Below are 141,315 nucleotides of genomic sequence, written 5' to 3'. Positions count from 1 at the left end.
GAAGCCATGTAAATAGATGAAAAAAGCCAAATGCAAAATCCCACCTTTTGCTAGGAAAATATATTCTTAGCTTGGCAGCCATGCTGTACATCCTCAGGCCACCACTCTAGGCTCAGCTATAGGAGGAAGAACGGCAGAAGTGCAGGAACCCTAGGCTACATCCTCAGATTGCTGATGACACAGCATCAGGCAACCAAACACTTCCCTTAAAGAGGTAGCCACACATCCCTACAGCTACAAGAAGTTTAGAGTGCGGTAGACCTGGCTTTATGCCGCCTGCTCCCCCTCACCTTGCTGCCCCATTTAAGAGGCATGTTGGGAGATAGGAGTGCACGCAGTCGGTCTGAACCTCAGTTGTTGCAACTTTGTAGGGGAGCTGAAAGATGGCTCCAAGCCACTGTTCACCTCCCTCCCAACTGCGTGAAACATGGTAAGAATGAGCTGAGTCAATCCTAAGTGTTCAAGGGACAGATGTTTGAACTCTAATAATGACTTATCTTGTTGTTTTAAGTACTAGTGTTATAGTTCTCTACAGAGACAAACTTGTGTCTGTCATATGCGTCTATGTTAAGAATGATAATGTGTCCCCCAACCAGGGTGTATTTCAAACCCTCCTGCTGGGACTAACAATTTTCATTTATTGGATGAAGCCTCAGGAATCCAGCATGAAAGCAAAGTCAAATAACCCAACAGGGATTGTATGAGTAAGCAGCAAACAATGTAGCCTGGCTCCCCACTTTGAGCAGCCATAAGGCTATTTTCTCTTAAACACAGCATCCAAGCAGCATGAGACCATTGAAAGTTTGGACTTGCTAGTACATCCTTCTGAAGATGGCATGCTGGATTCACGCCCCTACATGGAATCCAAAGAGTAACTCATGAAACATTTCCCCCATAGGTTTTAGATTAGTTTTAGGTTAACTAGCAGCTTTCCACATTAAAATCAAGTTCTGTCAATAAAATCAAGTACATAGTTAACATCTAACTACATGCATTAAATATTTTAAAACTTAAACCCATGTAGTGGCATCTGTATCGTTCTCCACTTCCCACAGTGTTACGCTGGTAACATTCATGAGTCATTTGTGGTTACAATTGGTAACTATTTACCTTTGACAAAATAACAAACAGATAAGGGTTTTCTGTTTCTCTTTTTATTTGTTTGCTTTGTGAGGAGAGGAAAAGTTTAACACATCATACTCTTAGCTAAAATTACCGTAAAACGACATTGGCACCTACATCTGCAGAAAAACAAAACTCAGAAGTGAGAAAAAATATTTGTAGAAGCAACACTAGTGAGTTTTTGCATTGTAAATGATGTTCTATTTACAAGAGACCTAAAAGAGACTCACTCCTACAGTAGCTGACCACCCAAGCCTGATCTAGTGAAACACTTAAGCATGTACTTAACTTTAAGCATGAGTAGTCCTTGAAGTCAATAAGATTTCTCATAGGCTTAAAGTTAAGCACACGAGTAAAGCACTTCACTGGGTCACAGCAGCATGCTCAGCACCTCTCAGGATAGAGCCCCAAATCTGCAAGTAATTAATCTCTGCAAACAAATAGCCTTAAAACTACTGAGAACAAGGAAAGAATGTGTTTTCACATGAGCACTGTCAGTTAAGTCCCAATCTCCTCTTCGTTATGACTTCTCATTAGCTAAATAGAAGAGCCCATGGGTGACACCACAATGACTGAAGATCCTCCAGCATTTCCATTATAATAGATCTGCACGAACCTTTTACAACTAAAAACTAAAACTATGTGCAATTCAGCTGATTAGGTTCAAATATGGAAATAAACCAGATTCCTTCCATGCAAACTTTTGTTGTCTCCAGACATGATCTTGTGAGATGCTGAGTACCTATGACTCCCAGGGACTTCATTTAGAGGGGAAGGCGCTCAGTGTGTTCCAGAATCAGAATCTAAGTTTGGTTGGTTTATTTTCCTTTTACAAAGCCCAAAAAGCTTGAAGGCTGGTCAAATGGCAAGATGACCCTTGAGAATCCTTCTGTTGTGTTTGGGTCCAAACAGGTTTGAAGTCCTAGGAAACCAAGTGAACCAAAACCAGCAAGCTCTGCACTAGCTGTAACTTGAGTGCTTACCCATTGTTTTCAGTTTACACTTGGCTTACAGGTACTGAAGTCTCCAATTATTTTTAAATCAGTTCAGTTTTCATATTAAGTTACATGCGCAATTCTCAATTTTTCTATTTGTCTGCAGTGTAAAGAGAAATTATTTGGAGATAGGGGCATGGGCATATATATGTGTGTTAAGGTAAGCAGAGAGCAAGTGTGAAAAATCAGGACAGGGGGCGGGGGGTAATAGGTGCCTATATAAGAAAAAGCCCCCAAAATCAGGGTATCTGGTTATCCTAACGTGCATGCAGCTGTACTGCCCTGCAGTATGGTATGTGTAACAGGCCCTTTAATAAGATGTTCTAGTTGTTTTCTCTTTGTTGTGACAAGATGGCCAACGTTAGTATGGTGGGTCCTGCACTTTTCTTGGCAGGGGGGCTAAGACCACCTGTTGCCCCTGCTCTTGGGCCACTGAGGTCCTCACTAGGAGCCCGGGAAGGTGGTAGAGGAGAGAAGCAGGGGAGGGGGCTGGGTTTACTTCTCACTCTGAGCCCCAGCCCCTCTCAACCCCTACAGGTTCTTACCCTCTTCAGTCCTTAGATACTAGGGCAGGGTCTCCCTTACTTCAGTTCTCTAATCTTTCAAGTCTCACAGCACACCTCCAAGCTACAGTTCTCTCTCCTTCTCCCTCACTGCCTGAAGAAGGGGGTTTTATTAGGTTCCTGACAGGGCCTTAATTGACTGCAGGTGCTCTAATTAACCTGTAGCCACCCTCCCTAGTCTACAGGGAACCACACCTTAATTAGACTTGGTCTTATATATTTCCCCTCTAGCACTCTACCACTGTTCCCTGGCCTTCCTGTATCACAGAGCAAATCTGGGTCTTATTTAGAAAACAAAAATATAATAATCAAAATCTTAAAACAGGGCAAAGTGTGTCTGGAACTGACTCCTTGTTTGTGGTATGAATGCTAATGTATAATAGATCACATTTTGTGGGAATAGACCTTAAAACATTGTTCTGCAACCTGGTGAAAATCTTTGTGGAAACATGCATTAAGGTATGTTGTGTGTAATAGTGTATCTCAGTTAGGGTGACCAGATGTCCCGATTTTATAGGGACAGTCCTGATATTTGGGGCTTTTTCGTATATAGGCTTCTATTACCCCCCACCCTCTGTCCCGATTTTTCACACTTGCTGTCTGGGCAGCCTAATATCAATACGCCTGAGTTCAGTGTAAAATACTTTTTGATCAGTATGATAATGCCAAAAACCCAGCAATACACAAACTGTCTGATTGAAAAGAAGCAGGAAAATCAAATTAAAGCCAGCACTCTTTACCTGAGCCTGCTGTAGCTAAATATTACAGCATTACTCTGGAAGCTTGATTTTAAAAATGCCATCTGTTTGAAGCTAACAGAGGTTTGGAATGTTAGCATAAGCCCCTGAGAGATGACTCAGTGGGCAGAGGGCAGGTGAAATGGTCAAAGGGGCATGATAAATTGCAGCTGGAGATCTAATGACCAAAGAACACAAGAACCACATAAGAACAAAAAAATTGTAAAATGACAAACTATGGAACCTTTCCATTCCTAAATACAGATTTAAGGTTCCCTCCCCACTCTGAACTCTGGGGTACAGATGTGGGGACCTCATGAAAGACCCCCTAAGCTTATTTCTACCAGCTTAGGTTAAAAACTTCCCCAAGGCACAAATTCCCTTCCTTGTTCTCAGACAGTATTGCTGCCACCACCAAGTGATTTAGACAAAAATGCAGGGACGGGTCACTTGGAATGCCTATTCCCCCAAAATATCCTCCCAAACCCCTTCACCCCCTTTCCTGTGGAGGCTTGAGAATAATATACCAACCAATTGGTTAGCAATGTGAGCACAGACCAAGCCCTTTATTTTTAGGAAACTAAAAATCAATCAGGTTCTTAAAAGAAGAAGTTTATTATAAAGAAAAAGGTTAAAGAATCACACCTGCAAAATCAGGATGGAAGGTAACTTTACAGGGTAATAAAAAGATTTAAAACACAGAGGACTCCACTCTGGACTCAGCTTCACAGTTATAAAAACAGGAATAAAACTACCTCTTAGCATAGGGAAAATACACAAGCTACAACAAAAGATAATCTAACACATTTCCTTGCCTTACTTACAATTTTTGTAATCTTAGATGAATCATTTCAGGTATGTTTTCAGGAGATGTTGTCCCTGCCTGGTCTCTCTCTGTCTGCAGAGGGAACAAACAAAGAGAGCACAAACAAAACCTCCCACCGCAGATTTAAAAGTATCTTCTTTCCTTCTTGGTCCTGTTGGTCAGGTCTTTAACCTCTTACAGGTAAAGATTCAGTACAGCTGCCCAGGAGGGATTTTATGCGACTCTTATCTGTATGTTTGTGACACCAGATGACTGACAACAACATAACCTAAGAATGTCCATACCAGGTCAGACCAATGGTCTATCTAGCCCAGTATCCTGTTTTCTGACAGCTGCCAGTGCCAGATGCTTCAGAGGGTATGAACAGAACAGGGCAATTATTGAGTGATCGATCCCCTATAGTCCAGTCCCAGTTTCTAGCAGTCAGAGGTTTAGGGACACTAAGAGCATGGGGTTGCATCTCTGACCATCTTGGCTAATAGCCATTAATGGACCTATCCTCCATGAATTTATCTAATTCTTTTTTGAACCCAGTTATAATTTTGGCCTTCACAACGTCCCTTGGCAACAAATTCCACAGATTGACCGTGTGATGGGTGAAGAAGTAATTCCTTATGTTTGTTTTAAACATACTGCCTATTAATTTCATTGGGTGTTATGTGAAGGAGCCAATAACACTTCCCTATTCATTTTCTCCACACCATTCATGATTTTATAGACCTCTATCATATCGCCCATTAGTTGTCTCTTTTCTAAGACAAACAGTCCCAGTCTTTTTAATTGCTCCTCATATGGAAGCTGTTCCATACTCCTGATAATTTTCATTGTCATTCTCTGTACTTTTTCCTATTCTAATGTATCTTTGTGGTGATGGTCGACCAGAACTGCACACAGTATTCAAGGTGTGGGCATACCATGGATTTATATAGTGGCATTATGATATTTTGTCTTGTCTACCCCTTTCCTAATGGTTCCTAACATTCTGTTAGCTTTTTTGACTGCTGTTACATACTGAAATATGTGTTCAGAGAATTATCCATGATGGATGCAAGATCTTTCTTGAGTGGTAACAGATAATTTAGACCCCCATCATTTTGTATGTATAGTTTTCCAATGTGCATTACTTTGTATGTATCTATACTGAATTTTATCTGCCATCTTCTTGTCCAGTCACCCAGTTTTATGAGACCCCTTTGTAACTCTTTGTAGTTAGCTTTGAACTTAACTATCTTTAGTAATTTAGTATCATCTACAAACTTTGCCACCTCTGTTCACCACTTTTTCCAGATCATTTATGAACATGTTGAACACCACAGGTACCAGTACAAATCCTTGGGCTATTTACCTATCTCCATTGTGACAACTGGTGGGCATGGATCACACTCCTAGTCAGTACCCAGCTGGGGCCGGGGAAGCTAATGATCTGACCAGTGGACCAAATTCGGTGATGAATCCTCATCACATGTCACCTGAGGCGTGTTGCACATACACTAAGAAGAAGATTGTGAAAATCCACCATTTATTTCTACCCTTTGTTTCCTATCTTTTAACCAGTTATTGATCCATGAGAAGACTTTCCCTCTTATCCCATGACTGCTTACTTTGCTTAAGAGCCTTTGGTGAGGGAGCTCGTCAAATGCTTTCTGAAAGTCCAAGTTCAATATATCAACTGGATCACCCTTGTCCACAGGCTTGTTGACACCATCAGAGAATTCTAATAGATTGGTGAGGCTTGATTTACCCTTCCTCAACATATCATGTTCATATATGTGTCTGATAATTCTGTTCTTTATTATAGTTGCAACCCATTTGTCTGGTACTGAAATTAGGCTTGTAATTGCCAGGATCACCATTGGAGCTTTTTAAAAATAATCAGCGTTACGTTATCTCTGGTACGGAGGCTCCTTTAATCAATAGGTTACATACTACAGTTAGTAGTTCTGCAATTTCATACTTGAGTTAGTTCAGAACTCTTGGGTGAGTCCCATCTGGTCCTGGTGACTTATTACTGCTTAATGTATCAATTTGTTCCCAAACCTCCTCTACTGACACCTCAATCTGGGACAGTTCCTCAGATTTGTCACCTAAAAAGAATAGCTCAGGTGTGGCTTTCTCCCTCATGTACTCTGCAGTGAAGATCAGTGCAAAGAATTCATTTAGCTTCTCAGCAATTGCCTTGTCTTCCTTCAGTGCTCCTTTAGCACTTTGATTGTCCTGTGGTGCCACTGATGGCTTGGCTGTCTTCTTGCTTCTGACATACTTATAAAAATGTTTGCTGTTAATTTGTGTCTTTTGATAGTTGCTCTTCAAATTATTTTTTCGCCTGCCTCATTATACTTTTACACTTGATATGCCAGAGTTTATGCTCCCTTCTATTTTCCTCAGTAGGATTTGATTCCCAGTTTTTAAAGAATGCCTTTTTGACTCTGACTGCTGCTTTTATTCTGCGCTTTCCTCATAGTGCCATTTTTTGGCCCTCTTATTGTTTTTTTTTTAATTTGGGGTATACACTTAGGTAGAGTCTCTATTACAGTGTTTTTAAATAGTTTCCTTGGGGCTTGCAGGCATTTCACTCTTGTGACTGTTCCTTTTAATTTCCACTTAACTAGCTTCCTCATTTTTGTATAGTTTGTCTTTTCGAATTTAAACGTTACTGTAGTGTATTTCTTTGGTATTTTCCTCCCTACAAGAATGTTAAATTTAATTACATTAGGGTCATTATTACTGACCGGTTCAACTATATTTACCTCTTGGACAAGATCCTGTGCTCCACCTGGGATTAAATCAAGAATTGCCTCTCCCCCTTGTAGGTTCCAGGACTAGCTGTTCCACAAAGCGGTCATTAATGGTACCTAGAAGTGTTATCTCTGCATCCTGTCCTGAGGTGACATGTACCTGGTCAATATAGAAATAGTTGAAATCCCCCGTTATTATTGAGTTTTCTGTTTTTGTGGCCTCTCTAATCTCCCTGAGCATTTCACAGTCACCATCACCTAGCGAGGTGGTCAGTAGTATATTCCTACCACTATGCTCTTATTATTCAAGCATGGAATTTTTATCCACAGAGATTCTATAGTACAGTTTGATTCATTTAAGATTTTTATGATATTTGACTCTGTTTTTTTCACATATAGTGCCACTCCCCCACCAGCAAGACCTACTTAGTCATTCCTATACAGTTTGTATTTAATATTACCATATCCCATTGATTATCATCGTTCCACCAAGTTTCTGTGATGCCTAATACATCAATATTCTCATTTAATACCAGGCACTTAAGTTCACCCATCTTAGTATTTAGACGTCTAGCATTTGTATACAAGCATTTGTACATTTTGTCAATAATTAATTGTCTGCCATCACATGATCTAATTGAATGGGACTCTTTTTCATTTGACTATTTCTCTTCAGTTCTTACCTGTACTTTATCAACTTTTATCCTCTCCTCTTTACTAGGATATAGTGTCCCCTTTAACACATCCTCCCCTAAGGGATGTCTTTGACCAAAACATGTGCTCCTCTGTACCTTTTGCATTTTCTCCAGCTCTAGTTTAGAAACTTCTCTAGGACCATTTAAATTTTACATAGAATCATAGGGTATGTCTACACTACGAAATTAGGTTGAATTTATAGAAGTTGGTTTTGTAGAAAGCGTTTTTATACAGTCGATTGTGTGAGTCCCCACACAAATGCTCTAAGTGCATGTAGTCGACGGAGTGCGTCCACAGTACCGAGGCAACCGTCGACTTCTGGAGTGTTGCACTGTGGGTAGCTATCCCACAGTTCCCGCAGTCTCTGCCGCCCATTTGAATTCTAGGTAGAAATCCCAGTGCCTGATGGGGCTAAAACATTGTCGTGGGTGGTTCTGGGTACATATTGTCAGGCCCCCCTTCCCTCCCTCCTTCCGTGAAAGCAAGGGCAGACAATCGTTTTGCTCCTTTTCTCCTGAGTTACCTGTGCAGACGCCATACCACGGCAAGCATGGAGCCCGCTCAGCTAATCATCACCGTATGTCTCCTGGGTGCTGGCAGACGTGGTACTGCATTGCTACACAGCAGCAGTTTATTGCCTTTTGGTAGCAGACAGTGCAATATGACTGGTAGCCGTCGTCAACGTAGTCCTGGGTGCTCTTTTAACTGACCTCGATGAGGTCAGGGGCACCTGGGCAAACATGGGAGTGACTCAGCCAGGTCATTTCCCTTTTAAGTTTCGTCTCATGGCGATTGAGTCCTACCGGCAGTGCGCTGTCTTTTAATCAGCAGCCAGCAGAAGATGATATACTGAAGAAGGTCATACTGCACCGTCTTCTGCCGAGCATCCAGGAGATGACGATGGCTAGCGGTCGTACTGCACAGTCTGCTGCCAGCAAGATGTATAAAGATAGATGAAGTGGCTCAAAACAAGAAATAGACCAGATTTGTTTTGTATTCATTTTCTCCTCCCTCCCTCTGTGAAATCAACGGCCTGCTAAACCCAGTTTTGAGTTCTATCCTTGAGGTTTTGAGTTCTATCCTTGAGGGGGCCATTCAGTTTCTCGCAAAGCCACCCCCTTTGTTGATTTTAATTCCCTGTAAGCCAACCCTGTAAGCCATGTCGTCAGTCGCCCCTCCCTCCGTCAGGGCGACAGCAGACAATCGTTCTGCGCCTTTTTTCTGTGCAGACGCCATACCACGGCAAGCATGGAGCCTGCTCAGATCACTTTAGCAATTAGGAGCACATTAAACACCACACGCATTATCCAACAGGATATGCAGCACCAGAACCTGGCAAAGCAAAACCGGGCGAGTAGGCGACATCAGCGCGGTAACAAGAGTGATGAGGACATGGACACAGACTTCTCTCAAAGCACGGGCCCTGGCAATGTGGGCATCATGGTGCTAATGGGGCAGCTTCATGCGGTGGAACGCTGATTCTGAGCTCGGGAAACAAGCACAGACTGGTGGGACCGCATAATGTTGCAGGTCTGGGACGATTCCCAGTGGCTGTGAAACTTTCGCATGTGTAAGGGCACTTTCATGGAACTTTGTGACTTGCTTTCCCCTGCCCTGAGGCACAAGAATACCAAGATGAGAGCAGCCCTCACAGTTGAGAAGCGAGTGGCAATAGCCCTTCAGAAGCTTGCAATGCCAGACAGCTACTGGTCAGTCAGGAATCAGTTTGGAGTGGACAAATCTACTTTGGAGGCTGCTGTGATGCAAGTAGCCAACACAATCAAAGATCAGCTGATATCAAGGGTATGACCCTGGGAAATGTGCAGGTCATAGTGGATGTCTTTGCTGCAATGGGATTCCCTAACTGTGGTGGGGCCATAGACGGAATCCATATCCCTATCTTGGCACCGGAGCACCAAGCCGGCGAGTACATAAACCGCAAGGGATACTTTTCAATAGTGCTGCAAGCACTGGTGGATCACAAGGGACGTTTCACCAACATCAACATGGGATGGCCGGGAAAGGTACATGACGCTCGCATCTTCAGGAACTCTGGTCTGTTTCAAAAGCTGCAGGAAGGGACTTTATTCCCAGACCAGAAAATAACCATTGGGGATGTTGAAATGCCTATAGTTATCCTTGGGGACCCAGCCTACCCCTTAATGCCCTGGCTCATGAAGCCATACACAGGCAGCCTGGACAGTAGTCAGGAGCTGTTCAACGACAGGCTGAACAAATGCAGAATGGTGGTAGAATGTGCATTTGGATGTTTAAAAGCGCGCTGGCGCAGTTTACTGACTCGGTTAGACCTCAGCGAAACCAATATTCCCACTGTTATTACTGCTTGCTGTGCACTCCACAATATCTGTGAGAGTAAGGGGGAGATGTTTATGGTGCGGTGGGAGGTTGAGGCAAATCATCTGGCTGCTGGTTACACACAGCCAGACACCAGGGCGGTTAGAAGAGCACAGGAGGGCATGGTGCGCATCAGAGAAGCTTTGAAAACCAGTTTCGTGACTGGCCAGGCTACGGTGTGAAAGTTGTTTGTTTCTCCTTGATGAAACCCCCCGCCCCTTGGTTCACTCTACTTCCCTGTAAGCTAACCACCCTCCCCTCCTCCCTTCGATCACCGCTTGCAGAGGCAATAAAGTCATTGTTGCTTCACATTCATACATTCTTTATTAATTCATCACACAAATAGGGGGATAACTACCAAGGTAGCCCAGGAGGGATGGTGGAGGAGGGAAGGACAAGGCCACACAGCACTTTAAAAGTTTAAAACTTATTGAATGCCAGCCTTCTGTGCTTGGGCAATCCTCTGGGGTGGAGTGGCTGGGTGGCCGGAGGACCCCCCCACCACATTCTTGGGTGTTTGGGTGAGGAGGCTATGGAACTTGGGGAGGAGGGCGGTTGATTACACAGGGGCTGTAGCAGCGGTCTGTGCTCCTGCTGCCTTTCCTGCAGCTCAACCATACGCTGGAGCATATTACTTTGATCCTCCAGCAGCCTCAGCATTGAATCCTGCCTCCTCTCATCATGCTGCCACCACCTTTCAGCTTCAGCCGTCTCTTCAGACATCCACTTACTCTCTTCAGCCTGCCACCTCTCCTCCCAGTCATTTTATGCTTTCCTGCACTCTGACATTGTCTGCCTCCACGCATTCATTTGTGCTCTGTCAGTGTGAGAGGACAGCATGAGCTCAGAGAACATTTCATCGCAAGTGTGTTTTTTTTGCCTTCTAATCTTTGCTAGCCTCTGGGAAGGAGAAGATCCTGGGATCCTTGAAACACGTGCAGCTGGTGGAGAAAAAAAAAGGGAGAGTGGTATTTAAAAAGGCACATTTTCTAGAACAATGGCTACACTCTTTCACGGTAAACCTTGCTGTTAACATTACATACATAGCACATGTGCTTTCATTCCAAGGTCGCATTTTGCCTCCCCCCAGCGCGTGGCTAGCCTCTCCCCCCTCCCCGTGGCTAACAGCGGGGAACATTTCTGTTCAGCCACAGGCAAACAGCCCAGCAGGAATGGGCATCTCTGAATGTCCCCTTAAGAAAAGCACCCTATTTCAACCAGGTGACCTTGAATGATATCACTCTCCTGAGGATAATACAGAGAGATAAAGAACGGATGTTGTTTGAACGCCAGCAAACATACACTGCAATGCTTTGTTCTACAATGAGTCCTGAGTATGTGCTACTGGCCTGGAGTGATAAAGTGTCCTACCATGGTGGATGGAATAAGGCTGCCCTCCCCAGAAACCTTTTGCAAAGGCTTTGGGAGTACATCCAGGAGAGCTGCAAATGCCAGGGCAAATGAATCATTAAACATGCTTGCTTTTAAACCATGTATAGTATTTTAAAAGGTACACTTACCAGAGGTCCCTTCTCCGCCTGGCGGGTCCAGGAGGCAGCTTTGGGTGGATTCGGGGGGTACTAGCTTCAGGTCCAGGGAGAGAAACAGTTCCTGGCTGTCGGGAAAACCGATTTCTCTGCTTGGTTGCTGTCAGCTATCTACAACCTCATCATCATCATCTTCCTCATCCCCAAAACCTGCTTCTGTGTTGCCTCCATCTCCATTGAAGGAGTCAAACAACATGGTTGCGGTAGTGGTGGCTGAACCCACTAAAATAGCATGCAGCTCATCATAGAAGCAGCATGTTTTGGGCTCTGACCCGGAGCGGCCATTCGCCTCTCTGGTTTTCTGGTAGGCTTGACTCAGCTCCTTAAGTTTCATGCGGCACTGCTTCGGGTCCCCGTTATGGCCTCTGTCCTTCATGCCCTGGGAGATTTTGAGAAATGTTTTGGCATTTTGAAAACTGGAACGGAGTTCTGAGAGCATGGATTCCTCTCCCCATACAGCGATCAGATCCCATACCTCCCATTCGGTCCATGCTGGAGCTCTTTTGTGACTCTTGGACTCCATCATGGTCACCTCTGCTGATGAGCTCTGCGTGGTCACCTGCAGCTTGCCACGCTGGCCAAACAGGAAATTGAAATTCAAAAGTTCTTGGGCCTTTTCCTGTCTACCTGGCCAGTGCATCTGAGTTGAGAGTGCTGTCCAGAGTGGTCACAATGGAGCACTCTGGGATAGCTCATGGAGGCCAATACCATCTAATTGTGTCCACAGTACCCCACATTTGACCCAGCAAGGCCGATTTCATCACTAATCCCCTTGTCAGGGGTGGAGTAAGGAAATCGATTTTAAGAGCCCTTTAAGTCGAAAAAAAGGGCTTCGTCGTGTGGACGGGTGCACGGTTAAATCGATTTAACGCTGCTAAATTTGACCTCAACTCCTAGTGTAGACCAGGGCATGGAATCATAGAAGATTAGGGTTGGAAGAGACCTCAGGAGGTCACCTAGTCATGCCAGCAATGTGGCTCTGTTTTAGTTTAGGTGGAGCCCATCCTTCCTGTATAGGCTCCTCCTTTTCCAAAGGGTTTCCCAGTTCCTAATAAACCTAAACTCCTCCTCCCTATACCATTGTCTCATCCATATATTGAGACTCCTGCAGTTCTACCTGTCCAACTGGCCCTGGGCGTGGAATTGGAAGCATTTCAGAGAATTCTACCATGGAGATCCTGGACTTTAATTTCTTACCTAGCATCCTAAATTTGGCCTCCAGGACCTCCATCTTACCTATCCCTATGTCAATGGTACCTACATGTATCACAGCCACTGGCTCCTCCCCAGCATTGAACATAAATCTATCTAGATGTTTTCAGAAGCCTGCAACCTTTGCACACAGCAGGATTTCACTTTGTGGTTCTCCCTGTCACCACAAACCCAACTATCTAAATTTCTAATAATCAAACCCCGCATTACTATAACCTGTCTCTTCCTAATAACTGGGATTCCCTCCGCTGGATGGGGTATCCTGAGAGTGAGAGGATACCGTGACATCATATGGAAGGAGGGTCCCAGCTATGGGTTCGTTTCCCTCTGTTCCAGCCTGATGTTCTCCTTCCCCAAGATTTTCATCCTCCTCAATAGCACAGAGACTGTTAAACTGTGTGTGGGACTGCTCTACTGTGTCCCTGAAAGTCTCATCTGTGTACCTCTGTCTCCCTTAGCTCCTCCAGCTCAGCCACAATAGTCTTAATACCCTGCACTGAGTCTCTGAGGGCCATGAGTTGCTTGCACACATATGCCACCTGCTCACAAGGCATCTACCATCCTGCATCCAGTGCAATAAATTGGATTGCCCCCACTCCGCTGCTGGACGTCTGCCTGTGTTATTCTTTACTGTTGCAGGGGGGTTGCTTGTTTGTTAACTCTTTTTGTTTGTTTGTCCTTTGTTATTGGCCCAAATTTAGAGTATATTTGTTAGTTGTATCTGCCTCTCGCACTCCCTCTCTAAACTCCCTTGCAAAACTCCCCTGTTTGCTAGCTCCTCTGGTCACTTAGGAGCTGGCTTTTAAAATCTCTGTTCCCCTTTAGTTAGCCCAGTCCCCTTGTCAAGGGATCCTAAAGGAATTAGGGATCAAAGGGTAGCAAGCTAGAGCCTTGTTAGTAAGCACACAGCCCCCAGAACAGATCACACCAGAAACTTCAAACAAGCAAGCACACAACAAACTCACCCCAAGAATCACGTGGTTGTGTCTCCTTCACCCTTGCACAACTCCCCTGTTTGCTGCTCCTGTTCACTAGCAAACAAATCCAAAATTATAGATGGATCCCAGAACTGAAAGAAAAGCCTGAACCATGTTGGATGGAGAGCAATTCTGAATCCCTTCCTGCACTTCTAGCATTTAAATGGAAGATCCAGATTTCAACCATAAATCTATGTTTATGAGGGAAGTTATGTCAGTTCTTCACATGAAAATTGTGAAAAAATGGAACATAGGGCAATTGAATTTAGAATTTCATCAATGTTTAAAGAAAAGGAGTACTTGTGGCACTTTAGAGACTAACCAATTTATCTGAGCATGAGCTTTCGTGAGCTACAGCTCACTTCATCGGATGAAGTGAGCTGTAGCTCACGAAAGCTCATGCTCAAATAAATTGGTTAGTCTCTAAGGTGCCACAAGTACTCCTTTTCTTTTTGCGAATACAGACTAACACAGCTGTTACTCTGAAACCTATCAATGTTTAAGAAGACCTGAACTTATGTTCAGCCAGCTCTGCATCAGTCAAGCATTTTCAGCACATTGGGGTTGGGTTGGTCCAACTTTCATAACAGGGCAGATGTTGAAAAAATAAACAAGTGGGTCAAAGTGTATTGGCATGTACAGGAAGATACAGAAGAGTACGAGGCTTATCTAGTTAGTAGACTATTTTGCATTATTGTGTTTGCTTACAGAATGGCAAGCTTTCCATTCTGGGCAACACATGCCTTTTACTATTGCAGAAGTAAATGTTTAGGAAGAGTGTCATGGGCTGACCGCAGCTGGAGCACCGTCCAGCAGCGGACGGCAGCAGAACAGGTGTGCCTGCCTCACTTTCCCTCCTTAAGAGTTCCTGGTAACTCTATGCAAACTTTCTTGCCTCAGTAATACCCCTCTTTGGGGCCAGATGATTACAAAACCATTATGCAAGAGGTCCATACCAAAAGTACAAAAATGTACACCATTTATTATCCCAGTGCATGTAGTTCTTAAAAATCACATGACACTTAGTGCCTCAACACCCCATATACCACACTCCAGCATCTTCTACCTTACATGGGCTTTTTATTGGTCCTCACTTGTCCCTCTGCCAGGACAGCCACCCCGGCCCTTCCAGCCGGAGTGCAACCCCACTCTTCCCAACAGGACCCCCACAGCCACGCTCTTGGGAGCTCATCCTCACAAGGGGAGCATCCCTCACTCCCCTGGATCCAGCTCTCCAGTATGGAGATATCAGCAGGTCAGCCAACCCATTGCTCTGCTGCCTTTGGCCCTGGGCTTTGACCCTGTGGCTTAGAAGTTGCAGGTAACTCCTGCTGCTGCTCTCTGGTCTTCAGCCCTGGCTGTCTGGCTTGAAGAGGTGAGCTGGCAACTGCCTTCAGCTTTCCCTCAGGGACCTCCTACAATCTTCTGACCCTTTTCCTCACTGATCTCCTGTCAGGCAACTCTCACTTGCCTCACCTCTCTCTAGGGCCCAGGTGTTTTCTTATAAGCAGTAATGCAAGTAGGGTGGTACTCTCCAGTATGCAGTACTGGCAAGAGATTTTTAGGGGTTACTGTGTACAGGAAAGACTTCTCCCTCCAGGGGGGTGGGATGGGGCTGCACTCTACTCCTTAAAGGAGCAGAGCATGGCTAGGGAGGGCATTCATTCTTTATATGGCTTTAACAGTACAATGCATATGCTAACAAACTTAAACAAAGGCTCTGAATTATCCATGACATTCATAGTGCATCAAATCAAGTCCAGATCATTAGCGGAATGCCTCTGCTTGCACTGACCAGAAGATGTTTGGATTCTGATGTCAGCCCAGTTCTGCAGCCTGACAGGTATCAGGTGTTGTCCCCAGTGTACATAGAATTCTTCTTTGCAGCCAAACTAGTCTAATATGCATTTTGCTAACTGGAACTGGAGCAGCAAAACGAAGAAAACAAATGCCTCATTTTCCAGCTTTGTGGGCGAGAGAACTATAAGTGAAGATTATAATGCCGGACACGGACGACTTTAAACCAGCTTCCTCAGGAATCTGCTAAGAACTTTGCTGAAAATGTGTTCCTCATCTTAGCAATGGAGCTAAGACTTATCACACATCTGCCCACCTTTATTTGAATTATGCTTTTTCTTATCTAACAGCTCAGGCATTGTCAGTTTCATCTAGAACAATTCATAAACTTGGAACCTAATCCTGTAAACCCTTAATCATTTGATTAATCCCATTGAAGACAATGGGACTATTTGCATGTCTATGGACCACTTTTGTGGTCAGAGTTTCAGGAGTCTGTTCTGTTCCTATGAAGGAAGTTGAATCTCCCATTGAAATGCAATGTTTGGGTACAATATCATAATGCAGTTTAGAATACAGTTCTATTTAAAATGTGTCTTTTAATAAGTCATACATATTCTGAAACGGCTCCTCACCCAACTCCCATATTCCATATAAACAGACTGAAATATGACATATTTTAGGGGAAAGTGAGTAGTTAAGCATGTTGATGTTTATATATACAAACACCCATTTCATCACTGTACTGGAAAATATAGCTGAACTTAATTTTCTATGGAATTTGAAGAAAGTTTAACAGCCCCAATTGTTTTCTGTGTTAATCAGTGTGAACCTGAAAAAATTACATGCCTTCTAAGAGAAAAGAATCAGTCCACACTTACTGAAAAAAATTTCCTTCCAACTGGTGTTCAGAAGAGTGCTACAAGACACATACATAACCTCATGAGCAGAGGGCGGAGCGGATACCCTCCCACATTATGACCAGCAAAATAAAATAATAATAATAATACTTAATAATATCTCAAAGAGGCAGAGGTTCACAGATTTGCAAACCTAAAAACCTGTGTTATGCTTTAAACCACCTCAGCATATACCAAGTTTATGAACATTAAAAAGTGAACTGCAAAGGAACACTGAAGCCCATTAACCTGAATGTGTGCCAGCCAGTGTGCCCTCACTGACTAAAGGTGCAGTCACACCTGAACAGCTAAAAATTAACCTTGCCCTTTTAAGCTAAATGGAGTCATATCACTGGCTCCATCTCTGTTGTTACATAACAGATAACAAAACTCCAGTGGGGCATGGTGCTGGCACATAGGGTCTCAGGTACGTGGTGTGATTTTTCAGAATCTCTTTTCGGTATAGTCATGTAGGTGAAATAGCTGGTAGTTATGATTATGCTATTTCTATGCATGTATATTCATCTTGGTATCTGAAGTTATGCATATCAGCTATGTTTACTACATTTGCTCCTGTGGTAATGCCCACAAGGTATTTAGCCAGCACGTGAAGGGACAAGTCAAGCTGAATGGCCCATTAAGGAACACTCAGTTCACAATGGACCCTGGAAAATGCCCGTCTACACTTAATGGACTCTTTGTGAATGTTCTAACTAGAGTATGGGTGGGGGTGATGGCCATGTAACTTGCCCATGTGACTCCAAACACCATCTTTCACAGTAAGAACAGATTTCGCTTTACTTGGCACAAGCTAAAAGGCCCTGGCCTGGAAACATATCCATTTTGCCTCTTTCCTGTTCTGGCCTCTTTCCTGCTCCAGCCTCTGGACTATGAACATATACTAATGGGAGCATTCTAACCAAGGGACTGAGGACTTTAAGGTAATCTGGAGCCTTCATATTTCTTTGATCCTTTGCAGATGGACTTATGAGTTGGATATGGTACAGAGACTGTTCTAGCCTCATTGACAGCTGATTTCTCCCTTGCAATGGACAAAGATCAGATGTCTGCTGACTTTCTCACATGAATCAGCAGCCTTTGATACCTGTGCTATAAGCAACATAGCCCTTGCTTGAGTGGTTTTGTTCTTTCCTCTCCAAATGTCAAAGCCTGTTCCCACTGAACTCCATCGCAAAACTCCTTTTGATCTCAATGGGAACAGGATTTGGACCCAAGAGATCAGAGTATGTGATTTTGATCAGTTGCTTGTCTGTCCAGAGACAGTTCTCATGCATGTTCTGCCAGGCTGATTTTGATTGCCCCACCTGTCTGTCACGCTGAAGAAAATAATAAAAGAATCTGGGCTGTAGTTCTATCAAGATGCACATGGCACACACAGTTCTATGCCTCTTTTCCATCAAACCCAGATGGCGCAGCATCTTTGCTTTCCTAGTGCCTGGTGGAGAGCAATACTTAGATAAAGACAAGCTGGTAGAAACTTAACTTGGACATAAGAGAGGCACTGACAGAGTGTTAAGGGAAAGTGGGGTGATTGCCCTTTCTGTCCTTTCATTTAAGACGTTTTCAATTTGGGGTGCTGCTGGATCCTCAATGACACCTGGAAGTACAGGTGGCACCAGGGGCCCAAAGCATCATTTTACAACTGCAACTGTTTAACAGATGCAGTTATAAAATTTTAGACAGGTGAGGGAGATGTCGGAGGGGACGGGAAGAGCATGGGGGCCCTGGGCTGGGGGGCAGGGAGGAGTCACATGGAGGGTCACGTGGGGAGGTCACGTGCCCTCCCTTGTATCCCTCCCATGTGTGGAGTACCAGCAAGAAATTATTTCTACGTGCACCACTGCTTATAAGCCTAATTGGGGGGTCAGCTGACCAGCCACAGGTGCACTGGCCTCTTCTCTCTTAAAGGGTCAGGTCACCCTGTGACTAAGACAATCAGTTAATTTTGTGTGTGTTTCATTTAATAAAATAGCCATGTTCTCCCACCCCCATCCCCCTGGGGTTTCTAGGGAAAACAAAGCCGTTTTTGTTTGTTTTTATTTTGTGTTTATTTAGGCTGTAAAAAAACACAACAATCCTCTTGGAAAAGGGAGATTCCCAGTTTACCAATGAGTCCCAGCACTTGTTTCTACTCCTGGAAGGCCCCAAGATAAAAAGTCAGAATTTTTTAGTCTTTTTTCCTTAAAGATTTCCCATCCAGCAATTAGTCAGACCTCACCTAGCTAAGCTTACAAATTATGATCAACACGTATTCACTGGGAACAGCATCAGGCCCTTTATGTGTATGACTATAAAAGTACATTTACGTGTACATTTTTATACAATGTGTTATGAAGTTTATATTTTATTAAATAAAAAAAATTACCACTTACTGAGAAATGAAATCCCTCTAATGGATGAAAGAACATAATTAAAACCACATACATTAAGCAACTTTGCACTGAATTTTCCTTACATGATACCAGGTGTGCCTTTTTCATAACTGATATGAACTCTATGTTCACACATTATTAAAAGGGCTACGTTTCCAGAGCATAGCAATAAGGACTGAATACCCACAGATCTCTGAAAGTTAACAGGATGTGGTCATGTAACTTTCATGTTTAGCATTTGGAGAATTTAACTCAGTGTTTTACTTAGATAAGATTACTTAGGGTAAGTCTGTACTAGAAACACTAGAGCCACACAGCTGCAGCTGTGCCACTGTAGTGCTAAAGGGTAGACACTTCCTACAGACACGGAAGAGGCTCTTCTGTTACTCTAGTAAATCTACCTCTTTGAGAGATGGTAGCTAGGTCGATGGAAGAATTCTCAGTTGACCTTGTGGTGTCTACAGCAGGGACAGGTTGGCTTAATTACATTGGCCGAGAGGTGAAATTTTTCACGGCCCTGAGAGATGTAGTTAAGCCAACCTAACTTTGTAGTGTAGACCAGCCCTTCGGTAAAATACTATCTACAGTATAGGAACCAAAACCATTGATCATGGAAATTGTAGTGTTAAGGGCCTGAAACACTACTGTATTCCTCTTTTTTACACTAGTGCAACTCCATTAGTTTATATGGTGTTTGTGAGGGACTTTCTATCCAGGAAATCCAGCAGTCTAGGTGCTTACCACTGTGGTATTTGAGTGAGGGTTGGAAGTTATTTTCCCACATTATTTCTACAGTGACTCACAACAACAATGCCACATCCTCAAACACAGGTTTGACATTTATAGTCTCAGGTGCCTCAGAGCAGCTGCTGTTTGCAAAGGGAAGGTGTTATCAAAAGGCAGCTATCTAGGACTGTATCTTGAATCTGCAGTGCCAGAGACAAAAGATGGATAGCCAAACATAGTTTAAAAATTTCTGTGCCATAATTACAGACAGATTTTTCTGTCCTGAATTTAATACCCTGAAAGAGCCTCATACAAACCCAAATGCATATGTCTGCTTCTAACACAACAGATTTGTTATTATCTAACATTATACTGAGGTCATGCCTAGAGGCCTGAGGGGAGTTTTGCCAATGACTTCAATGGGCACAGGATCAAGCACTGGAAGCCTTAATATTGCTAGGTACAACTCTGTGTTAGGTGTTCCCCACCACACCTCCAGGAAGTCCAAGGAGCACAGCTGATGCCAATCCTTTTAAAGAGATGCAGCATGGTCTCCCCCCTGTGAGACCACAGTATTTCCCCTTTATGAGGAAGAAGAGGATTTGGTAATTCACGCCACAAAATGCATTGTGTGGCCCTCTTTGCCGGTATTTGACGAACGGCTTCAAAGATAATTCTTTTTACTGCCAAGAGATATTTGAGCCGACTCGGTATCCCTATTTGATCCATGCACTGTGGAATTATTTGTCTTTAAAGGAAGCTGAGAGTAGTTGTACAATGTTCAATGCATATGAAAAAAGTTCAAGGTTGTCTTGATAAACTTTTGAACTCTTCTTGCTTCCAGAAAGGAACCCAATCACAAAAGAATTTTTAAAATTATTTGAAACATTTTTAGGAGGTGAGAATGTAAGTAATAATAAACAATAACCTGTCATGGTAGTTTGCGAAACATCCAGTCCTAGGCTAGCACTCCACATTTAAAGTATTTGTAAGACTCCCAATATGATACTCTCGGACTGTGATTAATGTCATGTGCCTGTTTATTTTTCCCCTGAGAACCTGAAAGGGAAAAAAAAGATCAAAACTAAACAAAAGCATATCAATAACAGGAAACTGTTGGTGAGAAATACCCCGATCTTCCTGTATATTCACGTCACCACATTCCCTAGGGACAAAGGTGCATGAACAGCATGGTAAATAATTATGATTTAATATGAGGCCTTGCAATGCTGTTTACAGTTTAACAACAAAAAAGAATTGTTTCTCAAGGAGCAAAATAAGAAAATAATAGAAACACATATCAATCTAATCAGGAAGTGATGATGTTATGTCTGAGTCAGTTGCTGAAAACAGATTTTAATGTATCAGAGTATCAACTCGATATCTACACGCAGACCAAAGAGAGAAATCAGTAAGAAGATAATTCATTCCGTTTTGAATGCTAATGGTTTGTATTTGATCATTTTACAAAAGGGTAGGAGACAGAATTGTCCTAGAAGAATCACCATAGCTATTTGTGCTCACTAACGTTTAGGGAAACTGACACCTGTATTTGTGGAAAACATCTGGGAGTGTTTCTTGGTGCATTTCATTTTCCACAACTAAAAATAAGATAATGGGGAGCAAGTAGTAGCAACAGCTGGACCTTTTCCAGAAGATTATATTGTTGAATCCAGCCATCAAATCAGAAGCAAAAATTAATTGGTGCTCCATGCACAAAGATGTACATTTATTGTATATTTCAGCGAAGGGTAGTGAAACCTCTTAATAGTTTATTAAATATATTTAAGAAACAGAAAAAGGATGTCACTTTTGTAGCCACAGAATATATATTGTTTCTATTGAGTGTGACACCCACATTTTATTGAACTACCAAAAAGAGAAAAGAAAAAGATAATTAGGTAAAAGCCACCCAGAACAATGCATTCTTTGTGAAGACTACCATTTATAGAAGAAGGCTTAATGTTTTAAATGTGCTTTCAGTCCTTATATACACAAAATAATTCCAGACTATGGCCTGTAGCCTTTCAGATCTTAAAACTAAGCAAGGTCAGGTCAGTGCTTGGATGAGAGAACTTTTAAGAAATTGCTAGGTGTGTCTGGAAATAGAGCCAATAATTTAGTAGGAGGCACTTTTCTCTCTCACTCAATAGTGAGCCAATGAATTAACATCTTGATTCTATTAAGTACAAGCTTTTGGATGACCAACAAACCTTCATTAAAACTCCTATGAATGAATATTTATAGAACATTGTTTGCATTTACCTAGTTCTGCTATACGATTGTCAAGCATAGGAAATACACAGCAAGCAACTGCACTTCAGACACTTTTAATACCTCTCCTTGAATTACGGGCTGCAGTTTGTGCTTCTTCTAAATCACACCTCCATCCAATTAAAGCAAACATTCATTCTGTCTGGGATTAATTTTGGATTGTGTCTGCTTACCACCGCATGAATCAATCCATCTTCAAACTGTAGTCAGTGCAATGCCAAGCATCTTAACAGATGCTAGTGCTTTTATCTGTGCTCTGCATCACATTCCTCAAAGAGAAGGTTGCCAGAAATGAGAACATACAGGTTTCCCAAAGCTACTGGTGGGAACAATACACAATAGGAGTTGTTTTTTTAATCCTTGGGGATATTGCCAAGAACAAAACCCAATTCCAGTTAAATGGAACACATAGGGTTTATCAAGATGTAGGTCAGTGGTTTGTAAACTGTGAACGACATCCTGGATCAGATGCAGCACACACATCTAATTTACAAATATTCTAGGACTGACCAGTTCTTACATTGATTTCAGTGCTTCCAGTAAAACATGCACAACTAAATAATTTAAAAAATACTGGGCCAAATACTACTCTCAGCTGCAGAGTTTATTCCAAGCTATAAAAACAACAACACTTTGACGGCACCTTTCATTAGAATGTCTTCCAAATCCCTTGTGAACTTTAACTAAGTCTGAGAACAACTCTGTGAGTTAGACCAGAATTATATACAATTCCTATTTTACATATGGAGAAACCAAGACAAAGAGAGATGACAACAAGTCATTAGAAGAAACGGGAATAAATCACACATGCTCCAATATGGGCTCAGATACTGCAGTCATGAACAGCAGTATAAACCCCTAAGGTTCCCAGTCGCTTGCCATGACGACTCGGTAACATTCCCTGCTATCTTTAACTTGTTGAATGTGTTATATGCAAATGAACATGATTCAGCTTATCAAGTTGCAAAATTCATATTTCCTCATCGCAACCAAATGAAAATTTGTAAAGGTTAGACACATAATTGAGTTGCTTAGTGTTCAGTGAGCTATCACTTAGAATATTAACATTAATGAAAAGTGTTGAACTTCTCTGGACAGGGATTATGTCTTTTCTTTATGGAAAATGTCCACTGTGGGTAGTGATTTGGAACTACCAGAAAAAAACATAGTGTTACAGCATGTTGTGTCATCTAGAAAACATATAATTCACTGATGCCTTTCTCCAATTACACTGTAGTAACATTAAAAGATCAGGCTAGATCCTCAGCTGGAGTCACAAGTTTAGACATTAGTCTTTGTGTTCAGTGTTTTAACTAGTGGAAAATTACTCTCACGTCTCAAGAAAGTTTTCTCAAACATCATTCTTAACCAGTCATCGTTATAGTGGTTGCCATTACAAGGCCAACATTTGCCAATGGTGACTGTTTAGTTTCACTTGGCGAATGTAGACTGATAATCACTGTATTGAAGGATTAATGTGGGAAGGAAGAATTTAGTAGTCCAACTACTGAATCTGCTTAATCTGGCCATCCAATAAACACACACAAGGGTGTACTAACATATGAGATGCTTATGGGATGATAAACACACCGGCCAAGTGTAACCATGCCTTCGTGGGTCATAACTGAGAATACCCAATTCAGGACAAACTGCTGAGAAATAGGGCAGACACACCCCAAAACTGGTGGTTATTCTCCCATAAGATATACCAACCCAGCAACAAAAGGAAACTTCTGTTTTACCACACTGGCTATCAAGAATTCAGAAAAGCAGTCTCCCTAGGCATTCCAGTCCTGAATTCAACACCCAGACAATAGACTTAAAGATGAGTGGTTATTTTAAAACCAATTTCATCAAACAAAAGGGTTCTTCTGATCCCAAAGGACCAGCCACATACACAGGTCAATATATAACTCAGATCTTACCCAATAATCACGCTTTTGCCAATCCTTTAGTATCTAAAATATAAAGGTTTATTTATAAAAAAGAAAGAAAGGTGAGAGTTAAAATTGGTTAAAGGAATCAAATACATACAGTAATTGCAAGGTTCTTTGGTTCAGGCTTGTAGCAGTGATGGAATAAACTGCTGGCTTGTTAAGTCTCTGGTTGCTTCCAAATCATTGGAAGGTCCTCAGTTGCTTGGTTAGAATACTCCCATTAGTATAAGTCCAGAGGTCTGAGCAAGAAAGAGGCAAAATGGAGGTGTTTCCAGGGCCTTTTATAGTTTCTGCCATGTGGAAGGAAATCCATTTCAAACAAAGCCCTCAGCACGGCCAATGGAAAATCACAGGGAACAAGAGGGTGTTTGGAGTCACATGGGCAAGTCACATGACCATGCACAATTTCGCTTAGTCATAGCAGAGGCCATTACTTATACTTCAGATGGAACAGGAAAGTCCATTCAGTGTAGATGGGCATCTTCCATTGTGAGCTAAGGGTTCTTTTGATGGGCCACTTAACTTGAATAGTCCTTCTACATGTGCAGACTAAATACCTTGTGGGCGTTACCACAGGAGCTAACATATTTGAAATATAGGTATAGAGCCAATGCTTATAACTTCAAATACAAAAATGATACATGCATACAAATAGCATAATTATATTCAGCAAATCATAACCTTTCCATAGACACCTTACCTGACAACCTTAGTACAAGATTTGTTGCAATTATATAACAGTGGTAGCAACAATGATCTACATGGTCATATTTTAATCAGATAACATCACACCAAGATTTCAAAAATAGGTGCCTAAAGCTGGCTCCTAACTCCATACTTAGGCTCTTGTCATGGGAGCTGGCCCGTTCAGGGGAGTCAAGGATCAGCCTACCTGTGACAGGCTCTTGTAAGGCAGAATGAGCCAACTGAGGTGGCTGGTTGGCAGCTAATGAGCCTGATAGTGTTACTAGGGGTCAGCTGAGGTGGTTTCTAGACATAGGAAGCTGCGGAGGAGTGGCGCTCAGGTGTAAAGAGAGCTCGCCAGAGCAAGATGCCTAGAAGGTGTGTTCCTAGGGACTAGGAACTCCCAAATAATGTCTGGAAGCCCGGCCTATCAGGAACTACATGCTGCCTCACAGAAAGCTGCAGCTGACAGATCTCGGCAGACCCCTGGCTCTGGAAAAGGATTCTTTCCAGGTTATGGCAAGAGGCCTGACTCTAGGGAAGGGACCTGAGGTGAAAGAATCCTGCTGGAGGGGAGTGGTGTACCTGGGTGGGAATTGATAAACTAAAGCTGGCTCTGTCTCCCATCTATTAGGCCATGTCTACACTACCACTTATAGTTGGCAAAACTTGTGTCACTCGGGTGTGGAAAAACATAGTACCATAAGTTTCGCTAGCTTAACGGGTGGTGGACATAGCTACCGCCATTCGTGGAGGTGGTTTTATTATGTTGATGGGAGACCTCTCGCCCGTTGGCATAGAGCGGCTACACAAGCGATCTTACACTGGCGCAACTGCATCGGTACAGCTGTGCCACTATAAGCTTGCTAGTGTAGACACAACCTTTGCTGGGGTGGAGGTTTTCTTGTATTTTCATTGGGCCTTTGGTTAATAAAGTAGGTTTCTCTGAAGGGGCATTGTTCTGTATGTGAAGCTTCAATTAACTTATTGATAACATTAGGGGAACTGAGGAAGGGAGCACCTACAATGCCACAATTGGCCCATGGGGGTGCTATAGGTCAGGTCCACCCAGTGAAAACTCCTGATTAACTGATCTGATTTTCAAAAGTAGAATGTAACAGGTAGCCTCCATTGAAGTTAGTGGGAGCTGCTGGGTGTTCAACACTCCTGAGAAAAATTTAAGCAGTAGGGAAGTTCTGTCTTACACTGGAAACCTGAGATCCTCAGGAGTGGGTATCCTGTGAGATAATACCTTCAAAGGAATAAAATTACAGGGTAAGTCACTTTCCCTTTTGTTTCATTTCCCTTTGAGCACTGTTACAGCACTGGGAAAGGGATTATATATAAAGCAAAGGAGTAGCCTAAATAAGTGTGTCCCTGAAATCATGGTGCAATTCAACAGTTATGAATGGGTCCAAAGAAAGGCCTGATCCTGCTCGCATTGGCAAAACTCCCATTGACTACAACAGGTGAAGGATCGGGCCCTAAAAGCCATAATTTATCACCCCAAACATTTTAAGAACCCCCTTATAATGGATGGGGTCTGATAGCTGAGAGATGTGCATAACGGTGTGTATCTGTGAAGTCAAGTGGCCTTGCATTACTAGGACCCACCAGGCCGTCCTTTTCTAGTTTTAATTATTCTCATTGGACTGACACATTTTAATGGGGACATGGCTATCTGCAACATAACACGATTCAAATGTCAGCTATCAAATGACTAATTTTTCCATAAAACCTCATCCCCACAAAGGGGAAACTAATGCTTTTTACAAACACTGTCCTCTTTAAGAATTGCAAAAATATCTTGCTTGGTGTATCAAATGTCACACATCACGAGCGTCTGGTTTTCCGTTCACAAGCACAGTCAGGAACGAGTTGGAAAGAATGACATATGCTTGCAAAACACACTATGCAGCCTAGAACTGCAAACACAATGGGGTCAGTTCTCCCCTCTGTGTCATCCGTTTTCCAGCAGCATACCTCTATTTACTTCAGTGGCTTTACATAAGTGTGACTGAGAGGAGAATCAGGCTCTCCAAGAGCAATCTATCTTTCTTCTCCTTCGGGGAAAACATATGCAAGCAGTTAGGCACGAGGTCATTTCTAAGGAGCAGACTCAGAACTGGCACTAGCTTCTACCACCAATCATGAAGAAAACAGAACTGCAGAAACTATTTCTAGTTTGAAGATGTTTGGATAATATCCACCTACAATAGATTCCTCAGGCAGCAAACAAATCAACAGCAAAGAGAAAAGAACCCAAGAATATTGCCAGTTGAAGGTATATACAAGATTCAATTGCCATTCAGTTCTATGTCTGTGAATATAGAATTTAGCGATGCTCATTTAAATGCAAACCTATTTTTCTTTCTATTCGGTTAGAGCTAAAGAGAGTGACAAGGCCAAAAATACCCAGATATCCTGTTGCTTAAAAGTTAGTGTTTGCAGTAGAAATGTGGGTAGAATATGTTAAAAGAAACCTACAGTTCTTCAATTACTAGAAAACAAAACTCGTCTCAGGAAAAATTCTTTCCCACGCAATCTTATTGCAATACAAAAAAAGAAAAAAGAATCAATTTTTAATGGATGCAGTCATTGGGTCCCAAGGGACAACTACATAAGAGTCGGCTATCTAGGAAGAAGTGCAGGTAATAATTGTATTATTATAACTTGCACTATGGCCAATAAAAAGTTCACTGGGTTTTCAATCGGGTTAAATAATTTCCTTTTCTTTTTCTTTTCTTTTTTTTTACCTCAAAAAAATTATTTTAATCAGGGCTGTGATTGGCATTTTAAAGTTCTGCCTGTAAAATAAATATAATCCCTCTAGCTCACCCAGGCCTTAGTGAAAATGCTTGTAGGTGTGTGACAGTGTGAAAAGCCTAGGGCTGACTCTCTACTCTGTGCACTTTGGAACTGTCCCCACGTGGGGTAAACTGACAAGGTAATAGTTTCAGTACTATTGGATTAACTAGTTAGCTGGGTGACTCAGTTTGTCAGCTGGAAAGAGTTAAAAGACAGGCAGGAAGAGCCAGCAGGGAGGGGAAAGGCTGGAAAGAAGGGTCAGAGATACCTAAGGTCTCAGAGCCTCCTGCTGCCTATGCCTTGGTAGTAGGTAAAGACTTGGGGAAAAACCTTATGCTATTGGGAACAAACATATAGAAAGCACCTGGCAAATAAAGCACTTGGTGTTGAGCTTGCCACAAGTGTGTGAGGCCGTTTGCAAAAAGGAATTCAGGGTTAGGGAACCATGCTCTGTGACAAGGTGGTAAAATAAATGATTAGGGAACCATTGGGGTCTATTGGCTAGTTACCCCTTTTCTGATATATATCAAAGTCATATGTAAATCAATGCCTACCTGAAATGCAAGCATGACACTACAGGTAAATGCAATGAACAAACTCTTTCTCTTTTCTCTATTCAGTCTTTGTGTTTCCCTTGGACTTGTCTCCCCTAATCTGTTTTCCTTGCCTCCCCACCTTCTCTTTCTCCTTGCTCTGTATGTCTCCTCTTCCCATAATCCCCGTTTTTCCTTTCTGGTCCCTTGTAAAAGTCAGACCTAACCATTGCTTAGCATCCAGGTTCTCTCTGCCTCAATTAATCTTCTTGAGTTTGGCTCCAGTGCTGCTGCAGTGAAGAGCTTTTCACTTTGAAACTGCTTCACAGAGTGGGCCCATCTTCAAAGGACACAGAGCAGCCTGGATACAGTTCAGCAAGTAGTCTTGGAACACAGCACGTTTGGCCCTGTCTCCGCTTGCTATTAATACTAGATCAGCTACATGGGTGTTCTGCTAGGATTCACAGTGGAGGTGGGTCTCTAATTGCAACCATTATTTTTAACACAGTATGAGAATTGCTCTGGGCAGGGTACAGAACATGGTGTTCTGAATGCTAGTGATCGCCGGACAGCTGTCAACATGTGGAGTATCAATGGTGCGAGCATTGGTAGAGCTGAATCTGGAAAAGTGTTAGAAAATATCCCTGTTATCAGCAAGACTAAAATCTGCCTATATCTGGGATGTGTTCTTCCAATAGCGCATGGTGGAGGGAGAGAAAGGCAGAATTTGGCCAGCTGATTTTGAGACCACCACACAAAGAAGAAAGGGAAAGATGTCTCCAATAACATTTAGTTACATGTTGTATCGTAAGCGTGAGAGACGGTTGCTCTAAAGCAACTATCTTCTGCGATTGGTCATTATCTGGACTCTTATTCCTCTTGTCAATAGCAATCCTCTAGTGAATGTGAGTAGGCTGATGAGGCTATGGCAATGATCAGGAGAGACACCTGGTGACCATCTAATCCAACAAGACCTATGAACTATGTTATATAGCACAGGGCCAGATAGTAGAATTGGGTGTAATTTACAATTAACTAAATTGCGGAGATCCAGTAATCTTTCGCCAGTAATGTCAACATACAAACACTACACAAAACCCTGCTGAAAAAGAAGGCAACAAAAGATACATGCACGCATTGATCAGCTTCTGATGCAAGTCCACACATAGGCTATGTCTATACTGCAACTAGAGGTGTGATTGCAGCTGGTGTAGGCATCCTCCCACTAGCATTAATCTAGCTAGTGTGGCTATAAATAGCAGTGAAGAGGGGTGGCATGGACCCCACTGTGGGCAAGAAATGTGAGTCTGAGCCCAGGGTTCTGGGGAGGGACTTGGACAGTCCACACTGAAGCATGTGCCACTAGCTGCACTGCTATTTTTATGCAGGCTAGCGAGATTAAAACCTGTATGAGCTGCAGTCACCCTTCTGACTGCAGTGTAAACATATCCTCAGACAGCCATATTTTTTTCCTAAGCTGACTTTTTCTAGCAATTATAAGAATTTTATCAAGCCAATTAACAAATATATTTCTGCTTAGCTCTTATATAATATTTTTTTCAGCCACAGAACTCAAAAATTTCTACAAATGGAAAGTAAGTACTGTCGAACCTCAGAGTTATGAACTGAACAATCAACCACACACCTCATTTGGAACCAGAAGTATGCAATCAGGCAGCAGCAGAGACAAAAGGGGAAAAAAAGAAAATACAGTACATTACTGTGTTACACATAAACTACTAAAAAAATGAAGGGAAATGAAAAAATGAAGGGAAAGCAACATTTTTCTTCTGCATAAAGTTTCAAATCTGTATTAAGTCAATGTTCAGCTGTAAACTTTTGAAAGAACAACCCTAATGTTTTCTTCAGAGTTACGAACAACCTCCATTCCTGAGATGTTCATAACTCTGAGGTTCTACTGTATCATTACACCCATTTTATAGATGGGAAAACTGAGGCAAAGCCTTGCCCAAGGTCACATAACAGGTCAGTAGTAGAGCTTGGAATAGAACCCGATTCTCCTTACGCCCACTGCAATGCTCAGCTCACTGGATCCCTGTCCCACTTCATGGGGGCAACTGAAACTGAACTGTCTGAAACTCAGTAAGTCTGGAGTGTGGTTTGGGATGAAACAACCATGCTGCTACAAAAATGTACTCACAGTGTCAAAATGCAACAGCCCAGAACGGAGTGTTCACACAGAGGTGTAGGACAGTGAAAGCTCTGCCAGATTGTATGAGTCAAGTTCGTGCCTGAAATGTCAAGAGGAAACTCTTAAAATTGATGCCAGGCCTCTCAAGAAAATTAAAGGAATTAAAAGATTAAAAATTACATTGCTCTTCCATAAATAAAAATGCTGGCAGGAAAATTCTGAACTACAGGAGATGGTAAATTAGCCATGGCCAATAAAGAATAAGAAAGTAAAGTCAGGAAAATTGATTCTTACTAGCCCCTGCAGTCTGGCAACCATATGGCTGCTAAAATCATTTCCTGCCCACTGCTATGTCCATGTCACCCCAAAGACCTCCACAGCCTTCCCATTTTTCTGTGTATTAAATTCAGACTTCTTGTATTAAAACCTGGCCCCACTCGAGCCAATAGCAAAACTCCCATTGACTTCAGTGGGGCCGGGGTTCTACCCTTGGCTTTGCATTCAAGACTATACGTCACTCAGCTCCAATGGAGTGTCATCCCCTCTATTTGACTAATGACCCTAGTTTTAACAGTTTTAATAATCCCTTTGACTTCTCCTCACACGAAATGTCTCAGTGCATTTTTCCTGCCACTCTATGTGCTTGCAATGATCCTTCAGAACCTATGTGCCAAGCCACCATCCCAGCCTCATTCAAATTCCTCCTCAAGATCCTTTTCTAGAAAAAGTTAATTAGAAATATGTTAACGTCTCTCTGTGGACTTAGTTCTGTAATCCAGACCATCCTACCTTCTCTCTTGATTGTGCTCCCCTCCTTGGTAATGTCATCATGTCTACATTCTAGATGATTGGTGCTTTGGGTAGAGGCCTTGTCTAATGATTTGTTCAGTGAGGTGCCCAGCATATCCTTGGTACAGCTGGAGAACCAGCAGAGAGTCATCATGAAAAGTATAGCAAAAGGTGTCTATGAGAAAAGCTGAAGAAACAGACCTTAAATTAGCACAAGATAAATGAAGACATCCAAATCTTAACTGCAATACACAGCACAGCCCTAACAAGAACAGTTGTGCCTTTCCCCAGTCCGGTGGATCCCTGATGGTGTAAGGCCAACATACTACCTACCCTGCTATCCACTCTGCCACAGGAGACATGCAGAGCAGGGGGAGTGTGGCCACAGCGTACTCTACTCCAGCAATCACCAAAAATGTAAACTGCCTTCAGGAGCCCCCAACATGCCAGCACAAGCTAGAGAGAGCCTCAGCACTGGGGGACAGCTGCTTTTTCTCACCCCTTCATCACCAGGTCCTGCTGTGGTGAGCAGAGCTCACCTACACTTGAGAATTTGGGCTCCTGAGTAACACACATACAAATACTTCCTCTGAGGTTAACATGAGAAAGGATGACAGAATCTGTTCTGCAAAGGGCTAAGAGGGGAAAAAAATAGAGGGTGATTACTCATTGGTGTTAATCTAACCATTTTAATAAATCCGAAGCAGTTAATGTCAGGAAGGCATATAACGACCCACGAAGACACTCAGAAAGTGCCACAGACACATGTCTAGGAACATCTGCCCAAGATCAGCACACGATAAGAGTGCAAAGCAGGCATCGAAGCGCTCAATAACAGTTGCTAGTGATAGCAAGGCTGAATTTACAATAAGAGACAGTTTCTACACAGCAATGGTGAGAAATTATTGCAGCTGCAACTTGATAAGCAACCTCGATTGCAGAGCAGAAAGCAGCTGCCGATTTAATGCTAATGGCAGGAGCCACATGACTTGCAGCAGAACAGTTTCAGAAGCTTCCTTCACTTCTGGAATAATTTTAGAAGCAGGATGTGAAAAGCAGCATAGATTCAACCAGAACAGAAGCAATAATAATAAAGGCAATTCTTATAGTCCAAAGGGGCATTTAATGACAGGAAAAGGATCTATAACCAGACTCAAAAGGATTTGGATTGTCTGATGCTTGGTCAGCAGATGAGAAATGCAGTTCAATGCAGGGGTGCTGGAACAATTTGTATAGTAGGGGTGCTGAGAGCCATTAAACCAAACTGTAAACCCTGTATATGGTGGAAACCACTTCAAGCCAGGGGGTATGGTAGCACCCCAAACATCCCTAGTTCTAGCACCTATGTTTCAATGTGGACAAATGTACATTAATTAGTTTGAATGGAAGACTCTAAGCCAGGAATCGGCAATCTTTGGCACGCGGCCCGTCAGGGAAATTTGCTGACGGGCCGGGATGGTTTGTTTACCTGCAGCATCTGCAGGTTCAGCTGATCACAGCTCCCTCTGGCTGTGGTTTGCCGTTCTAGGCCAATGGGGGCTGCGAGAAGTGGCGGCCAGCACATCCCTTATAATTATCTACACACTGTGTTTTTTTCTCTAATGAAAAGATTAATTAACTAGGACTGAAACATCCTTTTTCACCTTTTCAGGGACCAGCAGCTTTGTTATTCCTGATAAAAATTGGACATGAAGTTATACATGGAAATCAATTTTATGAAAACTTGCAGAATCCACACCATATAATTTCTTAGGCAGCTGAACTGCATTTATGCGCACTTCTGTGAAAAATGTGATTAATTCTGACAGCAAGTACGTGTAATAGGATCAAATAAAATATGTCTGTTATAATGTTATAGAATAATCTGAACTAGAGGCAGGAAACAGCAGCTACTGGCTTTGGCTTTTTCCCCCTGTAAGACATAAATGAAACAAAAATATCCACTGTAGTTTACATTAAAGAGCCCACAAAGTAGAAAACAGCAACAGATGTAGAAAATTTGATGATCTTAAACTGACTTTGGTTACCACATGATTTGGGAATATTAGCTCAGAGAAAGCATGGTATAATATTCACTCTTTTAAAGTAAATTATAGTAAAATTCTCCTAACAGTACAATGAAAAGCTTCTTGAAAGTAATGATTTGAACATGTGAACTATAGATTTTTCGCCCACATTTTCAAATCTAGCTGTCTAAAACTAGGCTGCCAATTTAGTCACCTCAGCAAGAGGACTGATTTTCAAAGGTGCTGACTTCATGGGGGCTACGGTTGCTTAACACCATTGAAACTCAGCCATTTTAATATTGACACCTAACTCTAAAATGTTAGTCCAGAGCACTTTTATTCTATCTGCTTCGCCACCAAAAGTGTTGTTCCTAAATGGGCCACTAATGGATTAACCTAATACTTTCCCTTTCCTTTCTTCCTCCTCCCACTCACAGTTGCCCATTGTTGCACTTGCACATGGAGTGGAAGGGGGAGAGGTTTGTTATGGTCTTTACTTCCTGTGTGCATACATTCCACAGTCTTGGACCAGCCTCTAAGAAACCGCGGTCTCCTGTGTAGACGAGATTTACCCTAATGGTAGAATGATCCATTGTACTAGAGGACTGGAGTTGTCAACCACAGTCTTCGTCCCAGAGCTGTAGATTATCTTTTACATGTGCTGAACTCAGGCCATTGAGCACCTTGAAGATAAGGTTGAGACCTTGAACTTGACTCAGTACTTTCTAGGGAGCCAGTGTAGTTCATTTGAAAGACGTCACACAGTAGACTGCATGGAACTCAATTATCTACCTCAACAGGATAATGCATGCTGGGTGGAACCTGTCCCTGTGGTGCTAGGGAGTCCATTGGTGTTTTGCTTCTATCATGCTTTAAACACAAAATGTGTTGAAGAGTTTGTCAAAAATGTGAAAAGCTAGATTGTATCAGGCCCCTACTTCTGTGGACAAAAAGGTGGAGGCAAGATGCCTTTCCCCTTTCTTATGCCCCTATTGGACCAATTGCTCAGCTGATCACAAAGACATTGTGAAGTTAGTACGGTCAATACTACTAGCTATTTTAAAATGTGCAGGGAAAGTGAGAGGGAGACATGGCAATACACTTACTCCTTGCTCTACACCTGGCAGCAAAGTCAAGTGCGTTCTTCATTAATTAAAAACAGGCCCAGTGCTCCACAAACCTCTTGGAGATATTGTATGTCCTAAGGTACAATGTGGCTTGGCGCTCCCACTGAGGCAGTGCACCCACGGTCACCCCAAGGCAAGGCTGTGTTTAAAAGGCACAGTAGAATCCCAAGATATTTAGATCAATTGTCAAACTTGGATGCCTAATGTCAGGCGCCTAAATCTATATTTAGGCACCTAGGGTGGGATTTTCAAAAGTGCCTAACTGATTTAGGAGCATAAATTCCATGGACTTTCCATGGCACTTGTGTTCCTAAGTCACTTAGATACTTCTAAAATCCCAAGTCAATAAGTAGCCTAATTGTTAGAGGTGCTGAGCTTCTACAGCCACCTCTGACTTCAACATGAATTTAGTTGTCCAAGTCTGAAAATTTTAGATGGAATGCGTTAGCTTTTAACTTTTTTTAATGGGAGTTGAGGATGCTAAATCCTTGCAGGAAATGCACAGAATTTTCAGGATCAGGCCCTTAATAGTATTCCAGTTTAACTCAACAAGAGATTTTCTCTACTTCATTCCTGAATGCTGGCTTTAAACAACTGTCTTTACTACAAAAATAGACAAGGCTTCCATTAACACAGTATCCTTTTTTATTTTCTTTGGCTTGTTAATGGAATCTTTGTTAAACTGGGACTTTAGAACTTGTGAATAGGATATTGGTTGATCCCACGTGAACTGAACAATACTACTTTACTGTTTCCTTCAATTTTCTCAGAAGCTGGACCTAAGCATGATTTTATTTGATAAAAAATTGTTTACCTAAGAAAATGTTACATGATTATTTCTATTCGGCAACCTAATGGCTCCATCTAGTGGTCTTGGGGCCCAATTTTTTTTTTTTTTTTAAGGATTGGTTTGGGCCAATACAGTTTTTACATTTGTTTTGGGGAGAATATAAATTGTATATGAAGAACTGCCTGTTGCTGGTACCAGAGGTTTCCAGAATTATTGACTCAGTCATAGGTGAGTTACTTTACCTGTCACTTCAGTCACAAAATACGAGTACCTTTCCCAGACCTGAAGAAAAGCTCTGTGTAGCTCAAAAGCTTGTCTCTCTCACCAACAGAAGTTGGTCCAATAAAAGATATTACCTCACCCACCTGGTCTCTAAAACATGAATAGGACCACTTGCCATCTGATAGCAGAAACGGGTAACATGGTATCGATGCTGTCAAAGGACAACAAAAACCGAAGCCACGTGAAAGGAGGAAGATTAAAAAAGGGCAGTAAGAAATTAATTCCATGTAGTAGTAAGTAGTAAAGATGAAAACCTCATTTTAATGTAATAGGTGCAGTTGCTCTTACATCCCCTATTTTTTAAGCAGTGCTGTTAATTTCCTCTTGCCAGTGTAGGACTTTGCATTTATTAGCATATAATATTTCCTGGTTGCTTGCAGCCATCACTACCTTAATCTTTCCTGGTCAGTTGGTAGTAGTTGGGTCTGTCCCCCTGTATGTTTGCTACATTTCCAGTGCTGGTGTTGCCTGCAGATTTAATCACAGTTTAATCTGAACCAAATAAAAATCTGACATGAAGCAGATGACCAAGGTGCAGAGAGGTTTTTGGGTTTTGGGGTGACCTATAAGCTACAATCCTGGTCCAAGCAGCAATTGCCAGGAAGTCTCACTGCTTGGAGACAGAGAGTGTCACCACTGAAGCAGCTCACTGGATCAACAGGAAATACTCCACAGTTCATGGTTTGAGCCGATGGCAAAATTGGCATATAGTATACGATACCGCACAGTCATAGCACACATTCAACTCTAAATAGTCTTTAAGTGTCTGATGTTATATTTGGTAGCTACAGTTCTCCTACAGTTATGGAAAAGAGTCCACTAATTCCTCTCCCATGGGATCAATGCTTGTTCCAGCATTATCACTTTCCCCACACTCTATACCAATATAAGATTCTTGAACGTGGGCTGCTAGTGAATGGGAGATATGTAACTGAATGGGTACCAGCACTGTATCAGTCAGTGACTTTATTCACATGAGAGCTGCTGTAAATTCTTTAAACCTTTATATCTTTGCATAAGTTTGTTTAGTGCACTGGAGAGGGAATTGAATTTTTTAAAAGTATCATCACTGATCACCCTATGTAACACACTGCAATTCTTAAATAGGTGATGTTTTGTTAGGCAGTGCTATAGTAACTCTTGAGGTAGCAAAAAACAGTCACAGAGAGAGGCACAGTAGCAGTAACAACATTAATTAAGCTTTGATTTGCCAAATAAGCAGGAGTAGGAACCCCAGGAGTTTTCACTATGTTTAAGACAGTTTTTGCATAAACTACTCATCTATGGTAGTAGACTAAGGCAATGAAATGTCAGTTATATGTACAACTGCACAAAATGTGTGACAAATTGCAGTGGTAAGACTGTTGGTAGCTAGCCATGTATTGGAGTGAGTTAAATCCTTGATCAGAAAACACAGAGTATTACACGGACTGTTCTAGCATGATCCCCATAGCTCCTGTGTCTGTCAAGGTGAAATCAAAATTATAATTCTTAATATTACTTCCCTCACAATTCAGTATTCTCCCCCCACTCAGGACTCTCAGGACTTTGGGCCAGCTTTGTAAAGGTATTTAGGTGCCTAATTCCTTTTAAAATCAGACCCTTCCTACTTTGATGCTCTTCTAGCTGTCTCTGATATTCCTCTGCTATTCTTCTCTTCTGCTTCCCATGTCTCTCCTATAGGCTCTATCCTGAAAGTTACTGAGTGTTGAAGGCACTCAGGCCCAGATCTTCAAAGGTATCTAGGAGCTTAACTCCCATTAATTTCAGTGGGAATTTGAGGATCTGGGACTCAGTACCTCCTAGAGTCTTCGCCACCTTACAGGACTGCTTCCCTCTGCTCCAGCCTCTTTAGTGAACTATATTATAATCGAATAATACTAGTAAAAATAAATGAAAAATTCAAGATTTATTTTTGCATTTCTTTCTGCCCTAGTTTCCTGCAGGGATTTGTTCCAAAGTAAATGAAAAACAGCCTTATTATCATCATCTAAACAGCTTCCCTGCAGTAGCACAGGAGACGAAGTGACACAGATATTGTGTCACTGTTCGAAGCCTGTATTTGAACACGTGTTGGAAATATGGGTACACTATATTCCTTTCTAAATTCCCTTTTTATCACTTGTCTTTGCACACCCTTGCACACTAAGAGGTAGGGTTAAAGCATATCTCTAATTTGGACTGTGACGCTGGCTACAACAGAGTGCCTGTTCTCACTTTCAGGTGACACTGTAAACACGAAGCAGGAAGCATATCTTTTATATAATATTTGCATGGTTTTTTCCCCTTTAAAATAAAGACTAGGAATTATGTTCCTCGTAATTTTGAGTGTCTGCTGAATAAACATGGCAGCATGGCAAGATTATGATAAATGTGTTATGGGCTTGATCATTAGGTCCTTCCTTATTTCATTAAGCAAGTCGATGCTACCTTTGGAACCTGCAGCATTCCGAATACTGCAAGAAGAAATCAGATATTAATTTCCAGATATCTATTCCAGAATGCATAGATGTAACAGGACTCAGAAACAGTCTATTTCATATGTTTTCTTCATATTTGTATCAGTCTCTTTCTATCTGCATTGCTATATTTCTTTTAAGATTATCAGTGCACTAAAAGACTCTGTGTTTTTAAATGTATTAGGATAAGCTAATTAGCTGATAAGCTATATGTTGTAGTTGCAGTAATGATACATAGTATCTTAGGTCTAAAGTATTTCTCTCTCTGTTTGTTTATATTATACATTTAATAGCACTTAGCGAGCAGTCATTTTCACTGGTTCCCCTGCACTCTCAGTCTATTTCCTCTTAAGTTTGTATGGATCTTTCACACAACCAAAGGGACAGAAAAAGTTTGAATTAATAGTAATATGGTGTTGTAAACCCACTAACCAAGGGGAGGACAAACTATGGCCCATGGGCCGGATCCGGCCCGTCAGGCTTTGGATCTGGCCCATGGGATTGCCACCCTCGTGGAGCCAGGGGCCCCGCACTACTCCTGGAAGCGGCCAGCACCACGTCCCTGCAGCCCCTGCGGGAGCGGAGGGGAGGGGGGCAGAGGGCTCCGCCCCCCGCAGCTCCCATTGACCAGGAATGGGGAATCATGGCCAATGGGAGCTTCAGGGATGGTACCTGCAGGCTAGGGCAGCACGCGGAGCCCTCTGTCTCCTCATCCCCCAGGGGCTGCAAGGATGTGGTGCCGGCCGCTTCCAGGAGCAGCGCAGGGCCAGGGCAGGCAGGGAGCCTGTCTTAGCCCTGCTGCACACCGCTACAACCTCGGATCCACTCCAGGTAAGCAATGCCGGGATGGAGCCTGCACCCCGAACTCCTCCTGCACCCTGCACCCCAACTCCCTGCCCTGAGCCCCCTGCCTCACCCCTCCTGCACCCCAATCCCCTGCCCTGAGCCCCCTGCCACACCCCTCCTGCATCCCAACCCCCTGCCCTGCCCTGCCCCCTGCTGAACCCCTCCTGCACCTCAACCCTCTGCCCTGAGTCCCCAACCCCCTGCCCTGAGCCCTCTGCTGCACCCTTCACCCCTCACGCATCCCAACCCCTTGCCATGAGCCCCCTCCCGCACTCCACACCCCCTCCTGCACCCCAACCCCCTGCCTTGAGCCCTCTCGTACACACCCAGATGTGGTCCTCTGGCCAAAAAGTTTGCCCACCCCTGCACTAAGCTGTCAGAGGGACTCAGGGCAATGTAGCATCTGACCTCACTTGTAACTCATTTTTGTCATTTATTAGATGGGTAATTTATTAGTGCTCACAGAGGTAGTGTGTTGAGAGTAGACTGCTGAGCAAAAGCTGGTCTCTGAGCCAATCATATGGAAATATGCCTAAAAGGGTGAGCAAGAACAAAAAACAGAATTTGTTATACTCTGGATTTCTGCCTCACAGACCACACAACAGGAATCTTTGAAGAAACAAGTCCTGCCATGAGTTCAAACCATGAGGGATACTTGGGCAGTAAACATGAAAAGAGACCAATCATACATAGGCCTGTCAATTAATTGCAGTTAACTCAAGCGATTAACTCAAAAAAATTAATCTCAATTAAAAAATTTTAATTGTGATTAATCACAGTTTTAATTGCACTGTTAAATAATAGAATATCAATTGAAATATATTAAATATTTTGGATGTTTTTCTACATTTTCAAATATATTGATTTCAATTACAACACAGAATACAAAATGTACAGTGATCACTTTATATTATTATTTTTATTACAAATATTTGCACTGTAAAAATAACAAACAAAAGAAATAGTATTTTTCAATTCACCTCATGCAAATATTGTAGCACAATCTCTTAATCATGAAAGTGCAACTTACAAATGTAGATTTTTTTTGTTAAATAACTGCACTCAAAAACAAAACAATGTAAAACTTTAGAGCCTACAAGTCCACTCAGTCCTACTTCATGTTCAGCCAATCACTCAGAGAAACAAACTCAGTTTGTTTACACTTACGGGAGATAATGCTGCGCACTTCTTATTTACAATGTCACCTGAAAGTGAGAACAGGCATTTGCGTGGCAATGTTGTCGTTGGCATTGCAAGGTGTTGATGTGCCAGATATGCTAAACATTTGTACGCCCCTTCATGCTTCGGCCACCATTCTAAAGGACATGATTCCATGCTGATAATGTTTGTTAAAAAAAAATGTGTTAATTAAATATGTGACTGAACTCCTTGGGGGAGAATTATATGTCTCCGGCTCTGATTTACCCGCATTCTGCCATATATTTCATGTTACGGCAGTCTCGGATCACTACCATGCACATGTTGGTCGGTGTGGAGCATGCTTACAGAAGTCTTAAAAGTCTTAAAAGAGCAATACTCTGATGTGGAAACTACAGAACCCGAACCACAAAAAAAGAAAATAAACCTTCTGTTGATGGCATCTGATTCAGATGATGAAACGTGCATTAGTCCTCACTGCTTTGGATCATTATTGAGCAGAACCCTTCATCAGCATGGACGCATGCCCTCTGGAGTGGTGGGTGAATCATGAAGGGACATATGAATCTTTACCACATTTACATAAACATCTTGTGACGCCGGCTACAACAGTGCCATGTGAACACCTGTTCTCACTTTCAGGTGACATTGTAAACACAAAGCAGGAAGCATTATTGCTCATAAGTGTAAACAAACTTGTTTGTCTGAGCAATTGGCTGAACAAGAAGTAGGACTGAATGGACTTGTAGGCTCTAAAGTTTTACACTGTTTTATTTTTGAATGCAGTTATTTTTTGTACATAATTATACATTTGTAAATTCAACTTTCATGATAAAGAGATTGTACTACAGTACTTGTATGAGGTGAATTGAAAAATACTATTTCTTTTGTTTCTTTTTTACAGTGCAAATATTTGTAATCAAAAATAAATATAAAGTGACCACTGTACACTTTGTATTCTGTGTTGTAATTGAAATCACTATATTTGAAAATGTGGAAAACATCCAAAATATTTAAATAAATGATATTATATTATTGTTTAACAGCCTGATTAATTGTGGTTAATTTTTTTAATCGCTTGAGAGCCCTAATTATAAACCTTCAGAGCTGCAGAGACCAGGCTGAAGAGCATGGCAGCTCAGTTACTGAATTTGGATCATTGTGTGACTTTAACTACACAGTGCAGTCATCAGCTTCTCAAAAATCACAAAGTGGTGGCCACAAACCTTATTGCCACAGAAACACAGGCAGAGATGCCTGGAAAATTGGATGCATTCCCAAAAATATTTATGTGATTCTGGAATGCCACCAGGGAGAGAAAGGTCTATGAGAATTTCTTTAACGGATGAGCTTATTTTGAGTTCTAAGGCCTGTCCCTACATGGATAAGAAAGACTTAAAAATACTATTGAATCTCTGTGGTGAATCTGATAAAATAGGCACCCTCCGTTTCTAGATTATTGGATGTTCAGAATTCTTGGAGCCTCTTGAGGTTTCAAAGTTACCCCCACTCATTAACCCTATATCACACAGGTAAGAGGAGACAGCCGGAGTAGCAGACATTCTAGGAGAAAGCCACACTAGCAATCATATTATATTCCAGAAAGTTTTAAATTCTGCAGATGATTAATATTTGTTTTAGGACACAATAGCAGAAATTAAAGATGTAAACAACCTGCTAGGTTGTGTTATTCCCTGACATGCTCCCATTCTCCTTTATGGGCTGGGCTCCCTGGTGTTTCTACATTCCCACAATGCACTGCTGTGTCCCCCCTCCTTGGTGCATCATGATTTCAATAGGAGTTAGGTACCTAGGTGCTTATGAAAATTCCACTACATGCCTGTCTGCCTCTTTAGCATGCCTAAATACCTTTACAATACTGGCCCTCAAGAACTTAGAAGCCTACAGGTAACATATTTTTAAGTGTTTAAGGCTATGTCTACACTACAGCCTATGTCGGCATAACTTATGTTGTTCAGGGGTATGAATAAATCACTCCCTGAGTGACATAAGTGATACCAGCATAAGTGCTCACAGAAGTGGGTTTTTTATGTCAATGGGAGAGATCTCTCCAGTTGGCATAGAGCGCCTTCAGCAGATGCACTGCTGCACCACTGCAGCGCTGTACATGTAGATCTGGCTCCAGGTACAGACATTCAGAGATATTTATGTGCCTAAAGTAAATGGGAGTTAGGCATCTACCTTAGGCACTTTGAAAAGCCCACGAACTGCCTATCCGCGTCTCTAGGCACCTAAATACCTTTTGTAAATGTGACCCTAGGAGTCCATTTTCAAAAGTTACTTAGGAGCCTACGTCGCACTGAAAGTTAATAGGATTTAGGGTCTGAAGTGCCTAAGCCATTTTTGAAAATGAGAACAAGTATGGAGGTAGAAGATGAACTTGTACAATGCCCACTTTGCGATGGAATGTTCAGAGAGAGATGCACTTCCCCAAGGCTCAGTTTTCCCCACGCTTCTCCTGAACTGTGCAGATCTGCATTGCCACTTTCTGTGCCTTTCCACCATGCACTAGCCTCAGATGCGTTAACCTGCATTATTCCAGGTTAAATCTCATTGTGCCATTTCTTGTCCATATTTGAGATTCCTTTGTATCATTTCTCCATCCATGCTGTCTTTCACAAAACCTCCCACTTTAGTGTCACCAGCAAATATAATTAACATGTTGTTTACCTGGTCCCCACCTTCCAGATCTTTAATTAAGATGTTAAGTAATATCAGGGTGAACGTCACTCCCAGTGGTTTCCCACTGGATACTCTCTGCTCAAGTCAGTACATGCTATTAAAAACATATAAAAACTAAAAAGTTGCTGAAGAAAATCCAGACTGAATGATGATTTGAAATCTCATAGGAAGAAAAGAAACCAGACAAATGACCTAGAAAACAGATATACTGTATTGTAACTTTCTTTATTTCTGCAACTTTGGATCCTTATTGATGCTACTTGCTCTGCTTAGTCAGTGTCTGATTTCAGTACCCAAGCTCCAGTTCCGCCTGTATGAAAAATAACAAGCAACAAAGCTGCTTGGGACATGTTAAAATACATCTTGCCAGATGATAATATCAGTTAATGTTGTATGACTTCAAATCTACTCTTAGCACAATTGTCATATGCAACTTTGTAGTGTAGGCCTGAGATCTGATGAACCCCGCACCCCCATATTAAACGTGCCTTGGGTGAAACTCAGGGAGTTCACCACTAAAATTGGGGGGGGGGAGTTCTGCTGCTCATAAAGCACCCCCATCTCAGGAAAGTCCCTAATGAGAGTTATATTCACCAAAGTTGTAAAGACACTGGCAAATTAGGGAGGATACAGAAAGAGACTCAATAAATGGTAAAATAAGCTCTGACCAGCGTTTTTATGCTGACCATCTGCATAAACAGAGAAGGTCACAACTAAGTTACAATTTAGTCATGAAAGATAATATGTAAAAACTTGGGCAGGAAGGAGGACACATAGGTGCCAGTGAGTAATTGGTTAAATTTTTTGTTATTTAGGAGTGGGATAATGTGATAGGTTTAATAAATTTGAAGGAGGAGCTAGTTTTACCTATAGAATGTAAATGAAAAACAATGTTCTTTGGGAACCATTTCCGGACTGCAGTTCAACATCAAGCTGCAGGAACTCTGACCACTCTGCATGACCGTGATGTGCAGAGGCATCGCCAGGAACCCCCAGACGAGAAGATCCTGACTGGCCATTGGGTAAAATTTGTCTGTATAGGGGAGTGGTGAGCATAAGAGATTTGCTTGGTAGATGTATTCTGTGTGTGTTGCTAATAAATAGATGTTTAGAGCACAACGGTGTAAGGCTCTTTCACTGGGAAAAGGTTCCGCAGACCCGTAGAGCCCTCAGCCCCGAGGGAAAGGGCAGGTACTTAAATTGACTAGGTTTCTTCCTGAGCTGTGTGGGTAAGCATAGGTGCCTTACACCCTGAGCCCTGAGAAGGGAGAGGGTGGGGGTGCCCTAAATTGACCAGGTCATGCCTTGAGCCATTGGTAGGGTATAGGTGGGGTGCCCTAGATTTTGCAGGTAACAGTAGCATATGTTTGCACCTTTGAAAAGACTATGTTGGGCCCTGTGGCCAACTTGTTCCAATGGGCTCTGTTTAATATTTAAATCTTGTTTGGTGCTTTAAAACAATGGCCACAAGGGATGAACAATCACAAGTATGGAACTTCCTCCGGACCTGGCTTGGAGCCTGTGCCAATCATAATCATCTCACTGTTATCTTGTGCACCGTGAATGTTTTATTCACCTGTCATCATATATTTAGGAAATAAACTTCATTATCTTTTCATTATGTATGTAGAGTATCTAGCATATAGTTTACCAGTAATAGCAATAATAATGTGATAAAGCATCTGGATCCAATTTTTCTTATTTTCACCTGTCTATGACTATTCCATTGGTTACTGTTATTTCCCTAGTTTTTATAGACCTCTTTCCCACCAATCAAGACAAATTTAAGCCTTTATTTTAGTGTCAGACTGATGTTTCCCACCCTAGAGAAAACACAGGCACGAAGTTTAAAATGACTTTTTTTGCTATGTTCTCCTTAACTGAATACAGGTAAAGCTAGAGTTTACAAAAGTCTCAGGGAACACCCACAACTTTAAAAAAAAATCAGAGAGCTATGCTGTGTCCTGCACAATAGCCTACTAAATAAGGCTAAGAGACAAAAGGGCCTTTTTGGATTAAAGAGAGTTTAATAAATTACCACTATATGTATCTATAAATACTGCTGAAGTCCCTGTACAGTCATGCCAAAAAATTATAGTATCAATTTGTCTAATATGTTTTACTGGTAGTTGTCTTTTATGGCACACAGACTGAATCTAAACATTGATTTTAAAAAAAATGAAATCAAATGTAATTATTAAAATGGAAGGAATTGTTTGAACTTTAGCCAGAATTTTATACTGTGTATTATTGCCACATTTTACTTTAGTATGTATCTACAATGTTGTCTTTTTGGTTCTTTTTGGTTAGACTTCCTTAAGAAATATTTTTGGATGAAATAAAATAAACTTACTTTTGTAAAATGCAAGAACACATGACCATTACTAAGATGATCCACAGCAATACTTGATAAATCCCTGTTTAGCGCACACTGCCCTCAAAACTGCTCCAAATATCAGACCCTTAGGTTACGTCTACCCTGCAAGGAGGGGTATGACTGCAGCACATGTACACATACCTGATCTAGCTAGATCAAAGCCAGCTTGAGGAACAATAGCAGTGAAGCAGCAGCAGTACAGGTGGCTGCATGGCTAGTCCAGCAGACCCCTGGGGACCCTAGGAATGTGCTCTGGTTGCCACTGCCCATGTTGCCGCAGCTTTCCTCCTATTGTTACTTGAGCTTGTTTTGATCTACTAGATCAAAGCTAGCTTTGATATGTCTGCAGGATCTGCAGTCACACTTCCTGATTGCAGATAAGATATACCCATGTTATCAGATATCATGGTTATCAGTCACATACCAGTCACCAGATACTTCAGAGTAAGGTGTAAAACCTCATAGAAGTCAGGTGTGGGATAATCTGCCCCTCACATTAGGTCTCCTCCTAACCCCTAAAAGTTAGAGATTAGTTCAACCCCCAAAATATGAGGTTTTACATCCCTTCCTTAAACTTTTTTATTAGTATTAAATGCACTAACTCTGGATAGTCTTGTTATTCATATAAATCATGGAAATGTAGGGCTGGAAGGGACCTTAAGAGGTCATCAAATCCAGACCCCTGTGTTGAGGCAGGACCAAATAAACCTAAAACCATCCCTGGCTGGTGTTTGTTCAACCAGTTCTTAAAAACCTCCAATGATAGGGATTCCACAACCTTCCATGTAAGTCTATTCCAGAGCTTAAGTGCCTTTATAGTTAGAAAGTTTTTCCTAATAGCTAATGTAAATCTCCCTTGTTGCAGATTAAGCCCATTACCTATTGGCCTACCTCTAGTAGACATGGAGAACAACTGATCACAGTTCTCTCTATAACAGCCCTTAATGTATCAGGTCCCCCCTCAGTCTTCTTTTCTCAAGACTAAAGATGCCCATGTTATTTTAACCTTTCCTCATAGCTCAGGTTTTCTAAACCTTTTATAATTTTTCTTGCTCTCTTCTAGACTCTCTCTCCAATTTTTCCATATCTTTCCTAAAGTGTGGTGCCCAAAGCTGAACACAGTACTCCAACTGAGGTCTCCCCAGTGCCAAGCAGAGAGGGACAATTACATACGACACTCCTATTAATACACCCAACAATGAAATTAGCCTTTTTTTCAGCTACATCACACTGTTGACTCATATTCAATATGTGATCCACTATAACCCCCAGAACCTTTCCAGCGGTACCACCATCTAGCCAGGTATTCCCCATTTTATAGTTGTTTATCTGATTTTTCCTTCCTAAGTGAAGTACTTTGTCTTGTGTTTATTGAATTTCATCTTGTTGATTTCAGACCAATTTTCCAATTTGTCAAGGTTATTTTGAATTCTAATTCTGTTGTCCAAAGTACTTGCAACCTTGCCCAGGTTGGTGTCATCTGCAAATTTTATAAGCATACTCTCTGCTCCGTTATCAAAGTCAATGAAACTATTGACTAGTACTAGAATAGAGGACTGACGCATGTGGGTCCCCACTGGATAATCCTTCCAGTTTGACAGTGTACCATAAATAACCACTACTTTTTGAGTGGTGTCTTTCAACCAGTTGTGCACTCACCTTATAGTTGCAATGTCCAAACCTTTTTTGAATCTTGCTAAATTATTGGCTCCAACAACAACCTGAGACTATAAATTCCATATTTTGCATTGTGTGAAAAAGTGTTTCCCTGTATCAACTTTGAATTTGCCACCTTTTAATTGCACTGAATGTCCCCTTATTCTTGAGTTATGAGACAGGGAAAACTGAATTAACTGATATACTTTCTCTGTACCACTTATTATTTTATATATTGTTATCATGCCTTTTCTTATTTGTTTCCTTTCTAAGATAAACAGTCCCGATCTTCTCAATCTCTCTTTCTTTTCATGCTCCCAATCATTCTCATCACTCTTCTCTGAACCCTCTTTAATTCTGCAATATCCTTTTTGAGATGGAGTGACATGCCAGATGAGGCTGCACCATTGTTTTATATAACGGCATTACAATATTTTCTGTATTATTCTCCAACCCATTCCTTATGCATCCTAAAATCTTATAGAATCATACAAATGTAGGGCTGAAATGAAACTCAAGAGGTCCTCTGGTCCATCCCTGCATACTGAGGCAGGTGTTTGTTTAACCTGTTCTTGGAAACCTCTAATGGTGGAGATTCCACAATGTCCCTAGGTAACCTATTCCAGTGCTTAATTCTCCTTAAAAAGTCCCCCCCCCCTTACCCCGCCAATATCTAACCTAAATCTCCCTTGCTGCAAACTAAGCCAATTAATTCTTGTCCACCCTGAGATGGACATGGAAAACAATTGATCACTGTCCTCTTTATGACAACACTGTAGTCAAAAAAGCAAACGAGATTGCAAAACAACAGCACATTGAGCAGAGGTCCTCATTGAGCTGTCCACAGTGACACCCAGATCCCTTTCCTCAACTGATATAGTTAATTCAGAACCCTGGGTAGTGTGAAAGTAATTTAAATTTTCCTCTCTGAAGTACATTACTTTGCATTTACCAGCATTGACCATCGTCTGCCATCATGTAGCCCTTCCACCTAGCTTGGTCAGGCCCTGCTGAAGCATCTCACAGCCTTCTCTGGTACTGACTAACCTAAATAATGTGGTGCCATCTGCAAATGTTGCCACCTCATTGGTCATCCTCTTTTCAGACCATTAATAGATATATTAGACACACTGGACCCAGTACAGAACCTTGAGGCACCCTGCTGTTAAACTTTTGCCATGATGAAACTTGACCATTTCCTACGCTTCTCTTTATTTTCTCATAATTTGCTTCATGGCAGAAGTGAGGCTTCCTGATCTGTAATTCACTGTTTCAACCCAGAGCCTTTTAACAACATTCAGCTAACTGGACCCCTGCATCCCTTCAGAGCCTCTTTGAATTCAATGGTAGTTCACATGGGCCACAGGAGTCAGTTCACATGGTTGCAGTTACAGTATCAGAGCCTAAGGGGTTTTTGAAGTGAGATTAGAGAGCTCAAGGTTCATCCAGCCTGGATAGCCTGTGTGAATTCAGCCCAGTTTGGTAATGACCACAAATTACTTATTAATTGGCCTACGATTGGCACAGGTATCACTGAGAGCATGATATGAAGGCAACGAAGTGGTACAGCTTAACCGAGGGCCTGGTATAACCTGCAGGACCTTTTTTACTTGTGAAGATGCCCAACTAGAAAAATACCAAACTTGATGATCAGATCCCAGGCTGACTTGGCAGCGATGGCAGTCAGAAAACACTTGTAAAGCACGGGCTGAAAGAAAAGATGTTCCAATGGCTAAAGTACTAGCCAACGTAGCTGGGTTCAATTCCTGTTCCATCCCAGACATCCTCTGTGACCCTGGGCAAGTCACTTAGGTGTGTTTGAAAAGTTTGCTTTTGAAAATGGGATTTAGGCTTCTAAATCACATAGGCATTTTTGAAAATGTTACACTTATTCTCTGTCTCAGTTCTCCATCTGTAAAATGGGTATAATTACTTCCCTACCTCACAGGGGTATTGTGAGGATAAATATAATAAACACTAAGAAAAGGAGTACTTGTGGCACCTTAGAGACTAACAAATTTATTTGAGCATAAGCTTTCGTGAGCTACAGCTCACTTCATCGGATGCATTCAGTAGAAAATACAGTGGGGAGATTTATATACACAGAGATCATGAAACAATGGGTGTTATCATACACTTAAGATGAGCTAATACCAGCAGGAGAGCGGGGCGGGGGTGGGGGAAGAAAACCTTTTGTAGTGATAATCAAGGTGGACCATTTCCAGCAGTTGACGAGAACATCTGAGGAACAGTGGTGCGGCGGGGGGGGGGGGGGGGGAGTGGGGGGGACAACACATAAACATGGGGAAATAGTTTTACTTTGTGTAATTACCCATCCTCTCCCAGTCTCTATTCAAGCCTAAGTTAATTGTATCTAGTTTGCGAATTAATTCCAATTCAGCAGTCTCTCGTTGGAGTCTGTTTTTGAAGTCTTTTTATTGTAATATTGTGACTTTTAGGTCTGTAATCGAGTGACCAGAGAGATTGAAGTGTTCTCCGACTGGTTTATGAATGTTATAATTATTGACATCTGATTTGTGTCCATTTATTCTTTTACGTAGAGACTGTCCAGTTTGACCAATGTACATGGCAGAGGGGCATTGCTGGCACATGATGGCATATATCACATTGGTAGATGTGCAGGTGAACGAGCCTCTGATAGTGTGGCTGATGTGATTAGACCTTATGATGGTGTCCCCTGAATAGATATGTGAACACAGTTGGCAATGGGCTTTGTTGCAAGGATAGGTTCCTGGGTTAGTGGTTCTGTTGTGTGGTATGTGGTTGCTGGTGAGTAGTTGCTTCAGGTTGGGGGGCTGTCTGTAAGCAAGGACTGGCCTGTCTCCCAAGATCTGTGAGAGTGATGGGTCGTCCTTCAGGATAGGTTGTAGATCCTTGATGATGCGTTGGAGAGGTTTTAGTTGGGGGCTGAAGGTGATGGCTAGTGGCGTTCTGTTATTTTCTTTGTTGGGCCTGTCCTGTAGTAGGTGACTTCTGGATACTCTTCTGGCTCTGTCTATCTGTTTCTTCACTTCAGCAGGTGGGTATTGTAGTTGTAAGAATGCTTGATAGAGATCTTGTAAGTGTTTGTCTCTGTCTGAGGGGTTGGAGCAAATGCGGTTGTATCGTAGAGCTTGGCTGTAGACAATGGATCGTGTGGTGTGGTCTGGATGAAAGCTGGAGGCATGTAGGTAGGAATAGTGGTCAGTAGTTTTCCGGTATAGGGTGGTGTTTACGACCATCACTTATTAGCACCGTAGTGTCCAGGAAGTGGATCTCTTGTGTGGACTGGTCCAGGCTGAGGTTGATGGTGGGATGGAAATTGTTGAAATCATGGTGGAATTCCTCAAGGGCTTCTTTTCTATGGGTCCAGATGATGAAGATGTCATCAATATAGTGCAAGTAGAGCAAATACAGACTAACATGGCTGCTACTCTGAAACCTGTCATAATAAACACTGTGCATTGCTCAGATGGGGCCATATAAGTACATTAGATAGACTTGATATAGAAATCATTGACATATTTTAGACTATTTTTGACTTTTCATACATGTGTAGAATTGCAGCTATAAACTATTAAATAGTATTGGCCACAGTATAATTGCAAAGTAAAAGAAAAACAGTTTTTGCCCATTACTGTTTCTTTATGATATAGACCAGTGGCTCTCAACCTTTCCAGACTAACTGTACCCCTTTCAAGAGTCTGATTTGTCTTGTGTACCCCCAAGTTTCACCTCATTTAAAAACTTACAAAATCAGACATAAAAATACAAAAGTTTCACAGCACACTGCTACTGAAAAATTGCTGACTTTCTCATTTTTACCATATAATTATAAAATAAATCTATTGGAATATAAATATTGTACTTACATTTCAGTGTATAGTATACAGAGCAGTATAAACAAATAATTGTCTATGAAATGTTAGTTTGTACTGACTTCACTAGTGCTTTTTATGTAGCCTGTTGTAAAACTAGGCAAATATCTAGATGAGTTGATGTATCCCCTGGAAGACCTCTGAGTACCCCAAGGGTACATGTACCCCGGTTGAAAACCACTGATATAGACAACCTGTTGCTACTGTTGCCCAGGCTGCAGGGAGGTGCCTATCTCTGCTTCTGATCCACAGCTGGGAACCCCTCTCCTGGAGTCAGATCGCTTAGGCACCTAAAGTTGTTTCTTGTGGGAATGAGTTAGTCACCTGCCTCACTCAACACAAAATGGTGGTGGTGCTACCCATATCATAACATCCCAGTGGTTAGCGCACTCACCTAGGATGTAGGAACTCCAGGTTCAAACCCCTCTTTGCCTGAGGGGGAGAAAGGATTTGAACAAGTGTCTGCCCCAGTATCTCAGGCAAGTGCTCTCACCGCTTTGGCTAACTGTTGAGATAGTCACTGGGCCAGAACGAGTGAGTGCAATAATGAGAATGATTCTGTAGCCTGGTAGTTAGGGCACCCATCTGAGAGGTAAGTGACCCAGGGTCCAGTCCTCCTGCTCCCATGAGTCTTTAAATATATGTACACAGTCGAAAAGCTTCAGCTGGAGACATTAAGGAAGCCCCACATCAGAATGTCACTTACATTAGTGGTTAGAGCACTTACCTGAGAAGTGTGGGAGACCCCTGTTCTAATCCTTTTTCACCTCCAGGCAGATGGTCTTCAACATGATTGCTCTAACCACTGGGTTTAAAGTTATATGGTCATGGTCACCATCAAGATTTTGAATGGGGTCTGATCTGATAGGTGTGCCCAGAGCACACCTATTCAATCAGGTCCCACAGGTGAGTTAAGTGAGGAGCACGTATCTTTGCTCTGCTCATGGCTCCCTCGGGGCCTTAGGCTGGAGATAGGCAGGAAAGCACGTGTCCAGAAGCAGAAACTTAGGCATCTCATCAACTTTAAGGTCAGAAGGGATCATCATGAACATCTAGTCTAACTTCCTGCACATTACAGGCCACAGGAACCTCACCCATCCATTCCTATATGTGATGCTGTACGGAATATGGGAGACACTTTATGATACTGTTGATATCAATATTACAAAATTGCAAGGAATCTGACCAGATAGGCCATGTAAGGTATCTACACAAATGTTATAATTTGCCAAGTATGATCATCTTGTTTATATCATCTTTGTATTGTGGGTTATAGATATGTAGGGTATATCTGTATTTCCAAACTTGTGCTGTGTTTCTGGGTGACACCCCCAGACAGATTGGCATCAGCACTGCCTAGCCTGTTTGATGGCCCATAAAGGGTCATTAGCTGTACAATGAACCCATTGAAAGGCCAGGGACAACACCTTAATGAGTCAGCAAGACATGCAGGGGCATGCCTATGGACAGAACTCTAAGGGTTTTACATGTCATGTAATGTGAAGCTTGTGTTTGGGACAAAGGAAGTACCAACCACATGGGAAAAAAAGAATATAAAAGGCAGCTGCATCATCTCCATTTTGTCTTCACTCCTGCTTTTTACCTATGCAGTAACTTTTCTACAAACTGGAGCGCTGAACAAAGGACTGAATAACCCATCCAAGCTGTGGATGTGTTCCAGAAGGACTTTCAAACCAGCAAACTCCCCAATACTGCTAAGAACCTGATATATGGACTTTGAAGTCTCTGTATTGAAGTGCTTTATGATTTAACAACTCTCTTCTTATTCTTTCTTTTATAATAAACCTTAAGTTTTAGATACTAAAGGATTTGCTGGCAGCATGATATTTTAGGCAAGATTCAAACTAATATTGACCTGGTAACATGGCTGACCCTTTGGGGTCAGAAGAACATTTTGTGTATACTGCACAGTTTTTAAAAATAACTTTTCACTGTACAGGACCTAAGTGCTGATTGGGAGCCAGAGAGCTGGAATGCAATAAAGAGGGCTGTGTGATTTCTTTTTTTCTTCTTGATAACCAGTGTGGGGGATCAGAAGCACAGTTTGTGACTGGTTGGTGAGTTTAACTTCAGTATCAGGGGGTAGCCATGTTAGTCTGTATCCACAAAAACAACAAGGAGTCCAGTGGCATCTTAAAGACTAATAGATTTATTTGAGCATAAGCTTTCGTGGGTAAAAACCTCCACGAAAGCTTATGCTCAAATAAATCCGTTAGTCTTTAAGGTGCCACCGGACTCCTTGCTTTTAACTTCAGTGTTAACCACCAGTCTTTGAGAGAATCTGCTCTCCCTTTTGCATTGCATGACCTTGGCATTTTCAGTGAGGGCTACTCCAGGTACCCCAAGTCACAATATAATACACCCCTACTTTCTGGTTGAGTTACTGAAGTCCTCAAATCATGGTTTAAAGATTTCAAGTTACAGAGAATCTACCATTCACACTAGTTTAAACTGTAAATTACCCATGCCCCATGCTGCAGAGGAAGGCCACAGTCCCCAGGGTCTCTGCCAATCTGATCTGGGGGAAAATTCCTTCCCGACCCCAAATGGCAATCAGTTAGACCCTGAGCATGTGGGCAAGACCCACCAGCCAGACACCTGGGAAAGAAATCTTTGTAGTAACTCAAGAGCCCTTCCCATCTAGTGTCCCATCACCAGCCATTGGATCTATTTGCAGCTAGATCCAAAATCAGTTACATGGCATTGTAAGGAGTCTCTCATCATACCATCCTCTCCATAAACTTATCAAGCTCAATCTTGAAGCCAGTTAGGGTTTTTTTTTTTTTCTTTTTTTTTGCGAGGCCATTGGAAGGCTGGAAAAGTCTATGAGCCAGATGGGCGTTTTGTGGATTGCAGTTTTAGGCACCCAAAACTGGCACGTAGTTACCTAAGTGGATCTGGGCTTAAATGTCTAACAGACGTAAGCACTTTTTAAAATCCCATCTAAAATGATCCAAACAACTGTTTTTAAACGGGTTTGGGTGATAATGGGGAGAAGCTGCGAAGGCAAGGGGGAATGAGTGAGACAGGGCAGAGGGGGCTAGTGGGTGAGAGTGGGGCAGAGGGGCGGTTCAGCGGCAAGGGGGGCCAGCAAGGGGGCGCAGGTAGTAGAGAATGGGGGCTGGGAGGTGCCTTGTAGTCTCTTCTCCCCAGGGCCAGGCACCCCGGAGCCCCGCCCCGGGAGCAGCCTGCGCCCCCCCCCCAAGTGTAACTCGACCGGAGCCAGCGCGACAGCTGCTGCACGGGCAGGGCTGCGCTGTGGCCTTGAGCCCCGGGGCCGCTGCTGCCTCCTTCGCCGGACCTGGAGCGGGCGGCCCGCGGAGCCGGTGAAGCTGGGAGCGCAGGCGGCATGGCCCCGGGGTGGAGGAGTCCCGGCGGCGGCCTCCCCGGCGCCCTGCTCCTGCTGCTTGCCCTTAGCCTACGGGCTCTCGCAGGTAGGGCGGGAGAGACCCCTGGCTGGGCCTCCCGGAAACTTCTCTCCAGGTTGGGCTGGGCTTCTGCCTGACGCCGGAGAAATGCTACCCCACTCTGGGTGCGCTCGGCTGGGCCTGCCGCCCTCTGCGCGGCCGCCACTGCTGAGAGCCCCTGCCCGGCCTGGCCCTCCGGCCACCGCGCGGGGCGGTGCCACTCGCAGCCCGACAGCTGGAGCCGACACATGCGTGGCGGGTTTGGGGTCCGGCGGTCGCTGCACTGCAGCAGAAGGGGAAAGGCCCCGGGCACTTCAGGCCACAACGCCCTGCCGGGGCGAGCGCTTTCCGCCGCTACCCAGCTACAGTGATTGCGGGGGCTCAATTCCCTGGGCGCGCTGTACTGCCTACTGGCCTGGGGTATTTGTGAACAGACCTGCAATCCCAAGTCAGACTCATTTGACAGGCACTTCCCTCACTTCCTATCCATTTTCAGGCAGAGCTAACCCATCAGGAAGGGTTTGATGGTCTTGTTCGTTCTGTGGAAGCAGAAATGCAGGATCAGGGGTCTGAATTGGGATTTAAGAAAGGTCAGGCCTTAACATAACTTTTAGACCTTTTCTTTGTATATTATTTGCTTACAGTGGATTGTAGATTTATCAGCACATTAAAGTTGTAGGCCAGAGGACATTGTTTGTTCTTTTCCTTTATGGTGCATAACAAAAACCTTAAAAGCTTTTTGTTTAAAGATTTTTTTTCGGGCTTGGGGTGTGGTTTTTTGTTTTTTTTTTGGTCTCCTGAAATATTAGCCATTGATTTCTGGTTTTGTTTTTGGAGGGCTGTCTGGAGAGCTAGTGGGACAGTAATACCACAAGAGATACACTTTACATATTCACATAACTTTATTCATAAGAGTAGTGCCAAAAAGGAGGAATTAGGTACATACCTAAGGGCTTGCAGGAGCAAAGCTGAAAGTACGAGCTGCAGCTGCCCTGTCCCTCAGTAGAAGGGGAGTTGGTGTTCAGTCAATTTTTTAAACTACTTTTTGTTAAGACTGGTTTAACTTAAGCTCCTGACAAACAGGATAAAAGCTTTTTGTCAAGGAGTCAACATCTCTTCCCTTTCAACTGAGGGCAAAGAAACGTCAGCTCAGGTTTTAGTCTATTGTGATGTCTCTATTCCACGGAGGTCTGCAGTCCTCAGGAGGACCCTCCTGAAAACTTGATATGTCCCATCTCTGTAATAATTTTTTTTTAAAAGGCTTCCCTCTCCTTTTAAAAACTGCAGGTGGTCATCCTACATGACAGAAGTTAAATCAAAGACACAAGCAGGAGGTTCCCCCCCCCCTTTTTTTTAGTTCGCTTGTAAAGTAGTGTTCCAAATTTTCAGAACTAGCCATTAAATTTGAGACACCTCATGCCTGAGCACCTGCAACTCTTCTAGACAAAGAACTTTAAAGTCTCTTATGCTATCATTAAAAGTAACAGTGTAACTAAAATCTCAAATCTTTTACTTCTCCTTATAATAAATAATATCAGCTGCTGTAGTTTTTCTTACTACCTATATTCTAACAGTGGGTGTAATTTTGCAGTTTGAAATAGCCATTTACAGAGTGATACATTAAGTAGCTGTAGAAGTGTGCATTGTAGCAGAGCCACAACTCTCTGGAAAACCCATAGCCCATGAGTAAATTGCAGTGGAATTCTCCTTGGAAGTTGAGGGTGCTCATCATTTCAGAGGCCCCATAAGTGTAATATAGATGTCTTAATTATCTGGGATTAAGTGTTAAGAGATAGTGGGTCTTTGTAAAGACAATATAATTTTCTTTTAAAATAATGTGCAGTACTTCAGATATTTGGTAGTGTTCCCTCGAGAACTATTTTCATGCATTCTGCATTAAATATATGGGGCTCGTATTGCAACATGGTATCTTGACCTGTGATATGCAGTCCCAGATGGAAAGGAGTACTTGTGGCACCTTAGAGACTAACCAATTTATTTGAGCATGAGCTTTCGTGAGCTACAGCTCACTTCATCGGATGCATACTGTGGAAACAGTTTCCACAGCGAAAGCTCACGCTCAAATAAATTGGTTAGTCTCTAAGGTGCCACAAGTACTCCTTTTCTTTTTGTGAATACAGACTAACACGGCTGTTACTCTGAAACCAGTCCCAGATGGTGTTCTCACAGGTTTTTGTGACAAGAAATCCCAATTACAGTTGGGAGTGGTTGTTGCTTTTATGTATAGTTCTATGATGTGATTTTCAGAAGTACTCACTTTGTGCCCAATTCCTGTGGAAGTTGATGAGAGTTTTGCCTTTTACTGCAATAGTGGTAGAGTTAGGCCCATGCTGAGCACACTTGAAAATCCCTTGAGTCTTGAGGCCTCTCTCTGAAAGTGAGTTCTTTAGAGAAAGCACTGGTGTGAAATATATATTTTATACTAAGACACAGTATAGATGTAAGAAGTCTATAAACAGCATTGAAACTATATTTAAAAGTTAAGAAGTTTTCAGACTTGTGTGTTAGGAAATTCTTTGATAGTTTTTTAAAAAATATGTATTAGCTGCAAAGGATTAGATCTTATATTAGTAAGATCCTAGCAGAAATTGATTTATATTGTATTTTCATCATCATATTAATGGCTAAAAATGAAGTACACTGAATGAATGGACTTATCCTCAAAAGATATTTTTTCTATGGGACTGTCTTTATGAGCCAGGTCCTGCAAACCTCTGACACATTTTGAAGTTGCAGGATTGGGACTCAAGTTTGTCACCGTTTTTTCTTCCTGAATAACATTTCTTGTTAATTAAGTGTAGTGTATGTGTATAGGTTTTAATATGATTTTGGATCCAATCTAAAGATGCACACATGGTAGTTTACACTCACAAGTAGTTTTTTTTTAAAAGGCTTCCCTCTCCGATGAAGTGAGCTGTAGCTCATGAAACTTATGCTCAAATAAATTTGTTAGTCTCTAAGGTGCCACAAGTACTCCTTTTCTTTTTGCGAAGTAGTCTCAGTGACTTCCATGGACCACTTTATGTGAGTAAAGATATATATGTACAGATCATGGTCTTTCTTCTGAATTGTCATAATAGATGAGTGTTTTAATTGTTTTACTTCCTGGAAGTAAGTTGCATTTTTAATTAGTTAGATTTTTGTCTATTGACTTAAATATCTGAAATATACATCTTTAATGTAGATCCATATGTTCCCACATCATTGTAAACACCATTAAGGAGTTTTGACCTTTTTGGTATCACAGTTACTACTGATAAAATACCAGATCTCCTTTCTGCACCCTCTACCTTTAGGGCGAGTGTGCTTGGCATGTTGATGTTAAGAGTATTTAATCTTCAATGGATCATTTGTTCTCTTCTCAGTGTTCAAGAATTACACGTGACACTTTCCATTCACCAAGATGATACTAGATCCATTAATTTTAATCTCGGCTCAATAGTTTGAATAAATAGCCTTCTGTATGATTAAAATGCATAGTCACTGTCCCCAAATCCCTTCAGGATTGAATAGAAGTTGAAATTCTGTTTCAAATTAGTCCAGCACTCCTATTTCCTGTATAAAATGCTTTTGCTTTTCAATAACCTGCTTAATTTTAATGACTCTTAGAGAGTCTCTAAACTTAAATGGTTATTAAAGATGGCATTGTCTTTCTTTTTACCAATCCTTGGAGAGGCGACTCTTGTCTTTCGGAGTCTGGTAAAGAGTTGCTTATGATTATAACAAGCAAAAATTTTAATAAATATTTTAGTAACTATTTTTACATCAATATTCAGGTCTACTCCCTACGGTTCCATTATGCTAGGCAGTTTACAAACAACACAATAAGAGACAAGGCCAGGTCAGCCCTAGAAACTTGCCAGTGTAGCAATGTCACTTAGGGGTGTGACTTATTTGTTTATTTTATAACATTTCTATATTGGCTTCTATATACTAAAAACCATAGTATAGACAGAGTTATACAAGCAAAAAAGTGCTTTTGCCAGTATAGCTTATTCACTTGAGAAGCTGGTATAAGCTATACCTAAAGCACTCTTGTTCTGATATCAGCTGAGTCTACACTTGGACAGTTTGCCAGTATAGCTATACTAGAAAAGCTTTTCTAGTGTCATCTAGGCCTGAGAGACAGTTCCTGCCTCCAAAAGCTTAACTGAGATTCAGGGCCTGGCTACACTTGCAGATGTAGAGCACTGTGAGTTAAACCAGCTCTCAGAGAGCGCAGCAGGGAAAGCGCTGTAGTGTGTTCATACTGTCAGATTCAAGCACACTGGTGTGGCCACATTAGCAGCTCTTGCAACGCCACAGAGAGCAGTGCATTGTGGTAGCTATCCTAGCATTCAAGTGGCTGCAACCTGCTTTTCAAATGGGGGGGAAGGTGGAGTGTGACAGGGAGTGTGTTGTGTGTATGTGGGGGGAGAGAGAGTTGGTTTTTGGAGTGCTGAGAGTGTGTCAGCATGCTGTTTTGTAAATTCAGACAGCAGAAGGTCCCCCTCCCCCATTCCTCTCTCTCACACACACACACCAAGCAGCATTCCACAGTAATGGTTGCATTGTCCCAGAGCAGATAAGCATGCCGGCTGTCAAAAACAGAGCTTTGAAAGGGGATATCCGCATTCCTACAGCCAAGTTCAAAACAATGACAAGAGTGGCCACTTCACTTAAGGGGATTATGGGACGTTTCTGGAGGCTGATCATAGCGCAGTAATGGAACACCTCGTTCACACTGATGCCCGGGCGTTTCAGCTGAGGCGCAGCAAGCGTTACGCTTGTCGTGGAGTTGGATGATCAGGAGCGCTCCAGCTGCAGAGTCCAGGTCCTCTAAGTGCCTTGCCAGTGTGGATGGGTTGGGAGTTAGGGACCTGGGGCTGCTTTAATGTGGTCTAACTTGCAAGTGTAGCCAAGCCCTCAGAGAGGTTAAATGACTTGCCCACATTCTCACAAAGAGTATGTAATAGATCCAGGATTTGAACTGGGCCCTACTGAATTGCAGTCAAGTACCTTAATCACAAGACCACCTTTCTTCTTGAATTGTGATAGGTGAAGGATTTACAGATAAAGTGTATTTCAGGTATGCTGCACACTCTGCTGGTGAGGGTTATTTGCTTGCAAACTCATTTAGTATTTGCTTTTCATTGTACACAAAATAACTAAGTGTGATAGTGGGGAAAGATTGGATAAACAGAAGATTTACTTTGGATTAAAGGTTAGATGTGCTTTATAATGTCAAAGGCTAATGTAGCAAAACTCCTTCCCACACTCCTTTTGCGCTGTCAGTGTCATTTAGCAACAGTTTGGCATGTAATATTGTTTCTGCCATCTCTTTTTCTCCTCCTCCTTCTCCCCTAGTTCCTGCCTCCAAAAGCTTATCTTCTCCCCTAGACTCATGTGCTCCTTCGTTTTGGGGCTCTGCTCCTAATTTAGCATTGTCCTGCTCTGCTTCTGCTCTTTGTACTAGCAGTCAAGAATAATTTACTAAAATTCTGTTGTGAAAAGCCCACACTGTGCTTCAAAGAACCGTAGTTTAGACCCTTACTCTTGACTTGTGTGCACATAGTCGAAGCACAGTAGTGTTGATGGAGAAAGCAGTGCAAGGAGGAATTTGGAACTGTAAAGTGCCACAAAGGACCTGACCCTCTAAAACAGAGACCTGTTAACTCGACATCCCACCATATAAGATTTTCAACCTTGCCAGTGCTTTTTGAAACTTCTTGCACTCTTTTAAAAACATTTTTTATATAAAATTGCATTTAGGAAAAGCAGCTGCTGAAGATGAGTAAAGAAATATCTAGGTACTTAAGGCTCCCATCATTGTAAGAACATAAGAACAGCCATACGAGGTCAGACAAATGGTCCATCTCGCCCAGTATCCTGTCTCTGACAGTGGCCAATGCCAGATGCTTCTGAGTGAATAAACAGAGTAGGGCAATTTCAAGTGATCCATCCCATGTCATCCAAGCACAACTTGTGGCTGTTTAGGGGCACTTGGAGCCTGGAATTGCATCCCTGGCCATCTTGGCTAATAGCCACTGATGGACCTATCCTCCAGGAACTTATCTAATTTTTTTTTGAACAGTTATACTTTTGATGTTCCCAACATCCTCTGGCAATGAGTTCCACAGGTTGATAGTGCATAGTGTGGAGAAGTACTTCTTTTTTTTCTTTGTTTTACAGCCGCTGCCTATTAATTTCATGAGGTGACCCTTGCTTCTTGTGTTATATAAAGGGTTAGATATTTCCCTATTCATTTTCCCCATACCATTCATGATTTTATCGCTCTCTATCATGTCCATGTCTCTTTTTTAAATTTAACAGTCCCAGTCTTTTTAATCTCCCCTCAGATGGAAGCTGTTCCATACTGCTTATTATTTTTGTTCGCCTTCTCTGCACCTTTTCCACTTCTAATACATCTTTTTTTTTTTTTAGATGAGGCAACCAGAACTGCACACAGTATTTAAGGTGTGGGCATACCATGGATTTATGTAATGACATTGTGATATTTTCTGTTTTATATATCTGTCCCTTTCCTAACATTCTATTAGTTTTTTTGTTTGTTTGTTTGTTTTTTTAGTGTAGTTTTGGAGCATCTCACAAACATTAATGAATTTATCCTCACAACACCTTTGTGGTGTAGGGAAGCATTAGCCTTGGTTTAGAGATTGAGAACAGTGGAATCTCCATCATTGGAGATTTTTAAGAGCAGGTTAGACAAACACCTGTCAGGGATGATCTAGATCAGGGGTCTCAAACACGCGGCCCACGGTGTTCTTCCTTGCGGCTCGCCAAGCTACCCGCAGGCCCCCCCCCCCGTTCCCTCCCCAGCGCGCTGTGTCCCTAGCCTACCTCCAGGCCAGGGGTGGGCAAACTACAGCCCCGGGTCGGATCCGGCCCCTCAGGGCTTTGGATCCTGCCAGCGGATTTGCCAACCCCATGGTGCTGAGGGCCCCGCACCGCTTCCCTGCGGCCCCGGGGGGAGGGGGAGCAGAGAACTCTGTGAGCTGTTTTTGCCTGTGGTTACCTCCCCTGAAGCTCCCATTGGCCGGGAATGGCAAAACGCGGCCAATGGGAGCTTCGGGGGAGGTACCCACAGGCAAGAACAGCTCACGGAGTTCTTTGCTCCCCCCTCCCCCCCAGGCCTGCAGGGACAGGGTGCCCACCGCTTCCCAGAGCGGAGCGGCATGGGGCCGGGGCTGGGGCAGCAGGGAGCCTACCCTGGCCCCAGTGTGCGCCCCTGCTACCCTGGAGCTGCTCAAGGTAAGTGGTGCTGGGCTGGAACCCGAACCCCTCCTGCACCCCGCACCTCAACTCCCTGCCCTGAGCCCCCTGCCTGCACCCCAACCCCCTGCCGCACCCCACACTCCCTCCTGCACCCCAACCCCCTGCCCTGAGCCCCCTGCCACACCCTGCACTCCAACTCCCTGCTCTGAGCCCCCCTGCTGCACCCCAACCTCCTGCCATACCCCACACTCCCTCCTGGACCCCAACTCCCTGCCCTGAGCCCCCTGCTGCACCCTGCGAGCAGGGGTGGAGTGGGGGGCAGGGGCAGCAGCCCTCGGGACAACGTACGAGTCCTCATGTGGCCCTCCTGGTGATTCGAGTTTGAGAACCCTGATCTAGATAATACTTAGTCCTGCCATGAGTGCAGGGGACTGGACTAGATGACCTCTTGAGATCCCTTCTAGTCCTTTGATTCTATGACTTGGACTCAGAGAGATTTCTATGACAGCTGGGAATTTAGTCTCAATTTTGAGTCCTCCTCTCGTGCCTAAACCAAAAAGCGAGAATTCCTCCCAGAAAAAACTGAAAGGAAGCCCTGGACACTGTTTATGAAAACTGGAAATATCACTGTTATTATACTGTATTACTTTTAGTATGTCTACTATAGCAACCGGATATGTGTCAATGTAAAAGAAATTCAATAGGTGTCCTCTGTATTTTTGTTGCATTAATGTGAACTCCGCTATTAAAGTTTTATATCAAGTGAGTCAATCGTTCCATAGATACCAAGGTCAGAAGGTACCATTGTGATAATCTAGTCTGACCTCCTGTATAACATAGGCCACAGAACTTCCCCCAAATTTACTTTCCCTGTGATTTTTTTAACATTAATTTGGAGTAGTCTTACTTCTCGTTGTAAATATCATATTATCTCATTGTAAATATATCATATCTGAGTCTTCTCTCAGCAACTCCATTGACTGTTGATTTATGCCAGTGTGAGAACAAAATTAGGTCCATTATCTGTGCAGTAGATGGTGACCCTGGATCCTATTAATGAGCCCCAGAAGCCAAGTTTTTGTTTTTTTGTTTATTAAATAAAAGGAAGCATGGGGATCTCTACAGGAGCATACTTGGGGCCAAATCCTGCTCACCATACATAAATTTAGCTTTGAATTCAGTGTTAGACCTGCTCATACCACATTAAAATCATTTAAAATATGGGAGAAATCTTGTTTTTTTGCTGTTTTCTCTTTTTTAATAAAGAAGAACAAGAAGTTGTTTTGTCTGGATGTAGATCTGGATTTGAATGGAAGCTTATTTTGTTTACATAATGGTACATAAAATATTGTTAATGACTTTTCCCCTTGAGGCATTTGTTATTTTCAGGAAATATAGCTCTTGTAGCTTATTCAGTGACTATGACAAGCAAAAACAGAATCTTTTCCTTGCGGTTTGTTAAAATGTTTGGCCTAGAGAGCACTCTCCTAGAAAAGAACCTGCAGAAGGGGGCGAAGGAGGAGAACTCTATGAAAAGCCCTTATGAAATTACCCATAAATTATTCTCATGAGCACCGAAGCCTGCAGGGGCATGTGCTGCTCCCTGGCAGTATGGCTCTATTGTAGTCATGCTGTCAGTGCCTTCCCTGGGTGCAGCTGTCCCAGGAACTTCTTCATGTGGGATACCCCTGCACAGAGGAGGGCTCAGGACAAGATAATGCACCCCTAGGTTGTGCTACCTTTTTCTGAGGAATCTCTATGAAGGGATGATGATTTTGCTCCCATGGCCTGTCTAGCTTTCACCCTTCTTCCTTGCAGAGCCTTCTAGAGGATTCCAGGAAGTGGGGGACAATGTTATTATCCAACTAACTTCCTCACCCCTATTTCTGCTCAGGACACAGGAGGACTGTCCATGAATCTTATGGGAGGCAGGGAGTGGAAGCCATCTGGGCCTTTATTTCAATTGGTATCACCGCTAACTATATTTGTTTTACAGAAATGTGAGAGCTACCAAAACATTTCCCATGTAAAAAAAGTGCAGTCAGGTTAGAAAATAAACAGTTCAGTAATATAAATGGGTGGTATTCGGTGTGCATGTGTGTATATATATATGAGTATAAAAGAATAGCACAGGCATGTGGGAACACTACCAGAAAAGCTAATGATTGGGAGAACACTGTGATCCACAAAGCCTGAGTTAGGTGCCTAGGCTCCTTATATAATTAATGGGAAGAGATCAAAGCTTAAAAATTAAATTAAAAAAAACTAGCACAAAAGCTAGTATGCTAGGCAGGGAGCTGCCTATGGATGCTGATGACAGTGGTGTATGCTAAGCCCCACCCTTCTCTCGGAGATAGATGCCCAAGTCCAGGCTTCAGGGAGGCACCTATTTCTACTAAGCAATCCACAAACAGGAACCCCTGACTAGGAGTCAGGCAGTTTAGAACCTAAGCCATCTCTTGAGGGAATGAGTTAGGCACCTGCCTTGCTCTACACAATGGCTGGAGGAGGTGGAGCCACCACCCACCTTGTAACATTTCGCCCGTTGGTTAGAGCACTTGCCTGGGATGTGGGCAGCCAAGGTTCAATTCCCTCTTCTCTGCCAGAGACAGAGAAAGGATTTGAACAGGGGACTCCTCTTGGGAGAGCGCTCTTACCACTGGCCTATGGGATAGTTTGGTCCTAGGCTCCCTCAGTCTTTCCTGTTGAAGCTGTTTCACTGTGGATAAATAATGAGTGATTGGAGCAGAGGGACTGGATCCTGGAGTTTCCTACCTCCCCATGTGAGTGCCCTAACCATTGGACTACAGAGTCATTCTGTCTATCTCCACTCCCCAACCCAATGACTGTTTAAGTATTTATCCCACAGGGGAACAGGGTAGAAGCCAGAAAAGGGAAATAACAGGTTAAAGAATATTTAGATAAGTTGGATGTATTCAAGTTGGCCAGGCCTGATGAAATTTACCCTAGGATACTTAAAGACATAGCCTAGATTCCTTCAGCTATCTGATTATCTTTCAGGTAATGGAGGATGGGTGAGGTCCCAGAAGACTGGAGAAGGACAAACGTAGTACCGGTCTTTAAAAAGGAGAACAAAGAGGAGCCACGGAACCCAACTTCAATACCTGGAAAGATACTGAACAAATTATGAATCAATTTATAAGCACCTAGGGGATAATAGGGTAAATAGTAAGAGCCAACAGGGATTTGTCAAGAACAAATCATGCTAAACCAACCTCATTTTCTTCTTTGACAGGGTTACTGGCCTTGTGGATGTGGGGACCGGATACAGTTTGATTTTAGGAAAGCTTTTGACACAGTCCCACATGACATTCTCATAGGCAAATTAGGGAACTGTTGTCTAGATGACATTGCTATAAAGTGGGTGTAAAACTGAGTGAAAGACTGTGCTAAAAGAGTAGTTATCTATGGCTCACTGTGAGACAGGGAGGACATAACTGGTGGATCCTACAGGAGTCCATTCTGAGTCCAGTACTATTAACTATTTTCATTAATGACTTTGATAATGGAGTGGAGAGTATACTTATGTTTGTGGATGACACCAGGCTGAGGTGGGTTCCAAGCCCTTTCGAGGACAGGAATAGAATTCAAAGATAAGTTGGATAATGGGTTTGAAATCAACAAGGTGAAATTCAATAAAGACAAGTGCAAAGTACTACACTTAGGAATTAAAAAATCAAATGCACAATTACAAAATGGGGAATAACTTGGCTGGGCAGTAGTACTGCTGAAAAGGATCTGGGCTTATAGTGGATCGCGAATTGGAGCGAGTGCAGTTATGAAAAGGGCTAATCTCATTCTGGGGTGCATTAACAGGAGTGTTGTATTTAAGACAAGGGAGGTACTTGTTCTGTTCTCTTCTGCACTGGTGGGGCCTCAGCTGGAACACTGTTTCCAGTTTAGGATGGCACACTTTAAGAAAGATGTGAACAAATTAGAGTAAATCCAGAAAAGAGCAACAAAAATGATAAAAGGTTTAGAAAACCTGATCTATGAGGAAGGACTGAAAGAACTGGGCATGTTTACTCTTGGGGAGACCTGATAAGTCTTCAAATATTTTAAGGGCTGTTATAAAGAGGATGATGATCAGTTGTTCTCCATGGCCACTAAAGGTGGGCCAAGAAGTTAATTGGCTTAATTTTTGCAGCAAGAGAGATTAGGTTAAATGTTAGGGGAAATGTTCCAACTATAGGAATAGTTAAACAATGGAATAGGTTACAAAGGGAGATTGTAGAATCCCCATCGTTTAGATGAACACCTGGTAGGATTGGTCTAGGTATACTACGTCCTGCCTCAGCACAAGGCACTGGATTACCTGCCTCTGGAGATTCCTTTCAGACCTATTAGGGTGACCAGATAGCAAGTGTGAAAAATTGGGACGGGGTGGTGGGTAATAGGCCTCTATATAAGAAAAAGTCCCAAATATCGGGACTGTCCCTATACAATTGGGACATCTGGTCACCACAAGCCCTACAATTCTGTCAGTTTGTGGCAACCTCAGTGGTTCAGGAGCCAAATTAGCAATTAACATTACCTAAGAGAGCCACAGTCGTGTGACTTTGTTTCATTTACCTATAGTACTATTGATATTTAAAAAGAGGGACAGGGGAGATATTTATATATTCTCACAGCAAGTAAGTTAATAATTAGTGCAAGTTGATAACTGAATTGGTTAATAACATAGCAAAAGCATTCTGGTTGGTTAATAATTAAATCACACACGAGCTGGAAAGAGCTGCAGGAGCCACATTAAAGAGCCACTTGCGGCTTGTGAGCTGTAGTCTGAGTATTATTGTATATGATGAATAGCCACTGTAAAAATGGGTTAGACATTTAAGTAGCCAAGTAAACACAATATAAACCCATACATGGGAGCTCTTTGTGAGAGGCGAGGGAACAAGGGCTATCAACTTCTGCAAAATTAAATTAAATTAAAAACAGTCCCCCACTCACCTAAGTTTGTAGCTCTTCTGTCTGGGAAGATAATCTTACAGATATGAACCATGTCTAAACAGATGCCTTATTAACTTCCTAAGACTGCGGACACAGCTCCAGTGCCTTTGCAGCTGCTCATAGATTGTCCTTACTAGTGTTCAAAAGCATTGGACAGCAATGAAACTAACAAGAATTAAGTCAATTTCACTTCTACTGTGGCTTGGAAAAGCTGGTAGCAGCCACAGAGGCACCTACTGTAGCAATATAGTTGAAGAAGAACTCAAAAACTTTGGTAGTGTAAGGGATAGACATCTTCTTCTCAGCAGCCAAGAATCTCTGGGGGACACTAAGGAACAATGTTCATCCTTTCCAGCCCCCAAAGAATGGGTGTGGGGATTAAAGTTTATTAGGTCTGAGCTTTCCAGTAATTGATCTGAAAGTTGGCGTTTCTCAGCAAGGTACAGGGACAACACTGCCTGAAATTCAAGCATTCTCCACTTTCCCAAGAGCCCACCTACTTATTCACCCCAATTGTGGGCCCTCTTTCCCTTTGCAGTCTTTCATATTGGTCTTTGGCTGGTAGGTTAATCTCTCTGGCTAGGAAATATAGAATAAGACACTCAGAGGTCCTGAAATATAATTCTTCTATTATGGATTATTTTTACGTATATGGTGGCATACCCTTATTTGGCTGAACTGTCTTTTTCTAACTTGGCTTTTGGGAGATGTGAATTAGATCAGATCTATAATGCATCGAGAACTGTGTTACATTTGGGATATTTTTAATGTGATTCCAAGCATCTGGAAAACAAGTTTTAAAGGCCTTGTGTATATTTTTATTTGTAGGTATATTCTGTACCTCATCTGTTAAGCTTCTGGCACTAGGTCTACTGTAGATGTTCAACATTATTATACATTTGTCAACTTGTACATGTATTTCCCTAAACTTGAAGGAAACAGTTATGTTTCAGATACCACTGTGATAATTTAGCATATGTTGACTTTATAATGGCAGTTATCTGATTAACGTATATGTAGATAACCACAATATTGAAGTCATAGCAAAGACTTTCTTTAATTCCAGTATCTGTTTCATAGTGTAAAACACTTTCACGTCTCACACTACTGCATCTGGATCAAAGGAACGTCAGGATTTTCCTCTATAAAAAAAGATATGGTATTAAGTTTAACCATACAGTAGTTGGTGTCCTCAAATATCTAGGTATTCCCATCTTCTAATGGAAAATTAATTGCTTTGTTTTAGCAATCTGACACATGCATAAAAGCAAAGTCTCAATTTTGTAAGGATGGTGAAGTTCTACTCAGCACTTTAAAGCCAAGTCATGGCAATCTAGTTATAATTTCCAGACTGTAATTTTTACTAATCTGCAAATAAGTTGCAATCCAAAAATCTTTCTTACTTCACAAACTTTAAAAAACTAGGTTATTTCTAATCTGATCCTCACAGGGGTTACTGATCAGTATAATACTATTACCCAACTCTTGTATAGCATTTCTTAATCATAATGTTACCCGCACACTCTAGGGCAGTGGTGGGCAACCTGCAGCCCACCAGGATAATCTGCTGGCGGGCTGTGAGACAGTTTTACACTTACCGTCCGCAGGCACGGCTGCCTGCAGCTTCCAAGGCATAACCCAGTTAATTTAGGCCACCACCACCTTACCCAGGTTCTAGGGCTCGGGGCAAAAGGCACCTACCCTTACCCAATTCCTAGGGCTCAGGGCTTAATCTTCTACGGATTTGCAGGGCCTTCTCCTGGTTAAAGAGCCTTACACAGTAATATCCTCAACCTCTATTAACAATCACCAAGCAGAATACACATGCTAAGCATACAATGCTGTGCTCACCAATCCTGATTACATGGGCGGACTTTCCTTGTTGGCCATGCAAAGTCAGTCTTGTTTGGGTTCTGGTTGCTGCATGTCACAGTCATGCATACGATTTAGCAGCTCTGATCTTGGGCTGTGTCTTGGAGGTGAGTTCTTCTTCTTCCAGGTCTTTCCTTCTTTTTTTCTTTTCCTTTCTTTCCCACCTGGTCGCCTTCTTGGACCTCCCAGTTTATATAGTAAAAGAAAGGAAAAAAGAAGGAAAGACCTGAGTGTGGTGTTCTGTCCCATCTAGTGGCACTGAGACCACTTAGAATGAGAGTGAGAGAGATAAAATGAGTCTGCTCTACAGCCTTAGCTAACAGCCAATTGGCGCTTAAATCATGAAGTAGAGGCTCATTTACTAAGCTCCAGAGGTCCCTGGTTCGATCCCGCCCGCCAGTGACTGGGGTCTGTTGGCCTTACACTTACCTATATCTTGACCAATCATTTTACTAAAGTATTACAAAATAATTCTTTTACCAGTCGTAATATATTGCAAAACAATTCCTTAACCAATCATACCCTGCCACCTTAGTTGATTTAAATCTTGCATAATTAGTTATGCAAGAGATGGAAACAATCAAAGAACCAGATAGAGACCATAGAGATAAACAATGGAGAAGTAGGCACCATAAAGTCAAAACAATAAAGTAGTATAGATTTCACAATCACAACTGTTGGTAAGTGATTCCTTGCCAGACAGAATGCTATCAAAGAAAGTTTTCTTTAAACATCTTCAGATCTGTTCTTTAATCTGGTGCTGGTGAGTACTATTAGAACAGGAGTGCCTTCTTAACAGACTGATATTTCATTGTTTTAATGTAATTTAGATGGAGTGTGAGGCTGACTTTCTGCTTTTTAGTTCATGGCTGCTGCTGTCCTAATGTGACTGCAGAAAAAAGGCCTCAGACCTCACACTAGGTCTCAAAGCACTTTACAAAGGAGGTCAATATCATGATCTCCATTTTAAGCAAGAGACAAATAAAAGGTTACCTTTAGAAAGTAATTACAAATAAATCCCAATTTTTCCAAACGCTGATTCAAAACTCAGGTTATCTGAAATGTATTCCCTCACTTCAAAAGTCTTACAACATCAACATTAGTTTGTTCAAAACTATATTAGAAGGGTTTTGGAGACCTTCATAAAATCTGGGGTTTACCTGTAGTAGAATGAGCAGTAAAGCTGAATTCCACAGTATCTCATGTTAAAAAGATTGCATCACGTTCTCCAAAAGAGCTCTGACCCATTTGTTGCTTTCCATATAAAAGTGGAAGCATATCTCAAATTAGTATTAATCAGCATTGTAAAACAACCTCATCAAGGTTTTCCCCCCTATGTTCTCACAGTTTACTATGACCTCTTTTAATGTTTAAAAGGCAATCTCTTTAATTTCCAAATTTGTTTTTCCCTCCATTGGGCATATATTAAGTGTATTCGGGTTACTTAAATTCTTGGTTTATGTGACTGGTAATCTTAATATCTAGCACCGTTCAGTGTATACAAACCTTTACAAAAGCATCAGCAAAAAAAGTTAACAGCTGCACATGAATGTTGCATAAAAACTCAAGTTTATTTCCATAGATGACAGCTTCTAACAAATAGGTTTTCTATATTAATAATGGTACTGCGATAGCCTCTTATGCAGAATTGGAGAATTTTCTTTTAGAGGTTTTAGTACAAGTTAGTCACTATCAACAGACTGACACTTGTATAATAGACTTAGGACTAATATTTATCTTTGCAAATTACCTCAAGCATTTTGTATATACTCTGGAGTTGCTAGGGTTAGATTTAGAGACACTCCCTCTGTTACAGTCTGAATGACTGTTTCAGAGAACAAACCTGCAGTCACAAGGTAAAGGAAAGAAATAAAACATTTGTAAATAAATCTGTAGGCCATAAAATTTTGGTATAAATTAATCTAACAGAATCACTGTGATTAAGTTTTGATGAATAGTTCTGGGAGTTTTCCAACAGAGCATTCAATCTGAAGACACATTTTTTCCTAAAGAAAAGCACTTCACCTGCAGATAATTATTTGATCATTTCCCAAGAACAGAGAGGCTGTTTGCTGCCCTCTTATATGGAATGCACCTGTGGGTGGCCTAGGGTCCATCCCTGATAGGGATGGGGATATAAAAGAGGTCCTGGGAGTTTACTGTGAGAATGTGTTTATTAGCAGTGAACTGAGTTACTCTAGGTTATAGGAATACACTGTTATTGGGGTTTGTAGGAAAGGGGGCTTTATGGGCTGCCTTTCAACAGCTACTTATAGGACATGTGCTTTATGGGCTGCCTTTCAATGAGTGCTTATAGGACATGTAGTGAGAGTCTGGGATGCTTATGAATTTATAATTGAACTCTTACACTTTTTTTGATGTAGTGCTGTTAAGAGCATCTTGAGTTTGACAAATAGAAGTGGAACCATTTGTCTCCTATTTGTTCTCTCTTCCTCAGCTGGCACCACAAATGTTGGACAGTCATGAAATGAGTGAAAATGAACCAGACTTTTAAAAGTTTTTATGTATCAAAACAAATAATCAACAACCTGAAGAACTAGTTGCATGAAAAGGAAAACCATCTTTATGATTAGAAAATGAACACTTATTTCCCTTATTAAAATCCTAGATTAAGGAAGATTTACACGACCTTTTATTGAAGGGTCTTATATTCTGAAGATTGAGAGCACACAGCCGTGTAGCTTGTATCTATGTAGTTTGCTGTTAGAAACTTCTGATATTTCTCATACTTGATTAATTTTTTTATGAGCTACAAGATCAAAAATAAACATCTTAAAACCATCTAGTCATGCACGCATCTGGCCTATGTAAATGCATGTTCTTAGTACCTTTTCCTTCATTCTTCTGCCTCACTTCCTTTTGATGATTTTCCACCCACTAGTTATACCTTGTCTTAGTTAGAGTGTAAGCTCTTTGGGGTTGGACCTGTCTTTTACTGTGTTTGCACAGTCCTATCACAATACGGCCCTGATGGGGCTTTTATTCACTAAATACTATTCTAGAAGTGCTTTCAAAAGGTGGGCACCTACCTTTGTGCCATGCAGATCCCACAACATCTTTATCTACCACTAGTCCACCTGTAAAAAGACATTATAGGACAAAAGCCAATGCTAGCAGTGCCAAAATAAAAAGCACTTGACTGTTACACCGCTCAAAGAGAAAAAGGTTTGTTGGCATGCTGGATGAATTATTTCACTTCAATTTCTGGGTGGTTTCAAACTGTAGTCCCACACAGAGCATGTTGCAGTAATCTAATCCCAACATGGAGAAGGCAGGGATAAATTGCAGTGACCTCTGCATCCAAAAGCAGAGCTTGCACCCTTCTTATCAAGTGCAGACGGGGAAAAAACTGCTCCTGGGCATAGCTGCGAGCTCAGCATCCATGAGCAGCAGAGAATCTAAAATGAACTCCATATTGCCAACATGAGTAATAAGTGGTAGGCACACACTCTCATTCAGTGGGGTAAGTAGTAATCTCCATTATTTATTGTGATTGATTCCCCAATCTGTTCCCATTGGATTTTTTTTTTTCCTGGAATGAGCCTTTGGTGGTAAGCCTCTGGTGAGTAGCCTTCCTCAAAGCCCCAGTTTTAGCCAGACACTGGATAAATCACTCAGCTAGTCTTCGGGGAACTTGGCCATCAGGACAGAAGAACGCTCTTATGCAATCACCCACTACTATCCCCAGAAATCTCTCGGACACAGAGAAACAGAACTTTCTTTCTTGAGCATATATGCAAGATTGTAAGCTTTTTGGGACAGGGATTGTGTTTTTGTTCTGCATTTGTACAGCACCTAGCACAATGGGGTCCTGGGTGCTACCGTAATAACAATAATTAACATTGAGAGATAGCAACTTCAGAACTGATAAAGGGAAATATTCAGAACATAATTAGACTGTAACTCACTGCCACATGATATCACTGAGACCAAGAATTTAGTAACATTCAAGAGGGGTTGGACATATAGAGAACAAGAATATCCAGAGTTACAACAATTAATACAAACACAGAATTTTGGATGGGATAATAATTCAGGGTTTAAGGCAGTCTCTAACTCTGAGGGATTAGGATCAAACTTTTATGAGGGCAGATTATTCCATAACTGACTGCTGTGGGGTTTTTGCACCCTTCTCTGAGGCGTCATACTGGCTATATAGACCATGGGTCTGATCCAGGGGTTCTCAACCTTCACTGCACTGCGACCCTGTTCTGACAAAAAAAGTTACTACAGGACCCCAGGATGGGGACCGAAGCCTGAGCCTGCCCAAGTCCTGCCGCACCGGGTGGGGGTGGGGGGAGCCAAAGCCTAAGGGCTTCAGCCCTGGGTGGGGGGCCTCTAACCTGAGCTCTGCCATCCAGGGCTGAAGCCCTTGGTCTCAGGCTTCGGCCCCGGCGGTGGGGTCGGGTTTCAGCCCCGGGCTCCAACAAGTCTAACTTCAGCCCTGGTGATGCCTTTTGATACAGTCTCTCACGGTATTCTTGCCAGCAAGTTAAAGAAGTATGAGCTGGATAAATGGACTACAACAGAGGTCGGCAACCTTTCAGAAGTGGTTGCCGAGTCTTCATTTATTCACTCTAATTTAAGGTTTCACATGCCAGTAATACATTTTAACATTTTTAGAAGGTCTCTTTCTACAAATCTATAATATATAACTAAACTATTGTTGTATGTAAAGTAAATAAGGTTTTTAAAATGTTTAAGAAGGTTCATTTAAAATTAAATTAAAATGCAGAGCCCCCCAGACCAGTGGCCAGGACCCGGGCAGTGTGAGTACCACTGAAAATCAGCTCGTGTGCTGCCTTTGGCACGTGTGCCATAGGTTGCCTACCCCTGGGCTACAAGGTGGATAGAAAGCTGGCTAGATCATTGGGCTCAATGGGTAGTGATCAATGGCTCCATTTCTAGTTGGCAGCTGGTATCAAGCGGCGTGCCCCAAGAATCAGTCCTGGGGCAGGTTTTGTTCAATATCTTCATTAATGATCTGAAGGATGGAGTGGATTGCACCCTCAGCAAGTTTGCAGATGACACTAAACTGGGAGGAGTGGTAGATACGCTGGAGGGTAGGGATAGGATACAGAGGGACCTAGACAAATTAGAGGATTGGGACAAAAGAAATCTGATGAAGTTCCGCAAGGACAAGTGCAGAGTCCTGCACTTAGGATGGAAGAATCCCATGCACTGCTACAGACTAGGGACTGAGTGGCTCGGCAGCAGTTCTGCAGAAAAGGACCCAGGGGTTACAGTGGACGAGAAGCTGGATACGAATCAACAGTGTGCCCTTGTTGCCAAGAAGGCTAATGGCATTTTGGGCTGTATAAGTAGGAGCATTGCCAGCGGATCGAGGCAATGATCATTCCCCTCTATTTGGCATTGGTGAGGCCTCATCTGGAGTACTGTGTCCAGTTTTGGGCCCCACACTACAAGAAGGGTGTGGAAAAATTGGAAAGAATGCAGCGGAGGGCAACAAAAATGATTAGGGGGCTGGAGCACATGATTTATGAGGAGAGGCTGAGGGAACTGGGATTATTTAGTCTGCAGAAGAGAAGAATGAGGGGGGGGATTTGATAGGTGCTTTCAGCTACCTGAAAGGTGGTTCCAGAGAGGATGGATCTAGACTGTTCTCAGTGGTAGTAGATGACAGAACAAGGAGTAATGGTCGCAAGTTGCAGTGGGGGAGGTTTAGGTTGGATATTAGGAAAAAACTTTTTCACTAGGAGGGTGGTGAACACTGGAATGGGTTACCTAGGGAGGTGGTGGAATTTTCTCCTTTAGATGTTTTTAAGGTCAGGCTTGAGAAAGCCCTGGCTGGGATGATTTAGTTGGGGATTGGTCCTGCTTTGAGCAGGGAGTTGGACTAGATGACCTCCTGAGGTCCCTTCCAACCCTGATATTCTATGATTAAAACAGAGTCACGAACCGCTTTGGGATCCTGACCCACAGTTTGAGAACCGCCGTCTAATCCAATATGGCAATTCCTATGTTTCTAACTTTCAAGAAGTGACTCCTTCCTATCCCTGCTAAGAACAGCAAATGTATCACCTCCTGAAGTAGCGATCATGAAATTTAGATACTATAGCAATTAAAAAAAATTAGAAACTGTTTGACAAATCCTCTGCTTTTTATGTTTTGACCTTTAATAACTAGATAATTTACTAGATTGCATGACATTTCACAATATAATAACACAAAGGTTATATCTGGTTGTGTTCTCCAACTCGGTGGAATGTTACCGGGCTACATTAGTGCAATTAATCTGAGCAGCAGTTGTCCTGTGGCCTAATTCTGATATTTCTTTTTTAGTGCCAAAAATGAAAATCAATAGCTTAGTTAGCATATTTTTGTTTCCACATCAGAAGGATTCAGCGTTTCTGGAAGTACTTTCAGTGTTAGTTACATTGTTTTTGCTTGCACTGTGGGCAAACAGCCAAAACATTATTTTATCTTTAAAGAGAAGCACTGATGCCAATATCTGTTAAACACTTTGAAGACCAGAAATGTTTTGCAGCTGTTCTGCCATGTGGGAGCTGGGTCTTGCATTGTGTGGAGGAGTGGGGTGCATGTTTATTGCTTTAAGAGATGGAATGGTGTAGCTGAAGACTTTCATATAAAAAAACTACCAATTTTAAACTTGGGGGGTGAGGGAATTTAGTAAAGTCTCATTCTCTTGTACCTTGAATGGATGTGAGGGACTCTCCTGGATTACAAATCCAGGCATAGTAGGAAGAACAGGCTCCATGTGGCTGCTATTCAGAGGTGAAAGTAAGCTGGTACGCCCTGGTACGGTGTACCGGTAAGAGCCGGTGCACTGTACCGGGACCGGCTTTCCCAGACGGCAATTTAAAGCCCTGGGGTAGCGGTGGCGGGGCTCTGGCGGGGATTTAAAGGGCCCCGGAACTCCAGTCCCCGCTACCTCCCCGGCCTTTTACATCCCCGCTGCTGTTACCCCAGGGCTTGGGCATCAGGGCTCAGGCAGGGATTTAAAGGGCCCCAGAGCTCCAGCCGCCACTACCCCCCCAGGGCTCCTCAATGATTTAAATGGCCCAGGGCTCTGCTGCGGTAGCAGCAGCTGGAGCCCTGGACCCTTTAAATTGCCCCCAAGCCCTGGGGTTCCCAGCCGCCTCTGCAGCTGGTAGCTTAAGGGTGACTTAAAGGGCCCCGGGCTCCCAGCCGCCACTCTCGCAGCTGGAGCCCTGGCCCTTTAAATCAAGATTTAAAGGCCCCGCCTCTTCCCATTAAGGCCATGCCTCTTCCAGTTGAGGCCACGCCCCCTGCTCAGGACTCCGGTGTACTAAGTCCTCTAACTTACTTTCACACCTGCTGCTGTTCCCCCTTGGGAGCGAGTTGGGGACACACAAAGGTAGGGAATGGACAGAGCCTTGGCTTCTCCCTCCCCAGGGCATTGGAACTGAGAAGACGTGAAGGGTGATGTAAGATGCACCCTGTAAAGGCTTGCATTAAGTTATTTCCCCCCAAGAGCAAAGGAGGAGCAAGGAAGGAGTTGTGACCGTGAGTTCACCATTCCTTCCCAGGGTTCCTTCTGCGGCAGTGAAGCTAGATGCCACCCCTTTTGCAGGGCTTAATCTAGCCCAGAGTGAACATTTTGGTAGAACAAATTGTGTTGCTAATTCTAAGTAAAGTCTTTGATCGCAATTTTGTTCTCAGATATGCATGCACAGGTCCTGGTAATTGCACAAGTGGATTTGGGTGCAGAATTAGTCTTCTTGTGTTTGGTAGTTACATGTTTTGGGTGTTGCTTTTTAAAATTAGGGAAGAAAAAAGTTATTTATTGTTCTGTATTTCAGGTAGAAAAGGACAAGGAAAAATCATTTGAAAAGCAGTCTTCGGTGGGACTGGAGATGCTTAAATAGCAGTGAACTAGGGCTGAAAGTGGACAACAATTTAAATGTGATCTTTGTTATATGGTGACAGTGAAAGCCAGTATGATTATGTTCTGCATACAAAGTCCCCCAAAAGAGCAAGAGATGCCAGGCTGCCCTAGAACTAAAGCAATCAGCTAATTACATGATATGCAGAAGATTTAAAATGAGAACTCATTCAGTTTTTTTTGCAGCTATAGAAATATAGAGACAACTAGTGGCAGTAACTATAGAGTGAGTGAATTTTAATGTCACGTACTTACATATTCATGTACAAACTTCCCAAGACATATTTAAGAAAATAGAAAATTCTCATTGCTTAAGTGGATTGAGCTTTTACAGACTAAGTTATAGGTGGTGTCTGAGTTAATGGGAAAAAATACCCACCCCCTACTGTATCTAAATGATTGACTGAAAAAAGCCCTCTTCTATAAATCAGAGCTCTTTCTCCATATCTGCTCTTATTTGTTACAGAGACAATGTGGGTGAGGTAATATCTTTTATTGGACCAACTTCTGTTGGTGTGAGAGACAAGTTTTTGAGTCACACAGAGCTCTTCTTCAGATCTCAAGAAAAGCTCTGTGTGTCTCAAAAGTTTGCCTCTGCCCAACAGAAGTTGGTCCAATAAAGACGTTACTTCACCCACCTTGTATCTCTAATATCCTGGGACTGACATGGCTACAACTACACTGGTTTGTTATAGTCATTTTCAAGAAAGGTGCTCTGACTTTGTCTCAGGACCTTTCCCCTCTTTCTTGGGACTCAGTTTAGTATTATGGAATGTACTGCCCAGTCCCAAAAAGAATATAAAAAACAAATTCCTTAAATGATGTGCTAAATTCACATGTTCTAACAGCAAGAGACATTCTGATGTTACTGGCTTTGACTCTGTTCATATTTCTTGATGATATGATTGGCAGCTTGTTGTAACCAGAGCAAAAACAATTTCTCTTCAAAAGATATGGTCCCAGAGACATTCAGAAGGTCACCTCTAATGTGGTTTTAGCCAAAAACCATACTGAAGAGATTCCCCTAGGGGAACCTGACTGCTACACTATAATAACATGCTTCTTTCACTGGTGAAGAACCCAAACACAGACAATGCCAGGACACTGTAGGTGGTCCTGGCCCAAGTAGTGTTTTAGCCATGGAAAAATGCTTAGGTTGATAGATCCGTTTGCCGAGTTAGCTGCCCCATCCACAACTATGGAGTTGAAGGGTTGGCTCGTAAAAGGCAAAATTTATAATCCCAAGGATTCTTTTGTCAATTGTTCTGTCATTTCCACTGTATAACACTGAGATATTTTTCCCCCAGTGGTTCACTGTGAGGCATTTTTGATCCTCTACTACCTCTATCCTAGTTTTTCTCTAGTTCATCCAGGAAGATCTAGATAAAGGCATAGCTCTGTGCACAATAAAGCTTACCCCAAGGGGTGTGGTGGGTTCTTCAAGACTTGGAATCTTTAATCAAGATTGGATGTCTCTCTAAAATATAATGTTGTTGTTCTGCCACAGGGTATCAGGCTTGGTGCAGGAATCACTGGGTGAAATTCTATCACCTGTGTTATGCATCAGGTCAGACTAGATGATCATAGTTACATCTACATCTGTCATAGTTACAACTATAAGTATAGTTTATACTTACAACTATACTTATAGTAATAGTCCCCTTCTGACCTTAAAATCTGTGAAAGGTTCAAATTTCAACTATAGATTTCCTAAGGGAGTTCATTGGTAGGACTCTAGTCAAATCGCATACCATTGTTCCTATTCATTAGGGGTTGTAGGATCTAATGTAACAATAGAAATATAACTCCTCAGAATCTTAAAACAGGGATTGAAAGCCTCTGCATTCTTCCAGTTGAACTTCTCATGGCCCATGATATTATACTGCTTTCTTAAAATGTAGTGTGGCCATAGTGGAAGTGGTGATCTTGAGATTAAGGCATGGGATGGGGACTCGAAAAAATCTAGGTTCATTTTCCATCTGTGGCATAGACTTCCCATGAGTCTGGGGCAAAACACTTAATTTCTCTGTGCCTCAGATTGCCATCTGTATGGGGTGGGGGTGGGGGTGATAGTACCTCTTCTCTCCATCTCTCTTGTCTTTGAAAAAGGGAGATGTTTACATTCCTCTGTTATCAGAGCAATAATATTTTATCTATAGAGAACAACAACAACAAAAAGGTCAGGAAAACGGCTTTTGATTTTTCAGGCACATGTTGAATGAGAGGTTCTAGTCTAAGGCATCTGAGGTCTATTGTCCATTTACTTGCCTCCTGTCTACAATGTGTTTATGGGAAGAGGAACTCCTGTCCATTCAACTCCAAAACTTATTTGACTAGATCAGTTGTTTTCCAGCACTTTTATTCTGCAGATTATTTCATTAGAGAAAGATCCTTTAGTGCAGTAGTTCTCAACCAGGGGGCCGGGGCCCCCTAGGGGGCCTCAAGCTGGTTTCAGGGAGGCGTCCAAGCAGGGCCAGCATTAGACTCACTGGGGGCCAGGGCAGAAAGCTGAAGCCCCACTGCATGGGGCTGAAGCCCAGGTTCCTGAGCCCTGCCACCTGAGGCTGAAGCTGGAGCCTGAGCAATGTAGCTTTTTGGGGGCCCCTGTGGCATGGGGCCCCAGGGCAATTGCCCTGCTTGCTACCCCCTAACACCAGCTCTGGCTTTTATATGCGGAAAACCAGTTATTGCGGCACAGGTGGGCCGTGGAGTTTTTATAGCATGTTGCGGGAGGCCTCCGAAAGAAAAAGGTGGAGAACCCTTGCTTTAGTGGACCACAACTTCCTGACCTCCCTCCTTACTACTAGAATCTTCTCTCTTTTTTGGAGATTTTTGGACCACAGATTGAGAACCACAGCCCTAGGTTTATGCCCTCTTCGGTGTCGTCTGCTTTTGCTGTAGAACTAAGCACGGTGATGATATTAAAGTCTTTCCACTGCTTCTCTAAACATGAGACGTAGGGCCATCAGTGTGTTTAGCTGTTGGCCACAGGGTTCTCAGTAGCATTATTTCCTTGATATAGTATGTATCTACCTAGCATCCTATTGTGCACTGCACCAGCTGTCTGGATTGGTGTATTCTAGCATGCGAATAAGGAAATTTAATTCTTACTATTAATTTAGGTATATAGTAGATACCCAGTGTGTGTGTGTGCGTGTATGTGTATGGTAAGGATGAGGAGGCATTTTGCAAAAGTACATATATTGTAAGTCTCTCTTTTTTTCTTTTAGTATCATTTTATGGTGATAGCTACGTGGAATTGAACATTGCAGAATCATCCACTCGAACATCACTGCAGTTACGATTTCGAACCAGCAAGCCACACGGATTGCTTTTTCTTGCAGCTGGAAAAGAGGATCATTGTTTGGTGGAACTGCACTCGGGATATTTAAAGGTGTGATTTTTAATTATAAAAAATAGAGAGCACAGGTACTGGTTTGCCTAGTGTTTGTCTTTGGAGTCATAGAGGGACCACCAAGTCATCTAGTCTGACCTGTACCTCACAGGCCACTAAACTCCATGCAGCCACCTCTGCACCTTGCCCAACAACCAGAATTAGACTAAAGCACTACAGCTCTCAGGAGACTAAACCGTTGTGTGCTGCAAGCAGAGAAGAGGAGGGACCAAGGTGTACCAATGCCTGAGGCCCCTGCAATGGCAGGGAATTGGTAAAGTAAGATATACAGTAAAACCTCAGAGTTACGAACACCAGAGTTACCAACCTACTGGTTAATCACACACCTCATTTGGTACCAGAAATACACTGTCAGGCAGCAGAGACAAAAAACAAAACCAAAAAACAAATACTGTACAGTACAGTACTGTGTTAAATCTGAACTACTAAAAATATAAAGGGAAAGTTTAAAAAAAGATTTGACAAGGTAAGGAAATTGTTTCTGTGCTTGTTTTGTTTAAATTAAGATGATTAAAAGCAGCATTTTTCTTCTGCATTGTAAAGTTTCAAAGCTGTATTAAGTCAATGTTCAGCTGTAAACTTTTGAGAGAACCATCATAATGTTTTGTTCAGAGTTACGAACATTTCAGAGTTGCAAACAGCCTCCGTTCTTGAGGTGTTCGTAACTCTGAGGTTCTGCTGTACTCAGATAATCCTGGCAAGTGAACCACATCTCATGCTGCAGAGGAAGGCAAAACCCCCAAAAGATCTGAACAGGGGGAAAATTCCTTCCCAACCCTGAATATGGCAATCATTTAGACCCTAACCATATGAGCAAGAACCAGTAAGCCAAGTGTCTATGAGAGAGAATGCTTGGTGCCACCTCAGAGCCCTGACCCTGCCTATCTAGTGTCCTGTCTCCAGCTACGGCCATCTCTGATGCTTCAGAGGAAGGAGACAATCCCTTCCCCCCTCCCAGATTATACTGAGGTGAAAATTCGCTTCATGGCCCCCACAGGTGTCTAGATGAAGCATGAGATTGTAGGAATATAAGACATAAAGGGACCCCCCCCCCAGGACTGTCAAATGCAGCCCCCACACCACTGCAGGCAACCATGGTATACAGTCCCACTCATACTTTTATCAAGAACTATCTTAAAACTGATTGAGTTGTTTGCCCCCACTGCTCCCAGAATCTCACCCCTCTGATGGTTAGCAACCTTCATCTAAGTTCCAGCCTAAATTTATTCATGGCCAGTTATTACCCATTTGTTCTTGTGCCATGCCAACATTGTTCTTTAGCTTAAATATCTCTTCTCTGTCCCTGGTATTTATCTCCCTGATAAATGTATAGAGAGCAATTAAATCCTCTCTCAGCCTTCTTTTTGCTAGGCTAAACAAGCCAGGCTCTTTTAGTCTCCTGTTATAAGATAGGCTGTCATTCCTTTGATCATACTAGTAGCCTTTCTCTGCACCTGTTTTAGTCTGAATTCATCTTTCTTCAATTTGGGTGAACACAATTGTACATAATATTCAAAATGAGATCTTAGCAGTGCCTTGTCCTATCTCTACTGGAAATACCTCACCTAACACGTGCTAGGACTGCATTTGTCTTTTCCACAGACACATCACATTAGTAGCTCATAATTAGTAGCTTCATCCTCTGATCGACATATACACTTGTGTGTCTCTCCTCCTCTTTCACGTTCAACTGTTGAGCTCCCAACTTATAGCAGGAATTCATGCATGACCTTGCACTTTATGTTTACCTTGGGGTCTTGTAAATTTTGGTCACAACAGAACTGGAAATAGTTGCTTTCTGGTTTTACATCTGACCCAGACTAAAATTTTGTTGGCAGGTAAACCTTCCCAAAATGTACAATGGGTTTGGACTTGATGTTGTGGTGTTAGCAAATCCATAACAATAATAAATACATTTGTGCTCATAGTTTGAAAATGCAATGATTGAAACTTAAGTTGAGCAGCTGTCAAAACATTAAGTATTACTTGTTTCTTTGAGACACACACAATTCATTTAATTGTCATCCATACGCTCACTGATTTTCATCATTAAAATTTTGTCTCTTACAGTTGAGAATGAACTTTGGAGCAGGGGAACGAGTGCTGCGTTCTCAGCGGAGCTCCCGGCTAAATGATTTAGCCTGGCACCTGGTTGAATTATATCATGAAAATGATAATGTCACACTGATAATTGATAAACATTATAGAACTAGTACAAAAATGCCTGGGATTCTATATCAATTAAACATTGAACATGGACTCTACATTGGTGGGAGCGGTACCCTTGATGTTCCTTACCTTGACAGAGCACTAACCAATTTCCGAGGATGTATCGATGACGTGTTATTTAATCAGCATGAGATCCTAATGTCCCTGAGACCTTATCCTGGGTTCAGAAATGTTCATGAAGTGTCACTGGGATGCAGTGATGAATTCTTTGCCAGTGAAGATGAGCCTATCAGTTTGTTTAGTTCCAAATCCTATGTTTCTTTCCAGCTGTGGAATGTCCAGGGTGAAGGACACTTGGAGTGTGCAATACGGACCTCAGCTCAGCGAGGTTTGCTGCTTTATCATTCTGGACGAGCAGGAGATTTCATTGCAATGGAAATTGAGGATGGACGAATTAAGACCCATATTGGAAAGAGTAAAAGTAGAATGCAGCTTTCCTCTCTTAAGTCAGTCAGTGATAATAAGTGGCACTCCATTGAGTTAAAATTTACCACACAATATTTGCAGCTGATGATAGATGGAGAAATGGTGAAAACATCATTGCCTTCCCACATCAAGATACCCCTTCTTAAAGGGCCACTCTTTGTAGGTGGTGTAGATGACAGCACACGGGCAGAAGTGATAAAGTTAGAGTTAACTTCAGTTTCTGGAAAATATGCCAGAGGAGGATCCTTCAAAGGTTGCTTAAGAGACCTGAAAGCCAATTCAGAAAAGAGATCGTTAAAGAATGTTCTGGTTACAAAGGATGTTTCAGCTGGATGCAAAACAGAGAATTCTTTTAAGACAAATTCTTCTGTAGTGACAACAGAAAAGACTCCTCTTGTAACAGCAGCCACCACTTCTGTCAATTTTCCTGAAATCTCCAAACCCCAAGGCAAAGAGGATAGTGGCCATTTCTTGGTTCTAAATAACTTGATTGTCCCAGAGGGTGGACAAGCTCCACTTGAATCTAAACATATTAAAGTAAATTTAGAGTTTAAGAAATTAGGGGTTCGTCAGTCACAGATATTTTTTAAAATAAAGGAGCAGCCCTCTCATGGTTACTTGAAATTAGGGGTTGAACCAGAGCAGGACAAGGGCACATTTACTATGTTAGACCTGTGGCAAGGAAGAGTTCTATATGTCCATGATGGTTCTGAGGACACTTACGATAATTTTACTTTTTCCATTTCTGCCAGTAGTAAAAAGGACATGCCTTCATATCTGCAAGGAAATGAGCAGTATGTGTTTAGGATTGCCATCACTCCGACAAATGATGCTCCTGAACTTATGCTCCCTGAGGGAAACTTATTTTTTTTGTTAGAGAACTCAAAGAAACTCTTGACTGCTGACCTAATAAAGGTTTCAGATCAAGACACAGACTCTGCTGATCTCAGTCTTTCAGTACTTGGAAATCTGAATACAGAAGCAGGATTTTTAGAAAATTCCAAGAATCCCGAGAGAGCCATTACTACTTTTTCTAATGAGGACTTAAAAGAAGGCAACATTTTCTTTGTCCATACTGGGGTCAAGAACTCAAGGATTGTGCTGCGAGCAAGTGATGGAGAGAAAGTGAGCAACACAGTTGTGTTGCGTGTCATGGCTGTTCCTTTGGATTATAAAGTGGTCAATAACACAGGAATAAAAGTGCTACAAGGCAATGCCGCTTTGATCACACTCAGCCACTTGGCAGTTGAAACAAATGCCATTCAGCAAGAGATGGAGATACGATATGAGATCACAGAATCACCCCAATTTGGTGAAATTCAAAGGCAACATTCTAGTGGAGAGTGGAAGCAAGTAAACACTTTTTCACAGCGCTCCATTGAGCGCAGCCGTGTGAGGTACTACAGTATTTTCAAAGCATTGCAGCTGGAAAATGTTACAGAACACTTTAAATTTAAGATTCGTATTGGAAACAAAATCAGTGATGAGCTTATGTTTCCAATCACAGTGAAATGGTTGAGGTATAATTTATTGAAACGTGTTCCTCTAGAAATTGGAAAAACAAAAAAGAAATGTCTGACTTCAGATAATCTTTTTGCTGTGATGGTGGATATAGAAATACCTGAAAATGAACTTAATTATAAGTTGTTGTCCTTACCCAAGAAAGGGCAAATGCTCCTTAACAACCAAGCCTTGAAAAAAAATTCAACTTTTAGCCAAAAAAGCATTATAGATCATGAAGTAGAATATGAATTAATCGACAGACCCCATGAGAACACTCAGGATTCATTTAGATTCCTAATTTTTACAAAATATTTGGAGTCAAATGTCTATGATTTCAAAATCAACGTTAAAGCAGATCTCACAAGCATTATTTTGACAAACAACGGCTTGACCATAACTGAAGGTGAAGGAGTGCTAATAACAAAAAGCAGATTGTTTGCAGAAACCCTGGATAATAAGGCCTTTCAATATACAGTTACAAAGAGTCCTCAACATGGGAAATTAAAACTCATTAACTTTTCAGATTCACCAGAAAGTAATGATAACCTCACCACTTTCAGTAACCAAGATATAATGGGTGAACGCCTTATGTATGTCCATGATGACACTGAAACTAGGTATGATGAATTTCTTGTCATAGCATCCACCAAAGAATCAGGAGAATGGGTGAGCTCTGCTGCTGGAACAGAACCTTTATCAGCAGAGATAAGATTTAATATTTCTGTTGAGCTGAAGAATGATGAGAAACCAGTACGTGTGGTTGATAAGGTATTTCATGTAGTTAAGAATGGGCAGCACTTATTGACCTTGGCAGACCTATGCTACCATGATCCTGATTCTGATTTTGATGACGGGCAGTTGCTGTACACTAGGCGTGGCATTCCAAATGGAGACTTGACTCTAGTGAATGATACCACTCACAGACTCTATCAATTCAAGCAAGAAGACCTGGAGCAAAAGCGAGTCCTGTTTATACATAGTGGTGCAGATTATGGGCGCTTTGTGTTATTTGTAACTGATGGCAAACACTACACGTCTTCCCTTCTAGAAGTGAGTGCTTCAGATCCCTATGTTAGACTAGCAAACAACACAGGCTTATTGGTCCAAAAAGGAAAAGAGAGAACTATTACAACAACTAACCTTAGTGCCATCACAAACCAAGACATTAGAAGGGATCATGAGATTATTTATGAGATATTCTTATCTCCAAAACATGGAAGAATCTATGTAAAAAATCTAGCAACAGATTCCTTTACTCAACTTGACCTAAAAAGGGGACATGTGATTTATAGGCATGATGACAGTAACAACCTTTTTGACACATTTAACTTTACAGTTTATGCTAAGGATATCCACCAGGATGCTGGAATGCATGTTCGTATGTACTTGGAAAGCCATCAGCGTCCACCAAATATTGTACATAATAACAACCTCTTAGTGGAAGAAGGAAAACCAGTTAAAATCAGTAAGGGGAAATTGCAGGTGAGTTAAAATTTAGCTTTAATCTTCTATCTGTAATGGATTTTCTTCTTTATTCCTGTTTCCCAGGCATAGCAAGCCCTTTTAATGCCTCAGTTCCACAAAACTGTCACCTTTAACCTAACTAATTTAAATTATTGCTAGATATTAATTTTGGAGAGTAACTACAATTATGGTGTCTGCACTTGAGAATCTGCTGGCATCAGTGCAGAAAGGGCTATAGACTTCAGGTAGCCCAGCACTCTGACACTAGCATGCCTCCCATCACTAGAAAAGAGAAAAAATCTATCTGTTAAAATAAGACAGAGACCATAGGCTTTGATTCCCTGAGTACTGATACTTGAGAAAATTAAGCTGCAGAGACACTGTGATTATCAACACTACAAGAAAACCAGGTAGTTTTAAATACATTTATCAGTGTATTTGCAGTTTCATGGCAGGTGAACCAATAACAAATATTGGGGAAAAAAACTTAAATTGTATCCAAAATATTTGCTTATTTACAAAGGGTCTGTCAGTTTACACAAGCTGAGGATATGGCTTGGAGTTTTAAAAGCATCAGTTCAGAAGCATTAGCTTTGGCCTATTCGGGTTAATATTTTTCTCTGCATCTATTGGGATCATTTTCACCATTAAAGTAACTACCACAAGGAGGCTCATGTTGTACATTATTGTGCTGATTGTGAAATCATCATTCCAAGCAGCATTCCACAGTTCTTAGATAATTAACTCATGATGTTTTTTGTTTTTGTTTTTTCAGTTGAGAGATCTTATGGGATATGTTTTGGGTTTTGAAACACTTTCTCATGCAGTATTATCTAACATGCATCTACTTAATATAATACTGGAAATGCATTGTGCTAGGCATTTGCAGATATAATGTTTATAAATAGAGAATTCCAGCCAAACCGGTGGATAAATAATCCATGATTTACTGTCCCAGGATTAGAAGTGAGAAATTCAGAATAGAATTAAAGAAGAAATTGTCTTGTTTTTACTTGAATGACTTTTTGTGTGTGTATAATTTTAAGGTTGTGCATGAAAACAGTTCTCCATCAGAGATAGTATTCACATTAAGGGCTCCTCCAGTGCATGGATACATTCGGAAGTTTGCATCAGAAGAAGGTTACCTTGGTGCAGAACAAAAGCCAGTTTTGACCTTTACCCAGCAAGATATTGATGATGGCAACATTCAGTATGTGCAGACAGTTTCTGACCAGCTGCAAGACCATTTTTCGTTGGATGTGACCAATGGCATCCGAGTGGTCAGTGGAATAGAAATCTCTGTAGATGTCATCCCAAAGCTGATTCCATTAGAAGTGCAGAACTTTACCGTAATAGAAGGTGGTTCTAAAGCTCTGGTGGAAGACTATCTAAAAATTTCTAATCAGCATTTCACAGGACTCAATTGTGAATTTATTTTAGTTGAACCACCAAAGAATGGGCACGTTGGAAACTTTCGCTTTCCTGGAGTGAAGTTAACCAAATTTACCAAAAAACAGGTAATGTGACTGTGGTAAGCTTGATCTAAATGTCAGTCCTTTTTTTGTTTGAGTATTTTGAAAATGCTGATTATTATATGTATTGCAGTCACACCTGCAGGTCAGGTGTGCTAGGCACTATACAAACTCAATAAAGGACAGTCCTTTACCTGAGGAGATTACTGTCTAAGACAAGATGAAATGGAGATGGGAGAATGGGGGAAACAATGACAGGTACACATATGTTTTTATATGCCTGCAGCTACAAGATACAAATAAGATATGTCACAATTCCCTAATAGGCCCTATTTAGCCATTACTAGTTGGCAGTTTCCTGCAAAAGTCATGGTAGAAGTAGCAGGGTTGAGGGGGAGGACATTGTTTTCCAGTCGAGTTCTGAGTGAATGTCAAACTAGTGGCAAGGAAGAAACCTTGGATGTGCTTAGTGGGGAAGTGGACAAATATCAGCGTTGCTGGTGGAGCAGAGAAAGTGGAGTCTCCATGATAAGATACAAGTGCTAATAAGTTTCGTGTAGCCTTAAAGGGCTATGAAAAAGATGAGAAAGCCAGTGAGGGTCTCAAAATCATCATTTTTTATTTTTAAGGCCAGAACAGACCATTATGATGTTCTAGTCTGGTCTCCTGCATAACAGTGAGCACATTATTTCATCAAGTAATTCCTACATCAAACCCTTACTTGTGGTTGAGCTAGAGCATGTTTTTAAGAAAGACATCCAATTTATATTTAAAGACTTCAAGTGATGGAGAATCCACCCAGTCCCTTGGCATGGGGCAGGAGCAGGGGTTATGGCAAGATGTTTTGTGATTCACCAGCTTCAAATAATAATTGTTTGCAAACCTTCAGTATGTTGCATCAAAGTATTTTCCCCTTTCAAAAATCTACACCAGAGTTATGGGTGTCTGATGCACATAAAAACATATATATTGCTTAATATGCTTATTTGAAAATAAAGATCTACATTATGTATTATTTTGATATGTCATATTCCAGTGGGATAACTCCTGCCCAGACATGAATATGTATGATTTTATACTACTTTTCAGACTCCTGAATATGGGAAATTGTCTTAAATGGCATAGGATGTAATAAGTCAACAATTCAAAATGAGTAGAAGCCTGACAGGTATCTTATACTGCCAACATAGTTGAGGGTTACTTTACATCTGAATGAAAACTCTCTAATTTGAAGGTTTCAATATTTAACTTGTTTCAAAATGCATAAACTGAAGTGTGTTAACCTTTGACAAATGTTAATGAATATGAGATTTTTAATTTTTATGGCCCAAAAACAGAAATTTGACTTTGAACTGCAGATAGTGATGTCTTAAGTCATTTTGCCTCTTCTATATAAAACTGAAACACTTAACTGATTTTCAAACGTGAACCCTCTTAACTGTGCTTTAGCTATTTTTATATGAGTTCTTTGGGATTTATTGGTTTGTCTCTGACCTTCTGATACAGTTGCATACGTGCCTCTCTATATCTGAGGTTGTTTCAGAATAACCAAATGCTCATATGCAATCTGATATACTAGAGATAGAAGAGTGTGCATCAGAGGGAGAAGAATGGGATCGTGAAGGCTGAAAGAGAATTATTGCAGAGCTGGAATGGCTGAATGCTTTTTGTTTAAAATTTCAAAACAGTTTTTGTTTTAATTTCTTTAATTTTCAGTCCATTTATTTTTCAGGTAGAGCAAGAATTAATCTACTATATTCATGATGATAGTGAGGGGCTGACTGACAATTTTACTGTCATAGCAAATAACACAGAACTGTGGAAACAAAGTTTGCCCCAAACTATATTTGTGACTGTTACGTCGGTAAATGATGAAGCACCTGTTATAAGTACAAACAAAATACTTAGGGTAAGTTCTGCATACTTTCGTCTTTATAATTTTAAAATCTTCATTTTTAACTTGACATTATTTTATAGGACTATAATAACACAGAGACTAGAGATAGATATGTGTAAACCTGGAAATATATGTTATGTACTAGAAGCCAGTTGTGATGGTTAGATACCATGGTGATAGGCTCTGAAGATAGATTGGATACTGTGACAATTGTTTATACATATGGGATCAGATCCAGGCTCTTGCTAAGTTTGCATTGTGCTGTCCTGGTAGTGCAAAGCAGACCTTAAACTCACCTAAGAGTCTGGCTGATGATTCCTTTTGTCTAAGAGGAATCCCTGAGTGTCGCAGGGCCTTATAGCTGGATCTGTGCCACTGCCTCCTCTTGGCCTTGACATGGGACACATGGTGGTGAAGGGTGTATGGATGGAGCACTGCTGTGTTTTAACATTCCCTGGCAGGAGTAATGGCAACTTGGATGCAGTTACTAAGCAGCATAAGTCAGAGCAGTCTTGAGGCACTGGCCTTTGGCAGGCTTCAGGATTGAGGGACCATAAAAGCAGCTTCAGATTATTTTTGCACCATCCCTTGGATTCTGTGCCTAGCACCTCTGAGCTATTCCTGAGGATCAGGCCCATTGAGAGTAATTCTGCTCTTTGTTGTATCTCTGCAGCTCCCACTGAAGTAAGTGGAGATAGCCTAGGTGTAAGAGAACAGAATTTCACCCACTTACTATGCTTTAGGGAATTGACTAAGTATCTGACATTTCTAATAGGAGATGAGAGTTTCCCTCAGAAAATGTATGCAGATTTTTTTAAAAGTCCTAATAAAAATAATAATATTGTATTATACAGTGGTCCAAAATAGAACCACTCATCACAGTTTTCAGAGTAGCAGCCATGTTAGTCTGTATTCACAAAAAGAAAAGGAGTACTTGTGGCACCTTAGAGACTAACAAATTTATTCGAGCATAAGCTTTCGTGAGCTACAGCTCACTTCATCGGATGCATTCAGTGGAAAATACAGTGGGGAGATTTATATACATAGAGAACATGAAACAATGCGTGTTACCATACACACTGTAACGAGAGTGATCACTTAAGATGAGCTATTACCAGCTCCTCACAGTATTACTAGAGAGACTGGAGCTACTACTGTCTATTACTGTAGGTTTGTTGGGTGTGGCTGTTAATTATGAATTACAGATAATATTCTGAAACACCCAAAGCCTACTTACTTTGTATAGTTCCCAAAGAACTTATGGAATTGAAGATTGTAGGATTGGTCTATTTTTTTCTCCTAGTAACCATAGATAGCATTTAACCAACCATTCTATCTTGTAAAGAATAAAGGATGGTTTCTTCTCATCCCTATTTCACATTGGTGTGGCTCGATTCGCTTCAGTGGTATAATTCCAGATTTACATAAATGTGAGAGGATTATTATCTATATTACAACTGTGCCTGCAGGCCGGAGCCCCCTTGTCCTAGACACTGTAAAAACATAGGAGACAGTCCTGCCCTGAAGAGTAGATGACTGGTGACTAAAACAAACATACATGGGTGGGGGGTGGGAGTACAGATAATAAAATTATATTGAACATCTTGAAAAATGGTGGTCACGGCATATCAGCTATCTAACAGTAAATGAGCTGCAAGTGTATTGTAGGCATCACACCAGAGAAGAGTTTTTTAAAGGAGGGATTTGAAGGAGGATAATGTTAGATATTTACATAGTGCATCAGCCCTAGTATAGCACAGTGCAATTTACAAATTATAACATTTAAAACATGTTTGCATTTAATCCTGAGTATGAATGGTATTTGAGTGTTGTGTAGACAGATCGAGTACTGTAGAGATTACCGTATTTTAGCATCATCCATAAACCTTTTCACAGAAGAAAAAAAGAGAAAATATAATAATTTATACTAATCAGTTTTAGCAATGTTGCGCTTCACGGTGATGGCATTTACCCACTGCGGGCATCCATCCACACTACAGTGCACCATAGATATTAGGCTTTTACACCATGCTGAGTCCTGACAATTTGGCAATTTTCTCGAAGAAGGCATCAACTATTACACAGTAAACTCCCGCAGGGGAGGATAATTACCACTGGTGGGGTTCTTCAGGTGTCAACACAGCAGGTATTAACTGTAATCTAGTAATACACCCAGGGGAAAGGTGTCCACCAAGACTACTTCTTGATTTCTCTTTCCTTGTGTATAATTGCTTTGAAGAACTATCCTTTGGCAGAATTGAGACCCAGCAGCACAACACACTGATTTTTTTTTAAATGATTGTTAAGACCAGGCTTCATAGGAACACATGAAGTTGATTGGCAGACCCAAAATGTACCTTTATTTTAAAACATAAATAAATAACACAACTTTTCAATCTAATCCTGAAATAGGTCAGTCATCCAGAACATAGATAAAATGCTATCTACTCAATTGGGCAGCCTGCCTACACCAACCTCATGGTTCTTGTATTCATGACTGTGGTTTTGCTTGTCACGCTTGACCCTTTACTGTGCTTACATACCCTGTTCTTAATATAGAACTACTGCATTTCTGATAGTTCTGTGCACACTATACAAAGCTGGAGAATCTGATTTATTCCAACCAATCACTTTAAACCAAGATGAATGCCTAAAATAGATGGGGGAAAAGTGGATTATAAAGATTTTTTTTTTGAACTGACAGCCTGGCTCAGTGCTGACTATTATCATCAGCTGGGAGTTCCAAGGCAGTGCTTACCTAGGGTGAAACTTGCTAAATTCGAGGTTCCAGCCAGGCTGTGCTTGCTCATCTGGGAATCTTGTATTGCTAGCTGTTGAATTTTAACCTGCTTGTAGTAATCTATGTATTTTTAAATACAATAGCCCTGGCTTAATTTATACCTTTTTAGAAATGAGAAGTAAATGTACAAACTTGAATGAAAATTCCCTGAAAACCACTTTGTTGACCTTGTTGCAAGACCTTGTTTAGAGGATAACCTTTCTTGCAAGAAACTTTTGCATTTCAAGCAATAGATTTGGTCATGTTGCCTACTACAGAATAAGGTCCTGATCCTGCAAACACTAGTTCATGTTATAACTTTACACACTGTTTACTCCTCACAGTGCATAAAGCTAAGCACATGAGCAAGCCTGCAAGATTGGGGTGTAACAAAGCTCTTAAAAGAACAGCTAAATCAGTAACTAAGCAGAACAAAAATGTTAAAAGTATCAGATCCCTTTATGGGCATCCATTAGCAACAGAGGGCCCCTATGGAAGTTAGTATTATGCTCTTGGTGGTCTCCAGATGGATATTGAAGTTACATTTTAGTCTTGTAATGGGACTTTTTGCCAAACACAACAAAGTGTCAAACTTACTCACTCAAATGTAAAGTGATTCCTTCTACTCCAATTCCCTCACTTCTGAGGCCTCCTCAACATTCCCTCTTTAAACCACAGTGTTTATGATTGGTATCAGGGTGGTGAACAAAGCAGGTTTTTTTTCCCCCCTTAGTGTTTGTGTGTGGGTGATGTTTTGTTTTTAAAGGGATGAGGGCTATTGGATTTTCCTTTTTTTGAACTTCTGTATCATTCTGCAATATTTGCATGAACATAACAGATTTGAAAAGTTTTATTAATACGAGAAACGATAGTCTTTAATTTCACTCTGTAACTTAAAACCATAAGTATTCTAAACAATTACAAGGGAATTGCTAGGACTTTTAGTCCAGTTGAACAATCAGAAAGAGAAACCCTGTCAGAGAATAGCTAACAGATGAGAGCTCTGATTCAGAAAAGCTCACAAATATGGGCTTAAGTTTGTCCCTATTCATGACAGCTCTTGAGTACATGGTAAACATTAAGCACACATTTGAAACCCATTTACTTCATTGTGTCTTAAACAGAAACTTTTAAAGTTAAGCATGTTTTAAGCAGCATTTTTGCAAAAATCAGGGGGATTCAGGTTAGAGAAAATAAAAATCCTTACTCTGCTGGTCCCGTTTATCTATGCATTTAAGTAAGATTTAGTAGTAGTAAGGTGTGGCTGTACTGCAATGTAGCCACAAGGTGGCTATATTTTCATATATGTGGAATTTTTCTTTAAAAAAATCTAACAGTTATTATCCTTCTTGTTAATTAATTCTGCTTAACAGGGTATCTCTATAAGCAGAACACTGGATTAGGTCAATGGAGTATTTTTCATTTCTCAGCAAGCAAGGTCATGAACCTTCCTGCTACTGTAGTAGTAGAATGTGTTAGGCAAATGCTGAATTAGTGCAAAACTGACATCTCGGAAGTTCTGCATACTTTTTTTGTTCTGTTCTTAAGGAAACCTTGATCTCCACCCTATGTGATGCAAATAAGTCACTTGTAAAGTATTTGCAGTATTTCAAGTGTTTTGCCTCGTTACATTCCATTTCAGCTTATGGATCTCCTTTCATTCCTCATGTATCACATTATACAGCAAACGGAGACTCTTAACACAGTGTGCACACAAAAAGGCATTGTGTGTAAGCGTGCTGGGGAGGCATGGAATAAACAATATCTTTATAGCTAAAAAGCCCTATTATTTCTTAAGTTTGAATGAGGAAAATTCATGCGGAGGTTTAGCATTGGAGTTACACATGGCTACACATTTGCATGCTCTTTTGTAAATATTCTCCCTAGTGTTTTACCATTTATATGCAATGTATTATATTTTTCTATGTACAGGATGATGTGATATGAAGGTATTATTGGCAAGAGTTTGGGGTGGTTACAGATCATCAAACAAGTGGCAATAAAACCTTTACATAGTGGGCATTATTAAAAAGTCAGCATTTATCATCAGTTATCATGTGTCTTTAAAGATACATCTTTGTTTTCAAAGATTACCCCCCCCCAAAAAAAAAATTAGAAAAGCTCACGTTTTCTGAAGAAAAAATGCTTAGTTGTTGGGATCAGGAAGAAATCTCCTATCTTTGTTTTTAGGAGAAGTGAAATAACTTTTGTCAAGGATATTTTTTTCCTCATTAAACTACTAACATAACCTTGCCATCAAATAGCTATTGATAATGAATTAAAGAGCAGGAATTGGGCAGAGGCAAGAAAAGCCAATGGAATCAAATGCAATATGATATTATTAATACACTAAAAGTCAGAGAGGTACATTATGGTATCTGTTCTGCACCTTAAGTAGAACTGTTGATTATCAAAGATTTTATATTATAAATCAGGGATTGGCAACCTTTGGCCCGTGGCCACCAGGGAAAGCCGCTGGCAGGCTGGGCCGGTTTGTTTACTTGCAGCGTCCGCAGTTTTGGCTGATCGCAGCTCCCACTGGCCGCGGTTCACTGCTCCAGGCCAATGGGGGCTGTGGGAAGCGTCATGGGCTGAGGGATGTGTTGGATGCCGCTTCCTGCAGCCCCCATTGGCCTGGAGCGGCAAACCGCAGTCAGTGGGAGCTGCAATCAGCCAAACCTGCAGATGCAGCAGGTAAACAAACCGTCCCGGCCTGCCAGCGGCTTTCCCTGGTGGGCCACGGGCCAAAGGTTGCCGATCCCTGCTATAAATCAACTCTTCATGGGATGAGCTGGTGTGCATGTGTTGAATATCTATGGACTTGATTTCAGTTTATAATAGATATGTCCTATCCTGGGCTCTAGGCACCTTAACCCATAATTAAAAATGCAAACAGATCAAAAGTAAAGCCAACAGTTGCTCTTTTCTTTCAAGCCAGAAAATAACCGCCCAAAATTAAATGAAGCCCACACAATGCTCCTCTCCTGGGACATCAGTACTTATAGTGCTCGTCTGCCCGCAAACCTGAGTAAACCCAGGGCCTTATCATTGGCCTGAAGACACAGAGACACGTGTCATGTTTGCACTAGAATTGCTAGAATTAAAGTAGTGGGTTTTATGCTGTGTTCATAAACTCTAGTTTTTTGTCTCAGTTTAGGCCTTGGTTCAAAGTGCTGAGCAACTGTCTGAAGTGTTGAGTGCCTTCATCTCCCATGCAGTCAGTACCTCCAAGAGTTATCAGTCCTTTACAGGATTGAGCCCTTGGTGCATATTGTGAGTAGGTGGGAGTTGAAAGAAAATATTTAGTTTAAAAAAAAGTGTTGCCTTTTTATTAGTAGTTGTATTTTACTTTAATCTGTTGTCTTTCTTATGGCCCAAATTTGTGACATATCCAGTGCCATTTACTGCACTGGAAGTTGAGGGCGCTGAGTGTTTTGCCCACAGGGAAGAACATGGCTCTAACACTCCATGAAATAAACTGCTGCATTTGTCAGAATACAGACACTGTCAGACATTTGCACTTTCCTCTGAAATACTGATTTATGCAGGAGTTGGTTGATGGACAGGTCTGGAGGGATCTTCCTGGGTCATCAAGTCCAGTTCCCTGCTGTCGCAGGGAACCACGTTATGTAATCCTGTTCATAAACAAGATTATATAACGTATCAAGCTGCATTTTAAAACTGGTTAGGTTGTTTGTTGGTGTTGCTCGATACCTTGAAGTTTTAAATAATTTCAGAATGTTAAACACTACAGTCAACGATAAGAAACCATACTGGATTACAGGGTTACCTGTTTTAGCAACATGAGATACAGTGAATCAATCCAATCTATGTAATTTTTTCTTCTTCTGTTTTTGTTTTTGTTTTTTAAGGTTTGGGTGGGCTCAGTTACGGAAATAACAGTTGATGACCTCTGTGCAGAAGATAAAGACTCCTCAGCATCAGAGCTAGTGTACTCTATTACTCAACCTAGCAATGGCCACTTGGCTCTTAAGTCTTCTCCAAACAAAAGCATCCTTAATTTTACCCAGGCTCATATAATGGAAAGACAGCTGGTGTTTGTACACAATGGTAGGTAGTTCTAAAACTACCATGTGGGAATATTCTGTTATATAATCCTATGGGGATATTCACAGATGTAATCCCATGGAGATATTCTTGTAACATGTGTAATTTTAGAAGCACTAATTAAGTGGTGTATAATCTCACAAGCCAAACAGGGAAGGGTTCAGGTCATTACCTGAGTAGGTAACTTCCAGCAAACACCTAGGTGTTGTAGGAAGTAGTATTGATAATTCAGTAGATTTATTGATTGATTTATTTGTATTACCATAGCACCTAGCAGCCTTAGTCATGGATCAGGACCCCATTGTCCTACATGCTGTACGAACACAGAACAAAAACCAGTCCTGTCTCCAAAGAGCTTACAAATTTAAGTATAAGACAAGAGACAACAGCTGGATACAGGCAGACCGTCAGGGATACAAGGAAACAGTGACACAGTATTGGTCAGCACGATAGGCGTTGGTCTCAGCACAGCAGCAGCCAAGCCGCTCTCAAGCTTTCTGTAGGCCTCACAGCAAGGGAGAGTTTTAAGAAGGGATTTGAAGGTACATAATGAGCTAGTTTTGAGGATGTTAGGGGAAGCTTCTTCCAAATGTGAAAGGTGGCATGGGTGAAAGCATGAAGATGCCTGTTTGAAAATTTAACAAGTGACCAACGGAGGCTGACATCATGGGCTGATTGGAGGTGGGAGTCAACATATCAATATTGAATGAGAGATGATATGTCAGATGGAGATAGATTGTGAAGGGCCTTGAAAGTGAAGTCAAGTTTGATGGAGATAGAGAAGAGCCAGTGAAGGAATGCAAGGAGAGGGGTGATATGGTCAAAGTGACAGGCTAGGAAAATGATCTAAGTAGCAGCATTCTGAATGGATATGAGCAGGAAAAGATTTCATTTGTTAAGGCCACAGAAAAGGATGTTGCAGTAATTGAGATGTGAGATGGGAGCCTGATGAGAGTTTTAGCTGTGTGGAGGGATAGGAAAGGCTGTATCTTAGTATACGGTATTTTTCCTTCTGTGTCAGTACTGAACTGATGCCTGCGTTTTGTGTTAGGGAACACTGTGATGCTGAAGATGCCATCTTTCAAATGAGATGTAAAACTGAGTTTCTGACCATTTGTTGTTAAGGATCTCAAGGGACTTTTTGTAAGGGAAGTGTTCTTAACTCTAGTGTTTCAGCTAAATGTCAGCTTCTGTATTTACCTATCTTAATTTCTTCTGCAGTTTCAACTGGATATAGCATTCTTTAGGTGTATAGTATTCCTTAATGCCTCTTCTAAACTCTTGTGTATGGTTGCTGTGTGCTGTTTGTCAGTTGCTGCATTTCACCCAGAGGTGGCTGCATTTCTGTAGTGGGTGAAATGATTTTTCTGTATAGTTCATATTTCAGTGTGTATTATAAGAAAGATTATAAGTGTGTATTATAAAACAAACCTGTGTTAAGTAACTGATTACCTGCAGCATCACCTGACTTAGGGTTCTTTTGATTTTGACTGCTTCACTAAAGAAAAAGTATTCAATTAGTTTTAAAGAGTTTACTAAACATCCTTAAGAACAGTAGCTAATAGTATAGGATATAAGAAGACAACAATGGCATTGGACTGTGATTTGGCTACATAAATTAGAAAATTGGTTGATATTTAGGTTTTCAAAATCAAATTACAAAACCCCAACACAAAATAATACTTACACATAGTTACTCTATTGTGAAGGAGACTTTTAGATTTTTGACTGATTCCTTCAGGATAGGGCCTGACTTATGCCAATTGGTTATCAACTCCAGTGTTGCTAAGACAACAGAGGGAAAACAATCCAAAATTGAATCACAAAACTGTTTGGTCAATTATTATACATGCCAATTCGCCATGGTCTCCTTCCCAATAGATCTATAGTAGTCAACCCTTTTAACCTATTTCCCAATGAATGATCTGACTAACACTCCTATCTACCTAAAATAAACTCCTAAATGTATGACAGATTATTTCGACTGAGGGCTGTACAAGAAGCTCACTCACCTGGTCTCATCTTATGTCTGTATACACCTAGAATTTGAAAGACGGTATGAAACTATTAGCTATGATAGACACATGTACAGTTCTACAATCTTAGTTACTAACTGTACCTTGCTCAGTTTTAAAGCTACTTTACAAAAATTTTGATTGGAATCTGTTCCAAAACAAAGAGAGATAATATAACTGACAATCTTTAAAACACATACAAGCACGTACACTTATTTATTAATTAGGTACTCAGTTTCAGAAAGTGGTCAATTGACTGATTTGAATCATTATCCAAGAGAAATTCTATATAGTACTTCTCACCGAATCTATGCTCAGCTGTCAGCTTTCAGTTCAGTTATTGTTCACAGCAGGAGTTGACACTGCAAACGCTGATGGAGCAAAGGATGCACATGACTGTAGTCTTTTCCTAATACGCCACCAGGCAACCCAACTTGCTCGAAATTAATAAAAGACAGTTAAAGATGCCTATCTGAGATAGGTTCTTGTTGTCACCAGGAAGACTGCCAGGTGGCTGGTCCAGGACCTCTGTCTTCTCCTTTCCAGGTATCTTTGGCTTTTGGGAAGCAATGCATTGAAGGAGACAGGCCATTTTATTCTATATCTTCTGTGTGGTCCAGCTTGATTTCTCTTCTTGGAAATGGTGGCATTGACCAATCAGATTGTGACAGATTTCTTTCCAAAGATTTGAATTGTCCAATCAAAACGAGAATCATCTCCTCAGTCAGGGACAAGACATTAGCTTTTGAGCTCTTGTAACTGGGACTGGAATTTTGCAGTCTCTTTGTGTAACACACCTTATTGCACCAGCTTGTGTAAGAAAAGTTAGGCCATAACTGTTGCAATCATCTTGGGACATTCCTTGAACACTGACTAGTTTGTTCCAGTCAGCAACTTACCTCAGCATGTTGCTTTCCATGGGCCCCTTTTTGGTGCACCCCTTGGTCAGCATTGCAGTTATGCTTGGTCAAGTTGCAATTTCTCCATCAACACTTGTCTAGCTGCTGAAATGTCCAGTTTAAAATTCATGTAGTTTGTACAAAGTCTCTCCATATTTGTTTATACTCTTTAAATGTAATATTCCATTATACAATGCAAAGTCAATTCAAGAACTGTTGTTCTCCAGCCAATCAGAATAGCTTTATAAATCTTCCGTTTCTGTTCTTCTTTTAACAACAGTGGTAGTCTGTATGGCTAATCTGAATTTGTGCATTATTACTCAAACAGTTACATTTCTGATTATTCTACTCTGTGGTGAAGTATCTTTATAAACACAGTATTTGGTTTCAGTTCCTTTTTTTTTTACTGCCTCTTTCAGCACAGATGTATTTCACTAACTGGATAGCATAAGCATGTTTGATTGCAAACATTAGCCTTACTTCTTCTCTTTATCACTTAAACTAAAAGAAACCAACATGAATGCAACCGCTTTCTTTTCGAACAGAATTGCCAATTAAATAAATTCTGTCACTAAAGTTTATAATATTTTGCTCAAAGCTGTATTACTTATAGTTGGCTTCTCTTTTGTACACATTTTATTTATAATAATAGATTCCAGGAAGTTTCCCATTTTGCTTGTGTATCTGGCACATCACATCATATCCGTGTTTGTGTCAAACTGTCCTGCAAAGCTCAAGTGTGAGTAGCAACTTCAGGGAAGACTGGTAAGAACCAGGGCTCAAACCCCAAATTGGTTATGAGTTCTATACTTAGATTTCACCAACAAATTATCAAGTGTAAACTCCTCAAACACTATAACAGCCTTGCCATTGAGTCATAGACAGTGCCCTTGGATACTCAGATCTATCTTGCCACCCAGGTAAGCTTACTTTTGTGATAGATGATCTCTTAACCTGAATATTTCTGTGATTTTTAGTATATTTCCAGTCGCAAAGGACCAGTCACTTAGCTCAGGTCAAATGCAGCTTAACAAACCAAAACCCACACTTGTAGCCAATCCTGTAATAAACTATCTAAAGATTTATTAACTAGGAAAAGGAAATAAGAGGATTATTTAGAAGGTTAAAGCAGGTAAACTTATATATATACACACACACAAATGAGTTCCAATCCTAAGTTTCAAAAAGTAATAGAAGCTTCTATAATAACTCAGGCCAGGCACTGTGGATTTTTTGCTTATGCTTAGTAATCCTTGTGCCTCAGAGTCCAAGCTGCATAAAAGATACAGTTCCTCTTTTTAAGGGCTTTTTATTCCTTCCCCTTCTGCTTCACGTTGCCAGTTCAACTGTTGGGAAGAATTCACTTGCATGTCTCTTTTTCATTGGGTGGGGGTGGTAGTTGGGGTAGTAATCAACAAAATCTTTTGTCCCCTGATGTTCCACAATAGTTCATCTGATGTTGATGGGCCTTCTTTGTTGGGCAGGAGACAACACATCCTTTTGGAAATTAGTCATTTCACACTCATTAATGCTTCTCTCCCATCTGGTGATCTACTGTTACAGAGCAAACACTTAAATATTACCTTATAACATGGGATACAGATATTATACGTGAGATTAACACATGCAGCAACTGACATAAAATCTAAACACATTCTTATAAATCTAATACCTGTTTTAACAGTACCAATACACAGGTGAGCCAGACTGGTTCCAGCTATGCATTTGTTGGCAGTTGAGACCCTGGGGCCTTGGCATGAGCTGGCAACTAGTCTGTCTACATCACAGTTTGATGTTAATGTAATATGATTTTTAATTCATTCATAGACAGGGAAAAAGGTGAAGTCTCTTTAGCTACACCGCAGAACACTTCTGTGAAAGGCTGCAACAGCTCTGAGTTTCCTCAAACTATTGAAGAAATGTAGCCGTTAGGCCTTTTTATTCTCTCAACACTCTCTTCTCACTTTACTAGGAGTCCTTCATGCCTGGGCAATTCTTAAATAGAAAAAACTCATAGTTTTGGGGCCTTAGTTACCACAGTATGTTAAGTGTGTGGGTTCTTCTCTGATGAAAGGCACTATACGTAGTTCCTAATTTGTGTGCTGCTTAACCACAAACCCCATCTTAAAAGCAGATTTCCAGGAATGCAGCTTAGAGAAGAACAGATCAATGATATTCTACCCCATGCTTCCCATGGGTGATATCAGACTTCCTATGAGGCAGTGGAGGACAACCACTTCACCACTCGGCTTGTTCCTGATACTGGATAAAGCCAGAGACGGGGTGATTTTCTCTGCTTGCTCATTCCTGCTACTGCAAAGAGAATGCATGTGCAATGAGAAAGGAGCAGGGGTCAGTCACAGATCCCCAGGTGGCAGTGGTGAGAAAGCTACAGGAATGAACGTGTCCCATAGCCAATTCACCCATAAAAGTAGGGTGGGCTTTAATAAAGCTATTACTACCTCTCTTTTCGTGCTCTTCCATTCCCTTATTACCTCAGCAGCAGAAAGGAGGGGGTACTAGGAAGAATACAGAATAAAGAACTGTGTCTTAGAGATTATCCAGGATGCAGCAAAAATGAGTTAGTAATTTTAACGATAGCGACTCTGGGAAGATTTTGACCTTTTGTTAAATCCTTGCAATTGAGGTAGAAGGGTGATGTCCTAGGTTTGAGGCACTGAATCCTTCATCACTTGGGTCTGAGAAATGACAAATGCACATCTGCAGCCATAGGAAATTAACATAGATAAAGATATTTGCACTCATTTAGGCTGTGAAACTCAGTCTGTAATAGTTTATTTTCCAGTGATCAGAAGTGTGGAACCTACTCTGTGTCTGAACTGTAATGCTGCACAACTCTCCTCTTGAGTCCTCCTCTTAGCCTAGAATCACACCAATTACCTCAAAGAGAAAAGGAGACCTATCTGGCAAATATTTCACCCTTCCTGCTTTCTCCCACTTTTGTTCTCCTTCTACCTGCATTCTTCTCTCCTTCACCCTGGCCTATGACTTGGAGGTGTTTCTTCTATTCTCAAACTCTAACCTCACAGTCTGGAGCCTGTCCACACTTGACCTCCCCTCAGTATCTCTCTCACCACTTTCATCTTCCTCATCTGGTTTCCTTCCCTCTGCCTTGAGATATGCTATTCTTGTCCCAGTCTTCGGAGCCCCTTTTTTGGCCATGCTTGCCTTGCCAGGTGTCGCTGAACTTCTCATCTCCAGTCATCTACCTCTGCTTCTTTGACTTCCGCTCCACTAACCAGCCCCTGCAATCTGTCTTCTGCTCCCTCCATTCCCTGGAGCCTCTCTTACCAAATGTGACCAATGACCTTATCCTGGCCAACGATCCCCTTCTTACTCTCTTCCATCCATTATGCCATTCTTTTATACTGTTGATCATTCCATCCTCCTGGAAGTTCTTGCATCCCTAGGCACCAGTGACTTTGTTTTTCTGGCTCTTGGTTAGTCTCTCTGACCACTCTTTCAGTGGTTTATCCTCCCTCTGGCTCTCTTGATGTCCTCCAGGGCTATGCCCTCGGCACTCTGTGCTTTTTCACTTTGGTATCACACATCTTTGATTAATAACTCTTATGTTGTGAGTCATAAGTGGTCGTCTTCATCCTCACCTTTTCCCTCTCCCTTCAGCGTTGCATCATTATCTGTCTCTTCCACATCTCATCCTGATTGTCCTGTCACCAGCTCAAACTCAGTATAGTAAAAACTGAAATTCTCCTTCTTTCCATATCCATCCTAGCCCCCTCTTCTCTGTCATGATCAGCATTCCACCATTCAGCCTACACAGGCTTTCAATCTGTGTCATTTCTTTCCTCCTTTCCCTCCACAGAATCTGCCACTAAATCGACACATTTTTCCTCTGTAGTATCACTGAAATCAGGTTGTTCCTTTCTAGTCTCCCAGCCCTATCCTTTCCCAGGGCCTCACCATTACTTACTGCAACAATTACAACCTTCTTCTCTCTGGCCTCCTTTCTTTTCACTTCACCTTTTCTACATTCTGATCAAACTATTCAGTGGCCCCTTTAAAATCAGTTATGATAGAAATAACACAATACTATAATAATAGGTTTCAGAGTAACAGCCGTGTTAGTCTGTATTCGCAAAAAGAAAAGGAGTACTTGTGGCACCTTAGCGACTAACCAATTTATTTGAGCATAAGCTTTCGTGAGCTACAGCTCACTTCATCGGATGCATACTGTGGCAGTGAATAGGAGCTGGCTATCCAGTCAGCTCTTTATGGCCTACTTCCGCTTCCATAGTAAACTTCTGTTTACTTCTATCAGACACTTGATCCACATTAATCAGAAAGCAAGTGAACCTAAATAAGCCTTTTTCTCCTCACCTGAGGCACATCCTGTCAGCCCTTTAAATCAGCAACCGGCTGTGCATTTTTATCAAGAAAAAACATTGGAAAAGTTAAAGCTTTAAAAACAAAAATGATGTAGCTTGAGCTTCTAGAGCTTATATTCTGTTTAGCTGGTTTTGAGGGTACTCCTTGGGGAAGTCATTAACTGTGGTCTCAGAACCAACATTAATTCTTCTGATATGTTAATTTATAACTTGTCAAAAAGTGCTGATCGTTACATGAAAGTGTGTAATGATCTCTTCTGCTTACAGGAAATACATTCATATAGCAATATAAAGGAGCTAAATTAAGTACAACAGGCAGATACTTATAAATGTTAACAGCTATTGACAACAGTTAACATTTTAAATTTTTCATTGATCCTTTTCTTAAAAAATAATCTTAGCGTCCCCTACTCATCACTTGTTCAGCAGTTTACTGGCAGTGCTGTGAGCTTTGGACTAGTAGAGCATGGCAGTATAATTTTACAATATTCCAATCCACGAGCAGTCATTGGGACATGTTTTGCTTGACAGTCAAGCCAGAGTAAATCCAGGCTTGGAGCTTCTAAGAAGAAATGTATTTCTTTCTAGCACACACTGGCTGTGTAATAGTTTAGTCTGCGACTGCGTGTCCTCTTCAGTGAAGCTATCTTGAAGTGAAATATTTTTAATTGCTGCAGAATATTTTTAATTGCTACAGCTTAAACTCAGAGACGATTTATCTCTACAAACGTATTCCAAAGTAATGCCATTATAGTTGTTTTCCTGCAAAAACTGCATCTGGGCCAGATTGCTACTTCAATGATGGTGCCACTGCTAAAACAAAAAGAAGGGAAGAATAAAGAGGTTAAGCTCCAGATATTCCTTTAATGTAAATTGGCGTAGCTCCATTGAAGTCAAATGGACTTTGACGATTTACCCCAGTGGAGGATTTGGCCTTAAAAATGCAAATTGAACTCAGTAGTTTTTATTGTTTCTAATCGCCTCTGCGTTATGCTTTAATTTAACTCTTGGATGTTCAGGTGCAAAAGTACAAATTGGAAGTGACCTCAGTGGTATTACTTTTGTTTTACCGTGGTGTAAGTGAGAACAGAATTTGTCCCAATGTGTGTTCCCACCATATTCTGAATAAATAACAAGGGATTTTAAAAATAATATTTGAATTTACAAGAAAGTGATTATTTTTGTTTTCTTTAGGAGCAATGTCTGGAGGCTTCAACTTTCAGGTTACAGATGGTTTGAACTTTGCACCTCGACAAATTTTTAGTATCACAGCTCGCACACTAGTTATCAGCCTAGAAATTAACAAAGGACTGGGAGTGTTTCCAGGTATGACTTTGGCTATTAAATTATTTTGATTCAATTTATTTGAAATAATTGCATAGGAAATAATGTGTACAATTATATGATAGATATCTGCCTGGCTATAAAACAGCTGTAGATAGACACACATCTAAATTTGTTGTATGCAGTGTTGTAGTCATGTTGGTCCTAGGATATTAGAAAGAAATGGTGGGTAAAGTAATATCTTTTATTGGACCAACTTCTGTTGGTGAGAGAGACAAGCTTTTGAGCTTACACTGAGACCCGAAAAAGAGCTCTGTGTAGCACAAAAGCTTGTTGCTCTCACCCAATTTGTTTCTCACATATCCAAATTCATAATTTTTAAAACCACAGTTGAATTAATTTGTCACGTGTTTAACTTATTGATACGGGTATTGATATATATGCACATTAGTATGACCTGTAGTGTTGTTACTTCTAAACACAGGAGATTACTAAACTAAATTAATTCCAACATTCTTCTTTAGGTTCATAGAAGCTAGTGGCATAAAGTACGTGTTAGAATATTGAGCCTGTCTCAATTGCTCATAAGTTATAGGAACAGAGTAAAGTTTAATGCCCTCAGGATTCTGAATTGCAACATTGATACTAACCAGTGGGCTGATTCACTTAATTGCTCCTTGAGAATGTTATGAAAAGCAGCAGAGACCTACAGTTGTCTTTTTGTTGACTGGGGAAGACAGAATTGCGTTGGTTCACATGTGAAAGTTTATGCTTGCAACCATAAGAGCCAACATCTTAACTTTTTAAATGAAAGCCTAAGTCCTGAGGGAGCTGACGGATTAGGAGCCGCACTCATCAGAGATGTTTTGTACTCATCATTGGCAAGTAGACAAGTTTCAAGCTCTGCTATAGCACAGTTCTGCCCAGAAGTGATTCCTGGATGAGACAGTAGCATAACACAAGACACTAATTTCTGGAAAGGTCCCAGGTTTAACTCTTGTAACTCACTCACATCTTGTTATTGGGGCCTAAGAAATAAAGATTTGTCTCTTACCAGCACTTCTGCGTTATACCTTTCATACGGATAGTATGTTGCCTGAACTACCTTTGTCTTTCAGAGAAGGTTGTCCATCAACACGGAGGGATTCAGTGTTGGGGAAAAAGAAAAGGAGTACTTGTGGCACCTTAGAGACTAATAAATTTATCTGAGCATAAGCTTTCATGAGCTACAGCTCACTTCCGATGAAGTGAGCTGTAGCTCACGAAAGCTTATGCTCAGATAAATTTATTAGTCTCTAAGGTGCCACAAGTACTCCTTTTCTTTTTGCGGATACAGACTAACATGGCTGCTACTCTGAAACCTGTCATTAAAAGTGTTGGGGAAGTTTGCACTGCAGCTCTTCATCTATATATGTTGTGTTAAGCTAGCATGAGAGAAATATTTAAGTTTGTTTACCTTTTCAAACAGAATTCTCATAAGTAAAGCCTCATAATACAAACCACTTAAAGGAAACAAAAAATCAGGTTATTGCAGCATGGTCTTGTAATTCAGTCAGTATAAATGTGATTAAAATAAATCTACTTACAAGCCTTATTAATCTGTACCATGCCTGTCTGGTGTTTTTTGGTTTGTAAGGTTGCCTCAGGCACAGGGTTTACAGGAATTTCTACTGTAAGCCAAATATAATTATAAGAAAAATATTCCTGACACATTTTTGTAGGAAGAGCCTCTAGACTTTCTGACAGCTTTCCAGCAAGGAAAATATATTTCCTTCACCACTGCTCAGCTTGGTCTACAGTCTTTGCTGAGCTGTTATTTTACTTTGACTTAGTAAATATATATATGGAGAGAGAGAAATTGTGCTAAGTTTTTTTCACACTTTGGTTAACCTTAACTCTTCAGGGTTTTTCCATTCTCCCTCTCTCTCTTTTTTGCCACTTGCTCTATAAAAATGAAAAAGCTTGCTCCTAAACATTGAGATTGTCTGTGTAGCGATGTACATTAAACTTGTTTCATTCAGCTTTTCTGAACTGCGGCACTTTGACTATCCTGAAGGGGTTGTGCCTACGGTACTGGCACTGTTTTTTCTTCTTTTTCACTAGCCTCCCACCCACAAATATATAATAGTCACTGTCTGGTTACATTGTATGGGATTGAAGGAAGCCTCAGTGTTGAAGCAACCTCAGGAATTTTGCTTTATGGGCAGGTGAAGCCTGGACACATTGTAGAGCATATGTCTGGTCTTCGAAGTTGGGCATAAGCTACTCTGCCCATGCTTTATGACTAAGGCTATGTTTATGTCACGGAGGTCATGGAAGTCATGGAATCCATGACTTCCAGAGATCTCTGTGACATTGTCCTTCATCCCTGGGGCCGCAGGACTCTGGAGCTGACAGCCAGTGGGGCCCTGGCAGGGTTCCAGCAACAGGTGACAGAGTCCTGAGGAACCCCTCCTCAGGGTTCCAGCGACAGACGACAGCCTTGTGCGGGGGGAGTAGAATGCCTTGGTAAGCAGCTGGGGTGTCCCATTTTCTCTTTGGGAAATATGGTCACCCTGCAGCTCCCAGCTGCTGTGGGTGGACGGGAAACCCCACAGCTCCCAGCAACCACGGTGGTGGGGGAAACCATGGAGTCGCAGCAGCAAAAGTCACAGACAGGTCACAGCTTCCCTGAATTTTTGTTTATTGTTGGCAGGGGAGCGCTGGCCAACAGTCTAGAGCGCTAGCCCTCAGGCAGGGGAGCGCTGGCCAACAGTCTAGCATCCTGGCTCTGGCAGGCAACAGACAAACACAGGCTTCGTGGCTTATGGTGGGGAGGCTGCCACCCCAGAGGTGGGGTTGCAGGGCTAGGGAGATGCAGGCCCACCCAACTCCATTGCATCCCAGCCAAGGGCCCTTAAGGTGGCAAGGTGTCCTGCCACTGAGTCAGCGTGGATGCTCCTGCAACACGCTGACCAGCTGTTAAGCTGCAACACCACCAAACTAAAGTCTGGTTTCCCTGGGCTACTTCCTACCAGAGTTCCAAATCAGGCTCCGTAGTCTCAGGCTCCTCTGTTTCGTCAGGTACTCAGCCGCCGGCAGTCCCACCAGCTCCTCCCCGGACTTGGTCCTCTCCAGGTCCAGGGTGCTGCTGGCTTCACTGATGGGTCAGCAGGCAGCAACAAGAAGGACACATCTGTCTCCTTCCCGGCTCTGTTCCAGCTGAGCTAGGGGCTCCATCTTTTGTACTTCCTGCCCCGCCCCTCAACTTCTGGTGGGAGGGCCGAGCCCAGCCTGACTCCGCTCACCTGGGCAGAGAGAGTGGTTCCTCCCCCTCTGGCTTGGAGGGAGGCCACACCACCTCACTACAGTATAAATAAAAGCTACTGTATGTGAACTTGCCTCATGACAAAGATCTGTATTTTTGGGGGGACATCCTTATTCTTTGAGTATTGAGAGGTGACAATTAGGAAGCTAGTCAAACAACTAATTTTATAAAGTACTATATAAATGATAATATACTTAGATTATAGGCTGTGCAGTATATATGAAAGTTTTCCTGTGGCAAAATATTTACATTGTTGTAAACTTGTATTATTTTTAATTATTATTTAGGGTCTAGAAAACTTATTTCAGCTCATGATCTGAAAGCTGTAACCAACGATGTGGCCAACATAGGAAACAGAACTATCACATTTACTATTGTCAGAGCCCCAAAACTTGGAAGACTGATCAGAATAGACTCTGACAAGACCACACAGGATATTTCCACTTTTACCCAATCCATGGTAAGCATTCACATTACAGAAGGTCCAGTGGCAGACTTATTGTAAAGTGCATCCTAGTTATTCGATCTCTGCCCAGTCCTTTTACACTGGTTTTTGTGCCAGCTATGTGTCCCATCACAATCATTGCCCAATTTAGCTGTGTCATTCAATATCTGGCAATTTGCAGTGACCACTAGATAAGAAGCCCCTGCTCTCCCTATTGGAAATTGGTGAAGTCTGAATAATTTGCACTCTCTTGTTTTGGTTATAATGGTATTTCTTTAACTAAGGTGGACTTTTCCAATGTCCAGTGCTAGTCGGCTGATCCCGTTTCCCTTCCTGATTTCTCACTCCTCACTAGTGCACAGGTTCGAAGTCATTGGTCCTGGGTGAAGAAGTCATCCAAGAAGTCCCTTCTTAGCAGCAAATTTCATGATCACTTAGGCTGGACCCAGTCCCCTTGAAGTCAGTAGGAGTCTTTCTGTTGACTTCAGTGAACATTAGATTAGGCTCTTAAAGAGCATCCCTCCAAAGGAAATGCTTGGATAGAAGACTCTTAACCATGATGCAGGACCTTGAATTTGAAGGGTTAAAAAGAGGGAACTTCATTTACCTTCCATGAAGAACCTTATAGGTGTGGCTGCTACTAAAAGAGAATTGCTGAGCCTTTGTGTAAAGCATCTGGATATAATTGTGTGTTCCACAAAACAAATTAGTCTCAGAGAACATGCCTCACAGTGAGACTTAAGGAGCTCAATCTATGTAGCTTATAGAACAGAAAGTTAAGAAGTAACTTGGTCATGATCTAGAAGTACTTACATAGAAAAGAGATATCTGATAGTTGACAGCTACTTAATCTGCAAACAAGATCATAACAAGGTCCTGTGGCTGGAAGTTGAAGCTTGACCAACATAAAACTGGAAATAAGTGTTATACCAATAAAATAAAAACCAGCAGGATCTTATTAAAGGGGAAAAGGCAAAATGCCACATTTATTGTGAATACAGAAAGAATCATAGTAAGCAGTTAGTTATAGCTATAACATTCCATTCAATTTCATATTTATTCACACATTCATTCATACACACACATACACACACACACACACACAGGTTCTGCAAGGTTGTTATCATAGTTACCAGCCTTAGAGTTGCTCATAACAAGCCACTGGCCAGGTGGCCTGGACATGAGGAGGGAGCTGGGCCTTGTCAGATGCACATCTGATGCTCCTGGAAGTTGGTTTGCAGAATCAGACCCCAAAGTTCTCACTTTGTAGAGTTCATTTTTATAGGAATTTCTTCCTATGCCAGTCTATGGGAATTGCTTCATCATGCTGTTGCTGAATCAGTCAGCAGATGGCACATTCCTGACGGCTCCGTGCTGCCAGATGTTATCTTGTTCTTTGGTTCTCCCATCCTTGAGGCTGTTGGGTGGATTCCAGTCTGCCCTCCGGGGGTCCGCTGGTTATTTCCACTTGACGCCTTCTTCAGCCAATGGACACTGGATTCTTAGGCTGGCACCTCCCTGATCTTTAAGTTATTATCCACACCAAGCATCCATCCACATACATCCTTTATCTCTATTTAATCACAATTGTTAACAAAGCGAGATGAATACAACAAAAGGGCGGGGAGTCTCTGGGTGCTGTTTCTGTTGTTACAGAGTATTGCTTTGAGTCTCTCTCTGTGTGAGTAGTTGTTGTTACAAAGAATTGCTTTGAGAACAGACTCTGTCTTAGAATGTACTAACACAATTAGCAGCTTGCAAGTTTCACACAGAGAGGGAGAGAAACAGTACCAAAAACCAAGAGACCTCTTAATTAGTAATAGCCTGGAATTTAAACTATGGGGAATCGAACTCATTTGTGATTTTAATACAGAACTTCTTTAATATGATCCAACATAAGGAGCAAATTTTTAACAGTACTTACCAACAACTTACCAAGGAATGTGGTGGATTCTCCATCACTTGAAATCTTTAGATCAAGACTGGATGTTTCTCTAAAACATATGCTGTAGTTCAACCACAGTTATTGGGCTTGATGCAGGAATTATTCTGTGAAATTCTGTGGTTTGTGTTACGCAGGAAGTCAACTCAGGTGGCCGTAATGGTCCCTTCTGGTATTAAAATCTATGAATTTATGAACATTAGGTTTACACAGTTATGTGCTCACGTCAGGAAATGCCATAGCTTAGGTTGTACATGTAACTTTTACTCTGTTCTCTTTTAGATATAATACAGCCTTTAAATGTTATTTATCAAATAATACTTCAAAATGTCATGCAGCTTCTTCCTATAACCGTAGATCTTACAAATTCTAATGCCTTTTTACAAATTAAAAAAGCACTCAGCCAAATATTGTGTGTCTGTCTCCATTTTAGGCCTTGTCTGTCTTTGGGAGTTTTGGGACCCATAGTCTCCAACAAGTGCAGCTCCATTAGTGGTAGCTGTATTGTAGATAAGGCTCAGGTGTTTTAACCATTCTCCTCTAACCTTATGAAGGAAATGGGGAAAGAGAAGGAAAATTTTAATGTTGGGAAAAATTCTCACCTGGCTTAGCTCAGTGTGTTTTAGCCATACAGGAGCAAGCTAAACAGAAATGAAAGGTAGCAAATATGGTTGATGATGTATATTTGGAGCGTAGAATTGTGCAACTACTGAGTAGGAATTTGAGATAAAAAATAGTGAAGTCCATGAAGAATAAGAAATTCAGGTTCTGTTTGTTAATAAAAGTCTTGTGAATCAGGTTTGAACTGGAAAGCATTTTGGTTCAATTTAGTTTTTTCCGTTTCTTTGGCCTTATAGTCAGTGTTCAGAAATATATACTTCTCACCTCAAGTGAAACTCATTTATCTTGACTAAAGAAGAAGTTAGCTAATCTCCTTCCTTATGTCTGTGTTTCACTGCCTCAATAAAGCCATAATTATCACCCACTTTCCACTAAACTTGTCCAAGGCCAGCTGTTTTGCAGACAGCATAAAAAACTAGTTTGTGCATCTTATTTTCCAAGCCTGTTAGATTAATTTTGAATACAGTTGATTGTTTTCTTGGCAATCTTTTCATGATATCTCAACAATCTTTTTTATCAGTCAGCTAGCTGCTTGCTTCCTCCCCAGACTAAATCCAAATATGTTTGTTTAATTAAACTGAATACAACTCGTTCAATTATCTTCTAATTTTTAATCCTATTTGAAACAGTTGCATAAATGGACCAAAAAAAACCCCATGCCAGTGGGATCCTTTCCTTAGCCCAGACACTCCTATGTGCGTGCAGTAAAAATACCCTAGATAGATTTTAAAGAAATAGTAAAAATAGTAAATTTACTTTGTCCAGCTTTGTCCAGCTTGGAGCTATGCTTAGGAGAGTGATCCTGCCCCCCTATCTACATGGACATATGACCTTTTTGCATCATTTTGGGGATTCTGGCAAACACGAGTCACAAAAGGCAAAGTTTAGCAATAACTGTATTTTTGGGGCAACACACATCATGTTACTTTGGACGTTGTTTTGGAAGTTCAGCCCACAGGGCTCAGTTCTCCTATTAATGTCAGTGGAAACTTTTCCATTGATTTCAGGGGGAGCAGATTGGTCCCATTCATAGCTGGAGCTTAGATTCCATAGTTCCATGCTTTAGAAACACTAGAAATGATCAAATAGAATTATTCAGTCCATTCAAAAATATGTCATGTAAACCTGTGCTAGAGAAGTCCATGAGATGACTGCAAGCTGTGTAAAGAAGTACTTATGGGTACAACAGCGATCTCATTGGCAATCACAAACTAACACAGGTTAAGCCGGGTCAGTTAGCTGAATGAGAGTTCTCCAAGGATTCAGTATGTAACACTCCTCTCTCTGAGTCAGTGAACCAGTTTCAGCATGAGGATAAATCTGTTGGATGAGACTTGAAAACAAAGTCCTGACCTCTTGTGCTTACTAGAGATACCAGGGCACTTTCACAAGATTATGGGTATTAACCCTGAGATTCTGACCAAATTCCAGTGCAGGTAATTGCTTTTTGTAGACCAGAAATTCAGTTGAAAATATATTCTTCATTTCTTGCCCTGATTGATGCTTAGTGGTCTTGCTGTGTGCTGCTGGGAATAGATATGCATTCCCAGGGACAGATACACTTCAGTGGTGGGACAAATGGTGTGTGTGTGTTTGTGTATATATGTATACTTTGTATCAGTTGTACAAAAAAAGTGTTGATGTGAAAAGTGGTGGGCAAAGTGTTGTATGTAGATATGTTTATTTCTCTGAAGATATCCTACTGGACTCTCACTCCTGAGACTTAACTCCTTCTCATCAGACTGGCAGAACTCTATTAACTCTTAAGTTTGTTGATTCTCAAAGGCAGCAACAACAGGATAGAGTGTGAGGTAGGTTCCTTTCTGGCTGTTGTGTGCCATTCCCTGCTGAGTATACGAGCTGCCCACCATGGACTCCAGTCAGCTCTTTATGGACTATAGGTGGTGAAGGAGGTGCCCTAGAGAAAGCATGACTTAACAGTCATTGAACCATCTCCCAGCAGTGCCTTATTAGCTATTTTGTACTGTCTTACCCTTTTGAGGGCCTACTCACTTATTTCGATGTCACTTCTACTACCCTCAAAGGGAAGCAAATTTAAGAGCTTGGGGAGTTCTGCCAGTCTGGCACTAGTGACTTGAAGGTCGCACAGATTATATATTCAAGGCAGTAGAACTACAAGGTAATTTCCCCACATACATTATGTATACAATCATTAAGCATTGTCATGGACACTTTGTTCTGCTTCAGACTGTTGTGCCTATGATTATTCTCCAGTTGTACCTGTATATTCAAGTGACTGACTCCCTCTATTTTGGCCAGGTGGATGAAGGCTTGATCATCTATGAGCACACACATAATGAGGCTGTGGGCTGGAGTGCAGAAGATTCTTTTACATTTACAGTCTCCTCCCCACCAGCAGCTCTGGATCTCCAGGTGTTTCACGTTGCTATTTCATATGAAATTAACAGACATGATCAGAGTAGTCGCTTGCTTGCAAATACAGGTGAGGTTACTGTGCTCTTTGAGACACCTAATGTTTATTACCACATGCGGGATCCAATGAGCAAATTAGAAAGAGCAGGGCAAACCTTTCCTCAATAACAATTTATAATTAATTTCCTCAAAATATTTATAGCATAGATTGCAGTGTAGATAATATTTTGCAAATGATTTCCAATTGTTTTAGTAAACATTTAAAGAGACACTGGTCAAAATGTAGTTTAAATCCAAAATGTAAGTTTTGCAAAAACAGAAAGGGTTTTGAGTTTATTATTAATAGAAGAGTTTTTGTGAATTATTTCTTTTATATGCCTCTTTCTGATGCCTGGCCAGAAGACTAGCCTGGGAAACTAAAGTTCACTAAACCTTTTTTTTTTTTTTTTTTTTTTAAAAAGAGACCTTAAAATATTAAAGCACTTTAGAAATTCAGTATATTTATTTTTTCCTCTTTAATGTTGTGGTTGCAATTCTCCTTTTTTGCTATAATGATGTGGTAGTAATTTCTAGGGATAATAATATAGTGTCTTCTGTAGCTGTAATGTATTGCTACATCTTTAATCCAGCACCCATCCATCAATATAGGAATTTATCCTCTGACTTTTAAATCTCTACATTTTAAAAAAAAGTGGTAATATATTTCCAGCTGGGACAGAGGGTCATGTGATATCAATATACCAGGAGAGCATTTGAAACATTGACTCCACATCGGTCTTCCCTGAGCTCCGTTAGTATCGCTACTGCACATGTGCATCTTATTTCTGAAACGTTGCTATGACCAAGTAATAGTTTTTAAATGGCTCTTTTTCTTTCTGCAAGGTGCTATTGTCCAGGAAGGAGGTAAAGTCCTAATCAACAAAACAAATTTAGATGCTTCAAATCTATTGGCTAAGTTACCCGACATGCAACGTTCTATATATGAAGTCTGGTATCAAGTTATATCTTTACCTCAGCATGGCATAATTGTGGTTGGAGAAAGAAATATTACCAAAGAAAAACCTAACTTCTCCCAGTACATACTTAACAAATTTGGAATCTTTTACATGCATGATAACTCTGAATCACTTGCTGATCATTTCACTTTTGCTGTTTGGTTAAACCTGAAGAGTAAGTCTGCAACAAAGCCTGATACCGATGTTTTGGAAGAGATGTTTAATATCACCATTGTTCCAGTGAATGACCAAGTTCCAGAGTTGAAGACGAAAGGGCTGCGTTTGAAAGTTCTGCAAGGAGATACGTCTGTGTTAGGACCAGAAAATTTGAAAGTCGAAGACTTAGACAACAGTCCAGGGGAGATCAAATACACCGTCATTAGCAATCCCACCAATGGCTATTTATCAATGATGAACAATCTCAGTACATCCATACAAGATTTCACACAAGCTGATGTTGATAGTGGCAGAGTTTGGTTTGTACAAGATGGAAGTTCATCCTCTGGGGTTTTTTACTTTAGTGTGACTGATGGCAAACATCGCCCATTATACAAACTTTTCAACCTTGAAGTCACACCAGTCTCTCTCACCCTAGTGAACCTTACTGATGTGGTACTTCCACAGGGTCAGACCTCTGTCACTATTACTAATGTACAGCTATCAGCTACAACAAATGGAAAAAGTACTGACATTAGTTATGAAATAACAGTGCCCTTCAAATATGGCCATTTACTGATTGGAAATGAGCAGGTTACTAAGTTTGAGCAGGCAGACTTACACTCAGGAAGACTATCTTATCTTATGACAAATCTCAGTGCATCCCGGGATATATTGGAGTTTATGTTGTTCACCTCAGAAAGTAATCTTACAGGACAGGTACTCAATATCACAGCAGGGCCTTTGGTGAAAGCTGCATCTGACCTGAAAATTCCAAGCAGGATGGTTTATAAATTAAGGATCAAGGACCTGGATGCTACAGAATTAGCTAATTTGACAAATAGCAATCCCAAATTTGAAGTGATAGTTCCCCCAGCTCATGGAAGAATTGTAAGAAGAAGGTCGATAAATGATGCTACGTTTGTAGGAATTAATTTGTTCACACAAAATGACATTGACAGAGGTGTTGTGCTGGTTGATGTAGATGCTAATATGACAGGTACTGATATGTTAAATGACTCGTTCACATTCATACTCAGGGCTGATGACGTGCAGCCTGCTGTAGGCTATTTTCAATATGTCATAGTGCCATATGATCCTTTACTTGTGCAGGGTTTTACAAGTCAAGTGCCTTTCTTAACCTACACGGATACTTTAAAAATTCATACTACTTCCAAGGATGAGCCACCGGTTTCCCAAGAGGATGAGGGACATACGGAAGCACCGGGAAAGACTGTACAGATCAGGTGGCAAAACCGAAATCGCTGGGGAAATCAAAATGAGGAAGATTCATTGCTTAATGGGGAACCAGTTGAGAACAGATCTGCAAGAACCGAGGTCACAGTTAAAGCAAATGCCAAAAGTCCCAAAGTGAAGCCACGTGAAAACAGTAACCCTTTGTCCATCATTATCCCACTTACATCAGTGGCTCTTTTACTCATTGCCGCTGTTATTTCTGTGTGTTTTTTTCTAATGTGTCATAAGACAGAAAAGGCAAAATCTCTCATCAAAAATCAAACACAAACAGTTCCCAGCACTCCAGGTCTCAGTCCAGAACGGAGTCTGACCGTACCCATGGTCACAGTGACGCCTCTTCCAAAAGGGGCTGCAAACTGCACAGCCACTCCATTCGTGGCAGTCAGATGTAAACAGCTCCTTCCCACACCGGTTGCTTCAGCTGAAAAAAATTCTCTGCAAAACAGCTGGTTAAACCTTGATCCTGAAATGCTCCAGCACTGTCGAAAAACAAACCCAGCTTTGAAACACAATCAGTATTGGGTGTAGAGTGTGGCCATTTTGGGTCATGTGGATTAATGTAGATTTTAAAAAAAATATATATAATGTTGACATTTGATCATTCTTTATTATGCTTATTTATTATGGGTCAAATTCTGCTCTCTTCACTTTGAGCATGATCCAAACCTCAGTGAAGGCAATGCGCTGATTCCTATTGACTTCAGTGGGCTTTCGATCAGACCCTTAGTTGTTACATAGACAAAATACCCACTGACTTCAGTGCCTTCTCTGTCCTTCTGTATTTTAAATTAACTCAGTATTTGCAATATATTTTATTTCCCTTGAAAGGGATAAGGCAGCATAAACATTGTGTCATTTACTGTATATTTTTATACAATATCACTTTTTAAAGAATCAAATTTGATACAAATAATTTGTATCTTGTCTAAACCAGCTTACTTTAAAGAAAATGCAGCTGTTTTCATAAATAATTGCCAAGGTGCTAATCTCAGGAACGTCAGTTAAACCTGAATGCTGTTCAAAGACCAGTGCTAAAGCTACAAAGCTGTGATTATTTTGACAAGTATTCATCAAGGTCCCTGGGCTGGAAGCCTAGGATTCTTCTCCACAAGGATACTACAGCAGTGATAATACATACGTGATTCTGGAGCTTTTGTTTGTTCTTTTTGTCATTCATTTTTAAACTCTAGCCTCAAAGGTCTGCTGAATGTCATAATGCATGTCTGACCTCTAATCCACATGGCAAAAAAACTATCAGCCAGCCTGTCTACAGCATTATCTTTAAGCTCTGGGTTTTGTCTGCAGAAACATATCAAATGTCGTACTGCTGTCTAGGGGCTGAATTCTGTCCTCAGTAACACAAGTTCTGCTGTGTTTGAAGTCAGTGAGGCCAATGTAAGTGACAGCAGAATTTAGTCCTCTGCTGTACAAATAGAATTTGTTGCTAAACTACTGAGAAAAATAAATCTGTGTGAAGTTGAGAAAATGAATATACTGTGGAAGAGTTTCATAACTTATTGTTAACAAGGAACTTTGATCGTTCGTGCCTTAAACACTATGAAAAAAATTACTTACTCCAATTTAGCTCCGTTGATAAAATGTGTAATAATTTCTCTTTAAAGGGAATATTTTTATTTGTATGAAAGTCCTTGCTAAACAATTATATATAAAATCCATTTTTAAGGTCCAGTCCTGCCTTCAGTGAAGACAATGGCAAAACTTCCATTGACTTCAAAGAGAGCAGAACTGGACCTTAATAGAAGATTGCTGAGATCTTAACTGGTCCCATTATTTATCGCCTGATCTATTTAAAAAATTTTATTTGGAAAGACCATTTTCCAGCTTCTAAACCAGCTTTTATGTGATGATCCATGTACTTGGTGTGGATTCACCACAATGCTTTACAGACTTCATACTAAAATGTCATTGTAATTTGACATCCAAATACTACCATTCTTACTTTAACATCCAGGACTGTAGTTGTATAAATGTTCTCATTGCCATTTCCTTCACAGCATAATGAACTGTTTAGCCATAAGCTGTATTCCCCCATTTATTTATTCCATTTAGGTGAAATTCATCCCAGTGCAGAGGGCCTAGCCAAGGCCTTGGTTACCACTATGCCCTGAGGGCCAAATTATGGATGCTTAAGCACAGGAGTGCTGGGGATTGGAAAGGCACAGGGAGCTTTCCTAATCCCTCTCCTCTCCCAGCCATGGACAACTGTAATTAAGATGCTTTATGATATGTCATATGGTACAGGGATTCCAGAGGGTCCATTTCTACTGGAAAGGGTATATAAACACTCAGGGCCAAATCCTCAGTTAATGAAGTCAGTGGAGCTACGTCAGTTCAGACCAGCTAATGATCTGATCCATAGGTCAAGTATTCCCAAATTAAAATGTGTTTGATGACTTAGGGCCCAACCCTGCAGTCCTTGTACAGGCACAACTTCCACTGAGTCCATAAGGATAATATGAGTGTATCCTGAATAAGAATTACAGAATTAAATACTGGTCACCGGTGGGCTATTGTTGTGATTTCAGAAACTAAAATTTTACAGTCAATGTCCAATGTATTGTTTTTACTTCATCCTATAAGTGTATTTTTGTTTTGTAAAAAGTGGGATTTTTTTAAAGGATCCTTTTGTGACATTGCATTCCATATGTTTTATGAAAATATGCTTATGAGTGTGAATACAATGTAATTGGAATATGCTTTATGCAAAAGGTCTTTGTGACCGAACCCATCACAGTGGCGTAGTCAAACAGGATATGTGCACAGCTGATTGCTTTGAGACACTTGTAGTAATTTTAAGTGAGTTTTAAGTGTGGTGGCTGAACAACAGACAAAGACAAAGTGGTTACTGGTTTGTTATTTTCTGTTTGCTTATTTTGGGTAAGGGAAATAGGGACAGAAAAGTAAGTAAATTAAGTAAGAGTGAAGCTCAGAAGAAGCTAGAACTGCACAGGTTGCAGCTTGCCCAAAAAGGCTGAACACTGGGTGCTGGGAAAGTCTGTGTTAACTAAGAAGACCCTGAGCTGAGTGCATCCCAGTTTCAGTGAACTGCAGAGAGATGTTGCCCAACCTCTGGGTCTGTGCTGAAGCTGACTGAACTGTCTAACTCAGCAAGACAGGAGTGGAGGGGCGCCTGTTCTGGCAGGAGGGTTGTTCTCAGTGGTATCCCAGCTCATTAAGTGATGGTCTCAAGGGAAGACAAATGGAAATTGATGCACAATTTGCTCGGGAAAAGGCTGCCATGAAGGCAGAAGCAGCCAGACAAGGGGCTGCACACCAGCAAGCACTGGCCTTAAAAGACACAGAGATTGAAGCACAGAAAGCTGCCCAGGAGGAGAAGGAAAGAGAGAAGCAGCATGCTCAGGAGGAGAAGAAAAGAGAACTGGGTAGCAGATGCCCTGTCCAGAAAAGAGGAATTTTAGATTTACTGCCTCCGCCATGGACAGTGTCATGGCAGTAAATTCAGGAGGGTGTGATGTTGCACTTCATATGTGTTATGGAAATATGCTTATGAGTGTGAATACGATGTAACTAGAATATGCTTTATGCAAAAAAAGCATAAAGCATATTATGGGTTCTGTGACCGAACCCATAACAGTGGAGACTGAACCCGTCACACCTTTCATTACCAAATAGATTTCAAAATCGCAACATAAGACTGTGATGAAAGGATTTGTAAGAACAACAAAGAATTCAGTTTTATACATTGCAACATGTAGTGTTGTTTTTTAAAAAGCTATAAAAAGTTGAGTTAAGAGAGCAGAAATACATCACTTTATCCTGCTACAAATAAAATCTTGTCTCCCAGTTTCCTAGTGTTCTTGTTTTTAATTATATATATTTCATTGGAATATAAACAGGCTTTCCCACACAAAATCAGATCACTGGTGCATCATATCTGGTATTCTGCTTCTAAAAGTGGTCGGAACTTGATGCTACCAAGACAAATGGGAATTTATTCTGCCATGTACCTAGCCGTTCAGAACAATGTAGTATCGAGCTAAATATAGTAGTTTGCACAAGTTCACAAAGTACTGCATTTGATTTATTTCAACAAGTTTTTCCACATCCAGTTGCTCCATAAACTGGGAAGAAGATATTTGGAATTCTTGATCTTGACTCTTAATGCATTTTTTTCTAGATGTATTTTGTTGTTTAGAAAATATATCCCACATCCTTTGATCTATCATGTCTGATCTTTTAAAGTGTAAATCATTTTGTGTTTAGTAGCCTGGAAGACATATCTAAAAGTTACTTCATTTAGTTTGCTAGGGATGTCTTACACTAGTGACTTGACAACATGCTGACAAGCTATGTGTTTCATTAAGCAATAGGAGGCAATTCTAGCACCACAGTGAAAAGGCTATTTTGTGAAATGCAAGTACAATAAACCTCTATCCAGCTACCATTCAGCCATTTGAAACTGCGAAGCTGCATTGTTGAGCTGTATTTTTGTATTTGTATTATGACAGTGTCTAGAGACAAAACAAGAATTGGGGCCCCATTGTGCTAGGTACTGTATAAACACAAAGTAGTCTGCAGTCCCTGCTTTGGAGAACTTAGAGGCTAACTGCTTATTTGGGAAAAATATGATGTGCTGAGTGCCTTCAATTCTCCCTGGAATCACAAGGGGTAGAAAGTGTCCAGCCCTAGAACTGGTCAAAGAATTTGTAGACAAAATGTTTTGTTGTTGGGAAGTTAATTTCCAGTAAAAATGTGTGTGTGGGGGAGGGGGGAATAAATAAATGAAAAGGTCAAATTTGACAAGAAAGGTTCCAGAATTATTGAAATGAAAGGTTTCGATTGACCCAATCTGATTTTTTTTTCCAGATTTTCAGGTCGTGATTTTCACTTTTCAATACAGGGAGTCCTCGGACTTACGACACAATTCATTCCTCAGAATTGCATTGTAAGTCGAAACCGCTTTTCTCATAGGAATCAATGGTATGAAGGGAGGGTTGGTTCCTGAACCCAGGCTTGATACACTGTTTTCACCACAATAACCCAGATTTTTGTACTAAATGAATTATAGATGACTAATGTTGCAACATCAATGTATTTACTGTACACTGTATTTTGTAAACCACATTCAAATAAACATATAAACTGACATGCTGCTCAGAATGCGGGCAACACAGGCTCAGAAAGCCAGGGAGAATGGCTCACATGCTGAGCCTCAACCAGTCATTGTTCAAGCTTTCTGATTGGCTGGGGCCGGGAGCCAATCAAAAACCAGCGGCAACCCTACCTGCAACAAGCTACCCTGTTGCCTCGAAGCTGATCAGAAGCAACCCCTTCCAGCTCCATACCATTATAATGCAACCAGGAAGTGATTTCAAGCAAACTTTATGCAAATCGAGTGTCATAAGGGCGAAACAAGCGTTGTAGGGGCAGTGCCGGCTCTAGGTTTTTGCTGCCCCAAGCAAAAAATTTGCCCCCTGGAATTGTGCCGCCCCAAGCACGTGCTTGCCTTGCTGGTGCCTAGAGCCGGTCCTGTGTAGGGGCGAAACGGGCAGTCAATTGAAAAGCGTCATAAGTGGCGTCCGACGTAAGTCGGGCGTCATAAGTCCGAGAACTCCCTGTATGTTGTTTTCCACTTTTTGTCCTGGTTCCGTACAGGGGGGAAAAAATTTTGAAGTCTCAAAAATTTGAATGGGAAAGAAAACTATTTCCTGCCCAGCTCTACTCAGCACCTTGCAGTACTGGGCCCCAAATCAGGACATCAATATCAGTAACAGCATTTTCACATGCACATACTCTTGTTCTTCATTCAGCATCTTAGAATGTAAGGATGTTGCGCTAAAAATGTGTTTCTTCATGTCTTTTGCTCCCTGTATTTATAAAGCTTTTGCTTCTTCCATCTTGGTAAAATTAATAGAAGCAACGTGAAACTAGTCACTCATTTCTGCAGCAAGTTAAAGCCAGTATAGCTTCTTTTGCTACAGCCAAACCCAACGGTGAGACTGGTGCAGTGCCCTAAAATGGAAGTTGCCTCCCCACACCCAGCATCTTTTCAAATCTATCCTGTTATTATTTGAAGTGTAGTCAGTGAATATGTTTAAACATGCTGAAAATAATTGTTCTGGCAAATACAATGGAAACTCTATTAATTTATCTTAAATTGATTCAAAGTAAAATTAAATGTTCAATTCCTTCCAGAGCTGCATATCTGAAATTCAGTCCCAGCACAAAGTGTGATTTGTGAAATCCCTGGCTTGAAAGCTGTTCATAGAAAGGCTCTGTTGCAAAGCCTTTTCTTCAACATGCTCATTTCCCCCATTTCTAGAATTGCTTCTGTGTTTCTTGATACTGCTATGCAGCTGCTGACACCACTACCCACTGATTAAGTTGTTTGTTTGCAGGCTGTGGTTTTAGCTGAGTAACATTTTCTTGACCTCACAGAGAGAGAGGCATTAGATCTCATAGACTGGCTGGAAAAGTAGAGACTGAGCACATTAAGTATTGAAATCGTGCTGTATTGAATATCTCAGAATTGTTTGGACAGGAAACAAAAGACTAGATCTTCATTAAATGCATAGCATACAATTGATGATAAAGTCCATGTACTGCATTTAATGTACTTTATTTTGCATAGCATCTTTCATGTATGGTGCCACAAAATACTCCACTGAGTGAAATAACACAATAGCAGCGATCATTAAAAATAACTAGGGGGAGAGAGAAATTAAGATGAGATATATTTCAGCTAATAACTGGAATGAGATGGAGAGTCAGGAGGGCAGAGAGACTTTTCCAGCTAACAAAAGATGCAGAAGAGGTTTCACATCAACAAGTAAGTCCTGTAGAAGAGAGAGAGGCCAGTTGTAGACAAGCAGAGGGAATACAGAGGGCAAGAGAGAGGCAAGTTCTGTGAGATAGGCTGGACTTGGCTGGATCCAAGTGCATAGAGGGTTTTAAGAACAAGGAGAGCAATTTTGAACTGGATCCTGAAATCATGACAAGCTGGTAGAGTTTGGATAGCAGAGGTGAAGCAGCAGTGCAGTGCAAGAAGCAGGCAGTAGTATTCCACATATACTGGACCTTGAGAATTGACCATGTGCCACAGAAAATGGAGTTGCAGAAAAGAATCAAGGTGAAAGGAAGGAGTTTTTCTTGAGTGAGTGGCTGGTGAGATGCTGTAGTTAAAAGGTGCATGTCTCAATGTAACTCTATGTCTGTTGCAGGAGATTGAAAAGGAAGATTCATTTGGCTGTAACACAAACATTTCTAATGTTTTTTCCATTTACATGCGTAGCTAGCATTGTCACAAACCCCATTTCAGGGAACTCTTTGATGAGTGAGTCACTGAAATCTTAACTTATAGGTAGGAATTACTGATTCGTTTTCAGACTAACATGTGTCCAGTCTGACTCAGCTGAGTATCGTATAGTGTGATCCAGATGTTGCAACAACATTCTTTGATGAATGAAAAATGAAAAATTGTTAGATTATTGCTTTAAAAATAAATAAAAATAAATCTTGTAAATGTCTCCAGTAGTATAGTAAGGAAAGGTTTAATGTAAATTCACATGGAGTTTTAACTCCCTCTGCTAAACAGAATTTGAAAGGTTTTCATATTTTAAAATACATGTTTATTTGCAAACATTAAAAGCCATTTATAATTTGGCTCCAGAGGCCCTAATTCTAAGTTGCATTCACTCAATGCGGCACAGGATGGGGAGTAGTACAATCCCTGAAGACTGCTTTAATTTACCCCTTGCTTCCCACAACAACCCCAAAGGGCTGTTCCAGAGACTAAGGAGAGCCAGAGTGCAGATGTGACCAGGTTACTCCCCCTTTGAATCAACCCAAAGTAGAGCAGGGACCAGAATCTGCCCTAAAATGCCATGCTCTATTCCTGTATCTAAAAACTGGTGTCTATATGGATATTTAAGGTGTCCGACTAGAAATTGGTACATAAGGTAAAAAGGGTGCTAGTCTGTGTGAGTTGTGCAGCACTTCACAAAAGTAAATGAAGAGGTGGTGGTGCTACAAAGTTTAGATGTACCCCTGAAATCATGAGAGTAAGTTGTGTGAATAACTTCCATCCCATCACACACCTGTCAACGACTACAATCCATGAAAAATAAGAAAAATGAAATTCTCCATACTTTTTAAACTTACTGCGGGGCTATCTGTATCACCTCTACAAGAGTCTCTAGGAGATGGACTTTTACAGGGCTTGGGCCTAGATCCCAAGATCAAATCTGGATGCCAATTGATTATATATACTCTGATGGGGAGAGAGATAAAAATCATGCAATTTTTAATAGTTTATTTATGGTCTGGCCTAACTCCCTGGAAACACATAAGTCACCTGTAAAGTCAAACATCTCATTTGTTAAAATAGCACCAATTTAATACTTATCTGTGCATTGGATTGATGGCCCCGGAGTTGATGGTCCTATTGATTCATATACAAACATCAATATGACAAATACTGTCCTACTACAACATTACATTCCTGGCCAGGGGGAAATCAGCTGCAAGGCTTAGACTAGTGTCTATGGCTATTCCTTCCGCAGAGGCTCTACTGAGTTTGCCAATTGGCACCCATTGTGGTGGTGGGATTTTGTCCCCGGGAACTGGACTAAACACCAATTTATCTTACAGATGGTAATAATTTTGTCAATACTGACCTGGATTCAAAGCAGCCACCTACTGCTCTGAATGCAAAAGATCCAATAGAAAATAGAAAATCTCTGGCTCACTACTAAAGCCCAAGATATCCAAACCTTCTATAAACTCTTTAATCAGAAGGTTCATTACACACAATTTGTTGTTGCTACTGTACGGGAACTAATCTGTTTGTTCCCTTTAGATACACAGCGCAGCTGCAAGTTTAAGCCAGGTCATAGTTTTAAACTTGCTGTAGTCTGGGTGAAGTTGATCATTTATCAGCTAGTCTTTTCCTAATACAGGTAGGCCCCTTTTATAGATTAAGGGCCAGGTCCTCAGTGCATTAGGAAGCACTGTACAGCGTCAGACAATGGGGGGCATACTTTCGCCTGTGTTTTGATCTGCTCAGAGCCGGAGATTCTGCTAGATTCACACCATCTGAGAAATGGTGGGGAAATTCTCAGATTGACAGCTGTGGCCAGATCCCAGCTCCTTGGGGAGATATGCAAACATACACAGCTACCACTTTAACTTCTGGTTTTTTTGTAATTTTTTTTTTTTAATCACAGGATCACAAAATCCTGACATCAATATATTAAAAACTACATATTTGGGTTAGATCTTTAGCTGGTTTAAACTGGCGTACCTCTGTTGAAGTCAGTGGACCATACTTATCTATACCATTTGGGGATCTGGTTCATCATCTATAAAATGTTGATATTTGTAATGCCATCGTACATGAAAGATATATTACATCATGACCTCAATAGTGTATTTTTCCCCATTTTGTCACCCATGTAAAGTTAAATTTTCTCCATTAAGGCTTTGATATTGTTTCAACCATTTGGAATCTACTGGAGTTGTGTTAGAGTTCTGTTATCTGATTATTACACATTTTATTATTAACAAAATCATGAGTACCCATTTCATGGTGTTAACTGGAAGATTTAATTTACCTAGCAATCCACTACACGGATTTTTTGAACAGGACAAATCTTAATATTTAGAACTGTGGGAAGACTTCTGTAATCATTGTTCCAATGATCTTATACAAATCATGTGAGACAGGATATCTACTTTTTTGGCAAGATCTCCAGTATTGACTATGCTGAGCTAAACCTGCATCATGTAGTCTGGTTTTCAGTAAAAGCCATTCAAATTAATGTGTTAAAGATAATAAGCAAGATATATTTCTGTTTTTCTGTGATATTGCTTCACAGTCTTCTGACTATATGATACGTAAATCAGTTTCCTAATGATCTTTTCTCTCCTGTGTCAGTGGGTGTGAAAAAGAATTAAGCCCTTTGCATGTATTGTCTGCAGGGCAGCCTTCTGTTATCTAACATGAAAAAGTCCTTTTCCTTAAAAATGCCAGGCAGCTATGTCTGAAAACATGCTTTGGGTACAGTGTAAGAGTCATATTGTCAGATAAAGTTAAAGCATATGTTTCAAAGTGCCAAAGATGGGTAAAGTATCTCACAAAGATTCTTTACAGTACGTCACTGACCTTAACCGCTAAGCCATTACAGAAAGAGAGAGATGCAAGCAACTAATATCTTCCACAGGAACAGATGATTAAGAATAAAGAGGAGCCTGACTCAGTGTCCACAAGCTATCTTTGAAGGTCCCCTAAAAAAACTAGACACACGGGAAATTGCCTGGTTTCATTTCACCCTCTTTTGGGGGGAGGGGACAGATAACGAAGAACTTCAAATGACTCGTTAGGGCAGCTATATCCTTTAATTGGATCCGACTTGCCTGTGGCAGTTTTTACTACTTAGACCAAAGAGCTTTGTGTACACATAGGATGTGTAGTGATGAGAGAATGCATCTTTGCAATAAGATTTAACATGAAGTATAAAATCTAGAGCATGAGGTTGCATTACTTTGTAAAGAGAAATAAGCTGTAAAGATAAATGTTTTTTCCTGTAGTCATTTCTCCCAGTCTGATGTGTTGTAAGAACTCAGATTCTCAATGACCAAAGCCTTCTGAATGTCCTTCCTCAAGCATCCTACACCTAGAGAAGGATAGCCTGGATTCTTTATCATAGCTGTTTACATACTCTTCTTGCCAATAATCAGCACTGGAATATCACACCTTTACAACATCGATCAAAGCAACGTTGCCTACACATTATTGTCAAATATTTCACTAATCCTGTAGTTGCTGGACAGTGGTGTTATCCCATTGCTTCTGCGACAGTGTTTGCTTTGACTTCAAGCATTAATGAGTTGCACTCTGCTGTATCTGCTCAGATCTTGAACAAGTTGTTTTCCTGATTCACTTAGGGTTTTTCTTATACCGCTAGGTTGGCTGCAGAGTTGAAGCTACTGTGCTTTCATGCAGAGGTGTACAATATAAAATACAAAATCAAATTTACTGGTGCATAGAGTCTTCATTCCTCAGCATTTTGGAATTGGGTAGGCTGAATTCAAGACTGCCCTCCTTGCACTTTTTTCCAATCCAATCTACCTTATAAGTACTGGGGGCTCCTGCTTAAAAATCCAGAACTGAGCTTTTACATAACAGTGTTTCAGTTAGTTTCCTATGAAGATAATCAGAAATGCTGGTTTTATGAACCTAAAACTAGAAACATTTAAAACAACTACAGATTTGACATTATTATCCTTAAGTCAGAGAATTCTATAAGCAGGTGCTATACTGATCTTGAGATGGCACATGCAAGTGCTGTATGCATATGAACGAGACGAATATTAGGATCAGTCTAACTAAATGCAGAGTAAATAACAGCCCAGATCAAATAAGTACAACTACGTAACGAGTTTGCCATTTAATAGGAACAGCTAAGAATCTTTATAGTCAGGGCAAGCATTTCATATACATTAAGCACATCTCTTACATCACATTACATTAGCACCACTGTCTGGTAGTGAAGAAAATGTGTATTGGAAAAAGATGGTACAAATAAGAATATTAATATGATGCTGTCACCTCTTCATTGGTTTGAGTTTAATGAGATGCTTTCCAGGTTTCTTCATTTCCTCACAGTGCTGTTTTTCCCGATTATATAACATCTCACTAAAAACCATTGGTGGTTTGATAAAATCTCTGACAATGTACCCATAGTCACCTTTGGTTCTTTTCTTGTTTTTTGAAAGCCTGGTAGACACTGCTTCATGAAAAGGTAGATGAACGTATTTGAAAAAGAATGTTAATAGTAAAATACAGAAATTAAAACGATGTTTCAAAAGGAGTTTTCAATGGAACATACCACTCAAATAACAACTACATTGAGCTGAATTGGCATAGTATGTTTTGTAGATACACCAGTAGAAAGGGAGATTTTTAAAGTTATGTTGGGTGAAAGCCACAGATAAACTTTGTTACCATGCATCTGAGCCAGCCATAGTTAAGAGGATGGACTGAAGGCATTTCCTATTGACCCAACACATACTTTTTCTCATCATTCTCTTTTCTCTGAAATCTCTCTTTTTTGTCCCCTTTTCCTTTGCTGTCATTTTGTGGCATTTTGAGCCTATGGTTTGGAAGTGTTCATAAGAGTGAAGGCGCCTATGGCTGAGAACTAATTGCTGCAGAGGTATTAAAGTAAGGTTATGCTATCACTACTGCTGATTTAACTATTGGAAGAGGGCCTCATGACACAAAACATTGTCTCATACTAAGGGAGGTGAAAGACAATGCTGGGAAAACCTTTGGTTAAGGTCACAACTAGACACAGGTACACCTAGTAGAAAATAATGTATGTCACACTTGCAAGATGGGGAAATTTACCCTGGAATGCAGAAAAACTGAAAAGGACTCGGAGCAACAGCAGATAACCACTGGAACATGACCTCCCAGTGTAATGCTGTAGTAGGAGGTGTACACAGTCTACAGATGTATAAATATCAAGTAGGACTAAGGAAGTGGCAGTAGCTCTGTATATGGCATAAATGAGACCATTACTAGAATACTGTGTTCAGTTCTGGTGTCAACACTTATAAAAGGAAGTTGGAAAACTGGAAAGGGTTCTGAAAAGAGCTATAAGAATGATTAGAGGTGAAATGTTCAAGGAAATAATTGAGGAGAACGTGCCTTCTAGTGAGACATTGGGACTGAGACTTGCCTTATGGTAAGACATTCGAGGAAAATGTGTTATATTGAGAGAGTTAAGAAACTCGTTATATTTAGTTTATGGAAGAGAAGGTAAGATCATGGTCTACAACAGTGGTTCTCAAACTATTGTACTGGTGACCCCAGTCAACACATCAAGCCTCTGAGTTCGACCCCCCCTTATAAATTAAAAACACTTGTTTAGATATTTAACACCATTATAAATGCTGGAGGCAAAGCAGGTTTGGGGTGGAGGCTGACAGCTCACAATTCCCCATGTAATAACCTTGTGACCCCCTGAGGGGTCCCAACCCCCAGTTTGAGAACCTCTGGTCTACAAGTACCTGCAGGGGGAATAGATTTAATCTAGCAGGCAAAGGTATAACAAGATCAAATAGCTGGAAGCTGAAGCTAGACAAATTCAGACTAAAAATAAAGGAGTTCACATTTTTAGGAGTGAAGGTACTTAACCATTGGGACAACTTACCTTGAAACATGATAGATTCTCTATCACTTGAAATCTTTAACTCAAGACTGGATGTCTTTCTAAAAGATATGCTATAGCTCAAGCAGCAGTTATGGTCTTGACTCAGTCAGAGTCTATGGCCTATTATGCAGGAGGTTGGTCTAGATCGGTGTTTTTCAATCCGTGGATCGGGTCGCGGCATGTAAGGTGCTGGGTCACCTTGCTCTGGTCAGCACCATTAAAAATCCCGTCGCCGGTGCTGCCCAGCTAAGACAGGCTAGTGCCTAACTTTTCCAACTGTGCCTTGGAAGCAGCCAGCAGCGGTCCAGCTCCTAGGCAGGGGGGCCATGGGGCTCCATGCGCTGCCCGAGAACCAGCTCCGCACTCTGAACTGGTGGGGGTGGTACCAGTGGGCGAGAATTGTGTGGAGCAGCTTGCACGCCTCCGCCTAGGAGCCAGACCTGCTGCTGGCCAATTCCAGGGTGCAGCGCGGTCCGCGGTGCACCCCAGCTGTGCCGCTGAGCTGCTGGAGGTAAGTCTATGCCCATGACCCAATTCCCTGCCCCAGCGCTGAGCTCTCCCCAAACCTGGAGCTCCTTCTGCACCCCAACCCCCCAGCCCAGAGCCCTGCCCCCTCCTACACCCCAACCCTCTGCCCCAGCCCTGAGCCCCTTCCCCCAAACCCAGAGCCCTTCCTGCACCCCAAACCTCTCAGCCCCAGCCCTGAGCCCTTCCCCCAATGCAGAACCCCTTCCTGCACCCCAAGTTCCTCACCCCTGGCCCACCCCAGAGCCTGCACCCCAAGCCCAGAACCCTGACCTCCTCCCACATCCCAACCCCCTGCCCCAGCCCAGAGCCCCCTCCCACACCCTGAACCCCTCATTCCTGGTCCCACCCCACAGCCCTCACCCTGCACCCCAACCCTCTGCCCTAGTCCTGAACCCCTCCCACACCCCAAACCCCTCATCCCCAGGTCCACTGCGTCGCGGGCATCAACAATTTCCTTCAACTGGGTCCCCAGGAAAAAAGTTTGAAAACCACTGGCCTAGATGTTCATAATAGTTCCTTCAAGCCTTAAAATCTATGAATCTGTGACCTAAAAAAATGAGGCAGATTCTACCTTATTGAGAGTGAGGTTCACTAAAGTTACACTCTGAAAATGTCAATAGAGCTGCTGTATGCTCAGTAGCTTTAAAAATCAGGCCACTCTTAATGTGTTTAAATATGGATATAGTAGCCTAAATGTAGGCAATCCAGATTTATAAATCTTGCCCTAGAAGAGGCTCCTTTGCTCCCATGCCCCAGAGTTTCTCCCTCAGAGTTTCGTAAGGTTCTGACCTGGGATTAATACGGGTAAAAGGTGTTCACTAAGGAATTGTGCAGATTGTGCAGGAATTGTGCCAGGGAAATGAGCAGATTCTGGAAGCGCTCTCCTTGTCTGACACTAGTTTTGACTTTGTTAGCTGAAACTTTTAATCTAAAACAGCCAAATAAATCTCTGGTTGGCTTTTGTTGCCTAAGTCAGGTGGATTCTAGTCAATCAGAGTGCAATGCTTTGAAAGAACTGACATTCTCTCAAACCCCTACATGGAACCTTCAGGAGGATTTACTGTCACAGAGTCCCCGGACGATGCTCTGGAACTGCTCCCTATGAAGCCAGTCAGGACTCGGGTGAAGTCTCCTCTCTGTGAGCAGACTGTTTCAGGGCAAGAAACTCACACAGCTTCCACCTTCCTGGGTCTGACCTTGGAGCATTCAGCATCCTCTGCCCCTCCATGTGCTTCCCACAGCGAGTCTGTCCAGGCGAGGCTCCTGGGGAAGCCAGAGGGTCCTGCACCCCAACTTCGCAGTCAGATGTGACTCTTAGCCAGCCAGTAAAGCAGAGGTTTATTAAATGACAGGAACACAGTCTAAAACAGAACTTGTAGGTAGAGAGAACAGGACCCCTCAGCCGGGTCAATTTTGGGGGGCAGTGAGCCAGACAACCATGTCTGCACTTCACTCCACGTCCTCAGCCAGCCCAAACGGACTCACTCTCCACCCCCTCCTCCTCTGGGCTTTGTCCCTTTCCCGGGCCAGGAGGTCACCTGATTCCTTTGTTCTCCAACACCTTTAGCTATTACCTTGCAGTGGGGGAGGGCCCAGGCCATCAGTTGCCGGGAGACAGAGTGTCGGCGATTTATGTACACTAGCCCTTTGCTCTGCAACAATTACACCCCCTTATCCTACCACCTAGAGACTAAAGAAATGCATAGGGGAAACTGAGGCACTCCTACAGTATTCAGAGGAAACATTAAGAACAGTCCCATTTTGTCACATTTACCATTCTAAACAGAAGAGATTAGTTTACATTTTAAAAAGGAACAGATACTGTTGTTTTTTTTAATTGGGTGAAATGATTACATCTTCTTTAAAAAGAAAAATACGATAGACATTTTGTATTACATTTTCATACTGTAATATAGTCAAGGCCCTTCAATTTTGGATTTTATTTTGTTTAAAAATTCCTGGAAATTTATCGGTGTTCCTTACAAAAATTAAAAATTGGTGCAAAAAAATTAACGTAATAGTTTTTTGGGGTTAATGTTGGGGGATGGGAGAACAGATAAAAAGCAACAAATTGAGACAACTAAGCATATTGAAATTAAAAACAGTTTAATTCTGTGGTTTCACCGCTAACAGTATGTTCATGGATGCATGTATTCACACTGCAAAAAAACCCAACCCACAGCAGCAAGTCTCAGAGCCTGGCTCAACTGACTCGAGCTTTTGTTACAGGGTCAAAAATAGCAGTGGAGACATTCCCTGTTGGGCAGGAGACCAGGCTCTCAAACTCTCTCCCCTCGCCATGTTTCAGACTCCAGGCTCCAGCCCAAACTGGAATGTCTATGCTGCTATTCTTGGCCCCATAGTGCAAGCCCCATGACTCTGAGTCAGTTGACCCGGGCTCAGAGACTTGGTGCGGCAGGGTTTTTTGGTTTTGGTTTGAATGTAGACATACCCTGTGAATCTTCCACTACACTGCCTTTCTTTAACAGATACCCTTGCATTTACACGTAGACTAATTTATGATTAACATAAGCCCATCTCCCTATTGTAAAGTATTGCATTTTCTTAACTTGATCAGTACTTTCATGTATGTGAGCGGTCCAAAATTTGGGTGAAAATTCATTTAAAAAATAGTTTTTATAAAACTTGGGAAATTTTAGGTAAAAATTGGTAAAATCTGAAAACAAAGGGGCTTTAAATACAGTGTATGCTGTTGAAAAAAATCCAGAAAAGAAATAAAGTGGGGAAACTGGATGGCTCAAGGAATTGACAATCCTTTTACCTTTCAGTTTCAGGTTCAATTCCACTCAGGCTATTAATGATGAAAATTTACAATCTGACTACACCGTAGGGGCATAAATGAAGTAAGTTTGGTGGTCTAACTGACAGGTGGACATGTGTCCATATCATGAAAAATTATCAAAATAATTGGCAAAGAGGCCAGGTCCTGAATGGATCAGGAAGACTAAAATATCCTCCCACAACCACCAGAGTTCAGGGATGGCAGACTCATTTATTGTCTTTAAAGACTGGTTAATTATGGAGGAGAGTGGCAAGAAAATACCTTGAGAAGAGTCCCGAAAATCATGTTGTTATATTTATTACTTTATTATATTATTTATTTTATTTTATATCTGATTGTGTCCATAATGTCAATTGCTGTAAAAACATGAATGAAGGCTCAATTCCTGCCCTGAAGAGATTAGAATGTGGAAAGTCAACCAAATGGCAAAGCATAAGGAAAAGAGGACAAAATACAAGTGAAGTCAAGGTAGTGACTAAGACTGTGTCTTAATAGCTCATTTTTTAAAAAAAATTAGATATACAGACTATCCCCAATTGTCCTTCAACCTTTCTACTTTTAATCAGATAATTTCTTAAAAGGTTGGAGCGGTGATGTTGATGATGAAGATATATGTTACAAAGAAATGAAGCTTATGAAGCTGAGGAGGTTGATCCTTTACTAAGAATAAAAATATATGGTAATTTAGCAAAAATATTAGTAAAAATAAATAGTCATTATTTAAAAATCTTTTCAGCATCATAAATCCCCAAATTAACAGTGAGCTCTTAATTTTAGCAAGAATAGATTTATAGTGTTTTTCCATCTGTCTGAGTGTTATTTAAAGCAGATTCAGCATTTTTACACGTCTTCGATACTTCGATCCAGAGAACCTGGATTTGTGCAGGAAATGGCCCACCTTGATTATCATACACATTGTGAAGAGAGTGGTCACTTTGGATGGGCTATTACCAGCAGGAGAGTGAGTTTGTGTGTGTGGGGGGGGGGCGGAGGGTGAGAAAACCTGGATTTGTGCTGGAAATGGCCCAACTTGATGATCACTTTAGATAAGCTATTACCAGCAGGAGAGTGGGGTGGGAGGAGGTATTGTTTCATGGTCTCTGTGTGTATATAATGTCTTCTGCAGCTTCCACAGTATGCATCCGATGAAGTGAGCTGTAGCTCACGAAAGCTCATGCTCAAATAAATTGGTTAGTCTCTAAGGTGCCACAAGTACTCCTTTTCTTTTTGCGAATACAGACTAACACGGCTGTTACTCTGAAACCTTCTATACTTTAGTTGGCGCACTAGTCCCTCCAGAAACCTGTCTGTAGTTTAATTAGAGAGAAAATCAATTCTATATTGAGTACTTCTCCTGAAAGAAACATTTTATGTACATCACTAATGTAAGCACTATGTATTTTAATGTACATATTTTTAGCAGTATACATTCTATACTTGGATTTTCTAGCAGATATAAAATGTTTAAGTTTACTAGTGAACTGGAAAACACTTCTGATCTGACCTTCACTTACAAATGTCAAAGACGGATGAGCTCTTCCCCGCAATTTCTAGAGAAATAAAGGTGGTCTTGTGGTTCTTTCTGTAAGACAGTGAGGGCTCTCAGTTGTGAAACTGACACCAGTCATTACCAGAAATCTGACATAGCAGATGGTCAGTGGCTTTTACAGGAAAACATCAGCTCTAGTTCAGTATTTCCTTCAGCAGAATATAATGTTGTGATGGTAGTGTTATTTATCTCTTTCACAAGAGAAAGGAAGCATGTATCATTTACTAGGTTCACTAGCGTGAGTTTGTGATTCAAGCCATCAGCTCTTTCAGAGCAGCTTAACTGTGTGAAGGCTTTGAAGGTGAAAGGCACAGGTGTAGCGTACACATATCTTTGTAACATGCCAATACAAAATGAAATCCATAAATTGTGTTCTTTTAACAACAGTGTTCATATGTAAAAAGTTAACACCTACAGTTTTTCTGCAAACACTCACTCTAATAAGGGATAAATGCACGCTGTGAAGTAGTTCCTTTCATTGAGTTTAAGGCCATTAACTCACCGAGCCTGACCTCCTGTATATCAGAAGCCACTACATTTCACCCAGTTACCCCTATACTGAGTCCAAAGACTTTAGTTAGACCAATGAATTTCAGTTCTCAGGAGACTAGACAGCATGCCACAGGCAGAGAACAGGAGCAGCCAAGCCACCAGTACTGGAGGTGCCTGTAATAGTAGAAAATTGATCAGGTGAGATATACACAGGTGATCCATGCCCCAAGCTGCTGAGGAAGGCAATCCCCCTTCCCGCCCCCACAAGGTCCTTGCCAATCTGACAGGGGGAATGGAAATTCCTTCTTGACCCCAAATCTACTAAGCAGTATGACCCTGAGCCTACAACCAAGGGGCACCTAGAAAGAAGCTGTTACATTAGAGAGGGCTCAGGAAGTTAGCAGTCCTAGGTTCTAATCACAGATGCAACTGATTTACTTTGTAACTTGGAGTAAATTATTTAGGCTAGATTTATGAAAGGTGGCCCAAACTGAGATATGGTGGGCCCACTTTTCACAGGTTTGCTGGACCTACAACTCCCTTGCCTTCAACTGGAGTTTTGAGGCTCAGCACTTCTTGAAATCAGGCCAAAGTTGGGTCACAAAAACTAAGTCACCAAAAAGCAGTGGTTACTTTACTTTTCTGGCCTCATCTTCCCCATCTACAGATAATATTTTCCCTCTGTTGTAACCAAGTTTTATTTATTCATGTTTTTAAAGGACCTTTGAGATCTTTAGATGAAAAGTGCAGTGGAATTTACACAGTATTATGTATTTTGGTGGGAAGGAGAGAGACCATAGGAAATAAATTGCCATTAACAGAAGGACATATGGATGGAAATAAAAACTACTGTCTGAAAAAAAAAAAGCTCCCTAAGGGAGGTCTGGCAACAGTAGTGGAAGTAGATGCATAGGCTACAAACATCTGTACTTCAGCATATCTTAGGTTAAGGGTCACTCTGACCACACCCAGCCCTCATCATGGGCTTGATCCTCATACATGCCGAGTACTCTGGCTCTGATTCAGAGAAGCACATAAGTACCTGCTTAACTTTAAATATGTAGATAACTCAGTTGGCATCAAGAGGACTATTCCCCAAAGTCATGGCTTCCCTTCATTTTCTACCACCAAATCTCTACAAAATCTACCTCTCTGCTCTTATCGCCTTTCATTCTCTTCATTGTTGTACTCAAGTAATACAACTAACTGCCCCATTCCTATTCTCTGCCTGTTCTTGCCTCTGAGCCTTTCTATATACCCTAATCCCAATCCCTGATCCAATCTGCTGTGCCCCCACAACTCCTTCTTCAAGTGATGTCTTTCCACAAGGTCCATTAACACAAGAGCTCCCCTCCGACATGTTAAATTTGGTGTTTGGATTTTTTAAGAATAAAAATAAAAGTAAAAAAAAATCCTGGAACACAGAATTCTTGTAGTGAACCATTTCCTCATCCTTCCCCAGCCCCTCCGCCTTAGTCTTGTTTCATGATCTTTTTACATTCTATTAGAATTGTAATAACTATAGAAATTAGAGACAGAAAATACCTGTTAGGTAATTGAATCCTTGCCCATGGCAATTTACTATAATACATTGTTCCTTACAATAAACCCAATCCTGATTCACAGGCTAACAGTGAACTAACAATTGAAAAGCCCCTTTTCAGTGAAGTCATGGCATACATAGTACTGTATCAAGTCATGCATTAGAAAAAAAATATCGGGCTGATCTGATAGACTCTGTACACACACACACACACACACACACACACACCCATAGGGAAGATTGCTGGAGTGAGTAAAGTCCGTAGAATCTGTCCTGTAATACATGCTATATGCAGAGTGACTAATGTTCACGCGTCCTTCATTAGCAACTCAACTGTGTAAACATTTCCTGTTTGCAATAGTCCTGGATGTCTCTTTCAGTCAGACATGCACAATTGTGCAATTTGACCTCTTCCAGTGTGTATGGAACTATTACAGCTTGCTATAAATTACAGAGGCAATGCTCCATTTTTTAAAATTTCTTTCTTTTATTCCAGAGGCTTCTAACTGTTGTTTTGTATGGTATGATGAAGATACATGTGAAAAGGGAATGAAGGGAAGGGAGTAGCAAATTAGAAAAACAAAGAAAAAGAATAGAAAATGAGCAGAAGATTGCACAAGAGGTTAAGATAAATAATAAGGCCTTTCCCAAGTACATTAGGAACAAGAAAACTCATCCTTATTTAATGATTTTTTAAACTATTTCTATTTCTAAACCTGTTAATTTAGATGAATGATGCAATTGCTAAAGAAATAATGCCTAAATTCCACTCCCTTTTTAAACAGCTGAGCAGCAAAATGGAAAAAAACAACTTTTATTAAAAGTGATGAAATTCAGCTATATACAATCAAATGCTGCTCCTGCTTCTATCAGTAAACAAAACTCCCATTGCCTTCAATGAAAGCAGGATCAGGCCTTTGTAGACTATTTTATTTTATCCTTTGTAGACTTTGTTCTCTCTCCATCCTGCAGTCTCAGAAATGAATTTTACGTTTGTTCCAAGGACACCAAAGAGTGTTGTCACTCCGATCTATTCCAGAAGTGAGTTCCATAATCATGGGTCAGTTGCCAAGAAAGATGTTTCCTGGAAAGTTAACAATTCCATTCTTCCAGGGGAAAGTAGTTACTATGAGAGGTTATGATCAGAGGGAGTGAGGTGGTTCCTCAAGTAACCTGAGTCACTTTTATGGAGAACTTTGCCGATCGAGGACTGAAACCTTGAATATGACATCTACTTTGCAGAACAAGACCCCATAGCAGTGAGTCTCAGAGCATAGCTCAACTGATTCAGGCTAGCACAATGGAGCTAAAATCTGATTCTGAAACCAGGCAAGGAGGTTGGGTCTCAGAACCTGGGTTCCAGCCTGAGTGCCGTGGGAACATCTGCACTGCTATTTTTAGCACCACAGTGTGAGCCCAAGTCAGCTGACCTGGGCTATGAGACTCACTGCCTCGGGGGGGGCTGAGGTGGGATGGGTTCAGTATAGATATACCCTCAGTATTCAATGGGGAGCCAGCCAGTGAAGACAGCAAAGCATCAAGGTAATATGTTCTAGGCAGCGTGCACTGTTCAACAGATAACCTGTTGGGCTGTGAACCAGTTGAAACAATTTTAAGGTACAAAGTGTGGTAACAATAAAGTCTAGAGATCACGAATATGAAGATTGTCATGCGGAACTCTGGGTTTGATCTCTTCTCTAAGCTTTCTCAAGAACTCCACCTTTAAGAGGATTCTGACTTCAACACATTCAACTGATGAAACATAGATTAAACCCTATAGGTAATATTTTCAAAAGTACCTAAGTGACGGAGGAGCCTAACTCCCCTTTTCAAAAGTGACTAGACACGTAGGAACTCAAGTCCCCTGGAAAGTGTGGCTCATTCCAAGTCCCTAAATTGCTTTTGAAAATGGGACTTAGGCACTACATCATTAGAACGCCAGTGTGGCTGCAAGCTATTTTACTGGGCTAATTAGCTTATAGCTAATAAATAGCTTATTAGGGCTATTTTACTGCCCTAATAAGCATGCCCTAATAAACAATACACCCACTTTTTGATGGTGTGTGAGAACCTGAGCCATATTTCTTTATACAAAGTCAGGCTGGAATTCTGTTTATGTCCAAAAAGGGAAAAAGCTTTATTCATGTTTGAAATATACACCAACAAAGGTCTTGAGCTGATCTGCATGAGATAGAGAAAAATATATTGTATCCTGGGCTTCCCACCCACAAGTAACTTCTTTAATTTGTTATACAAGCTACCATTTTACCAAAATCTGTAATGCCACTTGTTAGGCTATAGATATTCAGGCCTGTCTGTAAAGGCCTATACGCTAAGAATTTAGGTGTATTCTTATCACTTGGCTAGTTTTAGAGGTATAAAAGAAAGAATCAAAATCACTGTCTGCCAGTGTAAGGTCCTTCTCTCACTGTGACAGTCTGAGGCCCTGTGCTTAGGCTAAGGCCTTTGGCTAAGCAGCAGAGGCAGGCATAAGCTGGGAAGCGACCGGTCACCTCCTCACATTCCAAACTAGTCACATTGAAAGAAGGTGCTATTGGGCTGTTAGGAATACAATCCTGTCCTGATAATGCCTGTCGCCTCCAGAGAAAGGGAAGTGCCTAGAAGATGTAAAAGGAAACTTAGTTTGTTAGCATCCTGTCTGGCAAGAACTCACTTATCAATAGCTGGGATGTGAAATCCTCATTTCTGTGTTGTTCTATCACGGTAGTCCCCATTTCCCTATATTTGTCTGTATAATCTCTGTCTGGTTCTGTGATTGTTTCTGTCTGCTGTATAATTAAGTTTGCTGGGTGTAAACTAATTAAGGTGCTGGGATAGAATTGGTTAAATAATCATGTTACAATATGTTAGGATTGGTTAGTTAAATTTCAGGAAAATGATTGGTTAAGGTATAGCTAAGCAGAACTCAAGTTTTACTGTATAGTCTGCAGTTAATCGGGAAATAATGGGGGGGAATGGGAACAGGGACACAGGTGTAAGGCTCTGTGGTGTCAGAGCTGGGAAGGGGGACACTAAGGAAGGAAACTGGAATCATGCTTGCTGGAAGTTCACCCCCAAAAACATTGAATTGTTTGCACCTTTGGACTTCGGGTATTGTTGCTCTCTGTTCATGCGAGAAGGACCAAGGAAGTAAGTGGGTGAAGGAATAAGCCCTCTAACACCACTATACCATCTAACTCCCCTTACAAGGTGCTAAACTACAGGTTTCTGAAGGCAAAAATGTCTAAAAATTAAGCTCTTGCATCTCACAACTGATCAGTTTTGTTTTCACTTACTATATTTCTGAAGCAATGCTGATCTCCTGGGTAAGGGAGAAAGCTTTAAAAGGCAACCAGTCTGAAGGAAACATGAGAAAAAACACATGATCAGACAGAGCCATGAATTGAAGAACAAAGATGACTCATGCCCTGCCATTCATGAAAAGTGCAATGTCTAAGAAAATTGTGTCCTGTACAACTACACATTTTTACAGCAAAGATGCTGACTCACTAGGAATATTAGGAGTACATAAACAGGAAGCTGAGATTGTGACCACAGACAATCAGCATCTGATATAAAGTGCTGAGTAAGCTTTAAAGTATTTCTGTGCCAGCAAATAGGAACTCCAACTAATCTAATTAGTTTTGGATTTATCCTCTAAATAAAATTTCTTTGATTTATCCTCTAAATAAAATTTCTTAATGTTTGTTTTCCACCTGGAGTGTTGCAGAAGAGCTAGTTAGCACACTGACAAATAAGGGCCTGAGCCTGCCAAACACATTGTGGAAAGTACTGAGGGCCCTCGATGCCCATTGAGCTCAGGGTTCCTCAGCATCTCCTAAAAGGGCTTCAGTCGGCTCTATGACGCAGCTCTTCTCTTAGGAATGGCCCAGTTTTGCTCAGGTTTAAAATAACGGAAATGGAGCATGTTCAGACCTTGAATGAAGGGGATTTTTAATCTGCTAGCCTCACCCCACTGCGTTTGCATGTTGCATTGTTCTGTAATATCTCAAACTAGCTGCAAGAGATGTGACAAAGGTACCAGCTTGGAAAGCTAACTTGTAGCTTTTTTTTAATAAAATGTGTGTTCTGAATGGGTTAAACACACTTTGCAAACTACTGCAGACTGGACTTGCTAAGAAAAGTAGCTAAACAGCTGGAATCTCTGCCTTGTAATACCGTGTAGTCTCTCAATTGGGCACCAAGATTGCTGAATGTCAATGAGTGCAGAATAGTTCAGCTGCTTCACTGTTTGCAGAAAGAGAAAAAAATGATGCCAGCTGTGAGGCTTCCTAGGGTTGCGAGGCACCTTGCTACCTCTTGCCCTTGCCATGAGGAAACGTTATCTGTGCTTGCCTGGCATAGGCGCGGACTCCGTGGGTCCTCAGGGGCTCAAGCACCCATGGAGAAAAAATAGGCTGGCCAATGTTGCTGTTCTGGCATCCCTGGGTCTGGCCACCAATCAGCTGTTCAGTGGCTGCCCCACCCGTCAGCTGTTGAGCAGGGCTGCCCCCCGCTCACTCACTCCTCTCTGCCCCCTCCCCCTCACTGCCCTTAAGGCAGGAGGGGGCAGAAAGGAGCCAGTGGAGGGCAGGAGGCGTTCGGGGGAGGGGGTAGAGTGGGGACAGGAAGAGATGGAGTGGAGGTGAGGCCCCCATGGGAGGGGGTGGAGCCAGTGTTGGGTACCCACCGGCAAAACCAAAATTCAGCCCCTGTGCTGCCTGGAGGGAGCTCTCCAACCCCATCAGCCATGGGCAACACAAGCACTCAAGGCCTGCACCTAGCTTTCTGTCTCTCTATAGGCTAGAGATAAGCATATTCCAACCCTCAAGCCCTTCGAGTGTCCCCTGGAGTGTTCAGCCCCAGGCCCACTCACAGAATTCACAGATATACTGCTCCCAAAGAAGCAGTACACACCAGCTTACCATTTTCACCTCAGGATCACCTCTCCATTTAACACACAGCACTTAGATACGGGTATAGTGAAAACAAGTAAAGTTTATTTAACAAAGAGTAGAGATTAAATGAGAGCAAGTAGCAATATTGGAAACAAATGATTACATGTAAAATAAAATCATAACATGCTTTCTAGAAGCTGGTCTTACTGAACTAGTTACTGTCATGTCTTACAGTAGGCAACCAGTCTGAAGGAAACATGAGAAAAAACACATGATCCTCTTTTTTCAGCCAGGCAAGCTGTGATCCATTTCTCATGAAACAAGCCACACTCTCAGCTTGTCTTCTCAGTGAAGGGTCTTGGGTATATTTTAATACCTCCAGTTATTGCCCCCGGATCCATTGTCTTTCCTCATAAACAGGATGATGTACCCCCATCTCCAAACCCGCACCAGCTGTTTCTGTTTTTTCCTGCAGATCTTCTCTCATGTGAATTCACAATCTCTCTATTAGCCTCAGGCTCAGTAATGCAAATAGGCCTTCATTTTGATACATACACTGCACAATACACACCTGACAAGAGAGAGAGTGGTAAGTACCTCCTACTCCCTGCCAGAACAGAATCTGTCCAAGGCCTGTCACCTGCTGGTGACCTGCTTCTAACTTCAAGGTTTTAAGAACATAATTTCCAGTACAGATACATAACTTCTTACCTATTATCCATACATATCTTTTGCAGTGACTATGATGACCAGTAAGCTAGTGGCTCTCAGTACACATCTTAGATGCCACCCTTTGGTGAATTAGTATGCGTGTACCAGACCCAGGGGTAAAACCTCATGCATCTCCTCTGTGCCCTCTGTCAGTTGGCATCAAGAGGTCCCTGGCTCACGCCACCAAAATCTCAGGAAAGCAGCTACTGCTGTTAAATTTAACATAGGGGACTCGTTGACATTTGTTTAGATCAGCAGTGCTATGCAAAACGGCATCAGAATTAGCCAGTCACGGTCTGCAGCTTCAATATTCAGGAAAGGAAAAGGAAACAGAGGCTCACTGGGAAGGTAATGGGCGGTCTGTTATCATGAGGTATAAGGAAGGAAGTTGCCGTATTGGTCAAATACAAACAAAACAGCTCAGCCACAATTCTGAGTGGTATAATCATGTTACCAGCTGACGGCAGTGTAGCAATCTTGCAGAGGTCATTGTAGCAAGGCTTTGTGGAGAAAGCAAACCCAATTCTTTGTTGCCCTGCACTATATACACTCCCCTACACAAGTATAAAGTGAGTGAAAAGTGGGTGTAAAATTATACCTCACCAGAATAATACATTTTACACCCACTTTGCACTGGTGTACATGACTTCACAAGGTGCAGGGCAATGAAGACTCAGGGCCAGAATATTTTAAGAAGAGATTTGATGGAATAGCCAAAGAGCGGTACACAGGAAGCGGGAGATTGTTCCAAGAGAGAGATTCTGTACTTTAAAATAAATCTTAGATAATGTTAAAAAATAGATCGTCAAAAATATGTTCATTCAGTTTTTAAAGTGACCTTTCTGGTGAAAGGTACAAGAGATTGACAACCCTGCAGCTTGACACTCTAGCCACAGAGCAGGGCAGCATGAGCAATGACAGTGGAAACTTCCATATGGTGCCTTGAGAATGTGTTTCACCTTTTTATTTGGCTTGGATGCGCCACACATGGAGGTGAGTGGGTCGTCCATTTTCCATGCACGTTCATCTTTGGCCTCCCTCCTGAGTACGGCAGCAAGGTGACTGTTAGTGTCAAATGTGCCAGGCACTACAGTCTGCTAGGAGATGGCTTGAGACTGCCCACACATTTCACTAAATCTACTAAGTAGCTGTCAAATGGTAATCAAGTTTGCGTGCTACCCGTCTAGTCCAGATTCATA

The 141,315-nt window shown here is 41.4% G+C and overlaps 1 protein-coding gene across 1 annotated transcript; it reads left to right on the top strand.

The window, feature by feature from the left end:
- Positions 1 to 53,409: 53,409 nt before the first annotated feature.
- On the top strand, positions 53,410 to 118,210 carry LOC141987929 (chondroitin sulfate proteoglycan 4-like). The gene is made up of 10 exons (XM_074953761.1): positions 53,410 to 53,494; positions 78,689 to 78,852; positions 80,944 to 84,513; positions 85,542 to 86,012; positions 87,700 to 87,876; positions 94,516 to 94,714; positions 103,187 to 103,318; positions 106,871 to 107,043; positions 111,872 to 112,055; positions 112,868 to 118,210. The coding sequence occupies exons 1-10, from the start codon at positions 53,410 to 53,412 to the stop codon at positions 114,919 to 114,921; spliced, it is 7,209 nt and encodes a 2,402-aa protein (XP_074809862.1). The 3' UTR covers positions 114,922 to 118,210.
- The last annotated feature ends 23,105 nt before the right edge of the window (positions 118,211 to 141,315 follow it).

Source organism: Natator depressus, chromosome 5 (genome assembly GCF_965152275.1).
Source record: "Natator depressus isolate rNatDep1 chromosome 5, rNatDep2.hap1, whole genome shotgun sequence".
Taxonomy (NCBI): Eukaryota; Metazoa; Chordata; order Testudines; family Cheloniidae; genus Natator; species Natator depressus.
The sequence above is the reverse complement of the archived record's forward strand: the minus strand, read 5'-3'. Positions and strand labels throughout refer to the sequence as shown.

Bases quoted from the DNA above. Each gene is read 5' to 3' on its own strand.
- LOC141987929 (XM_074953761.1), top strand. From the start codon at position 53,410: ATGGCCCCGGGGTGGAGGAGTCCCGGCGGCGGCCTCCCCGGCGCCCTG. The intron at 94,715-103,186 runs GTAGGTAGTTCT...TGTTTTCTTTAG, and splicing joins GCTGGTGTTTGTACACAATG to GAGCAATGTCTGGAGGCTTC. The intron at 103,319-106,870 runs GTATGACTTTGG...ATTATTATTTAG, and splicing joins AGGACTGGGAGTGTTTCCAG to GGTCTAGAAAACTTATTTCA.